This window comes from Pelmatolapia mariae, linkage group LG9 (genome assembly GCF_036321145.2).
Source record: "Pelmatolapia mariae isolate MD_Pm_ZW linkage group LG9, Pm_UMD_F_2, whole genome shotgun sequence".
In the NCBI taxonomy this organism is placed as follows: Eukaryota; Metazoa; Chordata; class Actinopteri; order Cichliformes; family Cichlidae; genus Pelmatolapia; species Pelmatolapia mariae.
This window is the reverse complement of record NC_086235.1, coordinates 19,795,618-19,910,177: the sequence shown is the minus strand read 5'-3', so window position 1 is coordinate 19,910,177 and position 114,560 is coordinate 19,795,618. Positions and strand designations below refer to the sequence as shown.

The 114,560-nt window shown below is 41.9% G+C and overlaps 13 protein-coding genes across 20 annotated transcripts; 7 read left to right on the top strand and 6 right to left on the bottom strand.

The window, feature by feature from the left end:
* The first annotated feature begins 796 nt into the window (after positions 1–796).
* Positions 797–3,732, top strand: LOC134634926 (receptor-type tyrosine-protein kinase FLT3-like). Its single transcript, XM_063484385.1, has 10 exons — positions 797–904; positions 1,009–1,120; positions 1,339–1,481; positions 1,706–1,884; positions 2,045–2,183; positions 2,265–2,442; positions 2,582–2,682; positions 2,786–2,900; positions 2,981–3,186; positions 3,309–3,732. Exons 1-10 carry the CDS (start codon positions 799–801, stop codon positions 3,377–3,379), a joined length of 1,350 nt encoding a protein of 449 aa, XP_063340455.1. The 5' UTR covers positions 797–798; the 3' UTR covers positions 3,380–3,732.
* A 9,962-nt stretch (positions 3,733–13,694) lies between these two features.
* On the top strand, positions 13,695–17,980 carry LOC134634877 (receptor-type tyrosine-protein kinase FLT3-like). Its single transcript, XM_063484306.1, has 14 exons — positions 13,695–13,731; positions 14,081–14,171; positions 14,439–14,515; positions 15,134–15,285; positions 15,364–15,491; positions 15,600–15,711; positions 15,931–16,073; positions 16,287–16,465; positions 16,625–16,763; positions 16,845–17,022; positions 17,162–17,262; positions 17,342–17,456; positions 17,537–17,742; positions 17,862–17,980. Exons 2-14 carry the CDS (start codon positions 14,138–14,140, stop codon positions 17,930–17,932), a joined length of 1,635 nt encoding a protein of 544 aa, XP_063340376.1. The 5' UTR covers positions 13,695–13,731; positions 14,081–14,137; the 3' UTR covers positions 17,933–17,980.
* Positions 17,981–30,015: 12,035 nt separating this feature from the next.
* On the top strand, positions 30,016–30,669 carry urad (ureidoimidazoline (2-oxo-4-hydroxy-4-carboxy-5-) decarboxylase). Its single transcript, XM_063484617.1, has 2 exons — positions 30,016–30,190; positions 30,320–30,669. The coding sequence occupies exons 1-2, from the start codon at positions 30,016–30,018 to the stop codon at positions 30,667–30,669; spliced, it is 525 nt and encodes a 174-aa protein (XP_063340687.1).
* A 39-nt stretch (positions 30,670–30,708) lies between these two features.
* On the bottom strand, positions 30,709–35,295 carry pdx1 (pancreatic and duodenal homeobox 1). Its single transcript, XM_063484358.1, has 2 exons — positions 33,670–35,295; positions 30,709–31,666 (listed from the first exon to the last, which is right to left on the bottom strand). Exons 1-2 carry the CDS (start codon positions 34,049–34,051, stop codon positions 31,287–31,289), a joined length of 762 nt encoding a protein of 253 aa, XP_063340428.1. The 5' UTR covers positions 34,052–35,295; the 3' UTR covers positions 30,709–31,286.
* Positions 35,296–36,015: 720 nt separating this feature from the next.
* si:ch211-140b10.6 (protein POLR1D-like) lies at positions 36,016–40,591 on the bottom strand. Of its 2 annotated transcripts, none has more exons than XM_063484360.1 (3): positions 40,571–40,591; positions 39,963–40,037; positions 36,016–36,515 (listed from the first exon to the last, which is right to left on the bottom strand). In XM_063484360.1, exons 2-3 carry the CDS (start codon positions 39,977–39,979, stop codon positions 36,167–36,169), a joined length of 366 nt encoding a protein of 121 aa, XP_063340430.1. In that variant the 5' UTR covers positions 39,980–40,037; positions 40,571–40,591; the 3' UTR covers positions 36,016–36,166. The 2 variants fall into 2 exon arrangements, with proteins under 2 accessions (XP_063340430.1, XP_063340429.1); XM_063484359.1 differs by having other exon boundaries at positions 40,472–40,589.
* Positions 40,592–41,686: 1,095 nt separating this feature from the next.
* lnx2a (ligand of numb-protein X 2a) lies at positions 41,687–52,703 on the top strand. 6 transcript variants are annotated; one of them, XM_063483665.1, is made up of 11 exons: positions 41,688–41,826; positions 44,056–44,617; positions 47,196–47,431; positions 47,515–47,652; positions 47,864–48,063; positions 48,814–49,227; positions 49,348–49,521; positions 49,688–49,865; positions 49,949–50,174; positions 50,519–50,713; positions 51,918–52,702. In XM_063483665.1, exons 2-11 carry the CDS (start codon positions 44,214–44,216, stop codon positions 52,051–52,053), a joined length of 2,301 nt encoding a protein of 766 aa, XP_063339735.1. In that variant the 5' UTR covers positions 41,688–41,826; positions 44,056–44,213; the 3' UTR covers positions 52,054–52,702. The 6 variants fall into 6 exon arrangements, with proteins under 6 accessions (XP_063339739.1, XP_063339735.1, XP_063339737.1 ...); XM_063483667.1 differs by having other exon boundaries at positions 41,689–41,826; positions 50,555–50,713; positions 51,918–52,701; XM_065471661.1 differs by lacking the exon at positions 41,688–41,826 and adding an exon at positions 42,840–43,251.
* Positions 52,704–52,857: 154 nt separating this feature from the next.
* On the bottom strand, positions 52,858–54,772 carry gtf3ab (general transcription factor IIIA, b). Its single transcript, XM_063483670.1, has 9 exons — positions 54,626–54,772; positions 54,419–54,513; positions 54,219–54,315; positions 54,056–54,144; positions 53,893–53,966; positions 53,738–53,818; positions 53,422–53,654; positions 53,121–53,174; positions 52,858–53,026 (listed from the first exon to the last, which is right to left on the bottom strand). Exons 1-9 carry the CDS (start codon positions 54,737–54,739, stop codon positions 52,898–52,900), a joined length of 966 nt encoding a protein of 321 aa, XP_063339740.1. The 5' UTR covers positions 54,740–54,772; the 3' UTR covers positions 52,858–52,897.
* Positions 54,773–61,807: 7,035 nt separating this feature from the next.
* On the bottom strand, positions 61,808–64,126 carry rpl21 (ribosomal protein L21). Its single transcript, XM_063483630.1, has 6 exons — positions 64,072–64,126; positions 63,261–63,339; positions 63,112–63,173; positions 62,716–62,828; positions 62,095–62,245; positions 61,808–61,932 (listed from the first exon to the last, which is right to left on the bottom strand). Exons 2-6 carry the CDS (start codon positions 63,325–63,327, stop codon positions 61,843–61,845), a joined length of 483 nt encoding a protein of 160 aa, XP_063339700.1. The 5' UTR covers positions 63,328–63,339; positions 64,072–64,126; the 3' UTR covers positions 61,808–61,842.
* A 1,134-nt stretch (positions 64,127–65,260) lies between these two features.
* On the top strand, positions 65,261–72,346 carry usp12a (ubiquitin specific peptidase 12a). Its single transcript, XM_063483660.1, has 9 exons — positions 65,261–65,573; positions 66,563–66,643; positions 66,721–66,934; positions 67,109–67,344; positions 67,571–67,647; positions 68,126–68,209; positions 68,303–68,500; positions 71,284–71,362; positions 71,454–72,346. The coding sequence occupies exons 1-9, from the start codon at positions 65,526–65,528 to the stop codon at positions 71,553–71,555; spliced, it is 1,119 nt and encodes a 372-aa protein (XP_063339730.1). The 5' UTR covers positions 65,261–65,525; the 3' UTR covers positions 71,556–72,346.
* A 633-nt stretch (positions 72,347–72,979) lies between these two features.
* Positions 72,980–79,487, top strand: gpr12 (G protein-coupled receptor 12). The gene is made up of 2 exons (XM_063483661.1): positions 72,980–73,334; positions 74,164–79,487. The coding sequence occupies exon 2, from the start codon at positions 74,176–74,178 to the stop codon at positions 75,202–75,204; it is 1,029 nt and encodes a 342-aa protein (XP_063339731.1). The 5' UTR covers positions 72,980–73,334; positions 74,164–74,175; the 3' UTR covers positions 75,205–79,487.
* A 157-nt stretch (positions 79,488–79,644) lies between these two features.
* Positions 79,645–93,341, bottom strand: wasf3b (WASP family member 3b). Its single transcript, XM_063483657.1, has 9 exons — positions 93,238–93,341; positions 89,155–89,313; positions 84,891–85,025; positions 84,568–84,721; positions 83,799–83,916; positions 83,322–83,503; positions 82,961–83,236; positions 81,777–82,090; positions 79,645–81,602 (listed from the first exon to the last, which is right to left on the bottom strand). The coding sequence occupies exons 2-9, from the start codon at positions 89,285–89,287 to the stop codon at positions 81,445–81,447; spliced, it is 1,470 nt and encodes a 489-aa protein (XP_063339727.1). The 5' UTR covers positions 89,288–89,313; positions 93,238–93,341; the 3' UTR covers positions 79,645–81,444.
* A 1,863-nt stretch (positions 93,342–95,204) lies between these two features.
* On the bottom strand, positions 95,205–104,760 carry cdk8 (cyclin dependent kinase 8). Its single transcript, XM_063484149.1, has 13 exons — positions 104,315–104,760; positions 102,881–102,956; positions 102,303–102,413; positions 101,444–101,584; positions 100,941–100,998; positions 100,727–100,858; positions 100,496–100,639; positions 99,708–99,777; positions 99,451–99,523; positions 97,625–97,722; positions 97,350–97,428; positions 96,997–97,155; positions 95,205–96,242 (listed from the first exon to the last, which is right to left on the bottom strand). Exons 1-13 carry the CDS (start codon positions 104,440–104,442, stop codon positions 96,117–96,119), a joined length of 1,395 nt encoding a protein of 464 aa, XP_063340219.1. The 5' UTR covers positions 104,443–104,760; the 3' UTR covers positions 95,205–96,116.
* Positions 104,761–105,992: 1,232 nt separating this feature from the next.
* On the top strand, positions 105,993–113,957 carry rnf6 (ring finger protein (C3H2C3 type) 6). 2 transcript variants are annotated; one of them, XM_063483652.1, is made up of 4 exons: positions 105,993–106,083; positions 107,117–107,272; positions 107,377–107,541; positions 109,000–113,957. In XM_063483652.1, exons 2-4 carry the CDS (start codon positions 107,131–107,133, stop codon positions 110,844–110,846), a joined length of 2,154 nt encoding a protein of 717 aa, XP_063339722.1. In that variant the 5' UTR covers positions 105,993–106,083; positions 107,117–107,130; the 3' UTR covers positions 110,847–113,957. The 2 variants fall into 2 exon arrangements, with proteins under 2 accessions (XP_063339722.1, XP_063339721.1); XM_063483651.1 differs by lacking the exon at positions 105,993–106,083 and adding an exon at positions 106,098–106,705.
* Positions 113,958–114,560: the final 603 nt, after the last annotated feature.

Sequence of the window (114,560 nt, the reverse complement as noted above, 5' to 3'; positions counted from 1 at the left end):
ATAAAATGAACTATTATTCTTTGATAAACCCCTCTGGACCAGTGTGAAATATGCATTAATTGCAGATATACATATCTGGGTAAACAACACACCTATAGTCTAGATAAGACAGAAGTGAACACCCATTTTCATGCTGTGCATCGACTCTTTAATGTTTGTCTAGGCTACAGCTTACCTTCACAAATGGCAGTGTGGTTTATGGTGAACAGGGCAGCAAAACAAAACAAAACAAAAAAAAAACAAACACAGCAACAAGAGGTGTTAAAACAGAGAGGGAAATAATGATAGCTGCTCTTTCTGTAATTTCCTGTAATCACTTTGTGTCATTCTAATAAATTTTGAAGAGGTTTTAGTACAAGTTTATTTCAGTTACAAAATATAAGCTTTCTTTTGTTTTTTTGTTGTTGTTGTTTTAAAGCAAACATTTAATCAGGAAATCAAAATTTCTTTATGTGTTTTGGGGAAAAATCTAATACAGATCTTGCCACCGGTGATGATTTTATGGCTGTTTAATGAAGGAGGATTAAATGTTGGCTCTTGTTTTTCAGGCTGCATGTTTGCTACCAGCTGATTATCTGAATTCATCTGATCCCATCAGTAAGGTTTTGGCTGTGGGTAAGAAACTCATCATCTCCCTGGAGGGCCTCTCTGGATCTCCTGTCTGTTACTGGATCAGAGGAAAAGACAGACTAATGACAGCGTAAGTGACCGTCTGTGTTTCTGTTTGTGTGCTTTTATCTTTTTATGCAATTAAACTGAGATGTTTCCTTTAACCTCAGCAGAAATGGGAGTCAGTCCATGGTCACATCACCGCTTTCTGAGACAGATTCAGGGGAGTACACTCTGACCTGTCAATCCAACAATGCCATCATGTTCTCCAGGACTGTGATTCTTCATGTAATGAGTGAGTAACAGCTTCTCATCTTCTTTCTTCTACAAACAAACTCTGTTTGATGATCAATTAGTGATAATAAAATGAAGTTAACTGTTTTCTTTCATGTTGTTTAGAACGTCCAACAAAACCACAACTGATGCTCGATGGTGTTGACGTCTCAGATACTTCCCCGCTTTTTAAGTGTGTCTCTGAGGGTTTCCCCAAACCCACAATCAAATGGCCTGGGTAAGATGTTGTCCTTTACGTTTTTATGCAAACTTAAGAATAGCAGCACTTCTTAATGTCTGATTTTAGACTGAATTATTTAGAGAGATGCTTTATTTTGGTGGGTGGTTAGGATAGATGGGTATTAGACAAGCTTTGATAATAATGTATGTCAAAGACACAGCGCTCTGAAAATATAATTTTACACCACTAACAATTTTTTTTCTCTGTTTGAACAGTAACAAGGATGGAGAACAGAGTTTAAAGGAAAGTGACGGAAAGACAGAGAGCGCAATATCAAGCACTGAGTATTATGATAGAGGAATGATGTGCTGTGCAACCAATGCTGAAGGACAAGAGTGCTCCCAACTGTATGACTACGGTAACTGGATTTAAATTCATTCATAACAAATTTAATACATCCATAAAGAATATATCCATAAATTATTACAGGAGTTAATTTGAGTAAAATATGGTTCAAATACGTGAAGTGAAAGTAAAAAAACAATGTTTACTCAGACATTCACTAACTGATCTCAGAGAAGCAAATGACAAATTCTGCCTGCCAAATATATTTTTGACTTGAGGCCCTGATGTGTGTTTCAGACTTACAGAGCAGTGTAATGAACAAAGATGAGGTATCTACTGTCACTCTGAGTGAAGGTCAGTCTCTGCTGCTTCGCTGCAGAGTAAAAGGATACGGTCTGAAATCACCTGTGTGGGAGAAAGAAGGAAAACAGCTCAATGCCAGGACATTATCATGTAAACCAGAGAAGGAGGAGGAGGTACAGTAATGTCCTATAATCAGGGAGAGTTTCCTTAAACTGTCTTGTTATGTTTGTCTGAAAACTGACCGACCTCTTTAATATTCCTCAGTCTGAGACACAAAGTACTTCACTGATAATCATCCTGCAAATAATCATTATTATGTTTTTTTTCTTCCAGATGTGCATTAAAAATGACTCACATTACGCTGTTCGGACGGCCTACCTGTCCATCAGATCAGTGAGAGAGGAGCACAGCGGCACATACACCTGCACGAGTACAGATAAAAACTCAAAGTCTGTTCATGTTCATGTCTCAGGTCAGTAGACTTCATTTCATGTCATTATTATTTGAAACTGTTCCCACTGAATAAATCTGGTTTATTCTTGTGTTTCCTCAGATGAAGGTTTCCTCTCTGCACAGCTGGATGAGACCAAGATCATATCAGCTCAGGAGGCATCCAGCACCTGCTTGCAGGCCACTGTTTCCTACTATCCTGTTCTCCAGCACTGTTCCTGGGAGACTCCTGACAAAAACAGGACTAAATGTGTCAGGGACACATGGGTAACACAGCACAGGTACTTCAATGAGGCAAACTGTCATCATATGGAAGTGTAAAACTATTCATTCATTCATGTTTTTCATGAGCAGCAACAGAGAACTGCTGCTGTCCAGTGTAATCATGTGATATGAGGTCTATAATGAACTGTTTCTCAGCACTGTGAAGCTTTGTGATCCACTCATATCAGGAGATTATAAGTTACACCTGGAGGCTGGAGGACAAAAGGAAACAAAGACCATATCAGTGTGTGTTGTAGGTGGGTTAACGTAACCTTTGTTACAGTTATATTATTACTTAAATGCATTTATAATTTATATTTAAAATGTGAGATTCTTTGACATCATCTGATTTTGTTCCAGATGAACCAAAGTTCAACTTCTCCTTTAATAAGGATGATGGTACCCTCAACCTTGAGACTGTCAGTCTGGTGCCAGCAAACTATACATGGATGTTTTGCTCTAAACTCAATGACAGGTATGATTACCTGCACAGCCGTTCAGCTCAGAGAGCATTTTAGCTCTGATTATTTAAACTCCTTTTACTTTGTTTCACAGTTGCAGTGAAACAGACTCGTCCTGGGATGAGGTCCCAAATGCACCTCAAACAGACTCTGACGTTTCCTGCAACAAGCTGATCAAGAGCTCAGTGAGCAAAGACGTGTTAAAAGGAGACCAATTCAGGTTTTGTCTGACAAACTCAGTTGGCTCCTGGTGCAAAACCCATTACATGATTATCCCACCTACACCTCAGCCCTCTATTGGTAATAACAAGTCTTTAATGAATAGATTTACTGAAAATATTTGATTAAAAAATCTAAAAGTTGTCATGCTCACACTGTTGTTGTTTTTTTTTTTATTGTTGTTGTTTTGTTTTTTTTTTTAGGTAAGCCACCCGAGTATAACTCCTTCCTGCTGAAAGTATGCAGTTTGCTTCTGCTTCTGGCTTGGCTGTAGCCAGTGAAGTGCTCATGTACCTCATCAAAAATAGGGAATATATATTTTATGAACACAATAAAGAACACAGCTCTCTCTGTGTGACCAGAACCGGATGGAGAACCCTTATTATTGAGGCTCACTCTCTTGCTTTTTTTTTTTAGCTCTGTTATAATGCTATAACCACCAGACCTTCAGCAATTGCCACAATGCATCGACCACTGTGGACATTTCTGAGTGATGAAACACAAAACAGGGCACTGTCACCTGCTGACTGCTGACACATCTGACTCAGACATTCTGGAATCTGAAAAGAATCTTCTGTAACCATCAGATACACAGTGATCACCTATATAACATTTTATCCATACATTTCACTTTGTTACTCCCCTTGAGTCTTAATAAAGCTCAACTTGTTCTTTGCGGTTAAACTGACATTTATTTCGGACAGGAGGATTCTTCAACATGCCTTAACATGTAATGATGTCCAACCACAGCCGATACAATGCCGTCAGAACTAAAAAGAAATACAAACTTAAATGAATATTCTTAATAAAGTCCTTAAGCATTATATGACGAAATATTCCAACAAAAGAATCAATAAAATACACATTACACTTCACACTGAGGTAATTGCACTGAAATATCATGCAACACTAGCGTATTTACATACAACGATAATAAACAAAACATTTACCTCATTGGCCTCACTCAAAGGGAATAAACTTTCATCTTTACGTCGTGGGGTAGTCCAAAAAGGTACTCTTTTACAACTTTCTGTAGACGTGCAAACCTCGTGGCTTGTCTCTTAATTAGCTTGCTGAGTGTGCCAGCCAAGAAAAATGCCCTCTTAGCAACAACAGATGGAACTATAGAAAAGGTTCCGATCTAATTGCACAGTTAGCACAAATAACACATTTAAACATATAAATCTAATCAACAAACATGAATTACTGTTTATTTATTATTTCTTAATATTTTAACTACTAATTGTTTCAACCTTAACTCCAATAAAATGAACTTAAATGTGAGAGTTGCCTATGACGGCAGCTACACACTTGATAATTTAGAGTAAAATGGACAGTCTTTATATTTTATTTAAATATAGGAAGAGATTTATACTTATAGGCCTTATTGGAAAACATAATAAGCCTATGTTTGAAACAACAGAACACAACAAAGTGTTTAAAAAAACAAAGTTTTTATACTTATGTAAGGTGTAGATATACCCGCTCTAGATTTATTCGATGTATAACATTGTTACACTTTTACACTGGATTGTATTGTGACATGTTGAAGTGTTATACTTGAAGTGCAATCAGTTTTATTCAATAAAGAAAAAAACCTGCTGTCCAGTGTACTGACCTGAACACCGCAGTTTTGTGTATCCCCTAAATCTTTCTGAATATAGCTTTATTTTCAGTGCGGGTCTGTAGCGGTCGGTAGCTAACATGAAGGCAACCAGATGATGGAAAAAACAACCACAACAGACTTCAGTTATTTTCCAGAGCTCTGGATAGCTTTCTCTTACAGATACAAGGGTTCAACACTCTCACCAGCGGCACATCTTAATATGAACATTTAAGAGATTCCCCCTACACACTCTAGCTACAAATATACATATACAGTGAAATACAACACACACCACATACATCTGACTCCAAACTCCAGTTAAATAAAATAGAAACTAACTAAATCAAATCAAACCGAAGCTTCAGGCCGCTCCCACCTTCAGCTCCCATCTAATGGTTTACCCCAATTTCTTTCAGGTGAATGTCATTAGCCTGTAATCATGTGTCCACTCCATGAATCAGCCCTTCAAAAAGTTGCCCTCAAAAGAGAGAGTTGTTAGTGGACTTCAAAATAAAAGCATAACAAAGCCAAAACTTCCTGGACATTGCAAGTGTGTGCTTCACCTTAGTGAAGCACATACTTGCCACCCACACAGGGTCTTTTAGCTCACTTGTAATATTTTCCTGCTCCCACTTGATCCACCACTGTGTGAAGCCTTGTGATGATCTCACTACCAGTCTGCTGCTGTTTTGAGTGGATATCCACACACTAGGGGACGCCAGAGGTCAGAGTTTTCATGCTGGATATGGATTCTGCATCTAGTGTGTTACCATGAATCATAGACATTTGAGCAGTAAATGCTCTTCTTTGCGAGGATTTTGTGAATACTTTGGGTAACGTGGTGGAGAAATATCCTGTTATAACAGCCGCTGTGTGGTCGATGCGTCCTATTGTAAGTTTAAATGCTCTGGAGGCTGTCATCAGTGACTTCATCCATGAGCTCCCAGAATCAAGTAATACAACGAATCAGCTGTGATGAGGTTTTACACATCTGTTTTAGGGGCTGCTGCAAGTAGACACTGATGTATACACACATTCATAAATATGACTATTGTCTGTCATCTGTGCTTGCTGAGGTGACTAAACAACTAACTCCAAAGCTTGAACCGACTCACAGATCCTCACTAATGTGTGTTGGGATCTTGGGAATTAATTCATCACAGTTACGGCTAATAGAGGGCATGACCTCTCGCTTTTTGATGCATTTCTGGCTTAAATCTTGAGGCCAAGTTACTGAGTGTGGCAGTAATGACATTGGCCTGCTAGTCTGAGAAAGTGTACTAGTGAAGGTAGACTCGTAGCTTTCCCATGACTTGCTCAAGCTGTTCAGGTTGTGGTCTATATAGGCATGACTGGAGTCTTGTCTAACTGCATTTAGGCTTGGTACGCGTCTTACAGATTCTTACTCTACCTCCATGTGTCACAGATGTAAGGTCTTACTGTTTCTTCCCAGGTACACACCAGCTCATTAAAGGTGAGGTGAGGTCTAGTTGTGTTGATCACTGGTTTTGGTCTGTGAGTAAAGGCTGAAGTATCTAGAGGAAGCTCACATTTACAATGAGCACTTTCAAATTCAACAAAGAAAGGCCTTGGAGAGGTGCTTAATCAGCAATCTCTGTAATGTGCACAAACTAGTAAAGTCTTGTACTACCCTGCACACCCCTGGAGGAAATGGTGAGGGCAAGCAGTTCAATGGAATCCTTCCTAAACCCTTCACTCTCTCCCAGTGCTGCTGAAAGGGGATTGGTCTCCTCTACAAATCTGTCTTTTAATAAAACCACATCCCGTCAAATCAGATCGGTCCCAATGACCCATTTGCCATCACAGGGTTGCATCTCCACCTATAAGAGGCACAGTTTAAGCAACAGTAAACCACGGCTGCTGTACAATCCAGTCCTGCTCTGAGTGCATCTACAGTGCAGGGAGGTTTGCCACTGCTTCTTCCCTCATTGGACCAACCCAGTTCCGGCAAGTTGGCTGTGCAGCAGACAGTGCCTTTTACAGCTGGTAAATATTCTCCAGGGCCTGTAACTAATCCAGTCAGCCATTTTCATAGCCTAGGTGCTTGCCTTCTCTTCGTCTTGAATCACAGTTGGGGGTGATAGTACAAATGTGGGGGGTGGATATACACTATTTCCTGCTTCTTGGTCACTCTTGAATCCTCTGCAGGACTAGTCAGGGCAATAATCTATTACTTATCCATGCAGCTGCCCTGACAAAGAAGCCTCATGTTGTTTTCTTCTTGTTGCTGGCAGCCAGACCTGAGAGATTAAAGTGAATACTTTGAAAAGAAGAACAAAATGTAATATTACTACTTTTGACCTAGAGAAAAAATCTATTTGTATTGAAACTAATCTCTCCTTTGCTCACAAATAAAATCTGGGCCAAAGTGTATCATGTTATCGCTCTGTAACATTGTATCTAAAAAAAAATGTCTGCACAACTAGATAAGTGTAAACAAAAAAACCTTTTCATGAGCAATTCAGTTGAAGTCCAGCACACTATGTGCTCACTGCTGGGATATTTCTTAAATTACAAGATTTCAGTCAGGAAGCCTATTGGCAGCATCTATGCATCTTCCTATGTTACCTCAGAAAGATCTTCCTGATTGAGGATTCCAACAGGAAGCAAAACAGATCCATTTAGGAAGGACAGAGAGGCACCCTGGGATAATTCTCCATCGACCGGCAGACAGTTTTGTGTGATCAGGTAATGCCAATATTTCAACCTTGTTTGCATTCATCTGTGCTCTTTTCCTGTGTTTCTAGTTAGAGGTGCTGTGTTTCACCCGTGAAGGCAGTTTACCTATTCGATGTCTGGAGTAAGTTACACTATCAGTACTTTCTTAACATGACTTCACTTTTATAGCTAAAGGCAAGTTGAGTCCTGTTATTCTGCTTGTGTGTGGATCACTTTGTGCAGATAAGGAGCATTCTTTCTCAAGCCAGTTTCGCTCCCCTGGCTCCCAGAGCAATCTTGCTTAAAGTCTGTCGTCACTGTGATCATATGCAAACGTTCTTTTTGATTTGTTTGATGCTGGTCTCAGGTGATCAAAGGTTTATTTGTAAGATCCAGCTGTGATTACGTACTTGCATTTTGCTTTTATTTTTTTGTCTTGAATGCTGCTGGCGGTGGTCCTCCTTTGTTGTACAGCAGTGGTGTGTTGTTTGCAGCATCGCGTTGTGTTGTGAGTGTGTGAGGATCGCCTCTTCATCTTCCTCAGTTCCTGCTCAGCTGGTGAGCTATATCCTTGCTTTTTAATCCTCATTACCTCTGAAGCCTATATGATTATGTGCTTATCACATTGGTTTCACTCTAACTCGTCAATTTAAAATTGAATGTCTGTTTAGGTATTAAGCCGCCTGCCGAGGATGTTTGCACAGCATAGTGATTAACCTCTATAATTTCCTGGGGATGAAATTTCCATGTATGTGGCGCTGTTGCAGTGACAAAATTTCCCCAAATACCATCAAAACAAATATTTGGCCGCAACTAAACATGATTACAGGTAAGTGAGAGTATTTCAAGGTCCTGCAACATTGGTGGTAATCACAGACTTGCAATCAAGATTTTTGTAGTCGGTCAGAGCTAAATGTTGACTTATGAAGCACAGTTCAGAAATACAGTCTGAGGAACCTCAAAATAAATATAAGAAATAACATGTGTGTCCCAATAATGACACAGTTTATATTTGAACTTTATTCTTTTTTGAAATTGCTTACATTTCTTTTAGTTTAAAACTAAAATGTGCCATAATATTTCTATTTTATATTAAGGAGTTCAGTGAAAAGACTTCTTTTCTTAAGGACACATTTATGTTGAGTTTCCTCTTTTTCCCTGACCTTTTTTTTCTTTTTAATAATAGTTCAAATAATTGTTTAAACTAAAGATTCAGTTTTCTATCTCACCAGCCGTTCTGCTGCTGTGTGCTGTTGGAGCACTCTGCTCTGATGATGTGAAGACTCCAGTCTGTGTATCCAATCATGAGGTAAGAGCTTTTTTAACTAAACATTGAATTCTTTGATCAGCCCCTGTTGAACAGTCATAACTCAAACTGATACAGTATGGGATTGATCTAGTTTCTTAATAAAGAGGAATTAAATGCTGGCTCTTGTTTTTCAGGCAGCATGTTTGCTACCAGCTGATTATCTGAATCCATCTGGTCCCATCAGCAAAGAGTTGGCTGTGGGTATGAAACTCATCATCTCCCTGGAGGGTCTCTCTGAATCTCTTGTCTGCCACTGGATCAGAGGAGAAGACCGACTAATAACAGCGTAAGTGACCGTCTGTGTTTCTGTTGGGTGCTTTATCTTTATGTATTTAAACTGAGATGTTTCCTTTAACCTCAGCAGAAATGGGAGTCAGTCCATGGTCACATCACCGCTTTCTGAGGCAGATTCAGAGGAATACATGCTGACCTGTGAATCTAACAATGCCACCATGTTCTCCACGAATGTGATTCTTCATGTAATAATGAGTGAGTAACAGCTTCTCATCTTCTTTATTCTATAATACTCAAACAATCTCTGTTTGATGATCAATTAGAGATAATAAAATTAATTTAACTGTTTTCTTTCATGTTGTTTAGAACGTCCAACAAAACCACAGCTGATGCTCGATGGTGTTGACGTGTCAGATACTTCCCCGCTTTTTAAGTGCGTCTCTGAGGGTTTCCCAAATCCCACAATTACCTGGTCTGGGTAAGATGTTGTCCTTTACATTTGTATGCAAACTTTAGAATAGCAGCACTTCTTCTGTCTCATTTTAGACTGGATCATTTAGAGGGACACTTTGTTGGGATCTGTGGTTAGGATAGGGTATCAGACAGCACAAGAAAACAGCAGGTAAGTTGGGGGGGTTTCTCAGGGAAAAGTGGAACATTCACATAAGCAAAGGAGCCAGGCTTCACTGTTTGTAGTTCAACTATCCAGCAAAAGAGTCTGCCACTATCTTACGTACGGCTACAAATGAGGATATCAGGAACATGTATGTGATTTTTCACACAGAGGGCAGCAACACGAGACGAGTACCACACCTGCAAGAAAAACACCACACCCCCAACCCCAACTCCCACCACCACACACATACAGATAGTTAAGAAGAGAGAGTGAGTGTGCAAGAAGAAAGAAAGTGGTCAAGATTGAGGGACTATGACAGTTTCCCACCACTAATAATGTGATTTTTCTCTGTTTGAACAGGAACAAGAATGGTGATGAGGCAAAGATGTTTAAGGGAAGTGACGGAAGGACAGAGAGAAAAGTATCAAGCACTGAATATTATAATAGAGGAATGATGTGCTGTGCAACCAATGCTGAAGGACAAGAGTGCTCCCAACTGTATGACTACGGTAACTGGTTAGAAATTAATTAATAAGATGTTAAGTAAATCCACAAAGAACTTGTCCATATATTATTACAGGAGTTAATTTGAGTAAAATATGGTTCAAATAACTTCACTTCAAGAAGATCCAGAGATTCACTAACTAATCTCCGAAAAGCAAATATTTCTTACTTGAGGCCCTGATGTGTGTTTCAGACTTACAGAGCAGTGTAATGAACAAAGATGAGGTATCTACTGTCACCCTGAGCAAAGGTCAGTCTCTGCTGCTTCGCTGCAGAGTAGCAGGGTACGGTTTGAGATCACCATTGTGGGAGAAAGGAGGAAAACAGCTCGATGCCAGGACATTATCATGTAAACCAGAGAAGGAGGAGGAGGTACAGTAATGTCCTATAATCAGGGAGAGTTTCCTTAAACTGTCTTGTTATGTTTGTCTGAAAACTGACCGACCTCTTTAATATTCCTCAGTCTGAGACACAAAGTACTTCACTGATAATCATCCTGCAAATAATCATTATTATGTTTTTTTCTTCCAGATGTGCATTAAAAATGACTCACATTACGCTGTTCGGACGGCCTACCTGTCCATCAGATCAGTGAGAGAGGAGCACAGCGGCACATACACCTGCACGAGTACAGATAAAAACTCAAAGTCTGTTTATGTTCATGTCTCAGGTCAGTAGACTTCATTTCATGTCATTATTATTTGAAACTGTTCCCACTGAATAAATCTGGTTTATTCTTGTGTTTCCTCAGATGAAGGTTTCCTCTCTGCACAGCTGGATGAGACCAAGATCATATCAGCTCAGGAGGCATCCAGCACCTGCTTGCAGGCCACTGTTTCCTACCATCCTGTTCTCCAGCACTGTTCCTGGGAGACTCCTGACAAAAACAGGACTAAATGTGTCAGGGACACATGGGTAACACAGCACAGGTACTTCAGTGAAGCAAACTGCCATCATATGGAAGTGTAAAACTATTCATTCATTCATGTTTTTCATGAGCAGCAACAGAGAACTGCTGCTGTCAGGTGTAATCATGTGATATGAGGTCTATAATGAACTGTTTCTCAGGACTGTGAAGCTTTGTGATCCACTCATATCAGGAAATTATACGTTACACCTGGAGGCTGGAGGACAACAGGAAACAAAGAACATATCAGTGTGTGTTGTAGGTGGGTTAATGTAACCTTTGTTACAGTTTATTAGTATTTAAATGTAGTTATAATTTATATTTAAAATGTGAGATTCTTTGACATCATCTGATTTTGTTCCAGATGAACCAAAGTTCAACTTCTCGTTTAATAAGGATGATGGTACCCTCAACCTTGAGACTGTCAGTCTGGTGCCAGCAAACTATACATGGATGTTTTGCTCTAAGTTCAATAACAGGTATGATTACCTGCACAGCCGTTCAGCTCAGAGAGCATTTTAGCTCTGATTATTTAAACTCCTTTTACTTTGTTTCACAGCTACAGTGAAACAAACTCGTCCTGGGATGAGGTCCCAGATGCATCTCAAACAGACTCTGATGTTTCCTGCAACAAGGCGATCAAGAGCTCAGTGAGCAAAGACGTGTTAAAAGGAGACCAATTCAAGTTTTGTCTGACAAATTCAGTTGGCTCCTGGTGCCAAAGTTACCACATAATCATCCCACCTGCAGTCCAGTACTCTATAGGTAATAACGAGTATTTGCGTCAGAAAATATTTGATGAAATTCATTTAAAGCTGTCATGCTCACATTGTCATTTGTAGGTAAACAACCTCAGGATATCATATTCCTGCTGAAAGCAGGCAATATAACTCTCCTTCTGGCTCTGGTAGTAGTCAGCACAGTGCTCATATTCGTCATCAAAAAGAAGGTAAATATATTCAGATTTTTAACAAACACAAATAGAAGAGGGCACCAAGTCATTTGTCTTTGCAATATAAACCTCAGTATCAGCCTTTAAGGGAGATTAATTGAATCTTTCAGGGTTTTTCTTTGTTTTATAAGAGTTTGGTATCTCTGTCACAGTAATGTATTTGTGTAGCACTTTTTAAAACACAGTTATAAAGTCTTTCACACTCAGGATAAAGCTGTAATATCCAACAATGGTCATGTTTTCAGAAGACTGTGTTCAGTTTTAAAAAGGTTTATTTTACAGAATTTCAGATCAACAGGGGAGAGTCTGGAGCTACAAGAGTCTCGGGTGAGTGTGTGTTCACCGAACGAGAACGGTCTTCTGCTAGACAAAAACAGATGAGGGATATTTTACTGGGATGAGGATTTGAGGTTTTACTTGAATATTTTTTCAGAGTAGCTGGAGGAGTGAGTAGAAGGCCAGAGTCTAAGGAGTCACTAAGGAGTCAAACAACAATTACAGAGATAGTTTACTGCAGCCAATGCCACAAGAACCTGACAAGGAGCGTAGGCTTGAACTGGTGCTTAAATACATGGAGGTAATGAACTGATGTGAAACAGGTGTGTTGGCTACAGCAGTGCCAACCTAATCTCCACCTAAAAGCAGGGGAAAGAGGAGACACTACACTCATTAGATATAAAGTATGGTCAAAAATAATGTGCAAAGACGAAGGAAAAGCTAATCTGTAAAACTGAGTTTTCAGCAGCCAGTTAAATTCAGCCAAGCTGATTGCCAAACAGACGATAAGAAGACATCTAATTAGTGATAGCATTGAAGCATTCATGGAGGTAGGAGAGGCTGCTGAGGCTAAACAGAAAAGCCCAGCTGTGTGTTGTCAGCATAGCAAATGAAAGCAGACGTGGTCCAAGGATTGAACCCTGAGGGACTCCACGTATGCGAGAAGCACAAAAGCACCATTATCATTGAGTCATATGCCTCTTTTTTTTCAGCTCCATCATCCAGCTCTCAACCAGACTTCCTGCCGCTACAGGAATGTATCGACCACTGCGGACATTTCTGAGGGATAAAACAGGCTGGTCTATACTTACACATCTGAGTCAGACATTTAAGCAGCTGAGGACGATCTTCTGCAACCAGCAGATACAGAGTGATCACCTATATAACATTTTATGCATACAAAATGTTACACAATAATAATTTCTTAAAAATTTAAAGTAGAATGAATTTGCTTTACATTTTATTAAAATATAATAAGCATTTAATAACTTCAGGTGGAAGTGGGGAAAACATATTTAGCCTATGTTTATCATACTTTCCATAATGTATTACAGTGTTTATCTATATACTACAACATGAGCAGAATGCACGAAGGAAGTGAGGTCTGAATGTGAACAAAATTATTTTTGTATGTAAGTTTCATAAGATGTAGTTTTCTTTAACGGGATTGTAAATATTCTAAATATAAATATACATAATATATCTGGGGGTTTTGTAATATATATATTTAAGCATTATACGTGAAGTGCAATATTTTTTATTCATTAAAAGAAAATCACGATAATCATGTGTATGTGTCTATTTTATTTTGGTCCCAAGAGAAAAGCAATCTAACTTTTTATGAGAAGGTAAGAAGTGACTTTTATTCAAGTCAAAGTACTTCACATTAAAATGTGTGAAACATGATGTCGTAAAGCCACTTCCTAGTCGTCGATTTCTACAAAAGGATTGAGAAAAACAAATAACAGAAAGCGGAACTGTACCATTTCCACTTAGGAGGGGCAGTGAGGCAGACTTTTCCAGATTGGGCAGCCAGCTTTGGGTGAGCAGATACTTTCAACGTCTCAACCTTGTTTGTACTCATCTTTGCTCTTTTCCTGTGTTTCTAGTTAGCGATTCTGTATTCTATCTGTGAAGCTAGTTTATCTATTAGATGCATGGAGAAAGCGTCCCGTTATGATCCAGCTGTGATTAATTACTTGTGTTTATTTTTCCTTTGATATTATTAAGATATTATTAACTGTTTTGTCTTGTTCGTGGATCCTGCTGGTGCTCTGTGAGTGTGCGAGGACCTCTCCATCAAATCCTGCCCGTCTGGTGCGCAATATCCTGGCTTCTTGTCGTGTTTTCCCACCATTATAGTGATGAGCCTTTTTCATTTCCTTGGGAAGAAATTCCCATATAGGTGGCGCTGTTGCAGCAACAAATTTTCCTTTCAGAATACGAGAATGAAAACTTGGAGGCAGAGAAACATGATTGCAGGTAAGTTAGAGTTCTTCATTCCTGCACAATCGAAGGTAATCACAGACATGCAGTCAAGATTTTTGTAGTTGGTCAGAGCTAAATGTTGAGTTATGAAGCATTTTGTTAATGACACAGCTGTAGTTCATAAATACAGTCTGACTCAGAAGAGCAATCATTTCCTCCTAATGATGCATTGATGTTGCTTTTTTTCCCCTCCGGTGTATATAAATTTGTTTTGATTTTCAGTAATATTTAAACTAAAAATTCAGTTTTCTATCTCTCCAGCTGTTCTGCTGCTGTGTGCTGTTGGAGCACTCTGCTCTGACGACATGGAGACTCCAGCCTGTGGATCCAGTCATGAGGTAAGAGCTGTTTTAACTAAACTCTGATCAGATAGCTGAAAGTGACACTGACAATGAAGCCTTAAAGCAGGGAATAGTTCTGAGATGACATAAAATGAACTATTATTCTTTGATAAACCCCTCTGGACCAGTGTGAAATATGCATTAATTGCAGATATACATATCTGGGTAAACAACACACCTATAGTCTAGATAAGACAGAAGTGAACACCCATTTTCATTCTGTGCATCGACTCTGTAATGTTTGTGTAGCTCCAGCTTACCTTCACAAATGGCAGTGTGGTTTATGGTGAACAGGGCAGCAAAAAAAAAACACACAGCAACAAGAGGTGTTAAAACAGAGAGGGAAATAGTGCTAGCTGCTCTTTCTGTAATTTCCTGTAATCACTTTGTGTCATTCTAATAAATTTTGAAGAGGTTTTAGTACAAGTTTAGTTCAGTTACAAAATACAAGCTTTGTTTGTTTTGTTTTTTGTTTTGTTTTTTAAAGGAAACATTTAATCAGGAAATCAACTTTTTTTATGTGTTTTCGGGAAAATCTAATACAGATCTTGCCACCGGTGATGGTTTTACTGCTGCTTAATGAAGGAGGATTAAATGTTGGCTCTTGTTTTTCAGGCAGCATGTTTGCTACCAGCTGATTATCTGAATCCGTCTGGTCCCATCACCAAAGAGTTGGTGGTGGGTATGAAACTCATCATCTCCGTGGAATTCCTCTCTGGATCTCCTGTCTGCCACTGGATCAGAGGAGAAGACCGAGTAATGACAGCGTAAGTGACCGTCTGTGTTTCTGTTTGTGTGCTTTATCTTTTCATATATGTAAACTGAAATGATTTCTTTAACCTCAGCATCAATGGGAGTCAGTCCATGGTCACATCACCGCTTTCTGAGACAGATTCAGGGGAGTACACTCTGACCTGTGAATCTAACAATGTCACCATGTTCTCCACGACTGTGAAACTTCATGTAGTAATGAGTGAGTAACAGCTTCTCATCTTCTTTCTTCTACAGTACTCAAACAATCTCTGTTTGATCATAAATTTGTGATAATAAAATGAATTTAACTGTTTTCTTTGTTGTTTAGAACGTCCAACAAAACCACAGCTGATGCTCGATGGTGTTGATGTCTCAGATACCAATCCCCTTTTTAAGTGTGTCTCTGAGGGTTTCCCCAAACCCACAATTACCTGGTCTGGGTAAGATGTTGTCTTTTACTTTTTTATGCAAACTTTAGAATAGCAGCACTTGTCTGATTTTAGACTGAATCATTTAGAGAGACACTGTATTTTGAGGGATCGTTAGGATACATGGGTATCAGACAAGCTTTGGTAATAATGTTTTTCATAGACACAGCTTTCTGAAAAATATCATTTTACTTCACTAGCAATGTTTTTTTCTTTTCTCTGTTTGAACAGTAACAAGGATGGACAAATGAGTTTTAAGAGAGGCGATGGAAAGACAGAGAGCGCAATATCAAGCACTGAGTATTATGATAGAGGAATGATGTGCTGTGCAACCAATGCTGAAGGACAAGAGTGCTCCCAACTGTATGACTACGGTAACTGGATTTAAATTAATTCATAACAAATTTAATACATCCATAAAGAATGTATCCATAAATTATTACAGGAGTTAATTTGAGTGAAATTTGGTTCAAATACTTGAAAAAACAATGTTTACTCAGACATTCACTAACTGATCTCAGAGAAGCAAATGACAAATTCTCCCTGCCAAATATATTTTTGACTTGAGGCCCTGATGTGTGTTTCAGACTTACAGAGCAGTGTAATGAACAAAGATGAGGTATCTACTGTCACCCTGAGCAAAAATCAGTCTCTGCTGCTTCGCTGCAGAGTAACAGGATACGGTCTGAGATCACCTGTGTGGGAGAAAGAAGGAAAACAGCTCAATGCCAGGACATTATCATGTAAACCAGAGAAGGAGGAGGAGGTACAGTAATGTCCTGTAATCAGGGAGAGTTTCCTTAAACTGTCTTGTTATGTTTGTCTGAAAACTGACCGACTTCTTTAATATTCCTCAGTCTGAGACACAAAGTACTTCACTGATAATCATCCTGCAAATGATCATTTTTATGGTTTTGTCTTCCAGCTGTGCATTAAAAATGACTCACATTACGCTGTTCGGATGGCCTACCTGTCCATCAGATCAGTGAGAGAGGAGCACAGCGGCACATACACCTGCACGAGTCCAAATAAAAACTCAACGTCTGTTCATGTTCATGTCTCAGGTCAGTAGATTTCATTTCATGTCATTATTATTTGAAACTGTTCCCAGTGAATAAATCTGGTTTATTCTTGTGTTTCCTCAGATGAAGGTTTCCTCTCTGCACAGCTGGATGAGACCAAGATCATATCAGCTCAGGAGGCATCCAGCACCTGCTTGCAGGCCACTGTTTCCTACCATCCTGTTCTCCAGCACTGTTCCTGGGAGACTCCTGACAAAAACAGGACTAAATGTGTCAGGGACACATGGGTAACACAGCACAGGTACTTCAATGAAGCAAACTGTCATCATGTAAAAGTGTAAAACTATTCATTCATTCATGTTTTTCATGAGCAGCAACAGAGAACTGCTGCTGTCCAGTGTAATCATGTGATATGAGGTCTATAATGAACTGTTTCTCAGGACTGTGAAGCTTTGTGATCCACTCATATCAGGAGATTATAAGTTACACCTGGAGGCTGGAGAACAACAGGAAACAAAGACCATATCAGTGTGTGTTGTAGGTGGGTTAGTGTAGCCTTTGTTACATTTTTATTAGTATTTAAATGTAATTATGTTTGACATCATCTGATATTGTTTCAGATGAACCAAAGTTCACCTTCGTGTATAATAAGGATGATGGTACCCTCAACCTTGAGACTGCCAGTCTGTTGCCAGCAAACTATACCTGGGTGATTTGCTCTAAGTTCAATGACAGGTATGATTACCTGCACAGCCGTTCAGCTCAGAGAACATTTTAGCTCTGATTATTTAAACTCCTTTTACTTTGTTTCACAGCTGCAGTGAAACGGACTCATCCTGGGATGAGGACCCAAATACCTCTGGAACAGTCTCTAATTTTTCCTGCAACAAGCTGATAAAGAGCTCAGTGAGCAAAGACGTGTTAAAAGGAGACCAATTCAGGTTTTGTCTGACAAACTCAGTTGGCTCCTGGTGCAAAACCCATTACATGATTATCCCACCTACACCTCAGCCCTCTATTGGTAATAACAAGTCTTTAATGAATAGATTTACTGAAAATATTTGATTAAAAAATCTAAAAGTAGTCATGCTCACGCTGTTGTTGTTTTTTTTTTATTGTTGTTGTTTTGTTTTTTTTTAGGTAAGCCACCCGAGTATAACTCCTTCCTGCTGAAAGTATGCAGTTTGCTTCTGCTTCTGGCTTGGCTGTAGCCAGTGAAGTGCTCATGTACCTCATCAAAAATAGGGAATATATATTTTATGAACACAATAAAGAACACAGATCTCTCTGTGTGACCAGAACCGGATGGAGAACCCTTATTATTGAGGCTCACTTTCTTGCTTTTTTTTTTCTTTTTTTTTTAGCTCTGTTATAATGCTATAACCACCAGACCTTCAGCAATTGTCACAATGCATCGACCACTGTGGACATTTCTGAGTGATGAAACACAAAACAGGGCACTGTCACCTGCTGACTGCTGACACATCTGACTCAGACATTCTGGAATCTGAAAAGAATCTTCTGTAACCATCAGATACACAGTGATCACCTATATAACATTTTATCCATACAACATACAGCATAGCTCATTATCACTGTTTGACCAGCTTGTAGACTGAGGGCAGAGGGTCAGCCTGTTCACCTTCACAACTGGATGAATAACCATTATCACTCAGTCTCACTCGCTTTCTTTTTTTTCAGTTTGGTTATAAAGATATAACCACCAGAATTTCAGCGACTGCCATAATCCACTGAGCCCTGTGGACATTTCTGAACGATGTCTGTGTACTCAGACATTTCAATATCTGAGAAGGATCTTCTGTAACCATCACATACAGTTATCAACCATATAACATTTTATCCATACAGCATGTTACTTGATAGTCTTCTCACAATCATTTAGAGTAAAATGGAGTGTCTTTATCTTTAAATCAAATATAGTGAGCATTTTATACTTATTGCTGGAACTGGATAAATCATATTTAACCTAACACTTTTCATTATCTACCACAAAGAGTTTAACTATATACTACAGCTTAAGCAAACTGTATAAAAGAAAGAAGGTCTAAATGTGAAAGATGCCAAGAAACTCAGAAATTTACAAGGAGAGCATTCAAATTCCAAAAAGACATGTCATAACAAATCAAGAGATTTATACCCTGAACTGTCTTGCAATGACTTGATAGTGCTAATCACTGCACCACCATGCAGCCTTGTGCAGTACTCATGCACCATCATATAAGTATACTTGGGCTGTAGAAACCGCATCTTGTATGTCATTCTTGTGCTCAACAAGCTCCAGTCAGGAAAAGTTACAGGCACACCCTGTCAACCCACAAAATTCCTCTCATGTATCAGAACTGCACTCATTTCTGTGTATTTACAGCTACTCTCCAAAAGTTGATTCTGTTCATCTGGACGTAGCGTTTTGTGGGAGAAACGTTTCGTCACTCATCCAAGTGACTTCTTCAGTCTCAGCTGACTGCAGTTTTCCCCAATCTTCTAAACAGTACATTTGCATAATGACTGAAACCAGCCCACTGAAGGAACAATGGGCTGGGAGGTCAGTTCCTTAATCTTAATTATGCAAATTCTCATGACCATTGATCAACACCACTGACCAAAACCCACTGATCAAAGCCCACTGATAAATGGCCATGAGTACCATTCACAGAGAGTTGGGGAATGGCTGCAATCACAGCATTGTAAGATGGCGAAAGATGTACCCTTAGGCCCCCTCCTCGATTCAGAGATGGTCTTTCCCTTTTCACGTAAATGGCCTCCTTGACTCCGCGCTCAAACCAGCGTTCCTCCCTGTCCAGGATGTGTACATCCTTATCCTTGAAAGAGTGTCCACTGGCCTGTAGGTGTAACTAGACTGCAGAGTCCTGGCCTGACGAAGTAGCTCTTCTGTGTTGTGCCTATTAGGAGTTGGTGGGGTTTCTCTGGTGTGGTGTCATGGGTTTGCTTCTGTTTTCAGCACAGGTAGGCGGGGCGGTGTGTCACGGGATGCTGGCACACCGGTGGTACATCAGACGTCATTTGATGGAGCGTTATTTAGGAGCAGCGCGACAGACGTCTGGTGTCGGAGTATTGTGCCCCGCCCCGAGTGGTAACGTGTTTGTTAATTTCTGCGGTGTGCATTACGGCCAACCCATGTTTTGGATTTTGTTTGCTTACCTATTGTCCTGTATCCTTAGCCGGTGTTGTGCCAAAAAGTGACTGTCTGCCAAAAACTGATTGCTCGTATTTAAATAAATAAAATAAATAAATATTTTTTTTATTTATATAGCACCTTTCAAGACAGAATCACAAAGTGATGCACATAAGATTACAAGTCATAAAAAAGATTTAAAAAGAGAAATTAAAACAGGCATAAAATTAACCAAAAGCAGTTTTAAAAAGGTGAATTTTGAGTTGTTTTTTAAAAACAGCTTCTGAGTCCGCAGTTCTTAATGTTTGGGGGAGAGAGTTCCACAGTCTAGGGGCCACAGTAGCAAAAGCTCTATCACCCTTAGTCCTCCTCTTAGTATATTTTAAAGCAAGTAAGCCCTGATCAGATGACCTCAAAGACCTGCTAGGGACATAGGGCTGTAGCAGATCAGAGATGTAGGCTGGTGCCAGTCTGTGCACAGCTCTGTAGGTCAAGACCAGGATCTTAAAATTGACTCTAGATTTAACAGGAAGCCAGTGTAACTGAGATAACAATGGCGTCACATGTGAGTACTTGGAGGATTTTGTCAAAAGCCTAGCTGCAGCGTTTTGCACAACATGCAGACGATCCAGAGAACATTTGCTTAGACACATAAACAGCGAATTACAATAATCCAAGCGTGACGAAATAAATGCATGTATAGCAATCTCCAGTTCAGAACGAGATCAAATCGGGCTTAGCTTAGCCACATTTCTTAAATGATAAAAACAAGACCGAACCAGAGATTTCACATGCCCATCCAATGTGAGATTCGAGTCAAAGGTGACACCTAAATTCCTGATAGAGGATTTAACATAGAGTGAGAGAGGACCAAGGGCTTTCACTATCTGCGATAAAAATCTATCAGGGGCGCATACGAGGACTTCGGTTTTCCCCTCGTTGAGTTGGAGGAAATTTGCAGCCATCCAATGTTTGATCGAATCTAAGCAATCATTCAGACGCTGAAGCTTAGATAAATCCTCGGGCATAAAAGAAACGTACAACTGAATATCATCAGCATAACAGTGATAAGAAATGTCCTCAAATGGGAGCAAATATTACAATAGTTCTGTAAAAATATTTTAAGTGGCGATAAAGGACTGGTTGGTTATATTGTAAGTACAATAACACAGAGTTGTAAAGATACTTGAAAAGCAGATATTTCTTAAATTCTATATATAACCCCTTTGTAAACCCTTTTCACCGAAGTCTATTTACCAACATACGTAAAGATATTACAGATAAAAAATACACAGAAACATTGGAAATCAGTTTTTGGCAGGCAATCACTTTTTGGATCCATCACCCGCTTGCCTGTCAGCTGTTCGTGAAGCCGTATTTCCAGGATCACTACAGAGATCAGTCTCAGCTTTACTCTCGCATCCCGGAGATCCTCGCCCGAGCCTGTACAGCCAGTGTGACAAGTGGGCTCTCCAACTCTCCCCATATTTACTGCAGTTTCTTACCGACTGTTTGGTATCTTCCCCTAAAGTTTCGTTTCCCTTTTTTCCGTAGATCCACCCTGCGTGCGCGGATTACCCCTTTCCCTCCGAGAGCGTGTCAGCCCCCTTCCCTGGTTTCCCTCCGTTTATTTATCAGTGTACATAATCTCCCATCCTGTGTAAATAATTCTGACACTGTAAATAAAGAGCACTTCCAGCATTCCCTGCGCCTCTGTGTGTTCTGCCATAGAGTCCGTTCACTCTGCATAACAGTGCCATCCGCTTCGCCAAAGGTTGTTTGGTTTCCCCGATGTATAAATCCTGGCAATCCTCCTGGCACTTAACAGCGTACACTATGTTGCTCTGTTTGTGTCGGGGGACCCGATCCTTGGGGTGGACCAGTTTTTGGCGCAGCGTGTTTTGGGGTTTGAGACCCGGTGTTTAGAAAAAATGCGTCTCAACTGCTCTGATACTCCTGACACATACGGGATCTCTACAGGTTTTCGCTTGGGCAGCGTTTGTCCTTCTCTCCTGGATCGGCTGGAGCTTTCTTTAGGTGTCTTTCCAGCTTTGACAAAAGTCCAGCTGGGATAACCGCATTTACTCAGGGCCTTCTTGATGTGCTGTTCTTCTGCCTCCCTGGCCGCTGTGTCAGTGGGGATGGTGTTCGCTCTGTGTTGTAGCGTCCTGATCACACCCAGTTTGTGCTCCAGTGGATGATGAGAGTCAAACCTTAAATACTGATCCCTATGTGTAGGTTTACGGTACGTCAGCTTTTAGATGTCCCCCATTACTGATGGAAATTTCACAGTCTAAAAAGGCTAACCTGCCACTTTTCATATCCTCCCTGGTGAATTTGATATATCGGTCCACTGAGTTAATGTGATCCGTGAAATGTGGTACGTCCTGAGATTTGATTTTCACCCAGGTGTCATCCACATATCTGAACCAATGGCTTGGTGGTGTTCCAGGGTAGGATAGCAAAGCCCTCTTTTCCACTTCTTCCATGGACGAAACATTTCTCCCACAAAACGCTACGTCCAGATGAACAGAATCAACTTTTGGAGATTTACTTACCTGGATGATTGAGCATGCATCAAGATATTTACAGCTACTCTAACAGCTTTGTGAAGAGATTTCTACACATGCTGGTGGAGTTTGGTTGCAGTTATTAAGTCAAAGAGGGGGTCGAGACAGGTTCTGAGTGCTACTTGAAAAACTCAGTGTAAATGTTTTGAGGCCTCCAAGGCAATGCTTCCCCTGCCTCCTCATTTGATCCGTAGCATTAAGCTGTTCAACCATTACTCGTTGTGAGATCAATTCTTCCTGTATAAATGCAGTAACCACAAATGTTACTGCCCCCAGTGTCCAAATGTGCAACAACACAAAACAAAAACAATAAATGGCTCTTACACCCATGGCTGCTGTATTATGCTTTTTTGGTTTCATGGTGGCCACGTTGTTATCCTGTACAAGCCAGACCTGCTCTGAGCACATTGTCAGTGCAGGGAAGCCCCCCACTCCCTCATTGCCGTAACAGTGATGTTGTTTTCTTCTTGCTCCAGGCAATGAGCATTGAAAGTTTAAAGTGAATGTAAAAAAGAGAGAGAGAGAGAGAAGCTATGTGACCACAGATTTTTATCCTCGTGCTCAAAATATTTCCACCCACGGAAAGTCTGCTTATCATGAAACCCGTCTCTCCTTTACTCACAAATGAAATGTACGCCTGACTGTATAATACTTTCTCTGCTATAACATTGTATCTAAAACAAACAAATAAATAAATAAACGTCTGTGCACACCTAAATGAGTCTGCTCTTTTCCTGTGTTTCTAGTTAGAGGTGCTGTATTCCATCTGTAAAGCCTCTCTTAGATGTATGGAGTAAGCATCCCGTCATGAGCTCCCACGTGACATGACCTCCTTTGTATAGGTGAGGCAATTTGAGCTACTTTGGTTGTGCCTATAAGCAGCATTTGATCTTAAGCCTGTTTCAATAACAACCCCTGGCTCCAGAATGCTCTGAGACTCCTCCTCTGTGATGGAAAGTTGCTGTCACTGTTAACAGACCCAGATTTCCTATGTGTTTCTTTGAAACTGGTGTATCACTGTGAGGACGTCATCTTCAACATTTCCTGCTTGCCTGGTGAGACATGTCTTAATTTTCCTTACCTCGGCTGAATTGTTGTTTAATTTAGGTAATTGTGTGATCTCCTACTAAATGTCGGGTTAGGCCAAACCAGTGTGGGAGCGGAGATCCACTCTAGCCCAGCTGTTTGCTGTTGAGTCCCAGAAGTAATTGATTGGTGTGGGTTTGGGGCCCTTCTCTTTAAAGGGGATAGAAAGGAGGAAATATGCATGCAGAGAGACTGGATGGGAAAGGGTTGTAGAATACCTTTAAACTGAAGACCACAGTTGAAGGAAAGCTCTTTTTTATCTTTTTGTTTGGCTGGTTTTGTTTTAAAAATGCTTTAGTTTTACCAGAAGGAAGATTCATTTCAGGGCTTATGTGTTGCTTTAAAAAAAGAATTGGACTGAAAACTGCTAGAAGTAACCTGTGTAGCTTTAGGAGGAATAGCCTACCCTGTAATGAGGAGGTGGCCAATCTCATTAAAGAGACTGAGAGTTGCATTCCCAGGATCTTGTGTGAAAACTCCCTCCCCATTAACTCAAGGCCCATTAAGGTAGATGAAAACTCTTTCTCAGGAAGATGTTGAACTAATTTTTGATTGGCTGACAGGCTGATAATGCTAAACGTTATGTCCTCGGGCTGCTGGCCAGAATTACACCCCCAGCCCACTAGTCTGACTTGAAAGAAAAAATAAATCTTGTGTATCTTATTTCCAGTCTGAGTGTGGTGGTCACTAATAAAACTTTTTTCTTTTCTTTTTTTGTACTGAGACAGTTTTTGCCCATGTGATTTTGTTCAGTAGTAAATCTGTGTAGGAATTAGGTGTCCTGCCAACCATGTTTATACAACATCATAGTGATCAGCCTTCTTAATTCCCTGGGGGTTAAATTGCCCTGTAGGTGGAGTAGTGGAGTTGCAGTAAGAACATTTCCCCCTGCATACCAGGAGAATTAACATTTGGAGGCAGAGAAACATGATTGCAGGTATGTGAGTATTTCAGGATCCTGCAGAATTAATGGCAATCACAAATTTTAAATGAAGATTTTCGTACAATGTGACGCAGTATATGATGCCACTGGGAGAAAATAAATGTAAGAAATAACATGTGTCCCAATAATGACACAAGTTCTATGCAAACTTCAGTTTAAATTTTGCAGGTTAATTTTAAAATAAAAGTCAAAAGACTTAAACAAGCAATTAATTTGTCTTAATGACACATTTATGTTCCATCTTCTTTGGGCTTTTTACGTGTATTTTTTTCTTTTCAATAATAGTTCAAACTGTTGAAATATTTAATTTTCTATCTCTCTAGCTGCTCTGGTGCTGTGTGCTGTTGGGCTGTTCTGCTCTGATGGTGTGGAGTCTCAGGTCTGTGTATCCAGTCATGAGGTAAGAGCTGTTTTAACTAAAAACTCATCACAGGACTGAATGTGACACTTCCATAAGTTTTGTAGAGCTGAAAAGCCATTAACATTCAGTTAATTTTATTCCTTGATAAGTTCTTGTGGAACAATAATAACTGAAATATCCATTAATTGTTCATATACATACCTTGAAAACACCACCCATATTGTGTAGATAAAACAGAATTTGATATCCATTTTCATCCCATGCGTGAGCAACTGTTTAGTGTTTGTTTAGCTCCATTATATCTTAACAAATGGGAGTGTGCTGTGGCATACACAGTAGCAGCCTCCGCTCTAATTCACAAAGATGTTCTATGGGGTTTAGGTCAGGACTCTATGCACGCCAGTCAGGTTTGTCTGCACAAAAACTTGCTCATCCATGTTTTTATGGAACTTGCTTTGTGCACTGAAGCACAGTCATGTTGGAGCAGGACTGTTCACCACCAAACTGTTCCCACAAATCTGAAAAGCATGAAATTTTCCAAAATGTCTTTGTATGCTGAAGCATTCACATCAAAATCACAGACGGAGCGTGTGTATATATGACAGAATCATATACACACTTCAATATGTTAATTAATTAATTAACTAATATATTTTTAAATCAGGAGCATTAACTGTTGGCTCTTGTTTTTCAGGCTGCATGTTTGGTACCAGATGATTATCTGAATTTATCTGGTCCCATCAGCAAAGAGTTGGCTGTGGGTGAGAAACTCATCATCTCCCTGGAGGGCCTCTCTGAATCTCCTGTCTGCCACTGGATCAGAGGACAAGACCGACTAATGACAGCGTAAGTGACCGTCTGTGTTTCTGTTTGTGTGCTTTTATCTTTTTATGTAATTAAACTGAGACGTTTCCTTTAACCTCAGCAGAAATGGGAGTCAGTCCATGGTCACATCACCACTTTCTGAGACAGATTCAGGGGAGTACACTCTGACCTGTGAATCTAACAATGCCACCATGTTCTCCACGAATGTGATTCTTCATGTAATGAGTGAGTAACAGATTCTCATCTTCTTTCTTCTACAGTGCTCACACAAACTCTGCTTGATCATAAATTAGTGATAATAAAATGAATTTAACTGTTTTCTTTGTTGTTTAGAACGTCCAACAAAACCACAGCTGATGCTCGATGGTGTTGACGTGTCAGATACTTCCCCGCTTTTTAAGTGTGTCTCTGAGGGTTTCCCAAATCCCACAATCAAATGGTCTGGGTAAGATGTTGTCCTTTACATTTGTATGCAAACTTTAGAATAGCAGCACTTCTTAATGTCTGATTTTAGACTGAATCATTTAGAGGGACACTTTATTTTGGTGGGTGGTTAGGATAGATGGGTATTAGACAAGCTTTGATAATAATGTATGTCAAAGACACAGCGCTCTAAAGATATAATTTTACACCACTAACAATTTTTTCTCGGTTTGAACAGTAACAAGGATGGAGAACAGAGTTTAAAGGAAAGTGACGGAAAGACAGAGAGCACAATATCAAGCACTGAGTATTATGATAGAGGAATGATGTGCTGTGCAACCAATGCTGAAGGACAAGAGTGCTCCCAACTGTATGACTACGGTAACTGGATTTAAATTAATTCATAACAAATTTAATACATCCATAAAGAATGTATCCATAAATTATTACAGGAGTTAATTTGAGTAAGATTTGGTTCAAATACTTGAAAAAACAATGTTTACTCAGACATTCACTAACTGATCTCAGAGAAGCAAATGACAAATTATCCCTGCGAAATATATTTTTGACTTGAGGCCCTGATGTGTGTTTCAGACTTACAGAGCAGTGTAATGAACAAAGATGAGGTATCTACTGTCACCCTCAGCAAAAATCAGTCTCTGCTGCTTCGCTGCAGAGTAAAAGGATATGGTCTGAAATCACCTGTGTGGGAGAAAGGAGGAAAACAGCTCGATGCCAGGACATTATCATGTAAATCAGAGAAGGAGGAGGAGGTACAGTAATGTCCTGTAATCAGGGAGAGTTTCCTTAAACTGTCTTGTTATGTTTGTCTGAAAACTGACCGACTTCTTTAATATTACTCAGTCTGAGACACAAAGTACTTCACTGATAATCATCCTGCAAATGATCATTTTTATGTTTTTTTTCTTCCAGATGTGCATTAAAAATGACTCACATTACGCTGTTCGGACGGCCTACCTGTCCATCAGATCAGTGAGAGAGGAGCACAGCGGCAATTACACCTGCACGAGTACAGATAAAAATTCAAAGTCTGTTCATGTTCATGTCTCAGGTCAGTAGACTTCATTTCATGTCATTATTATTTGAAACTGTTCCCAGTGAATAAATCTGGTTTATTCTTGTGTTTCCTCAGATGAAGGTTTCCTCTCTGCACAGCTGGATGAGACCAAGATCATATCAGCTGAGGAGGCATCCAGCACCTGCTTGCAGGCCACTGTTTCCTACCATCCTGTTCTCCAGCACTGTTCCTGGGAGACTCCTGACAAAAACAGGACTAAATGTGTCAGGGAGACATGGGTAACACAGCACAGGTACTTCAATGAAGCAAACTGTCGTCATTTGGAAGTGTAAAACTATTCATTCATTCATGTTTTTCATGAGCAGCAACAGAGAACTGCTGCTGTCCAGTGTAATCATGTGATATGAGGTCTATAATGAACTGTTTCTCAGCACTGTGAAGCTTTGTGATCCACTCATATCAGGAAATTATAAGTTACACCTGGAGGCTGGAGGACAAAAGGAAACAAAGACCATATCAGTGTGTGTTGTAGGTGGGTTAATGTAACCTTTGTTACAGTTTATTAGTATTTAAATGTAGTTATGCTTTATATTTAAAATGTGAGATTCTTTGACATCATCTGATATTGTTCCAGATGAACCAAAGTTCAATTTCTCGTTTAATAAGGATGATGGTACCCTCAACCTTGAGACTGTCAGTCTGTTGCCAGCAAACTATACCTGGATGTTTTGCTCTGAGTTCAATGACAGGTATGATTACCTGCACAGCCGTTCAGCTCGGAGAGCATTTTAGCTCTGATTATTTAAACTCCTTTTACTTTGTTTCACAGCTGCAGTGAAACAGACTCATCCTGGGATGAGGTCCCAAATGCCTCTAAAACAGTCTCTAACACAGTCTCTACTTTTTCCTGCAACAAGCCGATCAAGAGCTCAGTGAGCAAAGACGTGTTAAAAGGAGACCAAATCAGGTTTTGCCTGACAAATTTAGTGGGCTCCTGGTGCCAAACCCATTACCCAGTATTCTCTAAAGGTACAAATAACTTTTTATTTACATTACTTTTTAATAAAACATCAATTCTTAATTAATCAATTATCATTATTGTCCTTGTATTTCTATATTATAGGGGGTCTACCTACTTATAACAACATGATGGTGCTGAAAGTAGGCAGTTTGCTTCTCCTGCTGACTTGGCTGTAGTCAGTGGAGTGCTCATGTTCCTCATCAAAAATAAGGTATATATTTAATCTTTTTTAAAAACACAATAAAAAACACAGCTCATCATCACTGTGTGACCAGCTTGTACACTGAGAGCAGAAGGTCGACATGTTGTTTTTTATAGATTCTGAAGAAAAGTTTAACATTTTCACCGCCGCAGCTGGACAAAGAACCATTATCATCTCACTCCTTCTTTTCTTTCAGCTGTTATAACACCATAACCACCAGACCTTAAGCGACTGCAACAATCCATTGACCACTGTGGACATTTGAGTGAAACAGAAAATTAGACTGGTTACTGATACATCTGAGGTCAGACATCTGAGAAGGATCTTCTGCAACCATCATGTTACAAAATGTTTCTATATACAACTCAAACAAGTTATGTTTTACTATAACATAATCTAATTATTTTATAATATGCTAGTTTCCCTAAAAAATCTTAATTTTTCTAAATAAAGTATTTTAGATCTGGCTGCAAAACAATTTCCTACAAAATAAGTGGCGCTAGATTTATCAGATAAGATATTGTTACTAAAAAAATTATCTTTCTTGTTTTTAAACTCCCATCAATGATTGCAAACATTTTATTTATTTAGTTTGTAGATTCTTATTTTCATAGACTTTATATGGTGTATACTTTATATACTGTATTCTGGCATATGTCTGTATTATACATACATTATGCAGTAAAAGTTGCTTTACTCATTCATAATAAAATTGCTAATTACAATGTAATATCATGGGTCATATATTTATGTTGAGTATGTGTCTGTGTGTTTCTCATTTTGATCCCAAGAGAAAAACAATTAACTTTTATAAGAAGGTAAAATATCAAAGATTAGAAAAAAGGTGTTTGTTTTTTTCCTAGCTGTGTTCTACTTAAAAGTAGATTTTACTAAATGACAGTAATGAAATAATTTTTTTAATGTTTCCTTTTTTAAAGTGGCGGATCTAGAAAACTTTAAATGGGGGCAAATGAGAGGCAAGAGGTCTAGGCAGGGTGGCACATACCTGTTCAGTAAAGCATGTAAAAATGTGTAAATGGAGTCAACAAAATATCCACAAAGACACTTTAAAACTAGTTATTGTATCATTATCGTCATTATCGGTTCTAAGAAAACAAAGACAATTGTAGTTAGGTTTACACAATTAGTTTTAGCCATTCAGACTTAAAGAGCCTCGTTCAGGAAATGTGATCCCCTGAATTTGTCTGATAATGCCATCATTTTCAGTGCAGGTCTTTTAGCTTACGTAAAATTTTCCTGCAGCTCTATCGCTACAGGCTTTTCTCATGTAGAGGATCTGTCTACTTCTTCCACCACTGAAGCCTTATCATGATCTCAATATCGGCGCTGTTTTAATGGATAGCCGTCTGATTTATATTCTTTGCTGACCTTCGTTCAGCGCTAGGGGACGCCAGAGCTCAGAATTTTAATGCTGAATAAGGACCCTGCAGCTAAAATTTAAATCACTGTTTTCCTCCTATTTTACACTCAGCCAACTGTTCGTTCCAGTGTCAGATGATAGTTTCCATAAGAAAATATTAACCACTGCCAGACTATCCGGGAAGGGTGGGGGGTGTTCTGTGTGTCCAGCGGTGCGTTAACCCTTGTTGCAAAGTGTTGCGTAAAGGTCAACAAACACTGCCTGTGGCACCAGACTGTTCCCATAAGTCATGGACATTTCAGCTGTAAATGCTCTTTCTTACGAGGATTTTGTGAACACTTTCGGTAACGTGGTGGAAAAATGTCCTGTTATAACAGCCGCTGTGTGGTCGAGGCGTCCGTTTGTGAGTTTAAATGCTCTGGAGGCTGCTATCAGTGACTTCATCGACGAGCTCCCAGAATCAGGTGATCCACGGAATTAGTTTAGTAACATTTCTACCCTCTGCTCGGGTTAATTTTACGCGTTTGTTTAATAAGTAGGCCTGTATCAGTTTAATGCCATAAACTGACAGAAATGATCGGTTGTATGTGCAGGTAAAGAGGGGATCCTAAGGTGTCACCCCGACCTGGCCGGCAGGGACCTGCAGAGAGGCACCTTGACCCGGGAGTCGCGCCAGGAGCAGGCGGGAGCCGGAATGGACGTGCTGACCTCGGGGGAAGCCGAGCGCATGGCCCGTCTCAACGAGGAGTACAAAAAGCGCTTCGGCTTCCCATTTGTCATCTGCGCCCGGATGAACGACAAAGCGAACATCTTGCGGCAGCTGTCCGAGCGCTGCCAGAACAAGCGCGCAGTGGAGAGAGCGCGCGGCATCGAGGAGGTGAAGAAGATCTGCCGCTTGCGCCTCCAAAGTCTGCTGCTCAGTGATGGCGCGAACAAATTATGAAGTGTCAGAGGTTGAGTTTTGCGCCAGTTTGCCTCTAAACCTCATCACTCAGCTCAAGGGCTGTGGTATATTTTAATTCTGAATGTATCCATAAAATCTCCAATCAATAAAACATGTGGATCATTGATTCTAATTAACAATCTCCATAATACATCTTAGTGTATATACAAGTGTACACTGATGTATGGAAAACAACAGCACTGATAATCATGTCTGTGGTCCGCTGTCGGGAAAGGAGTTCGTCCTCGGTGAATTTGTTGTCTCCGCGTGCCATCTGGTGTTGAACCTATCTCAGAGGATGTTTAGCGATAAAGAAATGTCACTAAATAAGTCCAGAAATAACAGACTGTGAAATCCAGTCAGGGGGCTTATGGTGGTCCAAGAGAAATTTCTGAGGGGTCCCTGTAAACGAGGACTTTACAGAAATACCTGATACATGAACTCTTAAGACATTCCCCCCCATAATCACCCTCAATCTTTTCAGAAAAAAAAATATATATGTACATGTTTCCTAAAACTTGGATTTGAGTTTCAGTCAAAGTTAAAATGATCCCTTAAATATGAGTTCAGGTCTGAGTCTTAAAAATCTTAAAGTCTTCAAAATAGATCCGCTGTATCTATGCGCTCTCTCTGGAGCCGGAGGCAGACAGACCGTGCAGAGGGGACACGGGGGGTGTGGTGGCGTGAGGTCCGTTTGAGGAGGAAACCCCTCCCGCGGCCTCCCCCTGGTCCCCAGAGGTGATGGAGGAGTCCTGGTCGGGGTCGGCCCCCCTCGCCCTCCTCCGGTCCTCCTCCTTCTTCCACTTCATGCGCCTGTTCTGGAACCAGATCTTGATGTGGCGCTCGGTGAGGCTGAGGGTCAGCGCCAGCTCCACGCGCCTCGGCCTCGAGATGTAGCGGTTGAAAAGGAACTCCTTCTCGAGCTCCAGCAGCTGGGCGCGCGTGTACGCAGTCCTCGTGCGTTTGTTTTCTTCATTCTCAGTCATCACGTATGACCCTGAAACCACACGGAGAATTAGCGCCCTTTAAAAGCGAGAATATGTAATAAAAATGAATTTTTATTAAAATCTGAAGCACTTCAAGTGTAAATTTACATTTTTAATTGTAAACTATGAAAAGTGTTTTTATTTAGGTTAAAAAAAATCTTGGAAATGAACGTAAAGAAGAATCTCCAGCCACTCTTTATTTAACCAGTACTAACCAAATACTTGGCCAAACAACAGGTGATTATTACGGGGGATCATTCAAACGGGTTTAATTTAGATTTTAGGGGTGACGATTATTATAGATCACTTGTTTTAGAGATTAAATTAAGATTTCCTTCGAGGACAAAACATATTTCCCAGTGCACGTGATCACCCACAGCTGAAATTCAAGCAGATTAATTACTGTGCATATCATAAACCACAATCAGGAAGTCTTTGCTACAGTCAGTGAAAGCTGTATATAAGTTTTAATTTTTTTATGTATTTTCATATTGTTGAAGATAAAAACCGAAACAACAGAAGTTTTTAGACGCTTTAGAAGAATCCATTGACCGCTTCTTTAAAATAAATGAACAAATTAATTAACTTATTAATTAATTACGTCCACAACTCGATGAGATCCACGTTTTAATGAACTGACTGTTTAAAAATGATCTCTTCCATTTTCAATTATTCTGTGATGACATACTTTACATTTAAAACAGTCAAGTAAAAAACAAAGATTTAAAATATTATAGAAAAGTAATTCTTGTCTTTATTTGCATGTTATCAGTCACGCATCAGTTAGTTTGAAGAGCTTCTAGAGCGTTTTATTTTAGCTGTGCAACCCTAAATTCCCTCATAAAATTTGTTTATTTTGAACATCAATACAAGAAAGACTATTCATTCATTTATGACATTGAATGTGCAGCTAAATTTGTATTTAATACGTTCCAAATAATAATAATAAAAATACTGCATTTAATATACATTTATTTTCAAAGTGAAACTGAAATATGCCATCATGCAGACTATTTTTAATTAGAGTTACATAGTCAAGTTGTTAGAAATTAATATGAATCATGTGAAGCCACTGATTATAATTATTGCCTATTTGTAAGGCACTAATTTATAGTTTCGCTTCTGGGCATCATTCCCATTACCGTCGTTCATGCTGATTTTAAAGACTTTTGTTTTTTTTAACTTCATGCTAACTGTTTGAAAATTTCATATATAATACGTTTACACTGTCCATTAAGTATCTCAGAATAATAAAACAACGTGGGCCTGTTCTATCAGAGTGTAAGTTATTCAGTTTCGACTTTATGAGAGTGGCTCGTTTATACATAACGCTTCCATTGAGAGTTCTTTAGGAGAGAGGATCAGAAGAAATATTTTCAGGGAATTTCATTTTGACGTAAGAAAAGTACGAGAACTTTATTTGCCCTTTTTATTTTAACCAAAATATTTTTCCTAACCACCGCACTGCTTTTACGCAAATTCGCTGCACGGAAAGCCTCTCCAAGTTTGTTGAAATTCAGTCCACTGAAAACTCTTCCGTGAAAAATAGTTTCCTTAAAAAAAGTTCATTACATTTTAGAGTTTCTTTTTGTGTTCCACGTTATCAAGACCACATTACAAACGACTTGGCAATATAAAAGACTATTATTAGGCTGCTCGTGACTGAAGATACCGTGATTTATGAAAATGTTTTTGTACAAACAAAACTCACATTTTTGTGACGATAATACCTGATATGAAGCAACCGCTCACCTCCCGGGCCTTTCACAAAAATGACTGACAGGTAAACTGAAACACCCAGGATCGTATTGTTGGGGCCATGGTGTCATTAAAGGCCTCAGAAGGAGTCAGTTGAAAGTTACGTGTTATATAGCTAAATTGTGTAAACATGACTGTCCCATATTTTAATTTGAAGCCCTCTTTGAACTCAAATTAAGAGCTGTATTCCCCCTCAGTCAGATTCTGTAGCACGCTCATGATCACACTGTATACGCTGATTTGTTTGAGTGTTTACCTGCCCACTGTCCTTTCCAGGTGTGTGAGTGGGATTTAGTGGTTTTCATCCAGGGGAATGGCAGGTGATATCTGCTCTGTTCCACGGGGTCACTGTAGCCTGGAGGCGGCTGGAGGGTCTGCTGTTGCTGCTGGTGGTGGAGGAGCTGGGGCACGCCAGGATCCTCCCGCATACTCGGCAAACTGTAAGTGGTAGCAATGTCAGGAAGGCCGGCCTGCTCCAAGGCTCCCATGGACGGCGGTGTGTAGACGGAGTGGACCTGCCTGCTCATGTAGAGGCAGGGTGGCGGGCTGCTGTGGCTGTAGTCATCACCCTGTGATCTCTGGTACGCGCAGGAGTCTTTAAAAACCTGAGAGGGATAAAAATGATCTTCCCGATTCATGGCTGGCGAGGACCCGTGCGCACACACACGCACCGTAACCTGCGCCCTACCTCGGCGTAAACCTTCAGCTCTACCTGCCTCAGGCGCAACTGCGAGGCCCTTACTGCTCCACACAGGTGTGTCACTCTGCCACCATGTGATCCTGTAGCGCCCAAGCCATTGGTTTCACTGTTTGCTCAAAAACGGCAGGCCGATAGCTCCCAGTTTCCAGGATATTCTGCAGTTCGTGGGAGCTTTTTTTTTTCCAGCCAACTGAACAACTGCGCGTAAATCAATGCTACTCTGTAAATACCCCAAGGTTTACCTGGCATCCACCTGTGTCTGACCCCAACAGCAGCAGCAGCAACAACAACAACAAAAACAGGTGACCGTGCAACTGCTCCCTCCACATGTGGGGCAAAAGAGGGAGTTATTAATCAAGAGCGTCTGGAAGGAGCACGATTCTCACGCAAGGCAAGCTGGATTGTCCTCAAACAGCACAGCCATCGACATTTTATATGGATATATCTCTCGTGTGCACACTGAGGTTGATAAATCGATACGTATGGGCGCAAACATTGGTTGACCCGCCAGATAAGAGACGTGGATGGAGAAACAGTTGTCTTGGAAACTCTGGCGAAAAGCTCAAACACCACACACAGCCCACTTTTTTCATTTATCTGCTTTTCCCCCCTCTAACGTTTAAAACGCGCCCATTATACTTTTGTAAATGCATCATTTAACACCATTTCGCACGCATGGGTCCACGGTCTCCGCACGCAGGTATCTTGGCGACAACAAACAAGAGCTCATGCGGCCACTTCGCTCGCCGCACTCTCGCCGGTGTTTGCTGGTCATTAGGCTTCAGCGGCGGCGTGTGCTCGCGCCATTAAACCAATTAGGCTGGAGTGACTGGACTGAACTCAATTAACAGCCGTGCGCGTGGAGCGTGTCTCCACAGCCCTCGAGCTCTCCGGTGTCGCCTTTACGCAACGCGGAGACGAACGCGATTTACTTATTTTTCAGGAAAAATTACAGGAAGATCGGGCTTTTACCTCGCTGGTGTGCATCAATAGACCGTATTTGCCCGGAGTTCTTCAGAAGCAATTATGCCACTTTCGACTGTATCTTAATGGGGCACTCAGCGATGCAATAAAGTTCAAGTAAACCAATTCTACACAAAACACCGCCTGCACTATGGCTTAATGGTGTTTATATTTGATTATTGTTTCAAAGAGGAAGGAAACAGTTAACCAGAGCCATTCTCCTCTACAGTGGAGACAACGTGATTTATGAAGCATGATGCGCCTCAGATGCACTTTAGTCAACTTTAAAGCTGCAGATTTTTTTTCCTTTATGTAATGGCCTAAGCGAGGAGTGATGCAGGTTAACGTGGCTGTAATAGAGCCGTGTGTAATCAGGGCCAAAGAGCTTGACATTTGTCACGTTTATATAAGGCTGTGAAACAGTAAAACAAAAAAAACAAAAAAAAGAGGCCAAATGGAGAGGACACTGAAGGCTTCAGCAAACGTCCACCCATCCTCAAACCTTACAAAAGGTGAAAATACTGTATGTGTTAAAGGGTTAAAATACTTTACTGCCACACATAATCCTCTAGAGACCACTAAACCACAAGCACAGGCGCATGTAGGAGTGTCGGGAAAACAAAGTTTTTTTTTCCTCTCTCCTTTGACAAACAAAACCCTTTGTGATAGCTGGTGTATACATGTCAAAAAGTTGGACAGGCGATAACATGTGCTTACCCAGTGGCGACTGCAGCGTGGCCTATGTAAACATCATGGCTAGTGAATAATAACAGAAAAATGGTAATGACATTATGATTGAAACAAAGCCTGCTCTTATGGGCGAAGCATAACTGCATCAAACTATGACGAAGAGAATGAAGAACATAAACGTGTGGGATGTGTTATTCAGACAAAAGTTTACTGGGGGGGCGGGGGGGGGGGGGGGGGGCGCAGCAACTGAACCCATCATGAGAGACAATTGTCCACCTTTACAATCCGGTGTAACAAAAACTTAAAGTTTCGTGTAGCTCATTCTGAGCAAAGTCAGCAGATCCTCTCAGGTTTAAGTCCACGCACACACACACACACACACACACAGAGTTGGGCTATTTTAACTCGTGGAGTTTGTGTGTGTGTGCGCGTCTTTGTCTCGGCTCGGTCTATCAGTGTGTCTCCGTTCTCTGTCGCCTCTGTGGCGTCTGTCTTTGTCTCTATCCAGCTTCTTATCTCTGTTTCTGCGGCCGTCCCTGTGATGATGTTTATGATCAATGTGGCCTCCATTACTCTTGTGATCTCTGGGAGGTGTCCTGCTGCGGCCTCTGTCTGGGGAATCGCTCCTCAGGCGCCCCCTTGCGGTGGAGTGTCCGGCTCCGGGCTCGCCAGTGCGGCGCTGCAGGCCGGTGGAGCGCAGCGTGTTGAGGAGGAAGCGTTTGTTGGTGCTTCGCAGAGGACATTTCAACCTGAAAGAGAAGTGAAGGACATGAGAGGTTAGTTAGACGTGTTACGCTTACCCCTGCGACCATTAGAGAGACAGATGGATGGTCGTCACTGAGGTCAGAGCTAATAACCGCCACACAGGACTCACAGGGCAGATTCATCTTTAAAAGTCCTCGTACACAGAGCTGCAGCCACCGCTGAGGATACTGAGTGTTTCTGCTCTTTCCGCCTTTGAATCCTCGTGAAACTGATTAAAAGCTGGCAGTATTTTATGGGCTGACTCCAGCATTAAGCCTCCCTCAAAATCAATAAACAGTTCTGTGATTTTCCACACAGATTTTATCCTCAGAAATGGACATTAGACATCTCTTTGTGGTATTTAAAATATATATTTTTTAAAACTTAAAAACTCACACTCAATGGCTTAAACTGGGTGATTTGGATTCATGACCTCAGTATCAGATTGTCATTTTTTCCATCAAGGTTTTGCTGTAAAACATTTTGATCTCAATTAGACCTGTATGACAATTTTAGTTTCAAGTCTGACTACTTTAAATGTAAATATCAGTGAGATAAAAAGTAGCAATAACCACACAATGCAGAAAAGATCAAACATTCCAGGCTTTTCCAGGACATCATGGTGTTTTTACATATTACCAAACTGGTTATATATGACCCTAGATTAGTTAGAGAACCCTATTAATGGCCTTAAAGCATGAACTCAGTGCAGAGAAAAGTCAATAACAATGCAAACATTTTTAAAACTGTATTTTTGCTAACAAGAAATTAATTGTCTTACATGCTTGTTACACAATACCAAACATTTAACTACAGGCAAATTAATGGAAATAAACCCCCAATATAAAGCATTTTAGTAAGAGATCTAGTGACTGTGAAAGCCATGACATAAAATTTACATTTACATTCATATTTAAACCATTTAGTTCCCTGAGGATGGCTCGTGGAAGAGACGACTACCACCGGGATAGAACCTTTTCATCACAGGAGAAAGGCCATCGTTTAAAATCTTCATATTGACTTTCAATGAGGGGACAAACCATGCTAGGAGACTGCTCTCTGCCACTCAGGCGCTTATCCACCAGTCGAGAATACGACCACTTGCTCTCAAATGTGCACTGTTCATTGTAATGAGGGATGAATGCAGTGCAGCTCTACTGTAATTGTTTTACAGTAGGGCGGTTCTTGGTGACAGTCTGATTACATCCTGCACTGACATCCTCATTCATCTGAGAAGGAGTTGCTCTTTACTTTTACTGGGTGCACTAATGCACGACCATCACTTTTATCAAATGTGTGCAGTCGACCACAGCTTCCAACCCCGTTTTACTGATGCCTTTCCCATTGATCTAAATAGCAGAGAGCAGCATGGGACCATAAATCTAAACACATTCAATGAAAAATCAATCAGTGCCTTCCATCTGTCCTCCTATCAGTATCAGATATTCTTTTTTTAGGACAATAACTTTATTGTATGTAATGAATCCATGCTTCCTCCTACAAAATGAGTTACAGGCCCTCCGAGTACGCTTTTTTATAGTCTACAGTATTTCTCCAGCATTTTTGAATACTCATAACTTAGGAGGTGAAAAACAAATTGGAGCTTTGTTAAAAGCAGCAGCCAAACCAATGTAACGCCTAATGCAAGTGTCAGGATCTGAAGTTTTAAATAGGATATATTAGAGTTTCAAAAGCAAAACTGCACTAATTTAATATCTGTGGCATAGGATAACACAAGCAGGCCTTTATACCCTGGATTTTTTTTCTTTATCTGTTTTTTGGTCAAAAAAAAAAAAAAAAAAAAAAGCATTTGGGTCAATTTTAAATGTCAGATTGGAGGCAGGTCAAAACAAGATATATCATTTACCTACATTTTTACACTGGGGTCACCTTCTCCTTTGAAATCAAAATCATTTTCTAACACAGTCATGTGTTATACTACTTTCACACTCATAGATTTTAAATTTGTGCAGTTTTGCTATTGAAGCTCGGATATATCCCATAATACTGATGCTCAAAGTTTGCTCAGGGGCTATAAACACATTACACTGCCTCTACTATGAACATCCTGTCTAAGATCATTAAGGACAGCGTAATGGGTATGTGTGTCTATTTTAACTTTCACTTCAAGTTAAAATAAGTTTGTATTTGATGCATGTTAATTGTATGCACTGCTCAGGGAGATGCTCCAAATGTCATTGTGCACCTGTACAGAGACAAATACATGCATTCTCTTCTATTGTAGGATGTGACATTTTGAGCAGGTGTAAAGTTTATATGGTTGCACTTTTTAAAAAGAGTATAAAAGAAATTAAAGGTTCATTTTACGTAGATATATTTTGTAGAAGAAGTTATGAGGGCTTGAGACGCTAGAAGAAATAAGCCAAATTAAAAAGTGCCAAAATCTGACCCACTCATGTCCTCTTTGAGGGACTGCAACACTGAAAATTTTCATTCTGAAGGTAAAATTTTGGCTTTATTAACCACATTAAATATATATATATATGTGTGTGTGTATGTATGTGTGTGTGTATTTTGTTGTTTTAGTATGGAATGGCTCTGCTCTCACTTTACTCACTCCTCCTGCTGAAACACAAGGAGTTGTGTGACTGTCACATAGATACTTTTTCCCATTATTCCATTACTTAGATCATAATCTGAATCAGCAGGACCTGCCTAGGATTTTCCTACATGCTATGGATCCCAATTACTTAACATGTAGTGTTAAGTAATTCTAGTGCACCTTCGACCTTCAGTCATTTTTATTTGTCACCAGTCTCCTCCCTGTTCACACTGGATTCAAATTTGAGGTGGGTGGATCAATCCAAAGATAGTATCGATAGTATTGATACCAACACTGGTTTAGACACATACTAGCGCAATAGGAACGATGCTTTGTTTCTATCCTCTAAGTTCAGTATGTAGCCCAAGGAATTGCTTTAAATCATTTTTTAGTGAGGCATGCACTATGAAAAAATTACAGGAATCTTTTTTGGTGTTAACCTCCACATCAATTTTATTTATAGCTTATAACACATTTAAGCTAGAGAATCTAACCTAGCGTGCTGCAGAGACAGGCACATTTACACTCCAAGTCTCCAAAAAACCCAATGCCACAAAAAGCTAAAAGATGCATTTTTATGTGTTAACTAATTATAGTGAAAAGTAACAATCACAGCGATTTAATGCTCATTAAATCTGTTGCAAATGAATGACGATTCATTCATTTTCCTTTACAAGTTAAAATTAACGGTATTGGTATCGGCAATACTCGCCGTCTATGTACTTGGTATCAGATCGATACCAAAAATCTGCAGTATCGCACACTACGGCAGTCATTTTCATTTAGTTCAAGTGCAATGCACACATTATGTGAGGCTCAACTACCAAGCCTTCTTACTAAAGCAAATAAGTAAGAGTCAGACAGATGGCATGTCAGACACGGTGCTCACCATCCTGCAGGGCCCATGGTCTCTGCTCTCACGCGGGCTCTGTCAGTCTCCCTGAGGAGCTCCTCCACTGCACGCCTAGATGGATAAATAAAGAGGAAAAAACGTCAAACACTGTTCACGTGAAGGGGATGAGAAATGGGGAGAAGCCGAGGACAAAGATGGCGCAAATCCTCAAGGGGGAGCCAAGGGGAGAATAATCTAATTAAGTGAGAGAAAACAAGAGTGATGCGGAAGAGAAAGTGAATCATCAGGAGCAAAAGGGGAACAGTGTCCTGGTTTGACCCGAGCTGCTGAATCGGCACAATCCCAGCAGAGGAGACCCGCTGATCTACTTTTATACAGGACAGGCAGCTGATGGTGTGTGCCACCATACAATCACGAGCTCGTCTAACAAACACAATAAATGAGCCTCTTTTTTTTTTTTACCGACGGAGCGCTGTTACAGATTTAGACCTGCGTTCACCAGTGCGCAAATACCAAGTGAGGACAAATATTAACACACTACATACTTTTCCAGCTCATTATCTTCTGCCATCGCGATCACACGCAAACTTAATTGCGCTAAAATCGATGGATGATCGTTAATTAACCCAGCATTGCTTGTTTACCTCCTCGCGAGGTCCTCCGACCGAGGACCCCAAGGATTTTTGCTGCCCTGAATAATGCCAGATCATTTTTAACTTCACCTTCCACCCTTTTCTCCTTTTCTGTTTTCTGCCATCTCCCAAATAACTTTCTTGGTCAGTAACCGACTAAAACGTTATAATAATAAAAAAAAAAAAAAGAAATCCTGATATTTCAGTTTGGGCTCTGTTTATCACACAGTTAACAAAATGAACCCGTTTAGGAAAACGAAAGCGATGCCGCAGTGGTTATTTTTAATTCCCCATTTTACGGTAAACTGGTATAAAGCTGCTGTGTGCATCAAAAATATTTGCTTAACTTAAGAAGTTGGCAATGTTTTTCTCGTCATTATTTCTGACCATCGACCGACCTAAATTCTGGTGAGGTTTCTTCATTTTATTGCACTGCTTGGTGAATGTTATACGTCAGTGGAAAGGTTTTTTGTGCTAATTATCTATTAACATCTCTCAAAACTTGTTGAGAAAGTGAGACACTCTCATCTTTAAAAGCGGCATTTATCCAAAACTGAAAGCTGTAATATTAAGTTTCACTTATTATTTAAAATAAAACTAAGTCATGTTAATAAGTTTTAATCTCACGCCCCCTTTAAGCCTTTATAGCAGTAGTCTACAATGTAACCAGTAATCTTCAAAAAGAATAACTTACAGTATGTATGCATTTATTTATTTACGTTTTTATGTTTGTTACATGTATTTATTTATTTATTTATTTATTTATGTATATGTAGTTACTAATGCATCTTGCATATATGAATGTATGTATATATATATTTATTTATTTAGTTATATGTGTTTATTCGTGTATCGATTTACCCATGTTTGTCTGCGTTACAAATGTATACAGTTATCTATTTTGATGTGTTTGCTAACTTTTTTATATACATAAATATATTTAAACACATTTTGTTTTATTATTTATTTTATATTATTTATTTTGTTATTTATTTATTTGTCTATTTGTTTGTTAATTATTTATTTACGAAAAGGCGGTCTTAAAGCCAACCCCTAGCTCTCCTCTGGATTGACAACCGTATGCCCCGCCCACTCGGTTTTGACGGACAGCAGTGGGCGGGGTCAGCGCTGCCAAAGGCACGGGGGCGTTTTCGTGCGGGTTTTGCGGAACGGTCCGTTGCGGTGGATGCGTGATTGAGGTCCCGCGGCTAATAATCACCCCCCTTTTTGGGGCCGGAGTGCACGGCGCGGAGGAGCCGCCGGAAAAGGTAACGTCACATCACATCTGCCTGCGCGAGCGGTGTCAGTGTGTGGCTGGCTTTGCTTTCTATGCTGCTGTCGCCTCATCGGTCCCAGGTTTTTCCGCTTGTGGGGAGGGTAGGATGGAGTCAGACAGATGGGGGGCAATGATTAAAAAAATTTTCTGGTATATGTAAGTGTGTCGGGCTTGCGTATTTGATCATGACACTGCAGTGGGAGCGCTCCCAAGGTAGATCAGGTCTATGCCAGAAAAAAATTATTGTAAATTTAAATTAAATCAGTGTCATTTTTTTGTTATCTTTGTGTGTCTGGGTGGTGTGGAGGGGGGTGGTTTAAGAAAAAAAGGCAGCCTATTGCAACAGACCTTGCAGAACAGCAGCAGCAGCAGGCCTGTTCCTGCAAGTGGCTACCAGAGCCTTTTTTTTTTAAGATAAGAGAGATGGGGTTTTATGAAAATGTAGGCTAAGCCGAGAGGACCTGAGATTTTAAATCTGTGGCCTAAAACATCATTTCATCTTCTTTGAAAATGTAATTCCTGCACACTGGACTGTCGTGTCCTGTAAGATTAGATTGTCATTTCGAACAATAACCAGAGGGACAAGAGTGTTATTTACTGAAATGGAAAGCAGTGCAATGACAATAACAGCCCGGCCTTGGACTCTCATACACACATGTACACACACACTGTGTGGTGGGATTAAAAGAGATATTCTACAAGCATTTGCCAGTCTTCATATTGCTTGTATAAAGGAATCTGTTGCAACAGCTCTGTTTAAAACACATTTAAGTGCTTTTCACTGCTCTGAAGTGCCGTCACAGTGAAAACACGAAGACTTTACTTATTGATAAAGACCATTCACAGGTACCTAAAAACGCCCTTGTGCTTGACGTGTGTGTTTGCTTTTGGTTTTGTAGACTTACGCTCGCATGTCTACGCGTATATGTGTGTTTATATGTGTGTTTGTTTGTGTGTGTGTGTGATGTGGTGATGTCACAGCTTTGTTATAGAAACAGAGAAGCCTTGTGTCCTCATGATTAATTCATGTCCAGCTGCGGGATAGAGACAGAAGCAGCCAGTCACACGCAGACAGGAGGAGCACGTACTTAAAGGAGGCTGAAATAAGTAACTACCGGTGGGGTGGCCAAGGAGACAGGAGGGACAGGTTGTCACAAGGAAGGAAAAAAAAAGACCCAGACGAGATGAAAAGAGCAGAAAAAAACGACTCAAGGGGACTCTCATCATCATCGTCTGCGCTGTCTGACAAGCTTTCAGGCTGTACCGAGGAGGTGCAGAGCATCCTGCTGAGAGGAGTGCATCTGTTGTGTGGCTCCTCTGCATCCTTCTCTGGCTACACTCTGAATGTCAAGCCCCACTGAGCAGAACGGGATCCAGGTCGTCATGGAGACAGGAGCAGACCCTCGCTGGAACAGAGGCAGGTAGTCACTGTATCTTGGCTGGGCCCGCTGAGCGTAGAGGCACGCCCTCTGCTGTCGGCTGATAGCATCTGGCCCCTCGGAGGCTGGGCTAATAGAAGGGCCGAGGGGGTCTGAGGGGCTTTGGATGTGAAACGCTGTGGAAATGATCAGCGCACACTGTGGTGCATTAGCTCTGGGGACACGCTCTGCTCGCTGGAGTGCTATATTTCAAGACTTTGCTTTGGGCGTGTTCTCTTTCTGTTGTAGAGGAGACTGAGTTCATCTACTGTACCCAGCCTGAACCAAAAATATCAAGCGTTTTCCTTGGCTTCGCCCCCCTTCCTTCCATCCTCTCTTCCATTCCATGTTCTTATTCTTCCCTTGTACCTGTTTTCACATCCCATTGATCTCTTCTTCTTTTTCTTCTTCCACCTGTCTACGCTCCCTTCCATATCTTGCCGGCACCACTTTCCTTTTCTGCTGCTTTCCCAAGCTCACTTTCTCTGATCTGTGCCCTCTCTCTGCCTCAATCCCAGATAATTCCCTCTCTGTGGAATTGGAAGATTGGAGCAGGCGAGAGCAAAAGAGAGATTATACTGCCAGATTAGTGGACAGAAGCAGCAATACATAATCTCAGCAGTGACATAAACGTGCACACACACACACACACACACACACACGGTGTCACCCTCGGTCTCATGCAAACACGTGGGCACACGTGCACAAAGCATTTGCCACATGAATAAATGCCCAACACTTGTTGTCTTGTTTTTTTTCTGAAACAGCTGTTTAACTCTCTTGTTTTGGCCTCTGACCCACAGGGTGATGTGCCATCAGCCACTGGGGGGCATCTGTCCTCTCCGCCACCTGTTCAGCCTCTGAAGCTTATGGGATAGGAGTGTGTGTGCCCCTTCCCAACCGCTCTGCATCCCAGCTGGACTCAGTCGTGCCAAAGCTGAATTGCGTTGAAGGAGAAGACATGGGCAGCCCGGGCTCCGAGGTGGGTCTGGCTGGGACCGTGGAGCCAGCTCTGGAGGCTCTGTGTCCCGAGTGTGGCCAGATCCACCGCAGCTGGGAAAACCACCTTTACAACTACCGTCTGGAAGTGGACGACGATCTGGTGTGCCACATCTGCCTGCAACCGCTGGTGCAGCCTCTCGATACGCCATGCGGACACACCTTCTGCGCCCGCTGCCTGCGTAGCTTCCTCCAGGAGAGGGACTTCTGCCCTCTGGACAGGACCCGGCTGCAGCTGCAGGCATGCCGCAGGTCCAGCATCCTGGTGCACAAGCTGCTGGACAAGCTGTCTGTGTCCTGCCCTTTGACCCCTGTCTGCTCCCTCAGCATGCCTCGCTGTGACCTGGAGGCGCACCTTAAACACAGGTAATAAAGCTTTTATGCAGACAGATGAATGCATGAGATCATTATGACACCGTGCATGCAGTCAGGATTTCATGAGCTTAGCTTCTCAGCTAACAAAGCCACCAGGCGATCGGTTGAACATCTTTTAGTAATAACCACAAGCAGCATTCAGGGCCAATCCGTCCTTGTGATTGGCTTGTTTTTCAGCTGAACCAGTGGAGATATCACAAATCAGAGTCCGCATCACATAGACTTACCCACCATTCTTAACCTTAAAGGTCTCCCCCATCCCGTGCACACGCTTTGGCTTTTGGCCCGTTTGGACCAGGTGCTGTGAGACCCTGCAGGGATTATTGGGCTGTAGGTCATGTGACGGGGGATTAGTGATTCCCTTTCGACAGTCATGGGTTGGCTGACCAGGAGCCTTCGTGTTCTCATTCTGCAACCATGCTGAGCAACTTCAACACCAGAGATCTTTTCAACCACTTCTTCTGTGAGACAGCCAAGGGCAACCCCGGCCTGTGGTGAGTCGAACGCAGTGGGGTGTGAGGTCAGCGTGACTCAGAATGACAAAAAAACATTATTTACTCGCTGGTTTCCACTGTTTTTGTTATTTCAGTCTGTCTCTCGGTTTGCTTTGCCTCTTACTCTCTCTGTCCTGCTTCCTCTGTTGCCATGTCTTGCACCGAAGTGCACGGTTACGTGTGCGTGCATCGGTGTCAGGCTGTCATTGCTGCTTCAAGGATGTAATTCAAGCAGTATGTGATGATGTGTTTGTGCCTGGTTAAGGCATTAAAACCAGTGCTCTCATCTTTAAGCAGACTCCTTTGTAGTTGAATTTCTTCAGAGTATTTACAGTGTTTTGACGTTGGTTTATTGACTGGTTTTCCACTGTCCTCCTAACACCACGATTAAGTTGAGGAGATTTTCCTTAACAAGATCAGGGTAACAGACTATCACTTACAGTCCTTTAAAAGCTTTTCTGAGTCAGCTGTTTTTCTATAAAAGAATCCCTTTTAAAGAAACGCTGTGTAGCAAAGTGCCAGCCAGTGAAGCCGAAAGTCAACAAGATAACGGTAAATGGTCAAATGTTGCGTAACAACACCAGTTGTCGTCTTCTAGTGAGGCTGTAAGGGGAAAATCTCTTGAGTGTATCCCCTTTAAACATTTATTCTTAAAAGTATTTGCATCCCGGTCTTACCTCAGGAAAGAATACACGCGTAAGGTTGTGTTGACAAGATAAGGAAAGATGGTTTAACAGATCACACAAGGTCACCGCGAGGACTAACACGACATTCTTTAGCAAAGCTTAAACCTCGGCCTCATGCGAGCTCACTGCTCCCCTGCAGACTTAGGTTTAAGATAGCAGCCAACAGCCTGCCGTTGTGTTTGTGTGACTTTAAAAGTCAACATTGTTTTTGTTGAAGATTAGGGATCAGACATTAGATTAAAAGAGGAGGACACGGTGTTCCACAATGATTACGGTGGGCTGCTTCATTTTGTTGCCCGTGTACGTGTGAGGAATGAACTTTCACTGTCCCTGGAAAAAAAACAAAGGAACCAAATGACTACATCTATGTGAGCAGAAGTCTTTGTTTTTAGCATTTACCAGTTTTCCTGTCAAAATTATTTGTTCTTTGCAAAAACGATTAGACAAGGAAGGAAATTCATTAAAGAAAACAAAATTACTCTGTGTCACAAGGGATTAAACACCTGTCACCTCTAAGCTACCACTTACAGTAATAAAGGAAATTAAGGCTGATACCATACTGACCCTTTGAGGGAGTTGTTGTGCGTTTATTTTTAAATTGTTTCTAAGTGAAGTGTTTCTATTTTTGTAGGCGAAGAAGGGACACGTCGTCCTGTGTTTCTTTTTTAAGGAAACGTTTTATAATTAACTTGTAGCTCATTATCTGATCTCAGAGCCATTCATACAACAAATCAGCAGTTTTCTCTGTTTTCAGCTTCTCAGATGTGAGCATTTGCTGCCCTTTGCCTTTGGGAATTTGGGAAAGACGTCTTTTTTCGCTGTTTTATGGCTTTGAAGTGCTTCCTAGCATAGAATTCCCATTCTTCCCAGAGCTTTAAGATCTTCATGTTGCTTGAAAAATTAGATGATGTTATTAATTCAAGACAGTTTGAAGGGTCAAGGCTAATTTACAACTGAAAATCACAACCACAAAAACAGACTTTTTTTTTTCTTCTTTTTCCTGGGATCTTATCCTTGTAAAGCCTGAACCAGGACAAAATTGCCAGAAAATTTTAATTTTTAGAGTTTATTCAACCTTCTAACAAATTTTAAAAATCAAAAACATTAAATATGAATTTGCATAGTAGTTAGGGTTAAAAAAAAACCCTCACTATTGCACTATTCAAAGTGTCAGCATGTTTCTGGAGCTTCACTTGTGCTTCACTGATTTAATTTTGGAATTTTAGAAAGAACCTGTTAACTAAAGTCATTGTAAACTTCAGCAGTGTAAGAAAAAAAATCTCTCAAGTTTTCTTCTCTTGTGAGCGAGCACCACATCAAGTTAACTGAGCTTGGTTTTCTTTACATGTCGGATGGGGTGATACGCTGACACCTGTTGCTTGATGAAAGGTGTCCAGGGATGCGGAGTCAGCAGACAAATGGGGACGGTCCACGATGCGAGAGCGGGGATGAGCGAGCAATGGTGACCAGCCCTCCCAGGTCACCGCATACACCACAGACAGACCTGAGGGACCGCACGCCGTCACCGCCCTCTGGACCCAATAACAGCTGCGGTAATGGGCCTGTGTGGACAGATGATGCCGGCCTTGACAACCCAGCCTTTGAGGAAAGCACCGAAGAAGACAGTAAGTTGATCTATCGGCCTTGGATTGTCAGTAAAGTTAATAATATAGCTGTCATCCATCTCTTCGTGTCCTTCTGCCTGTAGGTGTAGTAGGGTTGGAGTGTGTGGTCCCCAGGGTGAAGCGGCCCCTCAGTAATCCCTGTATCCATCTCCTGCGCTCCGTTAGCTCCACCTCCTCTGGCTGGGACTGCCCTGAATCCCCGCCTCTGTCTGCTGAGGAGGGTATGACATCATCTGTTCCTTTCACTGAGGATCTTCTCAAAGGGACCTTGGATAATGAAATACCTTACTTAATAATAATGAAATACCTTGTAGTCTTATACAAAAAATGGATAATCACATCCAGTCAGCTTTGTACTAAAGGTTGGAAAGATGTGGAAATTACTTTCTTAAGTGAAGCTTTTTTTGATAATGTCACTGGTGTCTCCTCTAGGCTGTGTGAAGCTCCCCTCCCTTCCTGAAGGAGAGATAACTGCCATAGAGGTCCACCGTGCAAACCCATATGTAGAGCTGGGAATCAGCATTGTTGGTGGAAATGAGACGCCTCTCATCAACATCGTGATTCAAGAAGTTTACCGAGACGGGGTCATTGCAAGGGACGGGAGGCTGCTGGCCGGGGATCAGATACTCCAGGTGAGAGATCAGTTTCAGGTATAAATTTTCAGTGTTTTCAGAGAGTGTTTGGAAGATTTGTTGAAGACAAGAGCTTAATAAACATTTTATTAGGAGTCTGTGGGAGATGTGCTGCAGATAGTGCAGTGCTGAGAATATTGTAAACAGTGGAGTAGGGCACATTGTTCTGGATATGCTGTGTGACTGCAACATTTCTAAATTATCCTGACTATCAGTTTCCACATTGTGTTTTGGGGAAAAATATCTATGTATATATTTTTGGATAGTTTAGAGCTTCACTTAGAAATTGGCCAGTTGTTTTCTCTCAGCACCACATTTACTTTCGTCTTAGTCAACTTTCTATTTTTGGTCTACTATTTAAAGCTCCTCTAGTCAATAGTCTTCTGTTAATGGTAATCAGATGAGTACTTGTAGTTGAAAGGGATCACCCTTAGTGAGCAGTTCACTAATAGTGATGACCTATAGAAGATGTTAGCACCCTTTGGCACACTGTTGTGGTTTTAAGGTTCTATTTATGGTCCATTTCCATGAGAAAGCTCCAGAGAGCAGACAGACACAATTTAGTTACCTTTCAGACAGGGGAAGCTATAAACGCTGTATTTCTTTCTCAGTTGTTTTTGGTGTTGACCAAAACAGAGCTAAAAGAAAATGAGTGTGCGACTTAAATGCGTCAGATAGCTAAGAAACTGGTCATGTTTCAAAGCTAGCTTGCTCATCTAGTTTTTATTTTCCATTCCTCTCCACTCCAAGGTGAACAATGTGGACATCAGTAACGTGCCACACAGTTTTGCTCGCTCCACCCTGGCCCGCCCCTGCACCACCCTGCAGCTGACTGTACTCCGGGAGCGTCGCTGTGCCTCCCGGGCACCTCCCTCCTCTTCCTCCTCCACCCCAGCAGTCCCCCATGCCCCCTGCTCCACTCCCGAAGTCACCCCACCCAGCCCAGCCACTCTGAGAATCACCCTGCATAAGCGAGACTCCACAGAGCAGCTTGGAATCAAGCTGGTACGGCGAACGGATGAGTCAGGGGTGTTTGTGTTAGATCTCCTGGAGGGAGGCCTGGCTGCCAAGGATGGCAGACTGCGGAGTAACGACCGCGTGCTGGCAGTCAATGAACAGGACTTGCGACACGGCACCCCAGAGCAAGCTGCTCAGATCATACAGGTGCAGTTTGTTCATTTGGGTCTACAATCCTGGATTTCCCTTTTGGTTTTACAGACAGGGGCTGAAAAATAATTTTGCTACTTCAGATTTGTCTCTAAAGCACAGATTCTGCCCTTTCAGGCCAGTGGAGAACGAGTCCACCTGCTAATTGGCCGACCCAGCAAACCAACTCCACCGCCACCGCCAAAATCGAGCTCCACTAGAGACCTTTACTGCCTTGATCACTTCCTGCCTAACCACAGCTCTACCCCGAGTCCTGTGGCCATACACCTGTCCCGCACCAGCACCCACAGAGTGAGGACATGACTTGCCCTTTTTGTTTCACCTTTCCTTTGTTATAAAATTAATTTTATGAGATCAAAATCGAAACTGAGGTTTAAATGTAATACAATGAAAAGAGTATACTTTTTTTTTTTTTTTTTTGTTATTGAAGTCAAGCTTGTGTTTCAATTGCTCCCAGGACCTGTCCCAGTGTGTGACCTGTAAGGAGAAACACATCACTGTGAAGAAGGAACCACACGAGTCTCTGGGCATGACTGTTGCAGGAGGGCGGGGCAGCAAGAGCGGGGAGCTGCCGATCTTTGTGACGAGCGTCCAACCGCACGGCTGCTTGTCGAGGGATGGGCGAATCAAAAGAGGTGAACGCTTCCTCTGGACCGATTGAGCCACAACCCAAACATCACATCAGAAAACCACTGCATCTTCTCGCTTCCTCTCTCAGGTGATGTGCTGCTGAGCATCAACGGGCAGGATTTGACCTACCTGAGCCACAGTGAGGCCGTGGGCACCTTGAAGGCCAGCGCTGCGTCGCCCTCGGTCCAGCTGCGAGTGCTCGAAGTCAGCATGGTGGAAGAGCAGGACCATGATGAGCTGCTGCCTCACACTCACGACAGTGACTTTGATGCCAACTGGTCCCCATCGTGGGTCATGTGGCTGGGCCTGCCCAGGTGAGCACACAGAGGAAATACAATATAGTTCTGGATGTGTGATTGTGTTTTGTGATATGATGGTGTTTTAGAAGGGTGCTGTTCTGTTGTCAGCAGCTTCAAACAGGACATTATACAATAAAGAAAAGCTTGTATCTTCATTAAATGTCATGTTTTTCTTGTTTTTATCTTAACTAATTATATATTAACTTTCTGATTTGTGGGCTTTGTGCTGATTGGTTGGTTATTTGTCATATTTTCCCAGGAATTTTTTTTTACTATGTATTAAAAATATCAACATGAGCGTCCTGAATCTGTTCGTGGGATCATAATCAATCTATCTGTCTGTCCATCTGTCTGTCCAGCCCTCCTTCACTCTGCTCTCCACCCTCTCCTTGCAGCTACCTCCACAGTAGCCATGAGATTGTTCTGCGCAGGAGCCATCCTGGCAGCTGGGGATTTAGCATCGTCGGGGGATATGAGGAAAGCCATGGCAACCAGGCGTTCTTTATCAAGACCATCGTCCTCGGCACACCCGCATACTATGACGGCCGCCTCAAGTGAGTGATCAGTTGTGCTTTATATGATAAAATGTGGCTTACAAAAACAGGGGAAAATAAATAAATAAATAATTTTGTGTGATTTTTACTTCGGGCTTTAAGAAGAAATATGTGTATAATGATCATTATAATCCAGGCTGTCTGCTTGAGGCTTTTGAGGCTTCAGCAAGTACAGAGCAAAGGGTTAGTTCAAGCTCTGCTGTAATCCTGGCAGATCAGCTGAGCTCTGTGCCAGCCTAAATTGGACAGTGGCTCATCTGATACCTTTCATCCAATTGGTAAATCTCAGATAGGGCACTCTGTTTAAGCTGCTTTAGCCTGCCCAAAGTTGTTGCACAACTGCTGTCCACTTTGCAACCCATCACCACCCTGGCTCCTCCTTTTCACATTGTGTCTGACCTAATCAGTGTTTTCATACCTGATCTCCCTGTGAAATATAAATTACTACAGAAATAACTATTCTTTTGATTGTACTGGTCCTGACTGAACTTATTTAACAGCTGTAAAGGCTCAAAAGGCCAACATTTGTAGTGTGCGCTTATTTTTTATGCTAATATTTAGAGGCATAACTGTCTTATCTATTATCATAACGCAGCTTGCAAGCCATAAAATAATTCAGTTCTTTAACTCATCTGTGCATATATCAAAACGAATAACATCTATTGTAGGTTTTAAAAAGTTACAGTAGATATGTCTTCTCTCTGAGTATTTTAAACTGGGGTCAGGGATCTTCCTTTCTCTGTACCCTTTTTGTGTCAGTACTACAAAAAAATATTCAGAATAAAGGCTAATCTTTCCTCAGAGATTGAAGAATAAAGGTAGCGATATTTTTTTTTCCTTTTGTCAAAAAGTCTTTTTGGGAAAAAAAAAGCAAACAATGAAATAACCCTAATAAGAATCATCTGTATGCCACAGAGCTTTGTTTTCTAAAACCTATTAAAAACACCTCCCCTAGCCACTCTGGTACCCAAGGTTACATGTTACTAAAATACAGCTGCACAGCTTATTGTGGGAAATTCATAAGTGCCATTAAAGATGTTGGAGTTCAAACTGTACCCTGCAATTATTTTAATTGCAAATTAATATGCTGATGATCACAGTCATCTCAAAAGGCTCGTCTTCATGTATGTAGTGCTGTTTGAGCCCAAAGCTATCAGGTCCTGTTTCTAAGCCTATGATAACATGTCTCTCTTTGTCATCTCAGGTGTGGTGACATGATAGTGGCAGTCAACGGCCTGTCGACAGCAGGAATGAGCCACTCGGCCCTGGTGCCCATGCTGAAAGAGCAGCGCAGCCGGGTGGCGCTTACTGTAGTCTCCTGGCCCGGCAGCCTGGTATAGCTGGGCCAGATCATGAGCAGGCTGCGCACTCCATAGAGTCCACCCAGAATGTTCTATATTGGGAACGACCTTGGCCAAAGTGAACTGGTACGTGCTACTGTACATCGCTCCATATCGGGCTTAATCCAGGACCAAACGCATTCAGAACTACTGAAGACCCAGCAGGACCCAAGCCTGTCCTGACCAGGTGGGAACTGATCCAGATCGTGCCACGTCACGCGACAGACTGCACTCTCACACACACTGCTGTGATCATATGGTCATGTTGTCTTCACTCCCACGGGGAGAATAGTACTGCAACTGTTAACAGGCGATCTGTGCTGTATTCACCTCACCAGGCAGTTGTAGAATCCAGGGCTATATTCAGGTGGATGCATCGATGCAGGTAGAGATTAAATATTTTTGAGGAGTAGTTGGCGATCTGCTGTGATCTAGGATAATGACAGTTAATCAGTTTAATCGAGATGTTCTGCAAGACCAGTGCTGTATCCAGCTGAATGAGCCTCAGGCCTTATTAGAAACCTGCCGCACCCTTGGGGCTCAACTGCCCTTAGGCCTCATCACCATGATAAACCAGCTGCAATAGCAGCTGGAGTTTTATACATGTGTTTGAATGTGTGCTGTTTGTTTAATAAACACTTCCTGCAAAGGATTCAAGACTCTACAGTGTCATTTTCCACTTTGTAAGTGGGACATAAATGCTGAAAGCCATTTTGGCATATTACACCAACAGCTATAGAAGCATTGCTGCAGTAATAGTGCATTGATGAGGCTTTTATTCACAAACAAAAACAGAAATGTGATGTTTCATCATTAAAGAACACATCCAGATCTTAACGCAGCCTCAAGGTCTGTTATTCTCCAAAGTTGTGCTGTGTAGCTTTGCAGCAAGCTCGTTGGCCTCCGCTTGATTGGCTGCAGCTGCCAGTCCGGCCCGCTGTGCCATGGGCCGATTCTTTTTAGGATGCAGTTTCTGGAAGAGGAGTAAAGAACCAATGCTGTAACATATTCAAGGACAATGTTGGGGAAAAGCCATCACCCCAAATCCATTTTAAGGTCAATAGTACCTTCAGCTTTTTCTTTGCTGGGTCATGCACCACTCCATGTCGCCACAGGCTTTCCTAATTAACAGCAAAGCAAGGAGAAAATAATTTAGTTTCTGGATTGGGGAAGAAAAAGAAAAGCCCTGCCATATATAATGAAGGTTACAGGAAGTTGTTCATCACTGAAAACAATGTAGTCTCATTCTGAGAAAATCAGTTTGTCAACCTCTTAAGGAATTAACCCACGTCATCACCATTGTTGGACAACACTGGCTTGAAAGTTATACATATACATTTAATTCTATACACTGAAGTGCAGGTTCACCTTCATGGCAAAGCTCTTGTTACAGCCAGGAACAGCACAGCTGAAGGGCTTCTTCCCCTCATGGTCTCCCAGCACGTGGCTCTCCAAGTTGAAGCGGCGAGTGAACTTTTTCTCACAACCTTCTTTGGGGCACGGAAACAGTCTCTTTTCCCCGGAGTGAACGCGAAGCTCATGCAGGCGCAAGAACCAGAAGTTGCTGAACAGCTTGTTGCACTGTCCACACAGCACCTTGTCTGAGACCAGAGAAGTAGTTAGTGTTTTACAGCTGGCATGAGAGTCACATGGCATCAGTGCTTCCCCAGAGTTTCATTTATACCTTTGTGTTCTTTTCTGTGCTTCAGATAATCTGACCAAGTTTTTCCCTGAAAAGGACACCCTTCAGTCTCACAAGGGTAGCCTGCCGCAGAAAGACAAAAGGTTTTACTTGAGCACACACTTTGGGAGAAATTCACTGCTCTGGTACTAACTTACCTTCATGCATTTTCTCATGACGCTTCAGTTTTTTAAGAGTGAGAAATTCTCTCGTGCATCCAGTCAAGGAACAACTTGAAAAGAAATACGAGGTTAAATTTGAAATGGTCAAATACATGGAAAAAACAAAACAAAAACACAAGTCGTTGCATCAGCCACTCACTGAAAAGGCAGACTCTCTTGGTGCTCACACTGATGAGCTTTCAGCTGGTTCCTCTTGTTGAATTCCTTTTCACAGCCCTGATGATCACACTGAAAAAGCAGCAGAATTAAACAAATATAAAGAAATCACAGGACAACTTAAAAGAAAATAAGCATAGCCATACTTGAAATCGCTTTTCCTGTTGCTGATGAACTCGGGCTATATGGTTCTTCAGGCTGGCGTTCCTGACAAAGGCCTCGGAGCAACCATCAGCCGGACACCTGGAGAGCAGAGAAGGTAACTGTTCAGAGCAATCAAAAGTAGGTTTGCTTTTTGTTTTTTTAACCTAATGACTTGACAATTAGGCACAAACTGCTTGCTTACTTGTGTGGCTTTTCCCCACTGTGACTGAGCTCATGTTTGGTGAGTTGGTAGCGGGTGCAGAAGCTCTTGTCACAGCTCTCACAGGAGAATGGTTTCTAGGATTTAACATAAGGCCAGGGAGCACTTAGCAGCCATTCAATCCGCTGCATTCAATTCTCACATCAGCTATTTATTGTTTCACGCTTCTAGCATTTCTGAGACACTTACCAATCCTGTGTGTTTGCAAAGGTGAGCATCAAGCCTCCACGGTTTACGGAATGTAGCTTTACAATCAAAAAATGAGCAAACATAAGTTTTTTGACTTTGCAACCTCTCCCCCATATTTAAATAAGAGATGTCAGGTGTGGCCAAAGAGTAAACTTTTGTTTTCTTTTAATCTGCGTAGGACACTGAGTGACCTACATCCACCACCTCTCATGTGTTTAATTTATATGATTGGAATGTACCAATTGAGGCAAAAGGGGGTGTTGTGCCTCATCGAAATGATAAAATGTTAAGCATTCTGTAGTCACCTACATTTACGGGTTACTTAATTTAGCATGTAAGATGCTAGAAAATGATTTAGACCCAATGATACTCAAACATTATAAAAGTCCAAGAGTCTTTCCTCTACAATGATTAATACAGGCTTTAAAAATGTCACCCGCAGTCCTTGCAGTAGGTTTCTCTATCAGCTGATCTGCTGTGTGGCACACAGCCCCAGAGAGAGGCGACTGCCTGTCTCCATTAATCACACACACACACACACATCGAATTTACTCCACTAATCTTAATCTTATCAACCCTCCAATAAGGCTCTCTGATTGATGTGATTTATGGTTGTCTAAAATATTTCTTCAGTGTGCTCCTTTGTAAGCAGCACACCTGAAACTAAACCAAATCACCTTTGAAAAGAAGACATTAGTGCAAATATATATATATGTATTCAATAAAATTAGTCACACTTTAATTTTAAAAATATTTTTAACATATGAATTTCTCATTTTGGTGGTTTAAGTGTTAGCATTTGTAAAAACATGTAACTTAAGTTGTATATATATATACATATATATATATATATATAATTGCTAAATTATACAGCAGTATCCAAAGAATAAGAGACATTATATCAACAAACTGTACTTAATAAACCCAGGATGTTTGATACTTTATAAATCCAGTGTTGCAATAGAACAAAAGTGTTCTTTCACACATTTTTAAGCCTTAAATAAATTGAGCCCAAATTTTAAGGCTTTAAAAAAAATCATTCACTGACAATCCAGTGACATTATCTGCTTGTCTAAACATTACAGATCACCCTGTGTGCCCATGCTGTGCTCTCATGTGAAACCTTTGACTGATTTTTGTGAATAAGGCCTATTGAGAGCCTGTTGGGCGTTACCTCAATGCCCTCCCACGCTTCAGGTAAGCATGCTGGGGTCAGTTGACACTGTTATCAATGTCCCCCTCTTTTCTTCCGGCTCCTCCCCCGACTACCAACACCACCGCCACCTGTGCTGTCAGGGACGGAATCAATACAGCTGGCCCAATATCTACATGTATGGCCGTGCCTACACCTGTCTCTGATAACCACACAGGCTCTCACCCCACCTATCACACCCACAGATACTGCATGTTTGACCTGCAGTGGGATTTTCTTGGGCTTTTGTAAGCCCTTCAGGCCTATCCCAAACACTCCGTCACACCCACACTTGCATCACATTCTCAGATATTAGTCTCACAATCTCCGAGGGTCTTTTTTTCCAACCAAGAACTGGGAGAATAAGAGGGATGATGAGGCCTCAGAGGGGAATAAGATCACAATGAAAACCGCCAGTTCACCCATATGGCAAAAATATATATCCTTTGTTGGTTTTCACTGGAATTTCACATGGGCTCCTCACAGCACAGCAACTAAGTAGCTAACTCAGTTATTTCAGAACTCTGGGCTAAAGCAGAAGGTTGAAGTAGCTGTAGCTAACTTTCATTTTTACATAAGATTTTTAAGCAAGTTTAATAATGTTACAGATAAGTAGAAAAACTTGTTGCAAAAAATAAATAAATAAAGCTGCTGGAACATGAAATACCCCTAACATCAACGTATCAGCAGCAATACATTCAGTCTACTGCACGTATAGTTAAATATTCTCTTATGTATCTTTTGTGCATTTACTCAATCACAATTATGAAAATGGAAGAACTCCTTAATTTTTCATTAGCTACCTGTTTTTTTATTTTTTTATTTTTTGAGAAGCAGCATAGATCACATGCAAAGAGGATCTACCCATCACTGAATCTGTTAGGAAAATACTCTGAATCATCAGGGCGAATCCAAATAAAAGCCAACAACACACAGAAAGGTGCCCTTTAAAAAAAAAAAAACAACTCTGCAGTGCTACAAATAACTAAGTGCGCCCCATGATTCAGGAGCTTGTAGAATCACAGTTAGCAGCAACAACTTCAAGCCTTTCTTTTTGTATTACTTTATCCTGCCTCTCACGTCACCATTGTGGAATGTTGTCCCACTCTTTTTTTTTAAGGTCCCGCCACAGCATTTCAGTCAGGTTGAGGTGTGGATTTTGACTGGGTCATTGAAACATCTTGATTCTTTTCTTTTTCAGCCACTCTGTTTTAGATTTGCTGTTTTGCTTGGGATCATTGTGCTTTAAGTTTTTTATTTTTATTCTTTAACTATTAAACAGATGTGGGTCCAAAACAAGTTCAAATCATGACCCCTCCACCACTGTGCTCACAGCTGGTATGAAGTGTTGGTGCTGACATGCTGTTTGACTTTCTCCAAATGTGGTGCTGTGCATTACAGTCAAACATCTCCACTTTGGTCTTGTCTGTATAAAACACATTTAAGAAGTCTTTGTGGTTTGTTTAGATGTGGCTATGCAAACTTAATCTTGTTAAGCATGTTCTTTTAGATATTAGAGGCTCTCTCCTGGCAACCCTTCCAAACAAGCCATGCTCGTTCAGTGTTTTTCTAATTGTGCTGTCATGAACTTTAACATTTGTCTTATTCTGGGAAGACTGGAAATCATGGCGAATGTTGAAAAACAAGTGGAATGATGGATTTCAGATTGTTTGGAAATGGCCTTATAACAGCAACAGTTGTTTTCCAAAATCATTCCAGATGTCTTTTTTTCTTGGCATTGTATTGACACGCACCTGAATGCTCCACACCAACAAACTAGTAAAACTTCATCTGTTTTTCTAGAGCCAGTCACACTTATTAAGTGCTACTTATCCTCTCAATTCCCATTGAAGCAGTAACGGCGTGTTTTGTTTATTACAATTGTTTCTCTTTTGATTTTTTTTTCAGTACTTCCCTTCAGTTACAGATACCACTTTTCAGAGAATAAATTACAATGGGAATAGAGCTTATTGGGACATTTTTACTTTTTTCAAACCCTGGGCAGATTAACCAAATAAATCTCAAAGATAATACTAACTCAGTGTTATTCAGGTAAAGTGGGAAAGCAGATACTTGTGAAATGTCATATCTGCATATCTTGCCATGCAAGTTCTCCGCATAAAACTCTTGTCTGTGTCCATGACCAACTATCTGCTGTTTGTGTGTGTGTGTGTGTGTGTGTGTGTGTGTGTGTGTGTGTGTGTGTGTGTGTGTGTGTGTGTGTGTGTGTGTGTGTGTGTGTGTGGTTAATATGTAACGTCCTGGGTCGATACAGCTGCTCCGAGCTGCTGGCTGAGCTGACAGACTCAATCTGTGTGTGTCAAACGTGTGATTAAGGAGTTCATAGTGCTCCGCGGCTTTTATCCACAGGCCTCGTCTTTCTGCCCTCCTCCCTCTCGCTTGCTTTCTCTCTCCTATTTACACTCTGTTTCCTCAATCAGTAACTTCTATGAGTCAGGGCCACACATGACACTCCGTGTGTGTCTGTGAGAACAAGCACACACACACACACAGGCTCTGTATGTGAGGTGAAAATCACAGAATGAAATAGAAGCGGACAGCCAAAAAATCACAGACATCCCTCTTTGGTTAGTGACCACAAAGTCTTATTGAATTTGTTCTGTCAGCTTTTGCATCGTCTCCTTGGCTGAGAATAAAAAAGCACCCAAAAGCATGAATCTGATTCATAAAAACCTGGGGTGGCCTTTGTCAGAGAACCAATATTTAATTTTTAATTCAAATGTTCAGCCAATATCTGCATAGATGCTATTTCTCTTATCTAGACACTCCAAGTCAATTCCAGACCTTTCCAATCAATACCAAAGGCTTTGGCTGCCAGCCTGCTTATTGACTGATTACATTTTGTTTTTCGGGTTGTTGGACACGTATTACAATGGCCTGATAACGTCCATGCCTGAATATCATGACCTCAGGTCTGCAGGGTTATGGATAGGCAGAAATGAGACTTTTAGAAGTATACACTTTATTTACAAATTCTTCTACAAGTATTTTTTCTCTTTTTTAAAAAAAAATACAAACTCGGATAATACAACTACAGAAGTAATTTTTTTTAAAGTCCCTTGAACTCATTCCTCCTTGCGGGCAATATCTCTGTAAACTGGTCCTAATTTGTGTAAATATTAGGTAGAGCACTGAGGTGGGATGAGATAACCTATTTGTCACATAACCAGCCAGCCATTCAGCCTCCACTGATTAAACAGCCCACATCAAGCGGTCCACACACAGACACACAAACACTTACACAGGCATGACCCTGTGTACACATTCTTGTATTCAGCCGGGCAGGTGGGGGGGGGGGGGAATCATACGTCATGTACTGAAACTTTAAGAGTGTTTAAAATATCCTTATTTTTATGAACCACATAACTTAACATACAGTGTGGAAAAAAGTTTTTATGTGACTTTATGCAGTCCTGTGACAAACTAAGTGCACTTTTCCAACAAAGTTGCTTCTGAAGGAGCCACAAGACTTCTGGAACAATGTCCTTTGAGCAGATGAGACCAAATTGGAGATGTTTGGCCATAATGCTGATAATATAATGCTGATAGCTTATCAGCACAAACACCTCATACCGACTGTCAAGCATGGTGGTGGAGGGGTGATGCTTTGGGCTTCCACCCACAGGACCTAATCCAGTGTTTTACCCTGACTCTGAATTATTGTTCCACATCAAGGCCCTCGGTCCAGCAGCTAAAGCTGGGTCAACACTGATTCATGCAACTCATAGGTACGCCAGCAAATCTACAACAAAATGGCTGAAAAATAAGAATCAAGATGTTGTAATGGCCCAAAGTCCAGCCCGGATATTGCAAAACATAAATATATGGTATTCTGAAACTTTTAAGTGAAGTACAAATTTATTGATTTGGTGAGTTAGTAATTAAGCTAATAATACAAAAAGAATCTTCCTCACAGGTCAATACTTTAGATTTGAGATGAATTCAACAGACAACATCATAATTATGAACTCCCTGTAGATTCATCCAAGTGTTTTAGAATCTAGTATTATCTAATATAATATTGAAAATGTTATATCCTGCTTTATTTCACCTTTACTCGCGTAAAAAGGCTTCATGGGCTTCCCACAGGAACAAATACAGTAACTATTGTTAGAGTATTATCTTGTTAGTAGATACTAAGAATTTGTAAACCTTTTGAACTGCTATTCAAAGGCTTCTAAACCACAGATTTTATCTATTAAATGAATAATAAGACAAAAAAATTACTAAAGTCTAAATTATAAATTAATGAAAACTTAAAATGCCCTAGTGCAGAGGTAGGCAGGGGACATCCTAATTATAACATATAACCATGATGGTTGGAGTATGTTTGAGGGAACTGTTGAATCATGTTGTGTGTACACCTAAGGTGAAGTCGTGGATAATACTTCCCCTGGTTACAGTCTTGCACATTCACCAAGTATGATACATCAGCACACTTTAGTTCATCTGTCCAGCAACACACTTGATGCCTTCAGGCTGAGCTCAGCACACACCCTGGTGCACACTGCCACCTACTGTCTAAACAGTAGAAACCCAGCTACCTGACTGAGACCTGATAAGCATGCCCGATCTAACTTAAGGTGCACACATCTAATCACCATTTTTATTTTTTTAATTCTCCCAGTGAACTCTCTGGCTTCATTTTCTCCACTTTGATGATATTTAATGAGTGAAACACGCATTCTGTTTCTGTATCACAAAATTAAACTGCAAGATTCAAAGATGTTTTGTCTCATTTAATAAACACGTGACAATAATTTAGACTCTGAAACCGAGGCTTGCTTTCACACTTTGCAGGAGTGAATGGGTCTGTAGTGACAAACCAGTCAACGATAAATAACATAATAATAATAATAATATATATCATAAATATTTAGATAAGTGGTAAATATAATTAAAAAAAACAACAGTAGTGCTTGCTTTTATAGATTAACTGATAGCTGAAAATGTCATTATTTATTTATTTGCTAATTCTATATATAGAAATGCTCAGTATTCTGAGTTCACCTTTTCAAACCAAAAGTTGCTTTTTTTAAGGTCTGGAGTGTTAACGTAGTGTTGGTGTTGCCAGACACTGTGTAATTGAGCAATCGTTATCACAATAATAAATTTAGCTCTTAAAAACCTCCAGCAAACTGAGCTTTTCTCTGTTGTATAATCAGTGCCATCACTTTTTCTCATTTAAAGTCATTCCCCCTTTTTATCGATGCCCTTCCACTTATCAGGGTAACAGCTACCCACAGAGCAAGAAGTGGGGTGGCAACCCTTTACAGGTTGCCATCCTGTTACAGAGCCAACCATTTACACTCACATATAGACAATTTAGAAGTACCAATTAACCTAACCCCACTAAGTGCATTTCTTTGGACTGTGGGAGGAAGCCAGAGTACTGGGAGAAAACCCACCAAACATGGGGAGAACATGAGAACACAGAAAATCCCCGGACAGATGGTGGAGTCAAACCCTGCTCATAGGACCTTCTTGCTGTGGCAAACAGTGCTACCCTGCACCCCTTTTTATACAAATTGTAATTTATTACTTTTGTTTGGCATTACTCAGAAGATATGGATACACATGATCCAGAACAGGGGAAGTTTGTCTGGTTTTCACAGATCTAAATGAGATCATGGCGTGTACAAATCCATACAGCTTTCTTCAGAAAACAAGTTTAAGATATTTAAGATTATTCTCACTATTGCATTTAGGTGTAAACGCCCACATTGTCCTTACCCCCCCTGTGTACTCACAGGGGAAATGTAAACTAGTAGAAACCTGTCAGCTACAGCTATGCAGATGTGAAATGCTTGTGACATGTGTGCCAGTCACTCTCAGTTCGCCGGTGAAATGAAATTCTCTTTATTTCATTTAGAGCAATCAAAGGAGGAGAATCATCACTGAGTGATGGCTCATCATGACACTGAAATACATGATCAAATGTGTGAACAGATGACACAACTGCGAGGAGCGTGTGTACAAATATCTTTTATTTTAATCAAGCACTTTATGCCATGAACTCGTATGGGATGGGCTCCAGCAACTGTGGCTCATTTCTCTTAGTGGTGACAAAGTGAGCCTCACGAGGAGGAGCAGGCTGAGGAGACAGAGGAAAATTTGAATGAAAATACAATGCAGCACAAAAATCTAATAAATCTAATTATATTCAAATTACACATCTGGGTGGTCTTTTTACTTTTTGAGTATTTCAGGCTTTAACAATTCTCTATTCACATGTTACAATAAACTCATCTCATACCTGGCGCTTCAGTTCCACCCAGGTGCCCTTCTGCTTGGCCTCCATCTTCTTGCGCTCATTTTCCTTAACGCGCTGCAGGAAGCTGTCCCTGCTCTTTGAGTGCTTCACGTGCTCAATACGCACATTAATCCTCTTGGCCAGGATCTTGCCTCTGTGAGTGTGAACAATTTCAATTAACAGTTTATAAAAAAGAAACTGGGCAATGGTAACGTTTCTTTTAATTGTGTTGTGAAAATGGTCTTTCAATGTCCAAATGTCTCCTGCATAAAATCCCAGGTCAACACAGAGGAAGGTATGCTGGGATTCTTAAGGATGAAATGCTTTCCCCCACATGAATGGCCACCATGGACAGAACGGTTCATGGTAGCAAAGTGAAGATGGGGTCATCTTTCCTCTCACTAGGTTAAGTGCATGAGCCAACACACACCAGTGAGAGCAGACATTTAATGCAATAATGATCACATTGATGGAATCAAGACTTAACCCGGCCATGCCGAGTTGATCAACAGTTTCTCTGATTAGTTGTTAGATTCTTTTATTTGTAGACGTTCTAAGTCATCTGGTGTGTGCTAGCTCAAAGTGCACGAATCTAAACGTCCAAAAATAAAGGACCTTACTTACTTGACCTGCTTGTTGACAATGATGCCGACAGCATGTTGGGTTACATTGTAGATGCGTCCTGTCTTGCCGTGGTAGCATTTATGAGGCATACCTTTCTGAACGGTTCCTGTGCCCTGAAACAAAATCATAATAGTTTTATCAATTTTTAATCCTGTTAGTCACCAGATTAGGCAATGCATTTCTACAAACCACTTGTCAAATTATTTCTCATGGGGAGTAGCTGCTCAGCATGTGCTCCTTTTATTTAAATTAGGTCTGATCTGAATTAGGCACACTTGGTCATTAAAACACATTTTAAGACATGCACGTTTCCCAAAGCACTTTATAAAGAACTCAGCACATTTACTTCATAATCACTGGGGTGTCTTAGTCAGGTAGTGTTTTGATCTTGCTTACCTTGATGTCAACAATGTCTCCCTTCTTGTAGATACGCATGTAAGTGGACAGAGGGATTGGGCCTGTGAAAGAGAGAGAAGGAAAGACACGTTACAGACTTTATACACACTCTTGTGAGCAGTATACCTGCACTTCAAACTTGAACTCACCATGCTTGCGGAATGGCCTGCTGAACATGTACCTGGTCCCCCTCCTCTTGCCTCTGGTGTTCGTCATGATGCCTGATTACTGAGAGAAAACACACTTAGATTAGACACACTTAAGTGTGACCATTGCCTACTAATGTAAACACATAATTTTAGAAAATGTGTAATAATATAAGTCAATAAAAGGAGTTTATTTACATCTAACTGCGCCAGATGATGGGAAATTAGACCGACTGTCACTTAGAGAAAACATTGTTTTCAACATTGCAACATAAACACGTGGAAGTTCATATTCGTCACATGACTACAAACCTGCTGAATGAGCTCGTTCTACATAAACAGCCGATAAACAAAATATACGACCCCAAATATCCCTCACTTTTCAACAACAGAGATGCATTAGCCTACAAAACTACTATACATAGCCAGCGCATCATGAGCACAGCCTAGCAGGGACAATTCAGTCCGCTATATTGAGCGGTATCTAACATTTTAGAGCCACGTCATGAAAAACGCTTTAATGAAAATGTAAAATATCGGTGTTTCGTGTCTTTCAATAGGAATAAAAGGGTTTCGGAGGGAGCAAAAAACTGCTTCTATTAAACGCTCCTCTGCCTGGCAGGCCCACATGGAGAGCCACGCTACTGAACCGGAGGACAGTAAACGGAGAAAACTACTCCCAGGGACGCCTTTTTAGCCATTAACAACACCGTGGCGCATGAGGGAACAACTGCGGTGGATATGTAAGTGAAACTGTGCATGTAAGAAGGGATAATATAGATGAAAATCGACTTTTAAAGAGAGAACATCTTACCCCCGGTCTCTACAAGATGGCGGGTACGGCGGAAAGAGAGAGCAATGGCCCCGAAACTCCGCCTTGTGAAAGCTGATTCAGGAAGCCCGTGAGATTGCCTGAACGAAAAAAGGACCGACAGAGAGCAAGCGGTAACGCCTAGGTTGAAGACGAATGAAGAAGTCTTGGTTATGTAGTACATGGGTGACAACTGTCAGACTTTCACATTTATGAAGTGCTGAATAGTACAATAATATAATACAACAATACAAACACTTTCCAGACGCTCAATTAGACATCATCAGGTTGGCTGTGTGGACAAATATGATATTTCCTGATTATATTTTAGTATAAGCCTAGATAGTTTTAAAACGCATGATATTGTTTCCGTGTTTATTCTATAAGTGTAGTTTTTAATTTTATTTCACCTAAATAAAATATTTTCCAAACGAGGGTTTAACTTTAGTTAGCTATAGTAACATTGGTGGAAACACTAGAAAATGGGTTTTGGGGCATATTTTAGGATTGTGGTATACTTTTTAATATTAAAATATAAAAACCCTAATTTTCCTAGTACTGAACAATGTGTCATTAATTTTTTTTAATTATTTTAACCATATTTAAAATCCATAACCTGAAATGCTTGTAAAGGTTAAAATAACAAATACAAAAATAGATCTGTATTGTGTTCATTAGCAGGGTGGATCAGTGAAACTAACTTTATATAGATAATATAATCTTTTTCACGTTCTTTCACTGTAGGGATGTTTAACTACACATCTATCTATCTATTGAACTGATTTGAATTTAGTTGATTCCCTCCTTCTTCTAATTTTCACATTTTGAAAAGCCATCAGTGTGCAAGACTGAACGCCTTTGCGGGCCTGTTCTGGTCCCAGAATTATATGTTTGACACGTCTGTCATATGTGTTTTCTCGCAAATTTATTATTTGTTCCGGTAATTTTAACGCTAGGTATTTACTTAATAAAATTTAATTAAATTTTGTCCTAGAATGGCAGTCTTAAAATAAATAATTTGAAAAAAAAGAAAAAAATGAAGCTAGAAGAACAGTTGTGCGCAACGCAAAGAGGACTTACTCAATGGCTCTGGATGCAATGTACGCATGCGCAACACTTGACTTCAGTCAACCTTTAATTTCTTCAGTGACATGGGCCTCAACAACACGTCACGTGATATTGCTTGATTTTTATTCGCCAGATAACTGCATCTGAGTAGGGATCGAAGAAGTGTCATAATGTGTGAATACCATAGCCAAAAGCTTTTTTATATACGCTGTATTGAAGCTACTCACTTCCGTGATTAAAGCTAAAACGGAAGCACCCGACAGAGAACGCTCTCGCGTTCTTGAGCAATTGGACCTTCCGTCGCGAGCTCAGCAGAATCTACCCTCACGAGGGGAGCCAGCCCAGTCTTGTCAGCGCGCTGCGGTGTGGTGGAAGATGGCGCTAGCCGAATGGAAATCCTAATGACAGTCTCCAAATTTGCCTCTTTTTGTACCATGGTAAGTGCGCGGCAGTCTCATACTGTTATTAGTCAGACTATAGGGTGGTACGGAAACCGCGGCTGCGCTGCTATTGGCGTTTTAAGCCGTGGAATTAGAAATGAAAGCAGTAAATTTTGCTGCCAGTGCTAGCCAAGCAGTTTTTCGTCTATAGCCCAACCAAGCAAGCAGCCACCCACCGCCTTCTCCGCTCCCCGCTTTTTGTTAACGACAGTTGACGGGCACACGGGAATGCTGGCTGCTTTATTACTCATAGCTTGACGACTTATTTGGTTAACATTTCTCACAGCTTCCCCGGTGACAGTGCACCTGCTGCACCTGTGATTTACAGCTAACTAGCTAACGTGAAGGTAACTAAAGCTAAACCAGTGTTTCTGCTTGCCAGCAACTGAAACACAGCTGGATAATGGGTGACTTCCGAGGATTAATCTGCGGTATGTGACGGGAAAACAATGAGGAGAACAGACAAGTTGTCGTGGGAATCTGCCAGATATTATTAACGCGGGCAATGACGACATTGTTTAACATTAGCTGCGCAGTTGTGGACCCATTCCAGGTCCAGATCTACTCTGCACAGTTTGTTGCTGTCTGCACGGCGCGTCCTAGTCTTTCACCCGTACTAAATAATACCAAAGGGATACATACGCAGCCACCGAGTCATCGTAAACTTCAGAAACCTTTGAGATTGAGCGTTTTCTGTTCTGAAACATGCAGTTTTGTTCACTTTTGCTTCTCGTGTTGACTTGAGTTTTGTCTAAGAACAGGTAAGGAATTTTGACTCCTGGCAAAAAAAATAAAAAGGTTTAATATGAAAAAAGCTGGTCTTGGAGCTTTAAGCACCCACTGTTTTTTCATTTATAGCAGCAAGCATGACCTTGAAAATGTGAAGCTAAGGCAGGATTTGCATTGGGATTTGGATGCAGTGTTGAAGAAAATTATCTGTCTTGTTTGAGGACAGTAAAATATTTGTCTGTCTGCTGTGTTTACAGGGCGCCAATGCCTCTGCTCTGGAGAAAGAGATTGGATCTGAGCAGTTTCCGGTCAATGAGCACTACTTTGGTCTGGTCAATGTAAGTGAGCAGTAACACTACCTGTGTTGCATCTGTACCTGACAAGTGCTCACATTGGGTTTTCCTCTTGTTTGTAGTTTGGAAACACTTGCTATTGCAACTCAGTGCTGCAGGCTCTGTACTTCTGCCGGCCTTTTCGGGAGAAGATCTTGGCGTACCGGAGTCAGCCTCGACGGAAGGAGAACCTGCTTACCTGTCTGGCTGATCTGTTTCACAGCATTGCCAACCAGAAAAGGAAAGTGGGAGTCATACCACCCAAGAAGTTTATCACACGACTGCGCAAAGAGAATGGTGAGAGGAACTGATCCAGACAGGGAGATTGGTGGAACAAAAAAAGACATTGCACAGGGTGAAACTATAATTTGCTGACCTGCAGAGACAGCAAGACATCCTGTTGTTGTTGTTGCTGCTGAACTTGGAGAAATGCTAAAAATTCTACTTTTTGTTGCGATTTTTATTCCTCAGAGCTCTTTGACAACTACATGCAACAGGATGCTCACGAGTTCCTAAACTACCTGCTGAATACTATTGCTGATCTGCTTCAAGAAGAGAGGAAGCAGGAGAAGACAAACGGCCGCCTGGCCAATGGCACTTTGGACTCCCAGAACAACAACAGCAATGCCACACCTGCCCCCACTTGGGTCCATGAGATCTTCCAAGGCACTCTGACCAATGAGACGCGCTGCCTCACCTGTGAAACGGTGAGATTCTTCACTTCATTCTGACACATAAGGTGTCATATCATCTTAACAAGACTCTTGCTTAAACAGATTTGTTCAATAAGCTTGCAAGGATAAAGTTGCAGTGGCACCACAGAGCTTAGTTTTTGTGCAAACATTGTTTAACTTAAGGAATTAAAACCTAAGACCTGACCGTGTAGTTTAAAACAGTTATTCTAACCTTTACAAGTCTTTTTTTTTTTTCCAGATAAGCAGCAAAGATGAGGATTTTCTGGACCTCTCTGTTGATGTAGAACAGAATACCTCCATCACACACTGCCTCAGGTAAAGCAACACTGCTGCATCAGCCATTGAGGGAACAGGATTAGCAGCTCCGTGCAACGATTGTGAAAAATGACACCTATTTGACGGTTCCAGCCTCTTAAAAGATAGCATTTGCTGTTTGCTTGTTTTCTTCTTACACTTCGTTTCTTTGGGTTTTGGACTGTTGGTTAGACAAAACAAAGCCATCTGGAGACAACAGCCTGGGCTCCTGGAAACTGAAATGGATAATTTTCACTGCCTTTAGATTGAAAAGATCAAGTAACTGCAACCATTTTAGATCTTTCCTAACACATTTTGTTGAAGCCCGCTTAAGTCAGACTGAAGTTATTATTAACATTTTTGTTACCGGCCATTTCATGTCAGAATAGCTCCTGCAAAAAGGCCTGTTATTAACTGAAAGTGAGTCACACCCTGCATTGTGTTGTATTTTTAAATGTGGAGTTAAAATTGACCAGTTTTCTCTTTTGATTCCTCTCAGAGGTTTTAGTAACACAGAGACACTGTGCAGTGAGTACAAATACTACTGTGAAGAATGTAGAAGCAAGCAGGAGGCACACAAGAGGTCAGTGTATAGGTTCATTATTAATGTATGATTTTGTTTGTGGTTCGACATTTATATCCAGCGTTGCACTCGTCATTGTTCTTTTAAATGTAGGATGCGTGTAAAGAAGCTGCCGATGATCCTAGCTCTGCACCTGAAGCGCTTTAAATACATGGAGCAGCTGCAACGCTACACCAAGCTGTCCTATCGCGTCGTCTTCCCCCTGGAACTCCGCCTCTTCAACACCTCCGGGGACGCCACCAATCCTGAGAGGCTGTACGACTTGGTCGCTGTGGTGGTGCATTGTGGGAGGTGTGTATGTGAACACATAACCGGTATAGAGAGATAAACAATTTATTCTTTGTTTTAATAATAAAATACATTTGAACCTGTAGGCTCAAGAGTAAAGTTGCATTACATCTGAATCTCATAGGGCAACATGTAGACTCTTGTGCATGGGTGGTGCAGTGGTTAGCACAGTTACCTTAGTTTGAACCTTCCTGAGGCGCCTGTGGCGTTAGCTTGCTATGTGTTACTACCTTTCTTCTAGCTACTCCGGTTTCCTCCCATGGTCCAAAGGCGTGCATGTTAGTAGGTTAACTGCTGATTCTAATCTGGCTGTAGAAGTGGAAATGAGGTAGATAAAGTAGATATGACAAAGTTTAGCTCATTTAAGTTTCCATCAATGCTCAGCTGTGTTCTCCTTTATCTCTGTGCTGCCTTTGACCCAGTGTCACTGGGAGTTAGTCTGTCTGTGTTTATTCAAGGTGTTTCCCTGCTTTTCAGCGAGTCCATGCTGAAACAGAGTCCAGTTTTCCACAGCTGTTTTAGGAATAATAGATTATACTTGAATTTTTCTGTCTCCCGTCGAGCTAAATTCCAGGGATGAATTCGTAGCATGACATTGATGGTCAAGGCTGAAGCCGCTGATTAGTCACAGAAATAAAACCAACAATTATATCATGCATCAATTTCTCTCAATTTTTTGTAAATTGGTCAGCCCGTAAATGTAAAGAGAAAGTAAATCTTTCCATTTCATGAATATTACTCACTATTGAGAATGAAGAATGACACTATCAAGTCATTCTTAATTGGGGGTTCACTTTTCTACTCCTTATTGCCTTCTTACTGGGTGCAAGTGAAATACCTCAGTGTTTACCTTTGACAGGTGAACTGCTCATGATGTTACAGAGATGAACCTTACCAAAAAAAACCATCTCTGTCTTCCAAGTACAGTTTATATTGCCCTTTATCTCTTCCCAGAAAGGCAAAATAAACAACAACTCTGAAATATATGGTAGTGGTCTGCCAGCTGTTCACCACACATCCGCCACTTGTTTTTCCACCTGTCTGGACATACTTATATTTAGGGGTTATAAAATATCTTAACAGGCTTTTACTGGAAAATCTTCTCCAGGAACCTGAGTTGGTAGAAGCAACTGCATCAGCCACATAGTCTGCCAATCATTCTCTGTAATGGAAGCCCCAGGCTCTATCCCACTTTTCAGATTTCAGCACATTAGTTGCTAGATTTTACGTTTATGCATTATTCTCACCGAAACTTTGTCAAAGACCAGAGACAACACCCCCTAGGTACACCAAGAGTCCTCCCCCAGCAAGTCAGCGTGCCCTCCTTACCATAAAAACTGACTAACAGACTAAAACCGGGAATACAGTGGGTGTGTGGATTCTCTGATTTCCTGTCCTCATCACTTGCTCTGTGACACAGCTAACATAAAAAACGGACACCGTACAGTTTTTGAAAGATGCAACACGGAGAGCCGCTTCTGAAATGCTCCATCAGCTCTGGTAGCTGCGATGTACCTATACCCAGAGTATTCCTGGGAAACTCTAACCCTCAGTCTGATAAATCTTGGCCTCACAACCCACAGGACACTATGTACTCCGATGTCCGCACTCTGACAGGTCACAGCTGTTTCAGAGGCACAAAGGAGACCTAAACAATAACAATCAGGCTGGCACTTTTAATAATGTGGCTGACTGGTCTCATAATGATGATTCAAAGCTCGCATTGTTAAGCTTACCTGCTTAAACTCGGTAACATTAAGAAACATCAAATTATGATATGTTTTCTAACCCTTTCCTATCATTTCGTCAGGCTTATTGCATCATAAGAATAGAAAGTGTTACATCAAACCTGCAGAGGTGAAGCTGAGGTTAGTCGAGTTAGACAGAATTAATAACTGCTTTCGTTTTCAGTTTTATACAAAAAAGGGCTTGAGGCACTTCCTGGCATATTGTTGTACTTACAAGACTTACTTGCAGTCGTGTTAACATTTTCATAATTAATAGTTAAAGCTTTGATTGTACCCGTCTTGGCACTTAGCAGTAGAGAAGTGTCTGAAAACCAAACAAATGCAGATGACTCACTTCAAGTGAAGAGGGTTGATTTATATTGAGTGTTTTATATACAGAGTGTTTTAATCCATTAATGCTTATAAATTGGTAACGTAGAAGTCATCTCTCACATGCTACTGAATCTGTTGTAGTATTAAAAACCTCCACGTTTAGATGGTCGCTGTTGATTTTAGACTTGTGCAGTGAATCTTTGCAGAGTATATATACAATGTAACGTATGTAAGTGGTAGACGTACGCCATCGCCTCGATGTCCTCCATTGTTCTCTTGGGTTTGTGTTGCATACAAATTATGTCACTAGGTTTTCGGGCCACCTTTCTATGACAGCCCCACCCATATTAAAGTGGTACTCAATTGTAATGGGGGAAAATGGCTCAAACTGAGTGGACCTGAGTAAGTGCTAGTTGGGGAAAAAACTGAGTCGTTTTGGCAAATCTCCCTCCAGGAATTTGCTGACGTCTCTGTCCTCCTATTGAGGTGATGATTGTTATTCTTACTGATTCATTCAAAAACTGCAGTGGAAAAGTAGCTGGAAATGCACAGGAAGAATTAACAGTACTGAACAGGCTAATCACGAGGTTTTGTTACATTTCCAGGGGGTTGGACGTCAGATAAGGGTGTAGAGTGTAGTTTTAACACCGAAATATAAATCTCCTGTCAGGCTTAATGGTTAAAAGTGACTTTGCTGAGCTAATGTGCTGTTTTATTTCTCTTCAGTGGTCCAAACAGGGGTCACTACATTGCCATTGTGAAAAGTCACGACTTCTGGTTGCTGTTTGATGACGATATTGTAGAGGTGAGTGAGTTTACTTGTGTGTTTGTGTGATTTAGAGTTCACTGTAAGCCTCTATTTCTAAAGAAAATCATTCTCCATTTCTGTTCCACAGAAAATCGATGCACAGGCCATAGAAGAATTCTACGGTCTCACTTCTGAAATCTCCAAGAACTCTGAGTCGGGCTACATCCTCTTTTATCAGTCCAGAGACTAAATTTGGGTCCTTGTGTGTTACTGCATAACCCAAGAGAAATGCTCTGTTCTCCCTCTCCGTGGATGGCGGCGGACTTTAAACGCACCACAGCAGCCTGCACGGTGTCATACCTGCCTGCACAGCTGTAATCCATACCTGTGCTTTTTACACACTCAGCGGTGCAGCTCAGCCGTGGAAATTCCCCATACGTACCAGCCTGACCCCGTCCTTCCTGCCCCTTCCACAGCCCCCCGCCCATCATCCGCCGCTGCTGCTGCTGCTGCTGCTCAGACAATAAGACAATACTGAATGCAAACTGTGTCAAGATTGTTTTTAAAAAAGAAAAAGACTTTGAATGAGGGTTGTACAGATGTTTGTTGGTTGTATGAGTGGCGTTTTAGTTTTTGCTTTGGGTGTGGGTTGAATGGGTATTTAATAATTCATATGATGTAACATTGGCCTGGTGTCTTCACCCCCCACATTGTGACCTGGGACGTACTGAGAGAGGATCATGGATGTAAAGGAAGATGAATTGTTGGGGGGAGTGGGTGGGTGTCCCACATAGAGGACACACCAGGCTGTGTATTTCTACAGTGTACAGAATGGTATTTGTATAAATATTACAAGAAGATAATATTATCATAGGAAAATGTTAGACCTTGAGAAGATGTATTAACACTATGGTGCACTTTTGATACTGTTTTGTAGGTGTTGGCAAGCTTAATGTGAGGGTTTGCTTGGAAAAAAAAAGGCCTGTTGTGAAGCGATCATTTTCTGTTTTAAAGAAAAAGAAATAAAGCCAGTAAGAATGAGGCTGGGTGTGCTCCCTTTTCCGAGTCCCACAGGTGCACACTGATGACTCATATGGGGGGGACTCAACATCGCCCCTTAGTGGTGTTACTTGGTATTCCAGCTTTCCCGCTACAACAGGAGCTATTTTTAATCCATTCAGGTCCAAAAAGGCAGGTGCCTTTAAAGAAACGCGCACAGCCGTTGTTACCCCCTGCATGGTCAGTTAAGTGTAGTCAGGTGTATTCACCTCCCCACCCGATTCACTTCACACGAGGTGTCTCTGAGGCAGAGCTGCAAGGGGATGTGACAAAGAAGATGGAGGACAGCGGGAACGGGAGGAGGTTGGGTGACACGCATCTGGGTTGCTGTTAATAGCACAGACGGGACCAGAATAGCAGGGCGTCGCGGGAGGAAACCGAGCCTCTGCATCCAGCACCTTCACGCGTGAAACTCGAGTCGGGTAGCAAAAAGGAGAAAAAAGCCGGGTGGGGGTAGGGGTCATAGAAACTAACAAAACCCTGCAGATCAGGTGATCAAACCTCATGAGATTAGGATCCAGTGTTGCACTATCATATGTGTGCTCTTTGCACAGAAATCATGTCAGAATAAGCAAACCGTGCCGTGCTAGAGCGCAGACACCTGTGCGCGCGCGCTTCACACCTGTCTTTGTCCTTGAGACGCCATGGACTAGACACATTTAGCTCTTTAACTGAGTTCAGCCGGTCTCTGGCAATCTGGTCCATTTGGGACTCCTCCTTCATCACCCCTCCACCCCCCCTCGCACTCACACCTCCTCTTCATCTCTTCCGCCGCTGCTCCGCTCGCTGCTCCCTGCACAGCCGCAGTCCACAGCGATGCGCCGTTAACGGCAGAGCCGCTCCGCGCTCTTTTCTGCTTCCATTTATCCCCCTCTCCCGAGCTGCGTCTCCGTCCACAGTGAGATACCGTGGAAATGTCAGGCTGTCGTTCTTCAATCTAGACCGGGAAGTCTCAGCTCACAGAGTCAAGGTAGGCTGGGTGTGGAGGCGCATTATTGAGCATCCTTGACATGCATGGAAAGATGCCGCCTGTGTGTGTGCGTGTGGTTTTTTCCTCCCCCTACAGCATCCTTTTGCTGACGTGGAGCAGCCAGTGTGTTTCTTATGCAAGGTGCACAAGATAAAACGGCACTTGTGGTATGAGAGGAAGAAACAAGCAATTCCTGAGATAACGGGTGCGGTGTATTCTGTTGTGGAGAGCGGGACTTGTCTGTGAATTAACTTACTGCTATCGCCTCTGGTAGTTTATCGATATTGGCTGTCTTGGCCTGGGATTTTTTTCTGCAAAGCATGCTCTGCTTTATGTTATCCTCTTGGGATTTTTTCTCTTGCCACATTAAAAAAGTGTTATAATCTCCTTAGCAGTCATGGGTTAAATTCCCAAAGGAAAATACCAGTTAGCCGTATGGATCAGCGTATTTCTTCTTCAGCGCAGGCTTTTATTGTTTTAAAAGGATGCAAATGAAAAATACAGATTTTTCTTTTATTTAATTCAACCAACATTGAGGTAATGTGAGGGTTTGCTAATTTGCTCTTAAAGTTCTGTGCACCACCTGCACTGTATATAACCTTGACTGTCTGTGGAATGAGTTACCCTGGGTCTTAACAGCATGGATTGAGATGTATGATGCAGACAGGACTGATGAAACGGCCCCTGTTTTTGTCTTCCCATGTAAAAAGCCCAAAACATGGAAAAAGAGGCACTTGTGGCCGGTTTATATGAAGCTTCTTGTGCTCTTTTTGGCCATCAAAGTATGCATAACATCAGGGTGACCTGTATTTGTTTTTGCCAATTTCAGACGGGGGGCACAATGAGTGAAGAGCCACCAGTCACCCCCAGCTGGCTGGCTCCTGATTCCACAGCTTGGGCCAGCGGAGGTGGTGGACCAATGGACAACAGCACCAGCCTGGGGACGCTTCCACCGGAAGACTCCCTGCGACCCAGCCAGCTGCCGCTGCTGGTCAACCCCTGGGACATTGTGCTGTGCTCATCTGGGACTCTGATAGCCTGTGAGAATGCTCTGGTGGTGCTTGTGATCTGGCAGAACCCGGCGCTCAGAGCTCCCATGTTTCTGCTGATCGGCAGCCTGGCATTGGCTGACCTGCTGGCTGGCCTGGGCCTCGTGCTGCACTTCACCTGTGCCTACTTGCTTCGCTCTGATTCAGCCCAGTTGCTGACTGTGGGCTTGATAGTGGCCTCATTCTCTGCTTCTGTCTTTAGCTTGCTGGCTATCACTATTGACCGATACCTATCATTGTATTACGCCCTCACCTACAACTCAGAGCGGACGGCAGCCTTCACCTACACCATGCTTGTGCTGCTGTGGGGCCTGTCCCTTTGTCTAGGCCTGCTGCCCGTCACAGGGGTCAACTGCCTAGCGGAGGCGGCTACATGCAGCGTGGTGCGGCCGCTGACAAAAAATAACATCGCCGTGCTGTCTGTCTCCTTCTTGCTGCTCTTCGGTCTCATGCTGCAACTCTACGTCCAGATCTGCAAGATCGTGATGCGCCACGCTCACCAAATCGCTCTGCAGCACCACTTCCTGGCTGCCACACCCCACTACGTCACAACCCGAAAGGGCGTGTCCACCCTAGCCATCATCCTGGGTACCTTTGCCGCCTGCTGGATGCCATTCACTGTCTACTCGCTCATCGCTGACTACACGTACCCGCCGCTCTATACCTACGCCACGCTGGTGCCTGCCACCTACAATTCGGTCATAAACCCGGTCATCTATGCCTTCAGGAACCAGGAGATTCAGAAGGCGCTGTGGCTGGTGTGCTGCGGCTGTGTTCCCACCAGTGTGGCCCACCGTGCACGGACTCCGAGTGATGTCTGACCAAGCAGACCCAGGTGGGAAGAAAGAGAGGCAACCTGGGTCAGCTCTGCTCCTCACTGGATCTTACCAGTGCCAAAGAGAGAGCAGCAGCAGAGGAGGTCCGGGGCAGTGGTAGAGGGCTGTGGCTTGAGCTCTGGCCTGGAGATGTCAGTGGCAGACGCAGATTGGTTAATCATCCACAGCCAAATGGATGCATGGATGGATGGCTAGATGGCATTTTTTTTCTTTGATACACGTACCACAGGGCAAAGTATCTCACTGTCTTCCCCAATAAAGGCCACTATCGGGACTGCATCCCGCTTCCTCCCGTTCAACCCACGCCACGCCCTTCCTCATGTCTGCAGAGAGCACTGAGTGCATCACATGTTAAAGGCAGCAGCTGTATATATAAGACATGCATACACTAAGCGGAACCGGACCACTTGAGGACATGTGCTTATTTTCCACCAACAGGGAGGAATTGTTAGTTTGCGCCTGCCTGTGTGCATGTGTGTCTGCGTGTGTGTTTGTGTAAAAACCTCACGGCGCATTCGTTTGTGGTGAGCGGAGAAGGAAGGAGGGAGGGAGCCGGCGCGGCTCAGTACGCAGGCATTTCCACAGCAAAGCCCGTCTGGAGCAGCAGCAACCCGGCAGCTCTGCTGCTGCACTCTGAACGTGCGTCGAAAGCTAAACAGCCGCGGAGAGATATAAATAGACCTGGAGCTCTCTGATCTGCGCCCTGCGTTCTCAACGGAAAGAAATCAAGCCGCTCCCTCTTTCTTTTCTCCCCTCTCTCATGTTCTCATCCCTTTTTCCCCCCCTTTCTGGAGGTATTTTAGTTCAGCTCGCATCTCTGAGGGCCAAGACAAAGCACTTGAGAGACTTTCCCCATTAGCCCCCTCTTTCATTTTTTATTAGTATGGATGGAGGCATCAAACCATATAGAGGCCTGTTGGATTATATAACATAACTGTATACCTCTCCTCCTCCACCTCCTGAGGGGAGATTTACATTTCAAACATAAAAGAAAAACAGCTGGTCTATTATTCCTAAAGGAATAACATGGGTGATGAAATTAACAGAGCTGATCAAATAAATGGAGCCAGAGTAGCAAAATTATACTATTTATTTTATTTGATCATGTTTTCCTCCCGAAGAGCCTCAACCTGGTTAATAGGTGTGCATGTAATGGCCCGGTTTAATTTGCATGCAGGTCCCTCATTGCTCTTCCTGAGTTCAGTGTGGTAGGTCACACAGGTCGCTGCAGGCAATGTGCCGTGGTTTCCTGATGTCACCATGACCCAAATAATTGTGTTTATGTATAATGTACCTCACATTGAAAGAGCTAAAATCATTGCACCAAGGTCACAGGAGAGGTTTTTGTTGCAGCATTTGCTTCAGACGCTCTGATAATGATCATTCCACATCACTCCTCAGCTGCTCTGAGCTAGTTCTCCAGAATATTTTGGTTTTAAAATAGGTCTGCAACCTTCTCGAAATCGTCGATTCCTTATTTTCTATTCAGCAATAACTAGCCTGTGATTGGTAGTTATTTTTTAGACGCGAAGCAATACTCAGACAGCAATAACATCTACATCCCACCACGACTTCTTCCTGCAGAGTCAAGTACCATCTTGGCGATGTGTTGCAGAGAACAGGCTCAGCGAACTATGAGTGATGCTTCAGAGATACATCTTCAAATGGATGACAGACACATAATCACTCCCATGGCTGAGGGAAAAAGAAAAAAAAAGAGGATGAAACTACTCATTCATAACAGTGACACCACTGCCTCATTTCTCCACAACCCTACATCGGTCTTCAATCATTTATCACACCGGGGTGAAAATGTGAACTTTATTTTCCTGTTGCCTCTGCCTTTTGTGAGCATACGAACTGTCCGTCCTGAGTTTTGTAATCTCAAATGTGTGATTTGGGACTGTTTTGCATGGTCTCTGGGTGTGTGCGTGTGATCCATCAGCTCAGCAGACCAGAATCTGTCTCCTTGTGTGGGTCAGAGGGGGAATAATGCAGGTCTGAGACATATCAAGTCCTGTTGACCTCTAACCTTATAGGAATATGCTGTAAGTCTTCCTGTCAATTCTGAAATAAGTGGCCTCGTTATGTGTTTGTAGAGCTTCTTGGAAGGAGATGGGACTAGGAGGTGGGTGCAGTGGCCGGAGGGAGCTCCAGCACCTCAAGCCAAAGTGTAAGGGACTCTAAATGAACTGGGATCCTAGCCCTGCTGTGTGTCTTCTGTCTCCTCTATCACTAATATTTTACTCTACGTTAAACAATTTAGTCTGGTTGAGGCAGGTGTCCGTTAAGTGACCTCTGAATGATCCTATGAGCTAAAAAAGGCTACTTCCAAATAAAAAGATAATGCCTCTTCTTTCCTTCCTTGCTGCTTCCCCCAACTCTCAGAGAGCCTGATTTGTGGGGCTCCCAGTATTAATCTTTCTGGCCTCAGACCAGGTGGGATCAGTGAGGAAAGTTAAAGGACAGCATTTCCAAGCATTGGAGTGTAGCCCTTGTATGTGAACTTGTGCACAGTGTCAGGCTGCACCCTGTAGTCATTTGATTAGCACCGACAGGTCAGACTGGCACACCACAAACCATCACAAACTCTTGTTACTTTACCTTTGGAGAAAAGTCTATTTTGTTATATTCATTGAGAAGTTCTATTTTTTTCCACTTCAGTCTGGCCTGACTTCTTTCGGATTCTGATGTTGTCTTGATATTAACCGCGCTGTAAAGCCTTTTTCTGAATGTAGTATTTATCAACTTGTTTAATCGACTCTCTCGACTTGTGTGTTTCTGTAAATAAGGCATGCCGAAGAGGAGGGACTTTATACCCACCGTGCATGGTGCTACCAAAGCCAGTCAAACTACAGGATGAGTTAAAGTTGCACCATATTTTCAGTGACATTTCTCCACTTTGGCTGTTAATGTGGACTCTTTGTTCAGTTAAGACTTTACTTTCCTCGCTTCAATATGCACCAGTTTGTCAAGGCTGGTTACAGGACGATTAGGAAGGCTTGGCTAAGCGTATGGGAGATGTTTTGGTGGTACTTGACTTTCTCTCATTGGTGAATGTGAATCTCTTGTGTGCGGCCAACAGTATTGTTGAGATTTTCATTGTTGAACATGTGAAAAAGGGCTTTGTATCCAAGAAAGGCAAACGACTGTGATGTTGGATGTAATACTTACCTGTAGACGCACCTGTTAATGTACCCAAAGGTTTCACGGTGTCATAGTACTTAAGGTTGTATACTAAACAGCGGTTATTTTTGGTGGGTAATGTTGCCAGTAATGGGCGCTTAGTTAAGCAGGAGAAGACCTAATTTAGAGCTAAATATCAAAACACTCAAGGGTAGGGATGGGCAATTAATGCTCCCAAGAGGAAACCTGAGAAACTGGGACTGTTGTGGAGGGCCCCACCCTGCTGCCAGGGTACACCCTGGACATGTCAACGTCAAAGGATAAATTGGAGATAATTTACCTGAATTTCAGAGTTCTCCATCTATATATGAATCCCCCCCCAATACAAGCTGTTTGTTCTTGTTTCTGCGCCCCACCTCTCCTCTCTTTTTCAATTAATTCATCGCTCATTAGTACATGGGGTTCTGCCTGGCTCGGGAGCCACCGCCAGTGCCCTTTGTGGCCTTCCCGGACCATAGCCTCAATTTATGCTTACGCCATATACCGTTATCTACTAGAAATGCTGTCAAATCTAAATGAGGATATGGTCCAGCTTAGTGATATTATTTGAGCAGAATTCAGCAAATTGGTTCAAGCTTCAACAACAGTCCCAGTTTCTCATGTGATCCCTTAGGAAAGGTAATTGCCCAGCCTTGCTCAAGGGTCCGCGAATGTGTGGGTATGTGTGTGTGCGTGTCTGTGCGTTTTAGGGTTGGGTTTGGAGATACCACGGAAACGGTAAGAGCATCTTGTGTAAACGTATGCGTAGTTCTCAATGTGAAATGCACTTTATTTTTGGGGGAATGAAAATGGCACAACAATTTAAGTATCTGCAAAATATAAACGATAATCAACATGCACTAACTTAACTGAGATATTGTAAAAAGAAAAAAAAACACATTTGTGTGACCGTGCTGTCTATTTTTCCAAGGTGTTAGTTGTACTTTTTATTGCTTTGGTTAGTTCACTCAACTGAGAGATCTTGTTAATTTTGTATTAAAACCAAACATGTGCTGTGCATAAAACTCCTGCCTGGACTCCCTTTGTTCATCCTTGCCCCTCCCTTTTCGCACTCTTCTGTTTCCCTGGCAACTCCCTTCTTAGCTGTACTGTTCCCATGGAAACTGAAGGGCCAGGTATTTGTCGTTCCTATGACAACAGGGAAGAGACACAGAAACCCAGTAATTTTTGTTCATTCATCATTTTATTTTTCTCTGGGTCAAAGGTTACACAGCTGACACTAGCATATACATGCCCCTGCCCTCCCCAATCCCGATATCCCTCCCTCACAGCAGTGAGCGACAGCAAGCGGCTCAATAGCGTATCATACTCTTCATCAGTAAGTCTCTCATCCATCCGTCCATCCCCAAAGTATTTCAGATGCTCGTTCTGGTCATCTGTTCTGCAGCCAGCTCCTCCATAAATTCCAGTTATTGTCTACACATTAAAGTCTCGCTTGGTGATCTACAGCATAAGTGTTTCAGTAAAAATAGTTTTTAAAAAAGGTACATTGGTTAGCTCAAGAGGAAAGTTTCTAATAATTCTAACACTCTCAAGCTTTGACTATACATAAAATAACAACCTGTTCTCATTCCCAGGACATTAAACACTCCTGTTTGTCTGAGCCGCTGGGCCTCACAGGCACGCACAAGGTGGCATCTGTGTTGCAACGGAGGATCTATCTCATGGTGCTAATAAAAGACCACTTGGCAGCACATTTAAACACACGGCGTAATCAGCATTTCTCAAAATGCAGGATTCATGTTGCAAAGGCCTGTATCTCGACATAATGGACGCATGCGTAGGTCAAATGCTGATGAAAAGGTTTGACGAGTGGACTGGAATAGGGAGGTGAGTGACAGCGGAGTTCATTGGGAACAAGAAAAGCATGAAATTAACATTAAAGATCAAAACTTCAAGAGCACAAAACATATGCTGGAGCTCATTGTTTTTGACAATTGGTTCCTCTTCAGCTCTTTGTCTGTTAGAAGTTATATGTATGTGTGTGGCCCACAGACCGGTTGTACCACATATTTCTGTACACTGCCTCCATCTGACAACAAACACTCTCTGCAGGCAGACGGGCAGTCCGGACTGCTTTCGCGCTGCCCCCGCTCAAGTATAAAACGCCTAAGCCTCCATTACACTCGGCTGCAGATACGGACACGACAGCAGGGTAAACATTCCTGTTATATTTCTTTGACATCTGCCGCCTGAGGCACAGACTTCAGCCCACGTGGTAATGACCCACACGTTTTTTCACACCTTGTCTAAAGTAACTTGCATGATTAAAAGTAGGTTAAATACCCTCAGCACCACCTCCACGGTGACAACCCCAACAGAGGTTAACAGCTGGGAGTCTCCATCGATCTTCTTTTAAAAGTGACAACTGACATCACTCAGACGCTAGCAGACTTGCAGAAAGTACAGCGCACATTTTAGTTAGGAGTGCGTGGGTGCCATGTACCGTGGCTGAGGCCTTACTCCAGCATCTTTTATCTATCTGTCTTTCTGTCATCTATTCTATTAATAGTTAATAAATGCAAAAATGCTGCAAAATAGAGGACGGTATCTCTTGGCCTGTGATATTGCCACAGATAGGATGCCAAAGGCCAATTTGTGTGCATCTGTGTGACACGGTGATATCTGACAGGATGCCTTTATTTGACGCCCAGGGATGAGAATGTGTTGAAAATAAGCACCTTCACAGGGTGTCTATAGTGTAATAACAGGTAGAGAAACATCCACTGGGGTGTATTCACAATACTTGTAATGTAGTCATCAGTTCTCAGTGTTAGTGTTTCACAGGGTGGTCAGCTTTACATTATATTACTTGTCTCTTTACAGTGTTTATGCATCCCAAATACAACCCCAGATTTCCAGTCTTGGACCATTCAGCTTATATCAACCCACAGCATGTGACTGTGTGTAGGTGTAATGTGTGTGTTTCCAGCAACTAAGTCTGTGACCACCTGTGAACGTGGAAAAGTGGGCGTTTTTCAGGTGAGCGTGAGAGCAATCGACTGCGTGTCTTTTGGTGTGTGTGTTTACGCCTTCGTGTTAATCTGACCAATCATTCTCCTCCAACTCGGAGTCATCCTCCGAGTCGGAGTATTCCACAGCGATGCGTCGCGACAGGATGGTGGCCACGTCATTTCCAACCGGCTCTCTCTTTGCCTGCTGCTCCTGCTGCTCCTGTACTTTCTTCAGCTGTATGCCTGCAGAAAAATATGAAGTGTTTTTTAACTACACAATTATTACACAAGTTATAAGACAACGTGAAAACTCATAAAAGGCATCGTTAAAAATAAATACATTAAAATAAATGTAAACATTTCCAAAGAGGACAAATTTACATGAAAAGGACACATTTTTACAGGCACAATTCTTACCCATACGTATCGCAGCTAGCAGATCGCTGCGGGCGTCGTTGACCGCTGTGGTCTCAGCGGATGCAGCGGAGGACATCTTGTGGGTTGTGGAGTGGGAGGCACCAGCTGGAAGTGGAGGAGGTGGAGGACCAGGAGGAGGTGGAGCAGCTTGGGCTCCAGATACAGGTGGTGGAGGCGGAGCATAGCCGGCAGCACCAGCCATTGGTCCGGGAGGCATAGGACCTCCAGGAGGTGAGGCAAAGGCCGTCTGAGCAGAAGGGATGACAGGAGCAGGAGGAGGGGGAGGAGGACCAGTGTTGGCATAGCCGTCCATACTGCGAGGAAGAACAAGAGAGTGAATAGAGTTAACAATAATTTTGTTTTCTGACACTTCTGTGACTTTTTCTCACATTTCCCTCCTTAAAAGTAAAGATGAGCATGATAATGTTGATGTAAATCAAATTTATTCAGCTCCGTGTCAGTACATATCTTCTGGTGGGAAGCCCACAGTTTGAAGACCAAAAAATACTAACTCACTAGGTGGCAGCATTAGCTCAAACTTTACAACAGTAGACTCAAGTAAGAGCTTTGTGCTGGCTTTTTTTTAAGTATTTGATACAACCTAAAATATAAGAAGAAATTATAAGAAGAAAGTTTTACTTTATAAAATAAAATAGAGTCAAAGTCTTCTGAAGCAGCAAAATCACTTTCACTGGCGACCTGTGCAGGAACCTGAACCTGCCTAATGACTGCTGGGATAGCTTCCAGCTCCTCTGGGAACCGAAGCTAAATAAGGAGCTGAGTTGTGCTGGGATTTGATATTTGTGTCTCATGTTTCTGATTTGTTTTCTCATATTTAAAGACTGCACCTGCCCATGGGCCCTGAATGTTTTTGTTTGTTCAAAATCTAAGTGTATCACAATGTTTAAATTTAATTTTTTTTTAAATGTAAAATAATGCAAAAGCATTAGCATTGGGCAGAAATGTGAAGAAAATACTGAACTATTAGTGATATAGTGGACAATTAAATACAGCTTATGGCAAAATAAACTGTCTGGCCTACTGTATAGCGTCAGTAGTGATTGGGATGAGGTTCCTGCATATGCACTGTGCATAAAGTTTAAACAGAATGTTTTGTGAAGCTTTTTTGCTTTGCTTATTGCTGGAAAATGCGAGAAAACTAATAAGCAGATGAATCCATTTACCTGTAGTCCACTGGTGGGAGAGACATAGAGCCACCGTTCATAACCTCAGTGGGTGGAGGAGGCAATGGGACGTGGTGGTGGTGAGAGCGGCCCAGTGTGCCACCCTGATAGGCCATCATGGTCCTGCCTCTGTTGTCGTGTTCACCTCCTCCGCGTGGTGCGTGTCCGGCAGCCATCTGGGCAACTAGGGCGCTGGGTGGAGGGCCGGAGTAGGTGTGGGCATGACCAGCATGGTTCATACTGTTGGGGTAGTGGTGCTGATCCAGCCCGTGTCCCCTGATGAGGAAAATATAAATGCAGCCTCATGTGTAAGAATAAAATGTGATGAAAACTAAGAGCACACTGGTGTTTGCCTATCTACCTGTTCTCTGGTGACATCGAGCCCTCAGAGGAAGCGCCTCTGTCCCGGTGTATGGTGTGTCGATGGTCTGGCCTCAGCTCCTTATCCAAAGCCATCATATTCCACTCCTGCCGACGGTTCCTCGCTTTGCGGACCTTCTTGACCTCCCTCTGTAGTGTCCCATCCACACAGCGCCTCTGCTCCTGGAAGAAAGAGTAAGCCAATAGATTTTAGGTGATATTAGGTTAAAATAAGCAGCACTCTTTATTAAGAGTTGTTTAAGATATGAAAAATGTACATTTCTCTATCCATCAGAATGAGTTGGACTAAAAATACAATTTTATGTGGTATGTTTTATGTGGTAATTTTACATTTTGAGGTGCCCAAGAGCACCTCAAAATGTAAAATTGCAAGCACCTGTGTTTGACACCCAAATAAATGCTTAATATCAGACCTGTCCTTGCACACTGTATAATATGCTCTAAGTCAATATGGTACCTTCTGCTTCCTCTTCTCTTTCCTCTTGTCCTCCGTGTCCTGCAGCATCTTTTCTTTCCACAGGTCAAAGAAGTAGGAGGGGTCTGTGTAGAACTTAAGCGCCTCCTTGTGGTCATCCCTACAGAGACAAAACCCGAGAAAGTTATGACGATAAACAACCGCCTTCTTATGCAAAGCCACGTTAAGTAGAATCAGTAAGTGTATTGATCCTTAAGATACAAAGAGATGATGGACACAGTGGCAGCATCATTTGCTGGAAATGAGACACGCAAAGCTAGGAATACTGCAGATGTTGAGGCTAATGGAAGAAAAGGAATGAAACTACTAATAGAGCTCCAGCTTTTTTTATCACAAAGAGAACATAACAGGAAATGACAGGATAAGGCAGAGCGATGCCGAGAGAATGGAAAAAAGTGAGCAAAGTGTGCCATGTAGTCAGGATTAGGAGTTAGGATTCCCACTGGAGCAAGACATGCTAAATATGTAATGCACACAAGTACTGAAAAGCACACTGCATAAAGGCAGTGACCAAACATGGTACGAAATAGTACCAATTCTGGTTTTTCACTCTTCATGTAGAAGCAAGAAAAAGCCAATGAAAACCTCCGGAAAATGTTTTAAGATTTAAGCCCTTTTTAAAACCACTGAATTAAAATCTTTTTGGGACTGACACTAACCAAAGTAAGAAAGTAAGTAAGAAATAAGAGTTATTTATTATCACTTAAGCCCATCCAGCTGTTTGGGTGTGTTGTGCCTCAGCAACACCAACCTGTAAGGTGTTAGTATGTTGAGAGGTGGAGGCTTGTCGCTCAGGTTGTACATCTCTTTGACCGGAGTGGGAACGCTGCTCTTGGACACCACCTGCTGGTCCTGAGTGGTGGAGCTCTTGAAGGCCTTCCTCATGTTGATATCTTGCAAGGAAACTAAGAACACAAAAAGAGGAAAAGAGGACAAATGATTCATCATTGGAAGGACAAAAATAGCTTACAAAAGCCATTCAGTACGCAGAAAACATGAGATCAGCAGGACTTCACCAATGAATGATAGCTTAGTGTGCATCCCCCCACACCAGACTTCAACCCTGTGACTCACCTTCCTCCACAGTGGAGTCCAGCTGTGTGACCTTGACAGCCAGCCGGTCAATGCGATCCTGGAGAGAGTTGGCACGCAGGTAGAAGGTGTTGGCCTCATTAAACAGCTCGCCAAATATGTCCTCCGCATGTTTGCCTGGGAAAAGAAAAAACAACAGAAGGAGAAAGAGAAATATGAGAGAGAGACTTTTAATCGTTACCTGGAGCCAAGAGAAACCCCTCAGAGACCAAAGTCCAATCAATACACCGGTAATGTGACACAACGTGAAACAGGAGTCTGCAGGAAATGGTGTCTCATACAACTCCATATAGCAACAATCCTCATGAATAATTGATTGTTAGCTGAAAACACACAATCCAAACCATAATATGAATTCGTCTGTGTGGATACAGATGCTACAGTGACTAAAGCAGCTAACCAGGATAGTAAATAACACATTCTCTCCTGCCGCAACAACTGCTGTTATGTAATAAATAAGCCTCATTGTCAATGTTTTAAGTAAAAGTTGAGTACTGATAATGCTCCATCTAAATATAAAGCAGTTTGCTTGTCGTCACCCATTTGATTTTAACAGGTCACTGCTGCAGATGAATATCCAGGCTCTCGCTGTACACATAACCCTCCTCTTTATTTCCATGCAGCACACTCCCTGGCTCAAAAATGGGGCAAACAAGGAAGTTCCAAAAACTGCAGTTCCATAAATGACCAACTCAGGCTGACTCAAAAATCCCCATGGACTCCCATGACTCTTAAAAAAACTTTTGGTCTCTATAGCAAATTTGCAGCATTTGTTTTTTGGATCAAGTTTGATTTTTCAGATTTTCGCATATGTATAAACAAAACTGACCAATCAGACCAATCCGGTGTGCTCATAGCTAAAACCACACCAAGGTACTGGATGTACAATGATATGACCAGCAACATGAATAGTAGGATAATACGGTTTTGGCACCAACACGCAGCTAGACATCGCTTCAGGTTAATCAGCACTCTGAAATTATTTCTCTGCCTTCTTAGATGTGGTCCCAACTCTGCCAACAAGAACTCAAACTGTCCCACCGACATCCTGAAATATGTACAAAAGCGGCAGTGATACAGCTTCATCTCCTGGATCAAACCATAAAAGTGCCCCTGCTGAGCCTTCTCCTGAGAAGTGGATGAACCCAAAATCTTAATATCTTCCTTTTCTTGTTTAGAAACATCAGGAACTGCTCATCATCTCTTAATGCCGACTTTAATTTTTTGACAGTGTGTTTTTGAGGATGAATTTTGAGCAAAAATGGAACATTTCACCGTGACCAACTCAACTGGACCTCTTTAGTGTGTTTGTGGTATGTTTAATGAATTAAATTCTAGTATATTACTCATATGGCAATTAGCCCTGTCTGTTCAATATTTATAGTTTATAGGTGCCACTTGGTGGCAGCACGGTGCCTAGCACTGTTGCTGCACAGCAAGAAGGTCCTGAGTTCAATTCCACCATCTTTCTGTGTGGAGTTTGCATGTTCTCCCCGTGTTTGGGTGGGTTCCCTCCGGGTACTCCGGCTTCCTCCCACCATCCAAAGATATGCAGTTAGTGGGGATAGGTTAACTGGTTAATCCAAATTGCCCATAGGTGTGAATGCGGGAGTGAATGTGAGCGCAAATGGTTGTCTGTCCCCGTGTGTTAGACTGGCGACCTGTCCAGGGTGTACCCCGCCTCTCGCCCTATGACAGCTGGGATAGGCTCCAGTGCCCCCCACAACCCTGAAAAGGATAAGCGGAAGTGAATGGATGGATGGAGGAGCCACTTGCTAACCAAGATTGCAAGCTGATAACTCATGGTAAATGGTAAATGGCCTGTATTTATATAGCGCTTTAATAGTCCTAAGGACACCAAAGCGCTTTACATATCCAGTCATCCACCCATTCACACACACATTCACACACTGGTGATGGCAAGCTACATTGTAGCCACAGCCACCCTGGGGCGCACTGACAGAGGCGAGGCTGCCGGACACTGGCGCCACCGGGCCCTCTGACCACCACCAGTAGGCAACGGGTGAAGTGTCTTGCCCAAGGACACAACGACCGAAACTGTCCAAGCCGGGGCTCGAACCGGCAACCTTCCGATTACAAGGCGAACTCCCAACTCTTGAGCCACGATCGCCCCCTCATGACTACACCTCATCCAAATATAGTCATTGTGGAAGAAAAAAGAATAGAAACCAATGATGCCGTGACTATGTCCATCTTTTACATACAGTCTATGTCAAATCCACAGCCCCACAGTGAGTCAGCAGTGTCTTTTGCTCCTTTTGGCTGGTGCTTCAGTTGATTGTTTCAAAGTTGAGAAGTGTCACACTGGTGACAGTCACCAGTGGGATGCAATGTGGGACTGGTGGCAGTAAAATCAATGCTACTGGTTGATGTTGTTTTAATAAATCCATGGTGTGAAAAAGGGTAGTCAGGCCCTAGTTAATGAGTCACAGCTTCAGTGAAGCCCGCAGCTCATTTTGAGATGCGACTGGATCACAATTTTTTTTGTTTATGATCTAACCTCAATTCACTTCAATTCAATTTAAAGAACCCAAAACATATTCTCTCAGCACCTCAGGGAGCTAAAAGGTTCCTTCAAACCACCAACGGCAGAGAAGAGCAGCAGAGATTAGGCAAGTTAGCCTGCCTACATGGCAAAAGCTGATTTTAGGACTTAAAAAAAAATACTACCAGGTTACATCTTTGCTGCCTCTATCGTGTTTTACTGTTTTCTGTCTATGTAAGAGCTGCCACAGGAGACGGTTATATCAGCTTTTCAGCTATGAGCACCACCCTCCATCAAGGATGTGCAGAGGAACAGGCTCAGAAAACAGAGGTCATTTCTCGGGTTCCCTGCTTTGTTTTCACTCCCTGACTTTATTCACGTTGTAGTTCACTTAGCAACAATAATAAAAAGCCTGCATCACCTATAATTGATCAATTTCTGAGTTTCTTTTAAAGGCACTTGTTCTGGTTGTGTTGTTCAACTTGAGCCCCACCCATGAGTTTCCAGGGTCACTCTCAAGGTCTTACCCCAGAGCAGATACTTCCTCATGCCACATATATGGCCCTGAAGAAGTCCGACCGGGGAGGTTCTCACTATGGAATGCACATAAAGGTACGGGACACACCCACAAATCGCCTGATGGAAAACTGCCTAATCTTAGCACAGAACTAATGGCTGCAAAAGGCCCTTCACTACAAGACTGTGGATCTGGGCAGTAGTGAAACAGAAACATATTAAAGCACAAAACAAAACAGAGCACCTCCGGTACAATTCCAATAAAAATATTTAAACATAAATACTTTGTAACATACAATGTGTGGTATGACAAACACAAACTGAGGGCTATTTCTGTCCCTCCCGCTGACAGGATGGGCTGCAAGAAAAACATTTAAAGGAAGGAAGAATCGCAGATCTGGCACGTAGAGCCCCGGTCAACTCTGACCCCTTCTGGGGATTCCTATGGACACTTATACACATGTGGTCACAAACACACACGCAGTGTCTGCAGATATACCCCCACCAGGCCTGTTGAAGCATTTATATTTAACCCGCACAGCTGCTGTTGAAATACCCACTCCCTGTGCAGGAACTTGACACAATAAGAGACAGAGAATGGATTTGAGGTCAAAGAGATGAGGTGTTAACGTCAGAAAGGACAGTTTAAATTTATGCTGCTGAGTTTTGAAACAAACCTTAAACACAGTTGCCATGAAAGCAGAAGGCAACTGTGGATAAAGGGGGCAAATGGGAAAATAGCTGCCCTTTGTGCTGTTATAATGTAATGCAATAGAAAGCCAGCATATAATCGATATGAAACACTTCTATACACACACACACACACACACTTACAGTCACATGTCCACAGCTATAGATAAGTTCATTTTTTGCGCGCCTGTCTAAAAGGATTACATTTCGACCCTCCGTGTTCCAATGTGAGGCTGCTGCAAGGCCGCTGTGAGCCCAGTGACCTCAGGCTCTGTAACCATGACAACGGCCAAATCAATCACAGCTTCGGGATTAACGATGAAAGCATGTGATCTTGTCCCGTATACAAAGAGGCTACACACAGTGTGTACCATCGTCACGCTGAAATTAACGGGGTTACAGCCTGAGGATGCTTTTCATGTCCCCAAAAAAAATACTTGTATGCCTTTTTCTACTAGACAGTTTTAGCAGCCTTTTGTTTACCAGGACGGCCGTGCTAGTGTTGGTGAATGTGTCTGTGAATGTGTGTCTTACTCAGGCTACTGAGCTGACGGATGATGGCGGAAAGCGTGTTGTTCATCACACACTCCAGCTCGCTGCCGATGCCCTCGGGGAGCGCCCCTCGGCAGAGGTGGCGCGGCTCGATGTTTCTCTTCACCAGCGGCATGGTGAGGCTTCACGCCGGCACGCAGACTGCAAGAGAAACAGAACGGTTTTAGACACAAACGCAGGTGAAGCGTCCCAAGTGAGGACATCAAATAAAATGCTGATCACTTTATTGATTACTACTTCGGTCTAAAAACATCAGAAGTTAGAATAGAGCCATAAGCCTGCAATGAGGGTATAATTTTTACTCATGCGTGGCAGTAAGAGATTGTATTTTGTTGTAAACTGTCCCTGTTTTTCCTATTCTTGCTCTAAAAACACAGCATTTTGAGATGAAAAACAAACAAAGTGTGGGTGGGCTGTTGACCAGAGAGCGATGACCAAGAGTGTGCCAAAGCCAGGAGACTTCTGTCGACCAGCACGGAGATTAAAGCATTAGGGATAGGAAGATACGGCGTGCCAGCTAATCCCAGCGCCAGCTTGTCACCGGCCCAGCTGGAAATCTGACACAACCAGAGATTCGTGGATGTGGTCAAGACCAAAAACAACAAATCCTAACACAAAACCTGCAGTAAACAAACACACCCGCATATCTTTCTCCAGATACACTGCTTTCTCATTTTGCTTACACCCACTGCTACTCTGAACTTTAATTGAACCCTGATTGCCTCTGATCAGACACTCCGAGCCCTCTGTAGTTCAAAAGAGGAGAAATCCCAGAGCAGCCATCTTATCGTTGTCTCCTCCTGCTTCCTGTTTTTGAGGTCTGAGCCTGGCTCCTGTTTCCTGGTCCTCCTCCCTGTGTCACATCTCTCCATCCTGTCCAAACACTTGGCTAGAACAATGCAGCTATGGGAAGAAGCTTCAAGGAGGACAAACAGGGGAGACGGATGGAAACGTGCACAAACACTTGTTTCCAATGAAATATTTTTGTTTCAGATTTGCACAAAAAAAAAAGGAAAAAAATTATTAATTTTGATTCCAGAGTTTTTCCTTTGCAGATATGCCAAAAAAAGCAGGTTGAAAAGACACAGGAGGCCAGTCAGAAGACTAATAATAGCAAAAGATAAAGGGAACCCCACTAAAATTTAATAAAGACTGCATACTGGAAAGTAAATTTTCAAAAACTCATTAAACCATTAAAACTATAAAACATAGACATCCTATTCTTTGTCAATACTTATCTCACTGCTTTGCTTGCACTCCTTATACCTTTAATACAATAAATCGCCAAAAATACGAGCAGGAGTGCTATCAGCGTCCCAGCAGGAGGCTACTGTAATTGCAGATTGTGTAATTACAGCTGTTCACAAAGACAAGAACCACTTGTGTTCATCAAGGCCAATTCCCATCAGCAGACCGCTCATTTGCCCCCGTTTTTTTAGCCAGCGACCCCCTGCAAACCCCTGACAGCCTCGCGCCAACGAGAGAAAACAAAAGGGTAAAATTACACCATCATGTGTTCCCACAAAAGGACCCTGAATAGTCAGCAAGGGCTGGTTTGGCACAGAAAGGCCCAGCTTAGGTTTAGCTTTGTGCATAAACATTTTGGAAATGCGGCGCTGTCTGCTGCTTAAAAATGAGGTGATGCAAATTAGAAGATTGCATGTTTTTGCTTTTACTGTCTGACCGGCATGACAATCACACTGATGAAGCGAAATAATGAGGGACCCGGTGGGAGGAGGGTGGAGGGGACAGGAGGAGGGATGAGGCCTTGTGCTGCTTGTGGGAAATGGGGGGGGGGCAGATGCAAGAGCATGAGAGAGACACCGAGCGGGACAAGAGTGTGACGGAAAAGGAGCGAGTGAATGAGACTAAGTGTAAAAGAGAGAGATGTGACACAGTGGAGGCAGACAAAAAAGTGTGTGTGTGTTTATGTGTTTGTGTTTCTGAGGGAGAAAGAGTGTATCGAGTAGGGGGAGGGGAAGGAACAGGGACCTCGGGGAAGCTGCTGAAAGGTTCCCGGGACAATAGAGCTCCGTTCACAGGGCAACAGCACTAGCTCTCCCATGCATCCTCCCCCTTCCACCTCCTCCTCCTCTTCAACGTTCTTTAAGGGCCCCTGTGCTCATGTGGTGAAAGAGTAGCAAGCGAGCGCTCCTCCTTCATCTTCCTCTCACTCAGGGAAGGAAGCTAGGAGTGAGAAATGGAGAGTAAAGCCTGCCCACAGCTGCAGAGAAGAACACATCTCACTCCCACATCCAGTGTCTGCATCTTCTTAAATTATTACAAAACCCCATGCACAGTAAGTCAGTCAGTCACACAAATGGGTACAAACGCACCAGGTAGGCTCTCAAATGTCCCATTAGCTGCATGTAAACAGTCCCATCAGCTGTAAAAATGCCTTTGATCCCTTGATCCGGCACACTTTCCTCCTGCTACATGCCCACAACTGTACACACAGAGCTTCCAGAGGACTTTACTACAGACGTGCGAACTCCATTAAGAGCTGAAAGGGGGAGTCATTACCAATTTATGAGCCGAGTACAGCTTCTTGTGTTGGAGGCTGTTCTGAATAATGCAACTTGGATTACGTCAGGTCACACTGCCCTAAATATGAATAAATATATATATAAAAATATATATATATTCCTGTTTTAGTATTTCTCAGAGGCACTCATGGTGAAACATTGATGGTGCCGTGCGTTGGATACAGTGAATCCTACTGGGTGAATAAAAGGCCAAAACATAAGGCTTTCTTTCATTTTTCATTCATTTACTGTTTAATATAATCTGATGACATCACACAGAGTTGTCTAAATTAATTTTGACATGTTACGGAAATATTAAAAGTTTTCCCAGCATATGAAACATGCTGGCACCCATCAAAGAAAAACCATCAGGACTGTGATTAAAAAATATATTTTGAAGCAGTATTATTTTATTTAAAGTGGGGTTTCATTTACTCACATATGAAATACATTTCTCCTGTAATTAAATGACCAGACATAACAGGAAAACACAGATCCATGGCATAGAATCAACCCTCAGAGGCCCATTTAACCCTTGAGAGTGTTTGTTTTGTACATATTTTTTTACTTAATAATTCACATGTGATTCTCAATACTTTTGCATGTTCAGGTTAACCACCCACGGGATCATTCTTACTTACTTCTTACTTCTTACTTGAACGCAAGTCAGTATAATCCAAAGGGATAATAACCCAATGAGCAAAGAGGCTAACTTATTTGTCAATTAAACAATTTAGATTTATCAGGAATACACTGAAATCTGTGAGGACTACTTCATTATGCGAGATTTAATGGCTTTTAGAGGCTGTGGGTCAGCACTTTATATTAACTAAGCATTTCTCACTTTGATTTCAGAGTATTTTATAGATCGGGTCACAGAAAACCAAACTGTCATCATGTCATTCATTATTTCATCTCTAACACTTTATTTGGATTACAGATTGACTGAATCACGTGGATGTCACGCTGGACTGGATTAAATGCGCTATTTTGATGATTTATGGATTAAAATCCACCCACACAAACACACACACACACACACACACACTCCTTTTCTCCACATACGGATAAGCGCACATTCACACACGCTCACACGCGCGCAGGCGTAAACTGATGGCAACCGCGATCAATCAGTGTTCCGCACCATCGCTTCCCGTTACCGATGGGCTGACCCACATCTGTTCATCTACCTCCGTCCCTGTGAGTTTTTTTAATGTGAAATTTAAATAGCTGTTTTTTTGTCCAGGCGCCTAATACACTGAACAACACGCCGGTGCACAGCCAGCATCAATCATATGCTTAAAAAACATTAAAGTTACCCTGTAATTGTTTTATAATATTCAGTGTTTGAGGCTTTAAGTCCGTTTATTATCCTCAAATCGGGGTCCGCTCCAACTGACCACTTAGCTAGCTCATGTCCAGTGGTCGACTTCTTAGTTTGGACTAATGAGACAAAAATAAGCAGAAATACCCGCACAGATTTCACCATTATGATAAAGGGTGTTATTATTCGCTGTAAAAAGTATCATAAGGCCCTCACCAGCACTTGAAATATTAGAAGAAATCAGCCCGTCCGCATGTCCCGTTAGATACTCCTATTAGCTCTGCCATCCTGTGTCCCCCAGCCCGTCTGGCCACTCCGGGGAAAATCCTTTGAGGACGGGGGCACGCCCACGGACCATATTCACCAATCAGATGTCCAAGGAGAGGATTTAGCGTTTGATGGACGTTAAAGCCAACCAATGGCTTCTTTGATATATAATGAGTGACAGGGAGACTCCCCCGCTAGATAACCGTGTTGAGCTGGAAGAGGGCGGGGCTAAGGTTGGGCGTTGCTAAACAGCTTAACGAGCTTTTTTTTCCTCCCTTTCACCTATCCGGGTCCGATACTTGTCAAAATTAGAGGTGCTGTAATTTATCTTCGACTCACTCGGTGATGTGTAGACATGTAAATAACCTAAAATAACACCTAAAAACTAAAAAACTTTTTAAAAAATTTATTTAAAAAAACAACAACAACGAGATAAAGCATCCTTTTCGGGGTTAGTGAGATTCACAGATTGATGCTGAGGATGGAGAGTATTGTATAACAGAACAAAATAGCTAGGCCAGCATCCTGCAGGAAGCGGTTCAGTGAGGACTGGCTATACTTAGATCAGTGGTTCAGTCTCTCAGGTATGTTTGTGGACAAAAACAGCCATCAAAGCAAAAGAAAAACAAGGATGCAGAGAACTGTCTCTTTTCTGTAGACAGAATTTGGTGAACTAAAAAGGGGAGTTTCAGTATATAAACTGCACTTCTATTCCTGGATAAAGCCTAAATTTATTAAGCAGCTGCTACTTTGTAATAAACACATAATTTAGACAAATATGTGACCAAATATGGGAATTTATGCTAGTTCATATGGACCTCTGAGGCAAAAGAACTCTTATTTAATTTGAATGTTTAGTAACTGTGTGAAGCTATCATATCAACATGGACCACACAAGAATTAAGATCGTTCTAAAGGTAAAAGTGAGTCCAACTCAATCAGACCTTAGTCACATGGCAAAGTGTAATTAATGAAATGTCCTAAGAGTGTATATTATCATTTAAATCAAGGGTGCAAAACATTAGGCCCAGGGCCAAGGGATTGTGGTCCGTAGAAGACTACAATCCGACCCACTTGACAGCTTCATAAAATGTGACTGTGCACATGTGATTTTACAAGTGGTACAGCTTTTCCTACTGATTAAGACCACCGTCCATGGCCATCCATACCACACCAAAGTACGAGGGCATTTTCTGTGAATGAATGAAAACTCTATACTCTAAAATGATAATTACAGGAGCAACGATCTACTAGAACATTTTCTTGAACATTAAATGTTTATCATGTTTCATTGGTGTTACACCACTTCACATCAAAGCACCAAACAATTTAACATGAATTTAGCTGCACATCTCTGATTTAAATATCTGAATTTTTGGGCTACAAAATTGTAGTTGGTTGACTTTTAATGTGTCCTATTTTCTTTTTCTACATTAAATTTAAAAAAAATTAATAATCTGAGAATTTAACAATGAAAACAGTGGTTAGTTGACAGCCTTTTTAAACATGATTCAGCTAGATCTCTACTATAATAACCCATTATTGAGCAAGATTTCATATAGGCCTTATTAAATAAATAAAAAATTCAGGACTCATTTGATATTCTCTCACTGTGGTAATGTCAAGTGCACATATTAACATCTGGGCGGTTAAGTTGATTTTTTTTTCTGTCCGTTTTCAAACAGCAGTACTTTGTGAATGCCTCGTGCTACCACGATGCATCAAATATCATCAGCAAAACTCGTCTTCTCTTCTTTCCCAAACTGAATTTTGTCTCAAGCACAAACAGTAACAAAGTGCCCCTAATGTGAAGCTCACATTAGGGGCAGATGTCAGTTGTTCCCAGAAAAAGAATAAACAGGATGAAAGATGTTACCTAAAATCGCTTTACAAATAAGAGTGACAACGTTGATGTTTCCACTTTTATTGTCGGGATACTTGCTTCATGTAAAATATTTCAATACATTACAGTACAATGCATGTTCCGCCTGCCATCCTCCATGCGATTGGTTGGTTTTGTCATCATGTTGTAAGGCTTAACCACAGCACATGAGCAGTCAGCTATCGCAAGCTGCTTTGCTGCTCTCGCCATGAAAACAGAACCATGAAAACAGATTAAATTAGAAACTACTAAAATCTTTTTTTTTTTTTTTTGTCCTCTCTGAACAAAAACCCCTCAACGCCACGGCTGCGAGTGGCTCCACATCCTCCCAGCATGTTTCACAGCAGCTCAGTTCAGTCCTCAGCTGAGGCCCTCATAGGGCCGCTTGCACAAAATAAACAGACAGACAGGAGGACAGGGAATCTGTCAACGCTGGCAGTCACATAGCAGCTTTCAGTTTCGTCCGAGCTTCGACAGGAAAAGGGTAAACCGGCCGGGGTAGGCTGTAGGTAAAGGAGACAGGTTAAGAAGAAAGGGGGAGGATATGACGGAACAGATTAACATTTCCTTTAAACCACGGCATCTTCTCTTACATCCGAGATCCGAGTAACAGAAAAAGATTGGATTCAATCAAAATTTCTTTTTTTTTTTTTTTAAAACCTTCCTCCCACTTTGTGTCTCACCTATCACGTTTTCTCTATAACTGTGTTTCTAATACTGCGGTGTGTTATCTTTATCTGGAACAAAGTGAAGACCATTTCTTTCAGGCCTAACGCACTGCTGTAGAGATGGTGCCCTCTGTGAGGTGAAGTGGGGTGAGGCAGGGTGGGTTTTGTTGCCTTGGACGCCCCCACATCCCTCGGTACATTCGTTCAGGTGGGCGTTGTGAGGGCTGTGTGTGTACATGTGTCTATTAACGTGTGTATGCGTGTGTGGGAGGGATGTTTCAGTAGCGGTGGGTCTGGTGGGAGTACTGGGGCGGCTGTTGGGAGGTAGAGGAATATCCCATGCTGCTCTGGGGCAGTGATGTGCTTGGTCCAGGGTTCTGGTAGGCAGCATGTGGATTGGAGCGCTACAGGAAGAAAACAACAAAGAAAGCAGTGACATATTCACAAAATCTTCTTTGTGTAATGGTTTAATTTGCATTTAAACTCAATGAACAACATATCCCAGTAAAATGATCACACTTTTAGTGTGGTGACATCTTAAATTCTGCATGCAAGAATAGTTGGATACATGGAAACTTCACTGTCATGTTAAGTAAAGTCACTTTTATTATGCAAAAACACCATCACTCCACGTTTCCAAGATTAGATGGATTTGTGTCTGAGCATGTGTCACATCTGAAACACGATTCAACATTCACATCCACCTCACGTTGCAGATCAAAAATGGTATTTGTTGCCGTTTCTGGTTATGTGTGCAGCTAAAAAGCCATTTCCCCATCATCCAGGAAGTAAAATAATATATATGTCAAGCATGGGAGGGTATTTAATATGTTCAGTTTTGCCACTGTGAAGAATATTAAAAGTATAAATCTTATAGTATATTATATTACATAGTATATTACCAATACTTACATCTCATGTAACATTCTTTTCAGAGTGGTTGCTATAATATTTTTGACCCTAGCCCACAACTTCTTATGCTGTCGATAGATTTCTAAACTTGTCTAGCCTGTGAATGGAGCGTTTCGTCTGCAAAACAAAGCTATGCTATTTCACTGTATATGTATTTTTTTAAAGTCGCTCGCTGATTTAATAAACAACAACATAGATGACAATCCAGAAACAGTGACAGTGAATATATGAGAAAGACGGATTTACCTGGTAGTCTGAGGTCATAATGAGGCCACCTGAGGTAGTGGTGGGCGGGACAACTCGCACTTTCTTTAGAGGCGGGCCCTGGGCGTGGCTGTTGTCTGGGTTGCCTGTGTGCCCCGCCCCATTTGTGTGGTTATTTCCCTGTTGCTGCTGCTGGTTTTTCTAAAGGGTACAAAAATATCGCTTAAATTACACCCTGGACTGTATGAAGTTTCACTACATGTTACTCAGCTTTATTGTGAATTTTCTATATTTCTCCTTTTACTTTTCTATATTACACCCATCTATATACCCATCAAGTAATGTTTAATGACTTTAGTAATGCAGCATGTGGCATATGGATATGTAATATTTACTTTGTCTGCCTTGTCCTCTGGCTCCTCCTCTGTCAGAAACTCCCTCTTGGGGTAAGGAATCTGGCAGCCTGCAAACACACTAGAGAAAAAAAGGCAAAGAGGCTTGTCATCTTCAAACATTAATTCCCATGACTCTGAGCTAATTAGCTAAGAGACCTGCTCAAGACATCCGTAGATCATATGACTTGAGCTAAGGACGAACACAAGACAAAGAAACTATCTTGTGAGTTGAATGTAGTCTGTGTGTGTGTGGGAGTGTGTTCGGTGTAACTCACTCAGAGGTGGGTAAAGGCTCCTCTAAAAAGTAGGGGTCCTGCATGGCCTGCTCGGATGTGATTCTACGGATGGGGTCCATGGTCAATAGCTTTTGCAGCTGTAACATATAGTGCACCCAGAGTTAGTCTCAAACATGACACAAATAAATTCATACAATGAAAATGCACACTTTCTTTGTCAACTAACCACACTGGGCACTTTGCAAGTCACACCCATTCAAATGCTTGTTAGGGAAAATTTCTAAGTAAGCCAATCACTTGACACAAAGTCAGTGCATTTAGACATACAGTCCTGGTCACATGGATCTGCTGAAGCTCAAACTGAACATCAGATTGAAGAAGAAAGGCGGTTTAAGTGACTCTGGCTGGCTGTTAGTGCCTGGCAGGCTGATTTCAGTGTTTATGAAAATGCTTATCTACTGAAAAACAATCTGTAGAGTTTACAAAGATAGTCATATCCCATAACGAGTGAATCTCTGGGGCAAAAAAAAAAAAAAAAAAAAAAAAAAAAAAAAAAAAAATAATGATGGCAGAGTCACTTGTCACCACAAGGTGTCCAGTAGAGCACTGCCAAATTTGCAACATGTCACAGCAAGAGAAGACCACACTGAAAGGCATTACAGTGAGTTTTGAACAGTAAATTAAGGCCAGTGAAGACAGGCTTGCCAAAACTGCCCAGTGGAGGTTCGGAAAAACAATTGCTAATCTGAGGAGTATATTGATCCATCCAGCATTCCTATCCCCAGCTTCTTTCACACAGTATTTTTCTGGCAGAGCTGTGCCTGTATTTCACTGTTCTGTGCAAAAGGTCAGCAACCGAATAAGGGGGCCACATCGTTGTTCCTGTAAGACAGCAGTTGAGACCCGATTCCAATACATCTCCTATGTCCTCCTACTCTGTGACGAGTGTCACATCTGCAGCTGCCGAAGGGTCTCATAATTAAGGGGTAGGGTGGAAATGCCGTGCAAGTTCTTTGCAGCTTGTAATCAGAATCCTTGGTGATTTACACTGTAATCAGATATTATGTCCATAACTTAGTGGAGGCGCACCTCAGTTTGTTTCAGCTTCATTCAAGTTTTTACGACAACAGTTCTATAATTCCCCAACTTTAACCTTCTATATCCTTCTCTCTTGTTCTTTATTAACATTTGTACCAATGAAAATAAAAGTAGTAAAATTTAGCAGCCCTATCCCCTAATGTTACTGCAACAGTCCTGAAATAATCCCACATAAGTCATCCATATCCGATATTACAGATAGGTGCAGCCCAATATGTACTTAAGGCTACTTAGGTTTTGGATTGGCACATAATGTGGCCGAGCCGCCATACAAACAAGCAAACAGAGTGAAAGTGTAACTAACTGTTGGGTCTGCTGTCAGCGAGCACACACACTGGAGTGTTTTCTCAGTGTAGAAGGAAATAACTATTCAGGCTGCTGCTGGTGCACCAGTGTTTGGGGGGCGGGTTCACACGCTTTATTCATTTAAATGTCACCCCTTTATGACAACAGTGTACAGTCTTCTCAAGGCTACTTTCAGCACAATAACGCATCGTGTCCCAAATCTCATATCATCTCATATTTTCTTGCCTCCAGTCAACAGATATTAATGCAATAAAGCACCTCTGGGAGGGAGAAAATCACATCATTGAGATGCTACCCAAAACTGCATGGCGCTAACATGTAAATATGTTCCCAGCATCTGAAGAATAAAGGAAGCTCTAAAAGCAAAAGTAATGTCAGGTATAAGCAACAAAATGGCAGATGACTGTAAACTCTTGCATGTAATTATCCTACTTCTCCTATACTTACACATTTTAACTTACCAAGTGGAATGCTTTGCTGTCTGGTTTAACTTTATGTTTTTCCATGTACTTTATAAGGCTGCAGTTTGTGTATCTGTGGGAGAAAATTATATTAATGGCATGCCTTCAGTGGATTTATCCTGCATAACAATTATTAAATGAGTAAAAATCACACAAAGCACCCAAAAATGTCTTAACCAGCAGACCTGCTTTGCTCTGATCTTAAAAAGAAAGAAAAGAAAAAAAAAAAATAGGGCAGTGTTGCTCTGCAGACTCACGTGTTCCTCCTAAAGTCTTTCATCAGCGTGGAGTGTTCTGGCATCTTTTTGATGTCCTCCCAGTCTTTATCTGTCAAATGAGGAAAACACAAGATTACAGCGTGTCACACCCTCTCACGAAGGACATATTATGTAGGTTGTTTTTATTGTTGTTTTTAATTTAAGCAAAAACGCTCATAAATTCCACACAACGCCCCATTGTTTATACAATGCATAATCTATCTGCATTCTGGCAAACATAATAAGATCTATTTCCTCCAAAACTGACATGAACTTGCTTATCTGCAAGCTGGTAAGCATTCACATCCATCATCTCTAACCTTTTCAGCATAACCCCATAAATATACTTGCCAAACATGGCAACGAGACTGTAAGACTTCCCCCCATTTTCTGCAGAATCTAAACAAAGTCCATCAAATACACTGGTGAATTATACAGCAAGAGCAGGAGTGATAGTAGAAGGAAAAAGAGCAGGAGCAGCTTAAGTGAGCTGGAAAAAATAGGCCCAAATGTAGCCCTAGAAGTACAAGTTTCTGTGTTTGTGACTTGGCTTCATCTAACATGTCAGAGGATTGATGTGCAGAGCACTTAGACCACATTGCTGCCTTTAAAAAAGAGAAGCCTGAAAAAGACCAAGGAATGGAAAAGGCTTTTCTTTCCACACAATTTCTCCACTGAATATGCAACACACTTTGTATAATAGCAGGTTAACTCCATTAATAGAAATACTGTGGAAAATCCGGTAAATCATTTCATGCATGTTTTAAATCGGGTCAGTCAAGACTCACCGGCAGGGAAGCCCATGACATTAAAGATGCGGTCCAGCTGGTCATGATGGTAAGGGTTACTGGTCTTGATATCCTCCTGGCGACAGTGGAATATGGGCTCAGACGTCAGCAGCTCCGCAAAAATGCAGCCAATCGCCCAGATGTCTGTAAGCACGCACTAATTTCAGCTCAACTGGTTGCACATGTACACACAAGGAGGACAGAAAGACAGATGGTGCCGCACAATCTCACCGATGGCTTTGGTGTAGTGCCGAGCTCCCAGGAGCAGTTCAGGTGCTCTGTACCAGAAGGTGACCACCACAGGGTCGAGATCGGCTAAAGGCTTCAGCGGTGAATTGAAGAGACGAGCAAACCCCATGTCCGCTGCACAATGGGTATGTGTGTCAATGAACCGACAGATAAACTAAGCAGCAAATAAGTTTTAAAAATGAAACACTATACATACCAATCTTTACTCTACCCCTCTCTGGCCCTTCCCCCATCACTAAAATGTTCGCTGGTTTCTGATGGAGACAAAGACAAACAAACACAGATAAAAATGTTTCCACACTCCAGACATCTGACAGGAAAACTTCCCAGTAATTAATTCAGCTTTGTTTGCCCCAGTTTCTGAACTACAGCCCTCCATGTGTAATGCAATCAAAACTCTTTCTTGCTGCCCTCTAGTGGACAAATAACTGCAATTTCCACAACAGGAGAGAGAAAGTCTACTACATTTCGATCTCACTTACGGCAGAAAGCTGACATCCTGTTCATGTGTTAACAAGTTAGTTACTCTCCAAACAACCTAAGAACACTGTTCATTTACATATTCATCTGAACACATACAGACTGACACATGCACTCCACATATTCTCAGCCCAATAGCAATCTTTCCGTCTCTCATTAACTGTTTAACCTAATTTTCCCTTGTAGCCAAACACCCTCCTCTCCCCCCAATCCTCTTACAAGATCTCTATGAAGGACCCAGTTAGCATGAAGGTAATGGATGCCATCCAGAATCTGATAGAGCAGAGACTTCACCATTCCTCTAGGCAACTGAAGCGGCTTCTTGTTGGCCTTAGATGCTCTGTGGAACTTAATAATGTGCTATGGAAAGAAAGGGTAAACAGTGAGCAGGGGTTTGCACGTACAGACTGACTGAAATGCATGTTCTTTTGCTACATATGATCACAAAAATGTAAGTGTGCTGCAGGCGAGTTGAGAGAGCCTAATGTTTGTGGCATGTGTTTCCACTTCCTTGGGAGGGGAATGCAATTGTTGGAGCTCTGTGGCAGAAAACTGCATCTAACTCAGTTCTGATTCTCTGCCAGCTGTTTCTGTCAACTGTAATGCAGCAGAGGTTTAACTGCTCAACGTGGAATACTTCTTGGTGGATGCGTGTGCTTTAATGAGACTTACCAGTGCATAATTAGCACTATTTCAAGTCTCATTCCTTATTACTGGTTGAAGGCGAATGTGAATGCATTGGCATTAAAAGGGATTTGGCATTTTTTAAAAAGAAAGGACATGCAAAAAAATAAAAAACAAACAAACAAAAACAAAAAAAAACAGCTATCAAATTGCATGCACATTTATGACCTAATTATGAAGAGAGGCCTATTTTAAGTCATGTCTTTGTGCTCATAAAAATAGGTGGAAATCTGCAACCCATGCATGCATATGAATATAAACTAATAAAGAAATGCTTAAAACAAACAATTTAAAAACCCCCAACATGCATTACCCTCATAATATGTGTGATAAGTCATGTCATGCAGGTCAAGTGTGTGTGTGTGTATGTGTGTGTTGTGTGTTTGCATTTTACCCAGAGATCATGTTCAGCATAGTCAAAGAGCAGCCATACTTTACGGTCAGCATGTGACAGGAAAACCTTCTGCAGTGAGATGACATTGGGGTGCTTCAGCTCCCGCAGCAGCTGCAACGTACAAACCCACTCAGAAGGCCAACCACACAATCTCATTACAGACATCATGAATGAAAATGACGTAACGAAAGAGAAACTTTGCACTTATTTTTGTGACTGTATTGATTATCAGAAATTATACTTAAACAGGGGGGTGGACACGATATCATCTCCTCAACTGAACACTTTCAATCTTTGGCAGTAAGATGGTTTTTTTTGTTGTTGTTGTTTTTTTTTTAAATGCTTGTGAGGCAATACTTTATATCACTAATTCTGTGTCTACTCTCTATATGCACTGCATTAACATCTGCTTCCTGACTTTTCAATTTTACGATTGCTTGTATTTCACATTTTTCATTTTCTTGACAAAAACTAGCGTGTGAAGGTCATTCAGACGTTACATAAAGCACCTGGAATGGCACGAAGGTGTTTAATCATAGACCAAACAAAAGGAACAGAGTAAGCCAAGCAGCTCTTACTGCAATCTCTCTGCAGGCTGACATGGAGATGCCAGTGCCTTCAATCTGCTTGAGGGCGTAGTCCTTATCATCCTTCCTACAAACACACACACACACACACACACACACACACACACACACACACACACACACACAGAAAGGTAGAGCAACATCAACACCAGACCAGCCCAGACCAGTCCAGACTGAGGGCCCCCTGAGAGCCGTTTGCACAGCAACATAAAGGGGGGCACTTGGCAGCTGCCAGTGGGACTCTGAGAAGAGGCCGAGTTGCATTACCTCCAAATTTGTGTAATCAAGCTCACCTCTGAGGGTCAAAACAATAGAGAGGGAAAGGAAACAGGGCCTGTCTGGCAGCTGGCAAGGGACAAACAGAGCACTGGCACTGGCGCTTACTTGAACGAATTGGTTACAACCCCTCCCTCTGCCGGGCCTAAATCATCTCATAAACCCAAGCTTTGTGCCTCCTCAGGCCTCGTCCAAAAGCAGCAGCGCAACTCTGCTAAAAAGTCTCATAAAAAAAGCAGGCTCCTAAAGCGAAATACAGACATCTTTAAACACTTTAGGGCTCTTTTGTGTGGTTCCTGCTGCCAGTATGTCCGGGCTGTAATAACGGGACTAGTAGCTTAAACCGTCTTGAGCTCCCCCCCAGCTCTGGTCCAGACACAGTTAAGACTGTTACAAGGCTCGCATTAGAAACAGCAGGAAAGTTTTAGGAAGAAAGGTGGGTGGTGCCCTGGCATCCTGAGGGATTAGCACACTAACCATGCACCACATAAGTCTACAGTTTGGGTTCAGCTATTTCCCTTACTTTACTTCATGCAAAGGCTAAAAGCAAAAAAAAAAAAACCCCAAAAATGTTAAAATTGGGTAAAAAAAAAAAGACTAAAGAGTGCAAAACCTGGGCATAACTAAAGATTATTTTTTGAATTCACACAAAATCTTGTATAAGTCTTTTTGGAGCCATGTAGTTCATGTATAAGAAAGACTTTAAAAAAGGAAGACGACATCAACAAGTGCTTCCACATGCACCTGCTGTATTACATTTACAACATCACATGGGGGAGGGAATTAAAAAATACTTTAGCTTAAATAAATAAAAAAAAAATAGTACCTAGAGTTAGGCATATAAGTGACAAAACAGATGCATGAAAAGGGAAAGCTCCAATCCCGGTGGTAAACCGTATGTCGGTGTTTTTTGTGCGCGACACAAAGCTCCATCAGCATCCCAACAGTGCGAGCTGAAACTGCTCACACTGCTCTCTTTTGTCTCTACACAAACCCACTGCAACACTCCCACATCTGCAAGTGGCCTTGAAAGGCGGAGGAAGAGGAGAGAGGTAACATTTATTTGGAAGATGAGAAGAGAGGCAGGAGGCGGGGGGTAAGCTGGCTAAGGGTTCACTGGCTAAAAGGCCTTGCTACTCAACAACTCACCCATCTTTTCTCTTCGCCTTGTATACATGGCCGTAGGTGCCTCTACCCACTTTGCATCCTTCGTACTCAAACAGGTCCTCGACACGCTCTCTTTCGCCAGTCAGCTTCACTTTAAAATCATAGTCCATTTTCACCACCGTCTGGCCTGAATGTATCCGCTCCTTCCTTTTTTTAAAGCGTCGCTTGGGAGGCAACTAGGCTCCTCCACCGAGCTCGGTTTGGTAATTCAGCTAGTTGCCTTCTCCAGCGTGGCTCTTTCCTTCCTCCAGCCCGGCTTTCACATCGAGTTCTCGTCTTAAAATTAAAGCTCCGGAGGAGATATGCGGTGCTCCGAGATAGTCCAGGTGCAAACGGAGCCCCAAATATATTCCTTTATCTTGTTGCTGCGTTTCTCTTCAGCCGGTATCTGCTCCAAAGGGACGCACTTCACTCGGTAACGACGGCGTATTCGCGCACGGCATTGTCGTAAAACGTCGTGAAGACAGCCCTGCAGCAGAGAAAGAGCCAAAGAAAAAATGGGTAGACTGGCTACACCACGTGGAAATTCTCAGTCTCACTCAAATATAGCTGAGATATGACTTGATTTCATCATATCGTCTTTATGCTAAGGAGAAGTTAGCTTATTATTTTCCGTATTGTGGGTTATTACGTGGTATAAGAGGACCGTGCAAACAAATATCTGCATATTCTGTCCACCACAAAGAAAGCAGACATGCGTTTGATTTTAATTCAAGAGAATAAGTAAAGTATGGTTTAAATAGCACTATATTATGAAAAGAAAAAGACTGTCCAAACAGATTAATGTTGAATGGGCAAGCACGGGATAAAATAATGAAACGTATAAAAAAAGGGAGACAAAAAACCCCCAATATACTTTTAAACTCTTTTTATCATCTTCTTTTTGCTGCTCCCTTTAGTGGTCACCACAGTGGATCATCTCCCTCCATCTCACCATATCTCTAGCATCCTCCTCTGTTACACCAACCCTCTGCATGTCCCCCTTCACTACGTCCATGAACCTCCTCTGTGGTCTTCCTCTTTTCCTCCTCCCTGGCAGCTCCATCTTCAGTACCTTTGTTCAATATATCCACTATCCCTGCTCTGCACATGTTCAGCACTCTTGAGGTGTGCCTCTGATATGCTAATTTCTAATCCTCCCATTGGAAATCTAAGGGAATCAGCTTAAAGTATTTTAAAAGTGGAAAACTGCTATGATTGGTCCAAGAACCTATCCACTCATCACCATACCCTAAGATGTTGGAAGAGCTATTTTAGTTTCTACATCCAGCAACCTTTATAATAATAAAGAGTGGCAGTTATGACTGAGATACAATATATGATTAGCTGAATATTTCGAATATTTAAAATAATTTAAACGAAAGCAAACAAGAACCCTAATGTGGTATGGAAGCTTGTTCCCACCACTAAAAAAAAGTCAAAATTTCCGGGTTTTAATCTCAAAATTTCATCTTACTAACTCACATTTCTGAGAAAATAACTTTGAAGTTTTAGATAGTATATTTGATAGTATAGTATAGCTGAATAAAAGTATAGCAACTTTATAAATTATGCTTTTACACTGACATTCACTGCTGTCACCTAGGTCAGCCAAACCTTGAGCGTAGCTTTGATGTTATGTTAGGTAGGAACTATTATAGCCGCGCATCTTGTTTTTGACCGACGCTGTAGTGCAGCACCGCTGGTCCCATCTTGATTTGAGAGAGCAGAGGGAGCAAAGCGAACCGTCCATATTACAGCTGCCTCGTCAGGTACGAAATTCTTTTACATGCTACTGTCATGTCTTATAAAAGTGTGTTAGGATTAAGTGATAGGTTCCGTGTACTCCCACTGCTTGAGAAAATGTTCTGTCATAATAAATTATGATAAGTTAATGAGCCTCGCAGCTCGCTGGTGGGTCGGCTAGCGGAGCTAAGTGATAGTCGCTAACGCTGGTTGTGCTAACGAGCTAGCGCTGAGTTAGCAGCTGAAGCATTGCGCACTTAAATGTCTTTTAAAATATCCACAATTCTAATTGTAATGTTGAGCCAATGTTGTCGTTAATCGCTACTATGTGTCAACATCTTGATTTTGTAATTCTGTAATAGCGCTAACGAGATTCTTTGTCTTTCACTGTTTGCCCTGCGTTTACATGGAGGAAGCCTCCCTTTCGGTTTATCACGGCCCGCCTATGTTCAACGCTGATTGGACGCCTGGCTTGTCCGTCTTTGAGATTACGCCGCTGATTGGTGGCTAACCAGGATGACAACGCCAGTTTTGTTGCTTTATTCCGCTGCCTTCAACATGGCCTTCCGTGGATACTGTTGTCACTGCGTTAATGTTAGGTTTCGTGATGACTGCTTCATTGTTACACTACCCCTTAGATTTACCGTGGTAGGGATTTAACTGAGCATGTGCATACATATTAAATTTGATGAATTCTCGGCGCTAGCCTCTAGGCTAAACGTTAGCAAGATTAACGTAGCCATTTCCATTCTTTTGCTGTAAGTGTTTCGACAGAAAATGGATGGCGTTGATTTAACTGTTGCCCTTGGGTAGAAATAGTCACTCAAAGACAACGTTGAGCAAACAGCTCATATTTGCACTGTGTTTTGCGCTGGTCTTATTTATAGCAACTGCTCGCTATATAACAGTTTGATCTTTGCCTGTCCATAACCGAATCAGATGACCATTAGCTAACACATGACTTGTTCATCTGCAACATATTAGAAAGACAAATATCTACAGAGGGTAACTTTAAGTGACAGATCATCCGTGACTGACTCTTGCTTATTTGTCTGCCAGCACTTTACACGGTGATGGACCCTCCTGGTGGGGGAGATGAACGGCGGAGGCAGGCAGAGCGTCTTCGAAGGGAGGAGGCGTACTATCACTTCATTAATGAACTGAGTGAAGAAGAGTACCGTCTAATGAGAGATGGCAACCTGCTGGGCACTCCTGGTAAGGAGGGGCACTTGATGCTTTTGCACCGTGTTGTGGGATCTGTACCCACAGTTATTTTTATTGTACAAAAAACACAATGCCCGTGAAATTTTGTTTTATAGGGGAGGTGACTGCTGAAGAGCTCCGCCAGCGTCTGGATGGAGCAAAAGAGCGTTTGTCATCTCAGCCCTCTACCGAGCAGCGCTCGCAGACTTCTGAGTCTGGAGAACAGCAGAGCAGCAGCGGTGAGGGAGAAGAGAGAGGTGCTGGAGGGAGACGAGGAGCAGGTAGGGAGGACTTCTTCCCTTAATCTTTCCAGATCTGGCTTTCGTGATGTTTTGTTTTGTTATGTTAAGCCCCAAAGTCACGTTTGAGTTAAATGGCTCTGTGGTATAGTGGTAGAACATTCACCTTACATGCAAAAGATCTGTGGTTTGATTCTGGGGTGAGAAGCAGACCCAGCTGTTCACCATTAGCTGTCGTTTTGGCTGGTTATGCACCTCGTGACTTTTGTAACCTGGCAGATTGTGCTGCTAGCTCTGCAGCAGGGTTTAAGATAAGAGTTTACAATCATGTCAGTTTTCACTGCAGTTTTAAAGATGTATTAGTAGAGAAGGTCAGAGATTCGCAGATTATACTTAGGGAGATGCTGCAGCAGTTTGAAGAGATGGAAAAAAATTTGCTCTGGATTTATTTCAAATGTCTTTACTTTCAGTTTTGTCTACTTCTCTTCCTATATCAGCGCTAATGTGGTGGTATTGTCTGAGTCGCGGCACCTGTCATTCATCAGAATACAGCAGCAGCTACCTGCGCCTGTCCAATGAGAGTAAATAGAAGTGGCTATGTGACAAGCACTGGTGATGTGTGAAGTCACAAACGAAGGGGTATACTGGGGTCTTTAGGGATCCATCTGCTGTGGTGACCCCTAAAGCTGCGTACACATTGGAAGCAATTCACAGCAATGTGGCGACTAGAGACCCTAGAAAGTCATCAAAATTCAAGTGAATAAAGACAAAATGACTGCAGGGGAAAGGAAGTAGGTGTCACTCGTGATAAACTTTTGTCAACTTTCAGAGGAGTAAATGAACAGACTAGTAATGAGATTGAAGACTACCCATGATTGACATATGACCTGGTAGTAAACTTATTAGGGGGTTACCGAGGGAACTGGAGCTTAGAATGTCCACAAATGACTGGCCATCAGCTTCAAAGCAATGTCCAGTGACTGAATCATCCATGGAGGTGTCTTCTTATATGTTGTTCCCCGCCTGGATGCACCAATCACGGAGAGGCACCTGCACACTCAGACTTACATATTACACAAAATAACGACAACAGTTGTAACACAGCCAAAAGTTACTTAATTTTTGATTTAAAAAAATGTGACAGGAAAAACACAAAATAATCTTTAAGGACTTTGGCAGCTATAAAAAGAAAAAGGAAAAAAAAGGATGACAAAAGACAGGTTTCACAGTATGTTCTGTGAAGGTCTTGTATTTATTTTAAACCTTGCCTAAGCTGGTACCAAAAAAGACGGCGTGCTTTGTAGAACCGTGTTTGTATTTATGTTTTAGCCTGACAGTAAATGCAGTCTAAGTACTGGTTTTGAATAGTTTAAAATGGCTTTCATATTGTTGCAAGAGAACAAAAGCAAGATTTCTGCTAGAGACCTGTGAAAAGAGAAGTAGATTTAATGATTTAATTTACCTAGTTGTAACCTTTTTTTTTTTTTTTCCTTCCTACAGGGGGCACAGAACCCGGAGCAGAAACTTCTAATGGTGACTCATTACTGGAGTGGCTGAATACTTTCAGACGCACTGGTAATGCTACTCGCAGCGGACAGAGTGGCAATCAGACATGGCGTGCTGTCAGCCGGACCAACCCGAACAGTGGAGAATTCCGCTTTAGCCTGGAGATCAACATCAACCATGACCAGCCAGAGCCAGGGGAGCATAATGAGACTGTGGATGCCTCAGACCCACCAGTGACTGCCCCAAATACATCACCCTCAATACGAACTGCTTCCTCCTTTTCAACCTCTCGCCCTTCAACCACGCCAAGGCCTGCCCCGTACCCTACCCCCCGCCCAGCCATCAGTAGGCGGGTGCAGACACGGCGTACACGCAGCAGCACTACCACACTTTCCATGAGCCCCCCTGCACTTCCTCCACCAGTGGCGTCCTCAGCTGCTACTCAAAGGAGAGGTGGCACTTTGCACTCTTTAACACCTCCTCCCAACGTTCCAAACCCTCCTCCTGATCAAACTATACCTGTACAACAGCAAGCCTTGAATGTAGAAGGAGAGCAGGGGCGTAATGATGCGCCTGCTTCTATAGACTGCCCCCGGGTGTCATCCCAGTCTGCGACACAGGCTCCAGCAGCGGGACACGAATCCCGTGGCAGTAGGACTCGATCGCATGGTCGCACACGCAGAGCTGCGTATGGAAGTGGGCTTTCATCGCGCGTGTCAAGGCGAAGTCGTTCCCCTTTACACAGAGTTAGTGCTGCTAGTACCACTCTGCCATCCAGTAGTGATTCCAGCAGCTCATCCATTAATACTGTTGAATCAGGCAGTGGCACAGCCTCTGTGTCAATGGAGACTGGAGAGGCCGTGTCAGAACCCGTTGTTCCAACGGAGCCAGCTGTAGAGATGGTTGAACGTGAAAGTGAATCACAAGTAATAGGAGCAGGAAATTCAGCAGTGCGAAGACATCCGACCATCATGTTGGACCTGCAGGTGAGAAGGATTCGACCTGGTGAAAACCGCGATAGAGACAGCATCGCCAGCAGAACACGATCTCGTGCTCGTGTTGCTGAAAATACAGTGACATTTGAAAGCGACAGTGGTGGATTTCGACGCACCATTTCTCGCTCTGAGCGAGCTGGGATTCGCACCTACGTCAGCACTATTCGGATTCCTCTGAGGCGTATCAGTGAGACAGGCTTGGGTGAACCCAACTCCACTGCCCTACGTTCAATCTTGCGCCAGATCATGACTGGATTTGGAGAGCTTAGCTCCCTAATGGAGACGGAGGCCGATTCTGAAACTGTTGCACCTAACCATTCAGATCCTAATGGTACAAACGGTAACAACAGCCCAGGCAGTCGCCTGAATACAAATGAGAGTGTACCTGGTCAGGTTAGTACAGGTGGGGTAGTTCACGAGAGAGTGGGGCTGGTGGGAGGTGATGAGGACCAGAATGGGCAGGCTAGGCTCGGAGGAGTAGTGAGCACCACAGACGGACGACCTACCAGCAGAGACACCAACAACCTAGTAGAGAACGGTACTCTACCCATCTTGCGGCTGGCACATTTCTTCCTGCTCAATGACGAAGAGGATGATGAACATCCGAGGGGCCTGACCAAAGAGCAGATTGACAATCTATCAACGCGTACGTATGGTCAGGCCAGCCTGGAGGGGGAGATTGGTCGAGCCTGCAGCGTCTGCATAAACGAGTATGTCCAAGGCAACAAGCTGCGCCGCCTGCCCTGCTCTCACGAATTCCATGTCCACTGCATCGACCGCTGGCTCTCTGAAAATAACACCTGCCCCATCTGCAGGCAGCCTATACTTTCAGTGCATCATGACTGACCTATTATCTCACAAACACAACTATCCCGCTCCTGGCTCCATGAACTGAGCAGATCCAAGTGGATTTTGCATGTACATAGCGCTTTCATGGTTTAATTTCTTTGATTGCTCATTGTGTTGAAGAAGGTTGAACCAAAAGTGTGGAATAAGAAACTATAAATGCAGAGAATAAACAAAACTTTATTTTTTTAGACCTTTGGTTTTCAACAACTCATTATTTTATTTTCTTCTTCCTGTGACCTAGTTTGCTTGACTCTGCGATGACGCTTCAGAAACTTGTCTATAGAAGGCATTGATGCTTATTAAGGAGCTCCTGTAGCTGCTGCTGAATAGTCTCACTTTAAATCTTTGATGTCTGACACGCGGCAACGTCTTTGTCACGACTGGACTATACAAATCACTTCTAGGCTCGATTTCTCTTCCAGTATAGGATGTAAATAACTCACCACTGCTTATATTTAAGGGTTTTGAAGAAAGCTGCTCTTCACATGCGATTTATTCAGAATGGAAGCAGGAAGCTTAGCTTATTTTAGCTTCATTTTTCAACATCCATTTTAAAGTGTCCCATTACAATTGGTTAGGAATTGTTTGATTTCTCGGGTATAAATGAGGAATGTCTTTAATTTTGAAACTATACTCTGTCCATCTAGTAGTATTTGTTTAAGCCCTTAAGTCCCATATAGTCACAACATAGAAGTCATCCATTAAAGTAACCTGCTAAAAACAGCCACTTTGAAATCATTAACATTAGCCATATGAGCAGCACAGTTTCAATGAAATGCAAAATGTGATAATCAGGAATTCAGACTTGTCAGTATGAGTTGTGCAATGCAGAGGGGAAAAAACAGTATTGTTTGTTTTGCTGTTCATTGTTGTTTACATTGTAACGCCTGAATATCATCTCCACTTAAAGTCTTGTTAAGAAATTGATGTTTGTTCTTGGTTCCTGTTTTAGGCCCACACCTGACAGGACCTTTGTCACGAGGTTGCGTAGTTAGCCTCTCACGTGGAATTAAAAACAAAAAGAAAGAAATTGATTTTCAGTTTTTGCAGTTCTCTGGCTTACTCGTAAGTCTTTATTCATGAGACTGGTGCAGGAAAAATGTTCTTTCTATAATGAACTTGTCCAGAAATGTTCTGCTAATGAGAACCTGTTTACTCATTTTTTTCCCCCCTGATTGGGTCTGTGCAATGATAGCTATCTGTTAAAGTTTCATTGCAAGTGCACACATGTGAATAAGGCCGTGCTAGTAATATATTTCTCTTTGCTCTTTATTGTTTGTTTTTACATAACATGGACAAATGTTGCATTTCTAGTGTAAAACAGGTGGGATATTTAGCTGAGCCACCCAGTCAGCATTTTCCCCACCAGTGTCACTTTGTACATCGGTGATTGCACAAGAGCTACTCTGCCTGTGCAGTTAACACATCACTAACAAAGCTGCAGGATTTGTGCAGTTTAGTCTGTAAGAATGTCTGAGCGTGTGGTAAGTATGTGTGCGCGCGCGCGTGTGTGTGTGTGTTTGGTATAATTATGTGTGTGTGAGGGGGGGGGGAAGGTCAGGTGTACCAATCAAACCTGGTTCTCAGAAGGCTTCTCTCTGGTGCATGTTCACCTTAGAGAAAATTGTGGGCAGTTCAGGAGTAACTATTTATTCTGTTTGTATTTAATAAGATGGAAATCAACCTCTGAAATATGAAATGTTACAATGTGATGAGAGTAAATGAAACGGCTATGATGAACATGTTACTATGTAATAAAATGAAGACGGTTTTCTTCTCTGCTCCTTAACAGTGTAATAAAATGCCGCTTTGTTATGCTGGATTTTCTACTGTATGGATGTATATGGTTAAAACTGTGTCTGCACAGTGATTCCGGCCAGGACACCATCCCATGCCGCTCTTTAGAGGATATAATAGATTAATCATCACACTTTAAATCAAACAACCACCACCAAAAGAATTCACTTTCATTTTATTATTGTGATCTTACAAGTGTAATGAGGAGAGTAACTTTAAAAAAAAAAAAACATACAAAAAGAACATTTATTGAAATAATCTGTGTTAAGATATGAAAAACTAAGTTTGAACATTGTTAGTTCTCAGTTTTCAAAGCTATACCATTGAAATGTACTATGAACACACACACACCTATCTATAAGAGATCATTTGCATATAATTATTAAACAGTAATATACAATAAGCTCAAACGTCCCAATGTTTTTATACTGAAAAATCAAGCAAAAGTATCAAATTTCACACACACATTCAGCGAAACATCATGAGCTACATCGATGTAAACCATATATTTGATTGGCACTTTTGGCAAGTTTTCAACTTGTAGCAATTTTTACATTTCTATTTCAATGTATTTATTTTTCTATTAGGTACCTACTTCTCTCCGTGTTTTCATTTTGTTGGATAGACCTGTTTACCTGGTTGCCTTAGCGACAGAAAGCGAAATAGAGATAACACGTGCTTAATTATGCGCGTCTTTGGCGTGCTCACCAGCGTGCCATGGAGACGCAGAGACTCTGTCTCCGTGACGTGCGCTTCTTCGAGGTTCTCAAGCAGGCCAGAACGACCCTCGGTCCTCCGGGAAACGCGGCAGATGTAAACAGCAGCACTGGCTACCGATAATCGGATCTATTTTTAAGGACCTTGTTAAATCTAAACTTCCACTCAGCACTTTTATTTGACCTAAGCGATAAAAGCATAAACAATTATATAATAATATATCAACTTTTAAAAAGTACTTTGAAAACAAAGTCGTTGAGAATTTCTAATAACAAGGGAAATCTTCTAAAAGACTTAGCTGTTTGTTCAGTAAAATGTTTCTGGCCGTATCTTTATGTATTTATCTCACACTGAGCCTCTAGAGACCGGGAGCGCTTACGCATCTTATCCTCATCCCATGCGCGCTCCCGTGGCTTGTCTGAAGCAGTGTCATAAAGCCAAACCGAATACGAGCAAAAATGTCTCGCCTTTCCTTCAAAATATGAGCCTATTAAGCGTTCACTAAAACCATTTCCAAGTAAAATAAAAATAAGATTTTAAAAAAAGAAAAGAAAATATATTGTGAAAAAGTGGTTGTTTTCACAATATAACAAACATTTACAGTATAGACATACTGTATATAAATATATATGTTATAATATATAAGATATATATATATTTTTTTATTTATTTTATGCCCCTTTTATGCCTCTATACTTTTTTAGACACAAAAAGACAGCCAAATGATAGTTGGCTTTTAAAATAGAATATAGTGGGAAAAAAAAGATTTAAATAATTTCAAGTGTTTTGTGTGTGTGTATATAAAAGGAAGACTTTTATTATATCCGTGTGACAATAAAGCTTTGAAACTTGAAACTACATTTTGCTATTAGCAGGTCATGTAGCGTGACAGCTATTAGTGTTTGCACTGTTTTTTCTTCTTTACTTTAAAAAAAAAAATCAATTAATTTATTTTCTATCCTCTTAAAGCCCGAGGAATAAAACAATTGCCAGAAAATTATATATTTTTTTGAAAATGGAGGGTTTATTGAACCATCTGATTAAATAAAAAAAAAAGAAATTAAATATTAATTTCTATCATATTTATTTTTATTTTTCATTTTATTGCTCAAAAACTTATTGTATAATTTATTTCGGTTTTTCATTAGGGAAAAATCACACGGATGACGTCTCAAAAAAAGGTGGAGGAAATACGAT

Excerpts from the sequence above, each read along its gene's own strand:
- LOC134634926 (XM_063484385.1), top strand. The coding sequence starts at position 799 with ATGGTCACATCACCGCTTTCTGAGACAGATTCAGGGGAGTACACTCTG. Across the intron at positions 1,482-1,705 it reads CTCCCAACTGTATGACTACG|ACTTACAGAGCAGTGTAATG; the intron begins GTAACTGGATTT and ends TGTGTGTTTCAG. Across the intron at positions 1,885-2,044 it reads AACCAGAGAAGGAGGAGGAG|ATGTGCATTAAAAATGACTC; the intron begins GTACAGTAATGT and ends TTTTTCTTCCAG.
- LOC134634877 (XM_063484306.1), top strand. The coding sequence starts at position 14,138 with ATGAAAACTTGGAGGCAGAGAAACATGATTGCAG. Across the intron at positions 15,712-15,930 it reads CCCACAATTACCTGGTCTGG|TAACAAGGATGGACAAATGA; the intron begins GTAAGATGTTGT and ends CTGTTTGAACAG. Across the intron at positions 17,023-17,161 it reads ACATGGGTAACACAGCACAG|GACTGTGAAGCTTTGTGATC; the intron begins GTACTTCAATGA and ends ACTGTTTCTCAG.
- urad (XM_063484617.1), top strand. The coding sequence starts at position 30,016 with ATGGACATTTCAGCTGTAAATGCTCTTTCTTACGAGGATTTTGTGAAC. Across the intron at positions 30,191-30,319 it reads CGACGAGCTCCCAGAATCAG|GTAAAGAGGGGATCCTAAGG; the intron begins GTGATCCACGGA and ends TTGTATGTGCAG.
- pdx1 (XM_063484358.1), bottom strand. The coding sequence starts at position 34,051 with ATGAATCGGGAAGATCATTTTTATCCCTCTCAGGTTTTTAAAGACTCC. Across the intron at positions 31,667-33,669 it reads CTGGAAAGGACAGTGGGCAG|GGTCATACGTGATGACTGAG; the intron begins GTAAACACTCAA and ends GTGTGGTTTCAG.
- si:ch211-140b10.6 (XM_063484359.1), bottom strand. The coding sequence starts at position 40,497 with ATGGCAGAAGATAATGAGCTGGAAAA. Across the intron at positions 40,038-40,471 it reads GAAGATAATGAGCTGGAAAA|GCGTGCAGTGGAGGAGCTCC; the intron begins GTATGTAGTGTG and ends TTATCCATCTAG. Across the intron at positions 36,516-39,962 it reads ACCATGGGCCCTGCAGGATG|GTTGAAATGTCCTCTGCGAA; the intron begins GTGAGCACCGTG and ends CTTCTCTTTCAG.
- lnx2a (XM_063483665.1), top strand. The coding sequence starts at position 44,214 with ATGGGCAGCCCGGGCTCCGAGGTGGGTCTGGCTGGGACCGTGGAGCCA. Across the intron at positions 49,228-49,347 it reads AAGCTGCTCAGATCATACAG|GCCAGTGGAGAACGAGTCCA; the intron begins GTGCAGTTTGTT and ends CTGCCCTTTCAG. Across the intron at positions 50,714-51,917 it reads TACTATGACGGCCGCCTCAA|GTGTGGTGACATGATAGTGG; the intron begins GTGAGTGATCAG and ends TTGTCATCTCAG.
- gtf3ab (XM_063483670.1), bottom strand. The coding sequence starts at position 54,739 with ATGGGGGAGAGGTTGCAAAGTCAAAAAACTTATGTTTGCTCATTTTTT. Across the intron at positions 54,145-54,218 it reads AACAGGAAAAGCGATTTCAA|TGTGATCATCAGGGCTGTGA; the intron begins GTATGGCTATGC and ends CTGCTTTTTCAG. Across the intron at positions 53,967-54,055 it reads CAAGAGAGTCTGCCTTTTCA|TTGTTCCTTGACTGGATGCA; the intron begins GTGAGTGGCTGA and ends TTTCTTTTCAAG.
- rpl21 (XM_063483630.1), bottom strand. The coding sequence starts at position 63,327 with ATGACGAACACCAGAGGCAAGAGGAGGGGGACCAGGTACATGTTCAGC. Across the intron at positions 63,174-63,260 it reads CAGGCCATTCCGCAAGCATG|GCCCAATCCCTCTGTCCACT; the intron begins GTGAGTTCAAGT and ends TCTCTTTCACAG. Across the intron at positions 61,933-62,094 it reads GGGTGGAACTGAAGCGCCAG|CCTGCTCCTCCTCGTGAGGC; the intron begins GTATGAGATGAG and ends CTGTCTCCTCAG.
- usp12a (XM_063483660.1), top strand. The coding sequence starts at position 65,526 with ATGGAAATCCTAATGACAGTCTCCAAATTTGCCTCTTTTTGTACCATG. Across the intron at positions 65,574-66,562 it reads TTGCCTCTTTTTGTACCATG|GGCGCCAATGCCTCTGCTCT; the intron begins GTAAGTGCGCGG and ends CTGTGTTTACAG. Across the intron at positions 66,935-67,108 it reads ACGACTGCGCAAAGAGAATG|AGCTCTTTGACAACTACATG; the intron begins GTGAGAGGAACT and ends TTTATTCCTCAG.
- gpr12 (XM_063483661.1), top strand. The coding sequence starts at position 74,176 with ATGAGTGAAGAGCCACCAGTCACCCCCAGCTGGCTGGCTCCTGATTCC.
- wasf3b (XM_063483657.1), bottom strand. The coding sequence starts at position 89,287 with ATGCCGCTGGTGAAGAGAAACATCGAGCCGCGCCACCTCTGCCGAGGG. Across the intron at positions 83,504-83,798 it reads AAGAGAAGAGGAAGCAGAAG|GAGCAGAGGCGCTGTGTGGA; the intron begins GTACCATATTGA and ends TCTTTCTTCCAG. Across the intron at positions 81,603-81,776 it reads GCTAGCTGCGATACGTATGG|GCATACAGCTGAAGAAAGTA; the intron begins GTAAGAATTGTG and ends ATTTTTCTGCAG.
- cdk8 (XM_063484149.1), bottom strand. The coding sequence starts at position 104,442 with ATGGACTATGATTTTAAAGTGAAGCTGACTGGCGAAAGAGAGCGTGTC. Across the intron at positions 102,414-102,880 it reads CAGCCTGCAGAGAGATTGCA|CTGCTGCGGGAGCTGAAGCA; the intron begins GTAAGAGCTGCT and ends TGTACGTTGCAG. Across the intron at positions 99,524-99,707 it reads AAAGACTTTAGGAGGAACAC|ATACACAAACTGCAGCCTTA; the intron begins GTGAGTCTGCAG and ends TTTCTCCCACAG.
- rnf6 (XM_063483652.1), top strand. The coding sequence starts at position 107,131 with ATGGACCCTCCTGGTGGGGGAGATGAACGGCGGAGGCAGGCAGAGCGT. Across the intron at positions 107,273-107,376 it reads CAACCTGCTGGGCACTCCTG|GGGAGGTGACTGCTGAAGAG; the intron begins GTAAGGAGGGGC and ends TTTGTTTTATAG. Across the intron at positions 107,542-108,999 it reads TGGAGGGAGACGAGGAGCAG|GGGGCACAGAACCCGGAGCA; the intron begins GTAGGGAGGACT and ends TCCTTCCTACAG.